This window comes from Melospiza georgiana, chromosome 9, assembly GCF_028018845.1.
Source record: "Melospiza georgiana isolate bMelGeo1 chromosome 9, bMelGeo1.pri, whole genome shotgun sequence".
Classification (NCBI taxonomy): Eukaryota; Metazoa; Chordata; class Aves; order Passeriformes; family Passerellidae; genus Melospiza; species Melospiza georgiana.
Window position 1 is genome coordinate 23,102,000 of NC_080438.1, and position 137,783 is coordinate 23,239,782.

The 137,783-nt window shown below is 48.6% G+C and overlaps 8 protein-coding genes across 10 annotated transcripts; 3 read left to right on the forward strand and 5 right to left on the reverse strand.

Annotated features, from left to right (window-relative positions):
- The first annotated feature begins 504 nt into the window (after window positions 1–504).
- On the forward strand, window positions 505–18,405 carry RAD54L (RAD54 like). 2 transcript variants are annotated; one of them, XM_058029875.1, is made up of 18 exons: window positions 505–563; window positions 693–782; window positions 2,310–2,429; window positions 3,146–3,206; window positions 4,733–4,868; window positions 5,655–5,724; window positions 7,792–8,080; window positions 8,481–8,605; window positions 9,972–10,122; window positions 11,260–11,386; window positions 13,378–13,452; window positions 13,856–13,986; window positions 14,088–14,198; window positions 14,342–14,465; window positions 14,755–14,833; window positions 14,939–15,118; window positions 16,537–16,700; window positions 17,823–18,405. In XM_058029875.1, the coding sequence occupies exons 1-18, from the start codon at window positions 561–563 to the stop codon at window positions 18,022–18,024; spliced, it is 2,238 nt and encodes a 745-aa protein (XP_057885858.1). In that variant the 5' UTR covers window positions 505–560; the 3' UTR covers window positions 18,025–18,405. The 2 variants fall into 2 exon arrangements, with proteins under 2 accessions (XP_057885858.1, XP_057885859.1); XM_058029876.1 differs by lacking the exons at window positions 505–563; window positions 693–782; window positions 2,310–2,429; ... (1 more) ...; window positions 4,733–4,868; window positions 5,655–5,724 and adding an exon at window positions 7,227–7,279.
- Window positions 18,406–18,707: 302 nt separating this feature from the next.
- Window positions 18,708–27,121, reverse strand: LRRC41 (leucine rich repeat containing 41). Its single transcript, XM_058029874.1, has 10 exons — window positions 26,791–27,121; window positions 26,619–26,705; window positions 26,265–26,335; window positions 24,354–25,485; window positions 23,725–23,970; window positions 22,704–22,868; window positions 22,272–22,370; window positions 21,711–21,833; window positions 20,754–20,829; window positions 18,708–19,633 (listed from the first exon to the last, which is right to left on the reverse strand). Exons 1-10 carry the CDS (start codon window positions 26,915–26,917, stop codon window positions 19,399–19,401), a joined length of 2,361 nt encoding a protein of 786 aa, XP_057885857.1. The 5' UTR covers window positions 26,918–27,121; the 3' UTR covers window positions 18,708–19,398.
- A 47-nt stretch (window positions 27,122–27,168) lies between these two features.
- On the forward strand, window positions 27,169–28,399 carry LOC131086723 (cytochrome b-c1 complex subunit 6, mitochondrial). Its single transcript, XM_058029877.1, has 4 exons — window positions 27,169–27,257; window positions 27,345–27,371; window positions 27,604–27,765; window positions 28,139–28,399. The coding sequence occupies exons 1-4, from the start codon at window positions 27,228–27,230 to the stop codon at window positions 28,169–28,171; spliced, it is 252 nt and encodes an 83-aa protein (XP_057885860.1). The 5' UTR covers window positions 27,169–27,227; the 3' UTR covers window positions 28,172–28,399.
- A 1,419-nt stretch (window positions 28,400–29,818) lies between these two features.
- NSUN4 (NOP2/Sun RNA methyltransferase 4) lies at window positions 29,819–32,952 on the forward strand. The gene is given in 8 exon segments (XM_058030217.1): window positions 29,819–29,890; window positions 29,892–29,942; window positions 29,944–30,080; window positions 30,082–30,504; window positions 30,648–30,802; window positions 30,966–31,120; window positions 31,734–31,858; window positions 32,539–32,952. Coding segments are annotated over 8 exon segments (1,392 nt in total). The 3' UTR covers window positions 32,813–32,952.
- Window positions 32,953–33,919: 967 nt separating this feature from the next.
- LOC131086640 (vitamin D3 hydroxylase-associated protein-like) lies at window positions 33,920–51,437 on the reverse strand. The gene is made up of 16 exons (XM_058029724.1): window positions 51,281–51,437; window positions 45,099–45,409; window positions 43,240–43,353; window positions 42,801–42,944; window positions 41,092–41,225; window positions 40,400–40,606; window positions 39,057–39,097; window positions 38,735–38,859; window positions 36,975–37,100; window positions 36,508–36,605; window positions 36,237–36,336; window positions 36,093–36,136; window positions 35,606–35,645; window positions 35,083–35,191; window positions 34,693–34,838; window positions 33,920–34,048 (listed from the first exon to the last, which is right to left on the reverse strand). The coding sequence occupies exons 1-16, from the start codon at window positions 51,435–51,437 to the stop codon at window positions 33,920–33,922; spliced, it is 2,025 nt and encodes a 674-aa protein (XP_057885707.1).
- A 1,131-nt stretch (window positions 51,438–52,568) lies between these two features.
- On the reverse strand, window positions 52,569–64,880 carry LOC131086865 (vitamin D3 hydroxylase-associated protein-like). Its single transcript, XM_058030113.1, has 15 exons — window positions 64,523–64,880; window positions 63,424–63,537; window positions 62,949–63,092; window positions 62,471–62,604; window positions 61,990–62,196; window positions 61,437–61,477; window positions 60,701–60,825; window positions 59,600–59,725; window positions 58,786–58,883; window positions 58,172–58,271; window positions 57,605–57,648; window positions 56,950–56,989; window positions 54,751–54,859; window positions 53,783–53,928; window positions 52,569–52,905 (listed from the first exon to the last, which is right to left on the reverse strand). The coding sequence occupies exons 1-15, from the start codon at window positions 64,730–64,732 to the stop codon at window positions 52,777–52,779; spliced, it is 1,767 nt and encodes a 588-aa protein (XP_057886096.1). The 5' UTR covers window positions 64,733–64,880; the 3' UTR covers window positions 52,569–52,776.
- Window positions 64,881–67,437: 2,557 nt separating this feature from the next.
- On the reverse strand, window positions 67,438–76,107 carry LOC131086782 (fatty-acid amide hydrolase 1-like). Its single transcript, XM_058029990.1, has 15 exons — window positions 75,915–76,107; window positions 74,623–74,736; window positions 73,828–73,971; window positions 73,372–73,505; window positions 72,141–72,347; window positions 71,720–71,760; window positions 71,087–71,211; window positions 70,454–70,579; window positions 70,138–70,235; window positions 69,682–69,781; window positions 69,366–69,406; window positions 68,947–68,986; window positions 68,300–68,408; window positions 67,870–68,015; window positions 67,438–67,779 (listed from the first exon to the last, which is right to left on the reverse strand). The coding sequence occupies exons 1-15, from the start codon at window positions 76,077–76,079 to the stop codon at window positions 67,651–67,653; spliced, it is 1,719 nt and encodes a 572-aa protein (XP_057885973.1). The 5' UTR covers window positions 76,080–76,107; the 3' UTR covers window positions 67,438–67,650.
- Window positions 76,108–107,271: 31,164 nt separating this feature from the next.
- On the reverse strand, window positions 107,272–127,659 carry DMBX1 (diencephalon/mesencephalon homeobox 1). Of its 2 annotated transcripts, XM_058030297.1 has the most exons (5): window positions 127,506–127,659; window positions 113,514–113,679; window positions 109,980–110,158; window positions 108,452–108,806; window positions 107,272–107,672 (listed from the first exon to the last, which is right to left on the reverse strand). In XM_058030297.1, exons 2-5 carry the CDS (start codon window positions 113,665–113,667, stop codon window positions 107,272–107,274), a joined length of 1,089 nt encoding a protein of 362 aa, XP_057886280.1. In that variant the 5' UTR covers window positions 113,668–113,679; window positions 127,506–127,659. The 2 variants fall into 2 exon arrangements, with proteins under 2 accessions (XP_057886280.1, XP_057886281.1); XM_058030298.1 differs by lacking the exon at window positions 127,506–127,659 and having other exon boundaries at window positions 109,980–110,175; window positions 113,516–113,685.
- Window positions 127,660–137,783: the final 10,124 nt, after the last annotated feature.

The window sequence follows — 137,783 nt, forward strand, 5'->3', positions numbered from 1 at the left end:
GCCAGGGCTGTAATTGCTGCTGCCAGCATTCACTGCAGCCATGGCCCCGCTCTGGCCTTCACACCCTTGTGTGGGGATGGCTCCCTTCCCCTCACTGCCAGCACCAGAGCTGCTGAAGAGCCAAAGAAAAGGCTCAGTTGCTTATTCCTTGTACTGATGGCTCATTTTATTCCTTGTGCTGATTCCTGCTACAGTCTCACACCCTGACTCTTCTGCGGCGCAGCTTCTGTGGGCTGCTCCTGCTTGAAGGGAACAGGACCTTTCATTGGACAGAATTTTTTTTTTCTCCTTTTTCTCTCCCAGTCCCCCTTTTAACACCTCATGATAAATCTCAAATCCTCTTATTGTTATATATATATGTATATTTAAAGGTAGTGGAGTGCATTTCTTTGGCACACGCTCCCTCCGCGGAGCCCCGAGCAGGTCGATGATGCGGCTCTGGTGCCGCTCGGCGCTTGCTTGGCCATGCCTGTGCGCGCGGGGGGGCGGGGCTTGCCCGGCGGTTTTCCCGCCAGCGGCGCGCGCGGGCCGTTACCGCGTCCGCGCGCTCCCGTGAGGCGATGGTGGGTACGGGGGTGGGGGGAGGAGAATGGGGACCGGACCGGGGGTCCGTGTCCGTGTCTGTGTCTGTGTCCGTGTCTGTGCCAAGAACCTCCCGGCCCCTCACTGTGTGTGCTGTGCCTCTATTCCAGAGGAGGAGCCTGGCCCCCAGCCAGCTGGCCAAGAGGAAGGCGGGCGATGAAGATGAGGAAGAAGAGGAGGAGGACTGGCGGCCCCCGACGGTGAGCGAGGGGTGCCGGGCGCGGCCCCGCGTATTCCCGGCCCCGTGTGAGCCCGCCGCAGCCGTGGGCAGGGGGATGCGGGCGGCGCTGCCCGAGTCGCTCCCGGTGCCTGAGCATCCCCATCCTCTGCTCATCGCGTCTGTGCTGCTCTGAAACTGTGTCTCGGCGTGTGGCTGGTGGAAGAACTTCATTGTGTACAGATGGTGCTTCGTGGTTGTGGAAAAACTTATCCCTGTGTGAGCCTTGAGTGCTGTGTGAAAGGAAGGGTAATGTTAAGAAGATTATTCTACAAACACCAGAGGTTTATGTCCAAAAAGGAGGCAGAGGAGTCTTTTCTGACTTTATTCTAATAAAGGGAGAGGCCATGGGGCATTCTTCTGGGATCTCTCAAAATTTTGGAGGACGTAGCCTCTTTTTTATCTTAATTTCCCGGCCGCATTTCCCTTCTCTCTTTCCCTATGGGCTAAGGTACTTGAGAGGTACAGACTCTTCAATACGCTTGATACCAAAGATTCCTCTCTAATGATAACCCTCCCCTTTCACTTTTAATTCTTACAGAATTTAGGGGTTTTTCTTCCCCATTGCTTCTTTCATCTCTCAATGTCTAATTTCATTTATCAGCAAACCTAAAGTTTATTTGTAAAAGCAAATATCTTTTTCTATTCATCAATCAGTGTAATCCTTCCCATTGTTTCTTTTATCTCCTAGTGCTAGTTTTATCTACCAGCAGACCCACAGCTCTTTTGTAAATACAAATCTGCCACTCCTCTCAGTAACTAGGCTGTTCAAGACAGTTATTTTTGTAACAGGACAGGGGGAGGATCAGTTTCACCGATTATCTGTAAGAGACAATAAAGACCTCGTTTAGGCATTTATAATGATACGAGTACCAGCCCTAATCCCAATTTACAGTAATGTTCTAGATCATACAGGTTAAAGAGTTTTATGCAATGTTTTCTGTGTCAGATCCATTTTTTGTGTGCCAGCAGGTGGTCGAAACCATGCCTCATGCTGAAGAGGACTGTGTTAAATCAGGAAACAGATCAACAACTTATTTTCATGCTTTTCTAGGTGTTTGAAATGTAGAGTTCAGTGCAAGGCCTTCCACCTGCATAACACCAGGTGCCATGGAGCCTCTGGGGACTGATGTTGTTTGTTCCATGCTACTGACCCTTCCTTTTCTTAATTTTGTTTTTGCTTTTGAGTGGCGGGACAGCGCAAATGTTAGTGTGCACAAGCCTGCCCTTTTACAGGTTAGAAGGTGGTAGTTATTTCCTGAACTAGGAGAATGCTTTAAGCTTCATGTAAATGAAACTCCAAGGTTGAGTGACCTTGCTGTGTGAGTCCTGTGGCAGTGGGGGTGAGTGATGGCTGCGTGTGCTCGGAGCTGCCCCAGTGCCTGGGCAGTGGTCTGTGTGCTTTGGTGCTTGCTGAGCGTGGCTGCAGAGCATCCTCAGAGCGTGGCTGCTGAGCATCCCTGCTCCCCCCTGCTCCCCCTGAGCTCTTTGGGTGTGTGCTGTGTTCCAGGGCCGCAAGAGGCAGAAGGCAGCTGCTGAGGCAGAGAGTGGGGAGTGTTACCGCTCGCCTTTCCGCAAGCCCTTGGCCCCGCTGACCAACAGACCCCACTGCCTGGACAGCAGCCAGCACGTGAGTGGGGTTCTGCTGCTGCTACACACACTGCTCACCCAGGAGGGAATTCTCAGTGCTTCCATGGCTCCTTCTAAACTGGGGCTTTCTGCAGACACAAAGTCTTTTGGAGAGGCTTTTTGCCGGCTCCAGCCCTTTATTGTTGAAGGAGCTGTGCTGAGCGAGCTTGCTGCAGTGGCAGTCCTGAGTGAGGGAGTTCTGTGAGGCCCAGGTGAAGGACAGTACCCAAAGGTGTGAGTTGCTTTGGGTTAAATGCTGTCTGGCTGCCCAGTTCTCTCTGGGCTTCCACTGCTGGCCTAGCTGGGTGCTTGCTGATCCAGCATGAATGTCCCTGCACTGGTAACCCAGCTCCTTTGCAGGAAATGAGTTGCCTGACTAAATTACCAAGGAAGGGGGGGGAGCAATAAGTTTTAAAGAAGTGAAAAAAGCCAGTGTATTTAGGAAGATGGGAGCTATGAAAAATCAATTTCATGTATTAGAAAACCTAAAGGAAAATAGTTTTGAAAAGTAGAAGTGGTGGAAGAAATTGTGCTGAATTGTGACTTTCTTCCTTTTGGATAGTCTTGAAAGTTGTTGGAGTTGAAGCTTGAGTAGATTAAATAGAGGGACACTGAGTACTTGGCAACACTGAGTTCTCAAAAAATGTCCTGGACTTGCATTCTTGAGCAATCTCTGATTTCAGACTTTTGAAATGTGTTTTCTTTCTGAATTCCTAGGAGGCTTTTATCCGCAGTATTTTGTCCAAACCCTTCAAAGTCCCCATTCCAAATTATAAAGGTAAGATGAGGAGGTTTAAGGATTGTCTGTGTTGGCTGACTCGGGTAAAACAGATGATGCTTAGGCCTGTCAAATATATCTCTGGGGATTATTGTTATTTTTTGCACTGATGCATATGTTCCAGATATCCTGACTTAATTCTGAAAGAAAAATACTGCCATATTAGCAAAGTCTTCATATTTCTTACTAGTGTTTAGTTTGGATAATCCTACATTTCAGAATTGGATTTTATAGTCTTAGTGCTATGTATTTGATGTAGAGCCAGGAGATTTTACACTGTATCACAAATACAAAAGCAAAATGAATTCCAAGCCACGAAGGTTTATCATTTAAATAATGATGCTAACAGACAGAAGGCTGTGGTGAAAAAGATTGTATGTGCCAGTTTTCTTTCTACTTGGCTTGGAGTGTTGAGCCTCAAGGTGATCTTCAAAACGAGATAGTTTTGAAGTTCAAAGCCTCAGTGAATCAGTGAAACATAAGATCTCAGAAACAAATGGGCCTGTTCATGTCCCCTGCTTCCCCTTCACCCTCCAGCTGAAAAACTCAAATGCAGAGCAACCAATTTCACTCAAACTGTAGTTATAAAAATGTCTGTAAGCAGCCAGTGAATATGGAATGACAAGCCCCAGAAGAGTTTGGCAAAGCTCGCTTCTGGAGAAGTGGATTTGTCAGGAGGCTCAAACAGAACTGTAACTGGGAAAACTGCTTTCTGTGGCTGTTACCTTGCTCTCTTAATTGGGAAAAGGGGCTGTATCTTCTGCTCTTTTTTTCTTGTTCTGTGTGTATTGCTGCCTCAGCTTGTGGTACACTCCTGTTTTGCAAGGAGCTTTAGTAAACAGTGGACAGACAGACTGATTGAATCTTTTTAGAGCAAAATCAGTCCTGGGAGCACAGTTGCCTGAGTTTTGATGGGAAAAGGGATTTTTATGTATGTTCTTGTGTTCATCTCTATTTCAAAAATGTGACATCAAATACAGTACTAGGAAAAGGGACTCATGCTTGGTTTCTGCTTTTCACATAAATTGGCTCCAAGGCCAAACATCTACTATTGCTCAGCAGAGAGAAAATAATGCCCCAGAGCAGGTTGTGACAATATGGTATTGGCTGTGGTGCTGTAGAACTCCATCACTGTTAAAGATCAGTTCCTGACCTTGCATCAAAGATACAACTCCAGCTAAGTCTGGGTTAGGTGACCCCAAAAGAGAATTTCACCCAGCATATTCTATATGTAGGAGTGTATTTGTTGGGCTGTTGAGATGTACATTCTGGAACCCTCCTTGGCTTTCAGAAAAACTAGAACCACCACCTTGTGTAAGCAATGCCATTGCTCCTTCTTTGCCTCTGTTCCTTGGTTCTGTTTTTTCCTGCTGCCAAACAACGGCCCTGCTTAGGTTTGCTGTGTGCACCTCCACTCCAGCACCCAATTATTTCACTGTTCCTAAGTGTGATCAGACTCTGCTGCCAGGCTCTGCTTGCTCCCAGGAAGATGTTGTTGTTTGAGCTGTGCCTTTGTTCCATTTCAGGGCCCCTGGGCTTGCGCTCCCTGGGAGTCAAACGGGCAGGAGTGAGGGGTCCTCTCCATGACCCATTTGAGGAGGGAGCTCTGGTTCTGTACGAGCCCCCCGTGCTGAGTGCCCATGACCAGCTGAAAATAGACAAGTGAGTCATCACCTGGCATGAATGCTGCAGCTCTGACCTCTTTCTGGCTGTAGGTTTATGTGCTTTTCACCCAAATGTGTTTGAGCTGGGGTCTGAACATCAAGGGGATTTCAATTCCAAGTATTCTGCCTGAATTGGTTCAGGTATGGTTACAGTCAAAGAAGGAATGTACCCATGCTGGATTGTTTGTGTTTTTTCACTGACTGTTCCATCTCTCATGCATCAGAAATTTAAACCTGTTGCAGGGAATGAGCATACATGCATGGAGAAGTTGCTTAGAAAATCTCATGGCTTAGTCATTAGTCAGGAAACATCAGCATCTAAGGACAAGCAAAGGGAGATGACTGTCAAATATTAGGCTGCCTACTGTTTTGTTTTTTTTTTTTTTTTCTGAAGTAGTTTCTTTTGTGCTATTGTTATAACTTAAGAAGGCTATCAAGTGGAACTTCATGGACAGAGGGAGGGGTTTCTTTCTCCAGAAATTTAGTTACGATATTGTTATAGAAACAAGAAAAGCAATACTGACTTTTTAACTGTGTCTCTGAACCACATTCTGCCCTTCTTTTAACCACAGCCCACATACATGGTTTCACTGATGTTTCAGACTGTGGGCAGGTCTCTAACTTCATTCTCAAAGCTGAATGAATCCATTTTTCACTTTCTTGTGTGAAGTTGCTTTCCCTGTGCCACAGGAGAGTCCTCAGTACAGCAGTGAGATTTAACAACACCTAAACATGTGCCAAATTCCTCAATCACACTCTCTTCTTCCTTGACTGCCTCCTGCAGGGACAAGGCACCTGTCCATGTTGTGGTGGATCCTGTCCTCAGCCGTGTTTTACGACCCCATCAGAGAGAAGTAAGTTTTCCATTGGGACCTGAGGGTGTGGCTGGAGGATTTGTTCCATTTCACAAAGCCACATTTCCTCTGCTGGAGTTGTTACAGGTCTGCACAGACCTCACAGACTGACAGTCTAACAGATTCCAATCTTTTGCAAATTCCAAGTGAAGCATTTGTTTTAAGCATCCTCTGAGAGGCCTGAATGCTGACAATACTTCCTGTCCATTTTCAAGCAAAGAGTCAGGGCTGAAAGTCCTGCTTTTACTTACCTTAAAGTCTGGAGATGTAGCTGTGCTGGGTGGAATTCAGTGTGAAAGGTGATGGCCTATAGTTGCAATAGACTATATTGCAGCCCAGTTTTGAGTCAGGCAGGGCAAACTGTCCACCATTGTTTTACTGCTCAGCAGAATTGATTGGATCTGCAGTCCCTGAGCCAGGAAACACTGAGGCTCCAGTTTCTGGTGCCATGGTTCCTAACAAAGTATAGAGTAGGCTCTTGCTTCAGTGTGCTTTGTTTAGAGGCTGCCCTTGGTAGGTGTGAGCTGTGCCTGACCTATGCAGACTTGAAATTTGATGCAGACTGCCAAAACCATTTTACGTTGTAAATATGTGCAACATCATAACATGGCACCAGTGGCTACACCTCTCCAAATGTCTGATGTATCTTCTGGACAGCTGGAAGTTCATCCCAGGTGCAATATATTATCATTTAAGCCTGGATGGAGCACACATGGGAGCTGTGATTGCTGATCTTGCAGGCTGAGCAGGTAAAGCTAGATGTGTCCCTGCATGGGAGATCTTCAGATGGCAATGAAAGCATAGTAGGCTGCTCATGGCTTGTAGTTTTATCTCAGATCTGGCAGTGAACCTGTGATCTGGTGTAATTCTCATCTCTGGGTGCATAGCTGGAGGCACTCTGGTTTTGGGTAGGCTGCTGCCTGCTGGTGCTTTTGTCAAGTAATCAAAGTTATGTTGGTGTCCTAGGCACACTGTTTTTTGGCAGGTAAATGTTGATGATAAAGCAGTTTCTGCTTTAGCCTCACTAATAAGTCTGTGCCTGCTAGGATTCCTATGCTGCTGTATTCAGCTGATGCTCCTACATAGCTGTACAGCTCTGCTCCAACTTTGTTGTGACTTTTGCCCAGGTGCTGGTTCTGCAGCAAAATGCAGTCTTATAGTCAGTAATGAAGTTCAAAATTGTTCAACTGGCTTAAATTCCATTAGCCTGTTACTAAAAGTCTAAGAAAGAAAGAAAAGGACTTGAAAGTGCAGGTAGAGGTGCTCTATCTTCAAGTCCTAAGTAGTGGAGTAGAGAGGATGAATCATTGCAGGTGTGTTTAGCTTGTACATTCCCAGCACAATGCCCTGGTTTTCTTTGACTCTCTTATCCTCATATGGTACAAGAACATTTTGAAGTTTGTCTCTCCCCCCCCACACCTCCCATTTATCTCTCTCAGTGGTGTGTCAGGGCCTAATGCAGGGCTGAGCTCTTCTCCCACCATGTGACATGGGTTAAAACCTCAGCCCTGTGACTTCTCTAAAGCTAAATCTGCTTTGGTCCTTGAGCCCCCAGGTGAGTCACTGCTTTTAGGCAGAAATTATGAGGGCTGATAATGGTGTTCTGGGAATTATTTGGGCAGCAGAGACAACTCTACTCACTCTGATTCTTTGAAATTACCTGATTTGGTGGTGTTAAGATGATAAACCTCTTTGAAATGATTGATGCATGTTAGTTCATGGCCAGGCTCTGTCTAATGCAGCCAAGGGTAGAAATTTCTGGGAATTCACGTTCAGAAGCTGGTTAGAATTGTACAAGAAAAATGTAGCAAGATTTTGTGCATGTTGTGAGGTATGTGTTATGAGGTATATGTACAACAGTAGTGCTGTTTCACTCCAGATGTGGCAGCATTTTAGCTGTGCCTCAGATGGTTTCCCTCTGTCTCATTAGAACACTGCATGTCCCCAGGGATGTGTGTGCTACACAGATCTGCTGTTTGCTGTGCCATCAGCCCTGTGCATTGTGGTAATGAAGTTGTCACTCTGCTGATGTCCCCATCCTGCTCTGAGAGAACAATTTTTTGGCAGGGGGTGAAATTCCTCTGGGACTGTGTGACGAGCCGGCGGATCCCTGGGAGCCATGGCTGCATCATGGCAGACGAGATGGGGCTGGGCAAAACTCTGCAGTGCATCACACTCATGTGGACGCTGCTCCGGCAGAGCCCGGACTGCAAGCCCGAAATCGAGAAAGCCGTGGTGGTGTCTCCCTCCAGCCTGGTGAGAAACTGGTACAATGAAGTAGAGAAATGGCTGGGGGGAAGGATCCAGCCACTGGCCATTGATGGAGGCTCCAAAGAAGAGATTGACCGTAAACTAGGTACAGAAATGTTTGCAGTCTGGGTGTTCGGCGGTTGGGGTCAAAGTCTTGCAGTGCAAGAAGGCTGCAGCAGCTCATGTGAACATCTCTGAGCAGTCAGTGGATCTCTGCAGACTGATGGCTGTCTCCCCACTAACGTGTTTAGATCTTGCATGTTTGGTAACAGTTCATCTTTTGCCATGCAAATCCAGTCAGGTGTTAGGATAGTCCAGGAAGTGGAGGCAGAAGGGACATGGAAATGTTAATAGTTGTGGGGAAAGGAGAATGAGTATATATGGGTGGAAGGGTTTTCCTAAATTTTAAGGCAAATGTTTTGACCATTTGACCTGTTTTCTATTAGTTTTCCTCATCCTTTTTTTTTTTTTTTTTCTCTTTTCCTTTTTCCCCTTCCCATCTGCAGCTGGCTTTATGAACCAGCATGGCCGGCGAGTGCCCTCACCCATCCTGATAATCTCCTACGAGACCTTCCGACTGCACGCCGAGGTGCTGCAGAAGGGCACTGTGGGGCTGGTCATCTGTGATGAGGTATGGGGGCACCTCTAAAGGGAATCCATTCCTGCTGTTTTCTCAACATCTGGGTGAAACTGGATCTGCTTTCTTAAAGGAGAGTGGACAATGGGATACAAGACTTAGCTATGGACAGACAACACCCATTCTGGTGTTTCAGAGGCTCTCAGTAAGATCAGCCATACTGTGTGAGCCTGAGTGGGAGAGGTGTCTTCATGAAAAAAATCCAGCTGGTGGTAACTGCATCCACTTTTAGATCCATGGTGGGTTCCTACTAGGGCCCTCTCCATGTGAAATATGTATCAGAAGGGAGGTCCATGCCTGTCTCTGTTGGTAGTGCCCTGGCTTGCTGGTTTTCATGCATTGGTGTGTGTCCAGCTCTGCTTTCACATGACCAAAATTGAGTTGTTTTTTCATTTGTCATTCCCTGTTTGTGGTTATAGGTAGTGAGAGCCAGAGAAGCTTTGAAGGACAAAATAAAACAAGTGTCCTTTGCCTCTGTGAAACGATGAGGCTGGGACCTTTAAGGGGTTGAGATATCCTCTGCTGCTGGGTAGAAGGAATTTATTAAATAGGGGTGCCACCCAGTGGTTTGGCTTTGTATTTGCCAGAGCAGTGCCAAGAGGGGCTTAAAAAGAGTGAGTGTCCTCAGGAGTGTAGCTCCCATAAACCTTTTATCTGTGAGCCCATGACTGCCCCTGGAATGAGGCTAGCACCTAGGGAATCTGGAAACCCATGTCCTTGGCCTTGTGGCTTCTATACATTTCCAGAAAAGTGACTCACCTCTTCTGTGCAGTCTGGCACTCATGAGGAGCATCTTATCACGTGTGCTTTGTCCTACCCAGCACTCAGATGCTAATAAAGTTGCTTTTCCCAGGCATGAGAAATGGGGCCTGTGTTCAGATTACCACTGTAAGAGGTGAAGAACCTCTTTTTATTAGTGTGCAAAGGTCTGGCAGTCCTCTGGATAGGTGATCTGGGTGGTTAGTGGTCTTGACCTTGAATTAAACAATTTTACTGGTCCAGAGTTCAGTGCTGAAAACATTCCCATCTTAGACCAGGAAGCAGTTCTTAGAGTTACAAGTTATATTGTGTGATGGTTGCTGTTTTCATGGTAGGCTTTCTTGCCTGGGTGGAGCTCAGATATTTCTGGTTTGGGAAGCTTCTGTTGTCTTGTTTCCCCACACAATGGCTAAAGGTTTTTCACTAGATCGTTGTCCTTGTGACAAGTTTGTTGCAACACCTACTCCACTACCAGGAATGGGAAGAGTGGTGAGATGCCTTTTCTCAGTGCTGATATGGCTCTCCAAGCTGCTTCTTTACAGGGCCACTGGATTTATCAGCCTTATTCCTTTTCTGGTTTTATTTTTATTTTTTTTTACAGGGCCACAGACTGAAGAACTCTGAAAACCAAACCTACCAGGCTCTCAACAGCTTAAACACGCCTCGACGAGTCCTTATCTCAGGCACCCCTATTCAGAATGACCTGCTGGAGTATTTCAGCCTGGTGCACTTTGTCAATTCAGGCATCCTGGGTAAGAGATCAATGTGTGGGAGATGGGAGGCAGGGGAAGGTGCTGGCCAGGCTTCCCTCGATGCCAGCAAAAGCAACAACTGAGATATTGGTGAAAAATGGTGTCAGGGGTTTGTAACTAGATGATCTCTTAAGGTCTTTTCTACTTCAAACAACTCTGTGATTCTATGAGACTCTTTCAGTTTGTATCCAGAAAGCCTAGGTCAGGGTGCCCTGTTCTAGGGGCTGTGTGTCATCTGAGCTCTGTTTAAACAAGGTTCTAATGCAAACTACACCAGTCAAACAGGTATTTTGGAAGGGGAATCAATTAAGGTAAAATGAATATGTGAAACTGAGTCCTAATGTCAATTATTTCTTTTTTCATCTCCCATGATCATCTCAGGTTGTTGGGCATGCAGTCCAAGAGGCTTCTCATTAATTCTAGTGAATGCCCAACTCTAGTTAAACACAATTCATCAGATTCTTAGTCTTGCAGGCAGAATTTGGGCTGTGTCTTTTTCTGTTGAGCTGTTTTGCCCCCAGGAGTTCTCAAGGAAAGGATGGAATGGGCTGGTAGATGTTCTACATCTGCTTTTTCTGTGTGCTTCAATTTTGTGTAGTAATTACAGGGAGCTGATGGGATTTTCAGCTGCCCCCCTTGACCTGTACTTTGGGCAGGATTACTCTCCCTGTACTTGCAGTTCATTCTTTCTGAGATGAGGTTAATGGTGTAAGTACTGCAGCAAAGCTGCATGCACTCAGGAGGCATTTTTCTCACTTTCAGCCTGTGGCCAGTAATAAGCAACTGATTACAGATAATTTTGGAGTAGGCACAGATAATGCCTGTGCTGTTGTTTGCAAGGACAGTATCTGGGAATAAAAGTATAACTGGAATGTGAGCAAAAGCAGTATGTGTGTGACTGTTTAAGTAAAATTCTGTAACGTTTGGCTTTGCACTGTTGTTGGAGTACAAAATGATTATCTGTTAAATTGATTTGTCTGCCTTGTGTGAGTCTTACTTGGCTAGGAAAAAAAACAATCTTATGGATGGGATGAGGGTTCGTTTTATCTGCTGGGCCCAGTGTTTGTGGTGGCTGTGGGATGCTGATCAAAGATTCTTTGGTAGTAGTTGTCACCTTTTCACTTCTGTTTTATACAGGAACTGCACAGGAATTTAAAAGACATTTTGAAATGCCCATCTTGAAAGGAAGAGATGCAGATGCAAGTGAAGCTGAGCGACACAAGGGAGAAGAGAGGCTTAAAGAGCTAATCAGTATTGTGAACAGGTGAACTTCATCCCTCTTCTCTTTGCAGAGCATTTGCCTGTAAGCCCTGCTATATTTCCAAATTACAGATGTAGCTGTAATGAATTCTCTTGCTTGTTACATCTATTCAGCAAGTGATTGTGCAAGTATTTATTGCCAAAGAAATCCACCTAGGATGGAGCTTTAGTCTGATAAATGGAACTGACAGTCAGCTGCCATCACCTCCAGGCAGTACTCTCAGGTACTGGATTATTATGACTCCTAGGTTTCTGTTTTCTCCTGGCATCTGAATAATCAGGCATTATTCTTTTATTTATGTCATCTATAAATGTGGGCTGGATTAGACTTGAGATCCATCCGACCCAGATGTTGAGGAGCAGAAGGAGTATAAGGAATGTCACTCCATTCTGCTGTTGATTGCCCAAGTCACAGAATAACCCAGCTCACACTTACACAGTTTTGTTGGCTCTGTAGGGCTGATAGGACAGACTACAAGAGTCAGAGATGGGACTTCTGATCCCCAAGAAGCACCTCTGTGATGTGAAGTGCTGTCTTTATCTTTGGTTCATTTGTGGTACCTGTTCCAACTTGTTTTCTCTTCATGAGTACAATCAGTTTATCCATATCTGCTGGCAATCGCTCAGCTCTCTTTAAGAACTTTCTAGAAAAGACTCTTGAATTCTCAGCATTGCTGGTGTCTTCAGGTTTTTTTTCTGATTGTTTGTTGTTTTATGGGTTTTATTTGATGGTTTTAGGTTGCTTGGTTTGTTTTGGTTTTTTTAATCTGATCTTCTTGTAGCCATCACGAATACAATCCTGCAGTTCACAGTAATGGTAAATTAAATTTCACACTAAGTAGAGTCACTCCATAGAGACAGTCCTGACCTTGAATCAAATTAGCTTGCAGAAGCCTAAGAAAAAGGAAAGGTTGGGAGGAGAAAAGCTTATTCCTTCTTGAGGTGCATTTATTTCTTTTTATAGTTGATGAAAAATGGATGTAAAGTTGTGTTCAGGAATGCTTGTGCCTGGCTCTGTTGAGGTCTTTGTCCTTTCCTTTATTGTGCAACAGTCATGATACACAAACAGGGAAGAAAAAGCACAAAAGTAGTAATGGATGAGTCTGTTGAATTTGGTAGGAATTGCAAATGGGCCATTGATGCAAAGGCATATGGAATCATAGAGGTAAGGCTGGAAGGGCCCTGGAGAAGGCATCTAATCAGCCTTGCTCACCTAAGGTAGAAGGTGTTAGAACTGAAAACCTAAACCATCTCTTAACCTCCACCCAGCACTGAGGACCTTGCAGTTTTCCTAAGACACCTTTTCCAGGGCACTACTGTCTTTGCAGTTAGAAAAGGCTCTTAATGTGTAACATAAATCTTCCTTACTGCAGTTTAAGCCTATTACTTTTCATTCTGCTGCTTATGGGTTCGGAGACCAGATTATTCTTTTATTTACCAGCCTTTGACTGATTTTGGGGTTGTCATATATCCCTGCTGTCTTTCTTCTATGGGTTTTGTAACATATTTTTGATGCTTCCTGGCAGAACTGGGTTTCTGCACCTCTTACTCTGGTTGCTCAGCTCAGCACTTTTTCTAGTCCATTCCACCTTTTCTGAAGTGTGGCAAAACTGAGTCTCCATGGGGCATTTCCAGAGGCCAAAGGACATATCCTTTACTGGAATCTTGGGCCAGGCCATGAGCCCATCTTGGCTGAGAATGGCTACTGAGGACTAAATGGGGAGTTGCCTGCCTGTACTTTGATTTATACCCACAGTTTGTGGTGGTTGATCCCTGTACTTGTTTGCTGTCCATGCTGCTGTGTTGTAGATCAAATTGAAAATGCTGTTGGTAGTCTGAGGGAGAGCAGAGTTTCTCTTGTGACTGAGCTCTCTCTGTGTAGGTGGCATAATGTCTGTTGACCACATGAGGAATCATAGTGATGAGACAGAGTTTTATCAGTAATGGTTATCCAAGAGTCATCCAAGCATCTGATCTTAATTTCTCTCCCTGCAGGTGTTTAATTAGGAGAACTTCAGACATCCTGTCCAAATACCTGCCAGTGAAGATTGAACAGGTGGTCTGCTGCAGGTACCAAAAAGCATCTGCTGTGTCTGGGAAATAGTGGAAGCAACAGGAAGGACTGAAAAATTGCAATAAGCCCTTCAATTCTTGTGGTGACTGCTTCCCTCTAGGATTGATGTTGCAATATATTGCTTTTCCTTCTGAAGCTACAGCCCACTATTGGTGGTTCTGCCAGCCAGCTGGTGAGCTCTGGGCAGCTGTGTAGGGCTGAGCCCTGGGCTGTGCAGTCTCTGCAAGCTTCTCTTCCAGCTCTGGAAGATAGCAATACTCTACCAGCAGCCTTGGGGGCAGTTCTAAGCTGTCTGTGCTATAGCTAGAAAAACTGAGCTGAAAGGAGCACTTTGTGTAGATGGAGCAGGGCTTTTGTTGGACTGCAGGCTGGGATTGCAGAGCTGTTTTTGTGTTTCAGACTGACACCTCTGCAGACTGAGCTGTACAAGAACTTCCTGAAGCAAGCCAAGCCAGTGGAGGAGCTGAAGGAGGGCAAAATCAGTGTTTCATCTCTCTCTTCCATCACGTCCTTGAAGAAGCTCTGTAATCGTGAGTTGTTCATATGGGTTTGGGTTTTGCACTGTTGGTGGAGCATTTTTGGGTCTCCCTTGTGCACTCTAAACAGTCTCTGAGCTCTGTTTTTTCTTCAGATCCTGCTCTTATCTATGATAAGTGTGTGGAAGAGGAAGAAGGATTTATTGGAGCCCTGGGCTTGTTCCCTTCTGGCTACAGCACCAAATCTGTGGAGCCCCAACTTTCAGGTATGGTGGAACTCAGCAGTACAGATGAGCTGCCTAACACAGACAACCACAAGACTGTATTTAGCACCTTACTGAGTGCCCCTCCAGGGTCTGCAATTTGGGAATTCTGCTCTAGCTTTTTCTTTCTTTTTCTTTTTATCTAGGAAAGATGCTGGTTTTGGATTACATCCTTGCTGTTACCAAAAGCACCAGTAATGACAAAGTTGTTTTAGTGTCTAACTACACTCAGACACTGGATCTATTTGAAAAGCTCTGCCGGAGCAGAAGGTTTGTCTTTGGGTTTCACTGCTTTAATCCTGCTAGACTGTACTGTACTTGTTGCCTGTGCTGTAAAAGAACTGGCTATTCCTACACTTTCTCTCAGCAGGAACTTGTGATCTGTCTTTCAGCTCCGGTGTTCCTGAATTGGAACCAATGTAGCTTGTGCTTTGTTTGCTGGGGTCACTCAGCAGAAAATCTCTGGCCCTCTGCTAACATTTCTAAAGCCCATTTTGTTGTTACAAGGCTGATGATGACAATTTTCTCCTTTAATAGTAGTAAATGCTGTGTGTTCCAGGTATCTGTACGTGAGGCTGGACGGCACCATGTCCATTAAAAAGAGAGCGAAGATCGTGGAGCGGTTCAACAGCCCCTCGGTGAGTAGAACGTGCCAGACGTGAGCAGCTCTCCTGCCAGCTCTGAGTGCTGGCAGTAAAAGCATGGCTGCCTCTGCAGTCTAATCCAAGCCTGCCTTTTTGCAGAGCCCTGAGTTCATCTTCATGTTGAGCAGCAAAGCAGGTGGCTGTGGTTTGAACCTGATTGGGGCCAACAGGCTGGTGATGTTTGACCCTGACTGGAACCCGGCCAACGACGAGCAGGCCATGGCTCGGGTGTGGAGGGACGGCCAGAAGAAGATGTGCTACATCTACCGCCTGCTCTCGGTGAGAAAACTCCTCCCCCCTCCTCAGCATGGAGCTCTGGGTGCCAGCCTAGACTGCAGCTGCTGTGATTGGGGCCAGAAGGGAAAGAACTCTTCTGTGTTGGTGACCAGAATTGATTGGAACTTAATTGCTTCCTACCCTTAGATGTGTTGCCATGGAAAACCATGAAGGTTCTAGCTGGAGGGTCATTACTGCAGCCCTTGCTTTCTTGCAGTGCCTGGCTTCTGAGCAATAGAAACAACTGTGGCTTTGCAGATAAGATGTTCCTTTGAAGTCATTTAGGCATCTGACTTCTTTAATTTCATGGGGTGTCTGATGCAGTAGTTGCTGTTTTTCAGTCAGGCTGCAGTCTGTTTTAGTTGGGTGTACGTGTGCTTTAGAAACAGCAAATAGGTTCCTGGAATTACCAGCAGCATTTGGGATGGAGCTGCCAGTGAGCAGATGGGGTAGCTGCTCTGTAGAGGAAAGCCATGAAGGAGACTGCTCTTTTCAGGCTACTCTAACACTTTGTCCAGCAGTGCCAGTAGTGATTGCTGCTTCAAAGCGTCTCCTCTGCCCTTGTTCACCTCTTGTTAGTTCAAATTGTTGGGATTTTTGTTTTGGTGGGGGTGAAGGGGAAGTTGTTGGGTAGTTTTAATGTGTGTGGTTTTTTGTTTTGTTTGGGGATTTATTGTATAAGCTTCGGCTCCCTGGTCAATTATTATTTTTACTTTGAGAAAACAGACATTCTTTGCCCATCTTTTCTTAATGGAGTTCTTCTCTGACCTTGCTGCACTTGGAAGCAGGGAGCTCCTTTGCTTTTAGAAAAAGGAAATCAGTCTGCAAATCATGACTAATTACCCCCCTCCTTGGTGTTACAATTGTTTGCAAAACAGACATTTTGCTCTTAGATTTTTGCCTTAGAAATACAGCATGCTGGGCTTTCTGCACATCTGTTCTGGAAGCAGACATCTCCCTCCAGGCAGGATGTGATTGATCTGTGTGTAGGTGAACCAGAAAATAGTGCTGATGCTCGTGTCAAGGGCTAGACCTTGTTTCTGCTTCTTGGGGAGATTGTAGTTGGGATTTTTTGTCAGAGAGCAGCTGTAAGTGCTTAGCTCCTTTCCCTTCCTTCCTGTCAGCACATTTTGGTGCAGTCTGTGAGCTTTAGCCATGAATGGCAGTTCTCCCTCTTCCTCATCTGTATCTCCACTGGATCCACTCCTGCAGCCACAGGGAAAGAGAAGCAGAGTTGAGTTAGATCTGCAACAAAACACATGTGGTTGGAGTGCAGCTACTAAAACTTGCCTGTCACCTGTACTGGTGAGGCACTGAGGGGTCCTGACAGCTTTGTGCCATTTGAGCTGTGACACTTTCCCCATGTAGAGCTCCTTTTACACCAGTGTTCCAACTGTGCTTTATCTCTGCCTTGCCTGCAGACAGGGACCATAGAGGAGAAGATATTCCAGCGCCAGACCCACAAGAAGGCCCTGAGCAGCTGCGTGGTGGATGAGGAGCAGGATGTAGAAAGGCATTTCTCCCTTGGGGAGCTGAAGGAGCTCTTCACACTGAATGAGACCACCACCAGTGACACCCATGACAAGTGAGTATTCTGAATGACTCATGGCTGGGAGAGCAGAAGTTTGGTTGTGTAATTGAGGGATCTCCCAGGCAGCAGGAGGATGTCAGAGAGTGAGCCCCAAGTGTTTCTGCTTCTGAAGCTGTTAACCACCTAGACATGAGCACTTCCTTTCTGTCTTCCCTTTTTATTATCTAGAAAAGCAGTGCTGGCTGGACCAGTGAGCAAACTCCTTGTAGCTACCTGTTTTGGAGACTGAAATACTGCAGCTAATGAAAAGAGCAAAACTGATCAGAGCTGTTCAAGGTGGAGCCTAACTTGGTCCTTCCTTAGTACTCTCCTCCTGGTGAACAAATGCTGAACTGCTTCCATACTAGGGCTTCTCCATTGGCTAAGAATTCATGAAGCCAGTCCAAGTGCTGTTCTGGCAATGGAAAGAATACTCTTCTCCATTGTCTCCCCTTCTCTCCCTGCCCAGAGACCTGTGGTATTACAGCCACCAGAAAGAGGACAGGAAGTGCAGGGAAAATGCTTCACTGTGAAAATTAAGACTCTTAATTCAGGCAAGAAGTGAAGAGGATTAGTTTTAAGCTGTATCAAGGCTTAGCTCAGTATAGGTATCCATTCTGCATGGCAACAGCCCTTGCTGGCCTGGCTGCTTGCTGCTCTTCGTCTCCTTAAGTGACAGCTCAGTGGGGCATCTCCAAAACAGCCTGAACACAACCTGGTGCCTATGGTGGGAGCCAGGATGGAGTGTTTTGGAGCATGGTGTGCTCTTTGAATTTAGGAGTCCTGATGCAATACTAATAAGGTGTTAGCAGCAGTCACTTGAGATCTGCCTTAAGGAGCATCCCACACCTTTCAAGAGAAACTCCTCCTGAACTTCCTCAGGGTCTTGCTGGACCATTTCCAAATGGTTAAACATGAAAATGGCAACAGAACCCCCCCAGGTTTTCAAAATGTGTGAGTCATTCCTAACCTGTTATGCCCACCAGAAGGTAGTTACCTGTTTAAATGAAATGCAGTAGTAATCCAGAACTGAAAATCCAGGGGAGTTAATGCGAATGTTCCTGGGCAGCAGTTTTGAGCAGCCCAAGGCAGAGCCAGCAGAGGAGCCTTGCCCTGACGTTGCTGTGCCCTTGGCAGGATCAAGTGTCGGCGCTGTGTGAACGGGCACCAGGTGCGGCCCCCTCCGGAGGGCTCCGACTGCACGTCGGACCTGTCGCAGTGGCAGCACTGCGCGGACAGGCGCGGCCTGCAGGACCCCGTGCTGAGGGCGGCTTGGGAGGCTGCTGTCACCTTCACCTTCCATCACCACTCCCACGAGGAGCAGCGAGGGATTCCCTGACAGGTTACTGTCCCCTGTGGGGACAAGGGCAGGCTCTGTGGCAGCCTGCCCCACTTGGATCCCTTTCTAGGAAAGGGCGGTGGGCAGCTGTGCGTGCTGGACTCTGGTGTGGCTGTGGGATACAGAACAGCGTGGCTCTGGAGTGGCTGCAAGGCCCTTGGCAGTGTTCAGTCTGCTGCAGCAAGGGGTCCGTGGCTTTTTCTTTGCTGTTGAATTGTGTGCCTGAAAAACAGCCCCTTGGGAACTGGGAATAATGGGACCTTGCATGCTTGATCACATTTAGCACTGGTTCTCCTGCCTTTGGCATTTGTGCCTTCTACTCAGCCAGATTTTGTCTTCAGGGTTAAGTTGAGCCAGGAGTTTTTTAGCACTTGATGTGCAGTCAGGTTTTTTTCTTTGACAGATCTGGCTTACAGTTGCTGATCAAAACTTGCAGGATCTATTTTTGCTGTGAAATGTGAACCTTGCTGATTACTTGGGAAGAGGAGCATTTTGTACAGGGGGAAAAAATTTTAGCTCATATGTCAAACATCTGGCCTGAAAAAGATAATGAAAGCAGTAGGAAATCAGGCTCTATTCCAGTAACTCCATTTCTAAAACTTGCTTTGTTATGGGCAGGATCCCCATATCTGGTAGTGTTTTAATGAGATCACATTACATGACAGTAATAAAATTCACTTTGGTACATTATGATTCTTAATTTTATTACGAAAATGTTACAAAATAACAAACTATTCAAATATTCAAAACCTCTGTAAAATGACTGCTGACACTGGAAAAGGGCAGTGTGATTGCAAATAAACAGCAAGCTATTTGGTACATAAAGAATTTTTTGCTGTAAAGTACAAATTTTCAAGTGGAAAAAGGTCAAGCCTGGGGGCTTTGTTAGCTTGTTTTCTCCTCCCTTTAGTGGAGGGAGGAGTTCCTATTTCACAGACCACAGAATGAAGAAGCTGGAAGGGATGTCAGGTGATATTGTCCAATACTTCTCAAAAACAAGAGCACCTAGACCTGGTTGTCAAGGACCACAGCCTGATTGCTTCTGAGTCTCTCCCACGCTGGACATGGTTATCGGTGAGACATCAGCTGAAACAACATGAAATTTGTCACAACACCCAGTGATGTAAACAGCTGTTTGTTCAGAGGCTGATTTGATGTATGTCCCATTTATGATACTTGAAAAGATGGCAGAGTTGGATCACCTGGAAATACAGCAATTGGCCCACGTGCTCTGCTGTGTCATGGCAGTGTCACACCCCTTCTTCAAATGAACAGCAGAGTGAAAGGAACAACTCTGTACTGCTTGAAAGGGGGAAGAACCCCCAGCTGTGCTGTGAAATGAGGTGGTGATGGGTTTCCCCTGCTCCTGTGTCCCTACATGACACTGATGTAGTCAGCAAAGGCCTGGGAGGAGTCCCAGGCGTCGTTGACCACGCTGCACAGGGCCCTGAGCCGCCGCAGCGCCTCCTGCGCTGTCTCTGCATCCTGGTCCAGCCAGTTCTGGAACAGGCGCAGCTGTGTGAATGGAAGCTGTCCCCCTCTCTGCTGGATGTGGCCTTCCAGCTTCTTGGTGAACTCCAGGAGCCCATCAGGTTTGATGCAGTTTGAGCTTTCCAGGGAAAGAAGAAAAAGAAAAAAATAAACATTGAGTTTAGGCTATAATTCAAGCAATTTAAATTACTGTTCCTTCTAGTAACTGCCAGTGCAGGTACCTGAGGAGGTTTCAAGGCCAGCTGCACCTTTTTTCAGCAGTACAAAATCTAAGCATTTCTCATGAAAACCAAAACTGAGTATGAAGCACTGGAAACCTTTTTAAACCAAGGTGGTAACAACTACCAAGTTATACTCATTATCCAGACCTCTTACTACTGATTTAAGCAGACCTAGCTCTGGCCTTAAAATGTTGCAGCTATCAACTCTGGACCAAGGGACCTGGCCCAACCTACAGGTCCCAGTGCAAGTGATCATTTATGTCTTCCTGCTGAGAAAATATGAAGGGCATGTGCCAGATCTTGTTATTTCTAGGAGATTAAAAGGTCAATTCCCATGTAGAGATGTGTAAATAAATATCAAGTTGCATGCTGGATTTAAACCTTGTCAGAGGCTCAGTAACAATCAGGCTTCAAGCCTGTTGAAGGAGTGTGGCCATGGCTGAATAAATTGTCAAGCCCTATGTACTTTGAGCTACCTGAGCCATGAGGATGTAAAGAGGGGGCAGACTCAAGCAAAGCAGTTGTTAGTAGTGCAGAAATGCCACCCCCATGTGCTTCATGAAGGTTGCTGCCTATCTGTAAGGCCATTAAGGGTCAAGAAGAGAGCAGCAGTTCTGACTGAAGACCAGTGCTGAGGAAAGGAATGCAGAGGCATTCTCAGGATGTGCCAGGAACAGTGGCAGCATTCCCTTGCTATGAAGGGGCGGTGGGAACAGAGCTGTTCAAGAATAAAAGAAGGGATGTTAGTCCCAGCCTACAGCCCAGGAGGCTCCCAAGGAAGCAGCAAACCAAATCTGCTGTAAAGGTGGAGCTTGACTCCTAAAGGTGAAATGTCTCAGAGGTCCTGGAGGCCCCTGAGGGTGTATGAGCCCACTGCAGCATTCTCTGAGCTTTTTCTGGGAAAACACATTCTCTCCAGGAACAAAGCCATGCTCAGATTCTCCTGCTGTCACAGCCCAGTTCAGCTCTCTCCCTCCCTCCAAAACAAGGAATTTACTGTGTGGAGAAGCAGAATACCTGACATCCAGCTGGCAGAGAGAAGAGGAGGAATCTTCAGAGAAAATGTCTGCAAGGGCAACCAGCCTGTGATTCCCTGAAAGGGAGAAATGCACTATTAGATGCAAATTGGAAATTATCTTAAAATTTAAATTGTCATAGGGCTGGGATAGTAGTGCAGAAAAGCAGTCTGTAAACAAGTGAATGCAACACAAAGAGCCCACCTCTGGACCCTCAGTGTGTCCCCCTCAGTGACAGCAAGTGAGTTCATCTCCCTGAGCACAGTGTTCGAGGCAATGAGAACATTTGCTGATAGGGTACTTTGTTTCCCTAGAAAAATCATGGTTTTGTTTGAGAAGTCCAGATGCAGCTTTGTTTTAGAAATTACATGTATTCAGGTTATCCCAAGCTTCCCTGCTTTACTTTGTTAAAATAACATAAAACAATATTCTGGATCTATCTGCAGTTAATTTCTCAAACATTTCTACTTGGCCTGTGATTCAAAAACCTATCACTTCTGTAAATTCAGTTCCAATTATTTGACATAAATCCTCCTTTACTTCTGCTCATCCCTCCAGTGGCTGCCAACAGCTGTTGAGACACAAACTGCCCAAACTTGGGCAAAATCTGTGCCTGTGAATCAGAGGCAGCGCATCCGATGCTGGATCTGCTCCTGTTAAAGTCTGAAGCAGATCAGTGTTCAGTCAAATCTGGAGATCTGCTGGAACCTGCATTTGCTGCAGAGAAAAGCAGCCATAATTCCTGCACAGTACCTTGGTACACTGCTGAATGCAACTGAAATTCTGCCTTTAAAACTGGATCCAGTGCTCCTCATTTTGTGAACTAAATCCCAGTGTCCCTGCACAGGGTAAGTTCAGCCCTGCAGTCAGCAGCTCTCAGTGGTCTTTCCTGACTCCAGCCCCAGGGTTCCTGCAGAGAGCTGCCCCAGGGCCCCACAGCCACACACAGCATACACACCAAGGCGGTTCCCAGGCAGTTTGAGGCTCTTGAGTGATGAATTTCTTTTCACTGTATTGATTATTTCTGACAAAAACTCAGCAGTAGAGCTTTCAAACAGCCGGCAGAAGGAAAAGGTGATTTCTGTGAAGAAATGGATTTACAGTACATGTGAGTACTCCCTGTGCTTCAATATTCCATAACTGCATTCTGCAGCCAGCTCCAGCCCCTAATCCATGTGTAAGAACAAAGCTCCCCCAGCAGTGGATTGCATATAACAGCACTTCTGCTGTCAGGAGGAGAGCCAGATCACACCCAGTTAAAGGCTGTTGTGCTCTGCAGGTTAGAAATTGTTTTATAGCTGAGACTGCAGACACTTCCCTGCAGGATTTGCCAGCAGCTCCTCTGCTCCACTGGCACAAAGACAGGCATGTTCCCACTCTGACAACACCTGCAGATCTGCTCCAAATGTCTCTGACATTTGGCTACACCTTACACATCCAAAGATTCCCCTCTTAAATGCCAGTCAGCCAAAAGCAGCCACCCACAGCACCTTTCCAAGCACCCAGGAGCTGGCTGTACCTTGTAGGCCAGGATCCTGAAGCAGAAGCAGAACTTCTTTCTGGTGCTCAGCCAGGTTTACATCATGAAAGCTCAGTTTCTTCAAATTTGGAGTACACTCTAAAAGCAAAACAAGTTCTAAGGTAAAGCACTGCACATCCTTGGGATAAGATCCTGACCCAGCTACCAGCTAACACCCAGAAACTAACTTAGACTGGGTAATTTGTGCTGGATTGTGGATAATTAAAAAGGAACCATTGTGCTGTGCAGGATCATCCATGTAACACAGCACATGGGATGGCTGACACCCATTTCCTTTTCTTGGGAGACTTCAAGGATGTCCACGCTAAACAGATGGACCCACCTAAGCTGCTTCATGCTAGAGGATGGAAGACCACAGCATGGCAGCTACAGTGTGTGTGCCCCAGTGATGCTGCCTATGGGTTAGAGTACCTTTGAGCACCTCCAAAAGGAGCCCCAGCTCCTGGGGGCAGGGCAGGGTGGCACTGTCAAGGGACAGCTGCTGGAGGGACTTGGACGCCTTGAGCACCGGCAGCAGGAGCGCAGCGTGCAGAGGTTCTCTGGGGAATCGGATCTCCAGCACTTCCAGGCAGCTTTCTAAGGGAAGAAAAACAATGCAAGAGTTTGCTTTGGAGTGCCTGTCTCCAGTGTAGCTACAGCAAGCAGGAAGCCTGGATGCCCAACACCACCATGCTTTAGGTTGGTAGAAACTGCCCATGCACCATGCCCTGCACTGAGGAGCTCTGGCATCTCAGACCTGGGGCATGTCAATCACTCATAGCTCACTCCAGGATTCCTGCCAGACTATGGGGCCACCAATTTCTACTGTGCTCACCAATGCTTGAGAAAAGGTCACCCTTTAAGGCACGAGCCAGTCAGTACCTTCCCAGAGCACAGGTCTTTCCTGACCCCACTCCAAACACACTCAGGCTTTGCTCGCTGCTTTTCTGGCAATTCAAGGGCTAGTAAGGGTGAGCTGAGCACCCACTGCTGTAGCTCCCAGGCTGTAATCCAAAGGCTTGGGCCGTGCTTTGCCATCTCCTGTGGTACTCTGATGATCTAAGGATGCTTTCCCTCTGCTTAAGGCGGTGTCTAAGGCTTACAGCCTCACAGTCAATGGGATAGACAAAGTGGAAGCTCCCAGTCAATTTACAGATCTGGTAGGAGATGATCGCCATGGACAATCACAGGTAGCAGGTTGTGACTGGCCCTGCACAAAACTGATGTTGCAGCATGCTGGGATACAGCAATAAAACATTTTCTCCAAGATTCCAGCTCCACAGAACACCTTAGACTGGAAGGAACAAACTGCAACAGGAACTAACTCAGAAAGGTAAGGCTGTAATTGCCTAAGCACAAACCACCATAATAGTGTTGAGTGAAGCCTGTACCAAGCCTTTACAGTTCTACCTGCTGCCAAGTCCTGGCCATCACTCAGAATGAGGATTCCTACCTGGGATTTCTGCCTCACTGCAGCTCGGGCTCGCCTCTGGCGTGGTGGCCTCCAGCTGGTTTTTGAGGTCGAAGCTGACGGAGAGCGTGCGGAGCTGGGGCAGGGCGCTCAGGGCGCAGCGCACGAGCTCCACGCAGGGCATGTGCGAGAACATGTCGCTCACGCGGAGCACGCGGAACCGGCACTCGGGGTGCCGTGACAGGGCCCGGAGCCCCGACAGGATGCAGGAGATGTTGGCATTCAGGCCTGCAACAGCATTTGTACAGAAGAGTGTCAGCTGTGTGTGTAGGAGCTGCAGCAATGGCAGCCCGAGTCAAAGGCTAAACCCACAGACCGCTTTATCCACGCATCCTTAAGCTACGCTCTGTGCACAGGAGATGCAGATCTGGCTCTTCCCTTTGCTGTCTCTGAAAGGTGTTTAAGAACAAAGCCAGGGGCTGCTCTGGGACAGAGGGATCCCATTCTCTCCCTTAAGTTCTCACACTCATTAAATCTCACCCAACACCTTTCTCAAGATGGGGCACCGATACTCCTACAACGCCCCTTCCTGTGAAAACTAATGCAGGGTAAGCAGTAAGCCAGACCATTAGAGCGGGGCTAGAAGGAAGTGTACTATTCACAGCACTGACCATTGTAGGACAGAACCAGGTTTTCTAGAGACACCCAGGAGCTCAGCAGGTTACTCAGAGTCCGACATGTCTCCCCAGTCAAAGGAATGGAGAACAATTCCAGTGTGGAGACACTTCGGAAGCGGTGAGCAGCTTTCAGAGAAAGGGTTGCAGCAGGTCCTCCTCTTTTCTTACAGCCAACATGGCCAGTGCATGGAGATCCTGGGGAAGAACTAGTCCAGTTCTCAGTGTTCTCTCCCTCTGTGGTCCTGGTTTTGTCCAGTAACCCTGAATTATCCTCTCTAGCAACAGTAAAAACAAAATCATAGAGATCTTCTGGGTCAGCATAGTGTCCCCTGCTTCGCCTGAGGCAGCGACGTTTCCTCCCCGCTGCAGGTTTCTGCCATCTGCGTGTCTTTCGAGGAACGGGGTGACAGGACAGCTGCTGTGAGCTGGAACAAGGGGAAGAGCCCCCCTGAATGTTAGTGTGGCCACAAGGCACCTCACTGCTTGTCTCTTCACATGCTGGGTTTCGCAGGGGAGGACTTCTGGGGCCAGAGAGGACAGAGGTCATGCAAGCATCAGCCTCTTCTGGGGATCTCTTCTGGTTCTCAGCACCGCTCCCCTCCTGCTCAGCATCACAGCCCCTCTCTGCTCCCTCCTGTGCTGACTGCTGGCCTTGGGCTTTGTCCTCCTCTCTGCAAAGGCCACACGGGCTGCCGTGACAGGTGAGGGCATTTCCCGAGCGCCAAAACCCAGCGCTCATGGTGAGGATGAGGACGAGAAGAACCGTGTCAGGAACAGGCCAGGAGCACATGGACACCTGGCTGACAGAGCCGTGGTGGATCAGCCGGTGGAGGAGCAAAACCAGCGAGCGGCTGACGGACTGGTCACAGAAGAGGAGGTGCTGGAACTTCAAGACCCGCAGGGAGGCAGCCAGGTTTTCCAGCACCTCGTGGTTGTGCTGGGCAGTGAGTTCCACGGCCCCCTGGAGCATGTTGCAGAGGGTGAGCTGGGAAACGTGCGGGGAGCTGTGCAGCAGCGGCGAGAAGTGACGGTCGTGGAGGCGCCAGTCAGAGGAAACGTCCAGGACACCATGGAGGACATTGGAGAAGAATGTTTCAAGGAACTTCTTCCTCCAGCATGTTATGCTCTGCAATTGAATAACAGAGTGTAGGATTAAAAAGTCAGCATCCATTTTTCTTGTTCTTTTTAAGTTAAATTATTGCTGTCTGCTAACCTGGTGTCCAAAAAACCCCTCCTGCTAGCTCCACTGAGACCACCTCTAGTTCTCAGCATGCTTCCTCAGTGTACTCCTTGAAAACTTGAGTGAATCCCATTGCTCTCTTCATCCTCCTTCTGGCCTAACTTAAACACTCAGTGGTTTGGAGCTGGGCCATTTTATTTTGCCTGTTAAAAACCACGTCACCAGCAATTTTCTTCCAGCATCTATTCACTGGCTGTCATTAAGTTTTGTGTTAATGATTGTTTTACGATGATGAAGCAATGAAGCTGCTTCAGTTTTTCTACATAAAACGATTCTCCAAAATCACTATCTTCTCTATTTTTTCTCATGCTTTCTAAGACATCAGCATGTTTGTTTTTTTTTTTCCCCAGGGTAGGTGTAAACATGATAGAATATACTGTTTTTATCCTCTGTTTCTGTGAGAATCTCTGAAGACAAAGATTTGCTCTTTTGGCAAACTCATTGCTGGGAGATGAAGGGTGTGGCTGTGCACTATGCTTCCTTTATAAATCCCATTTCCCAAAATGTTTGTATTACCAGGGTCATGCCTTGGTCCAGAGCTCTACGAACGCTTATAAATACGTGCCAGGAATTGCTTGGAGGCAGCCAAAAAGAAAACCTCATGGAAAACAGCAGAAACAGAGCTCCTGTGTCGAGCCCCTTCTCCCACCAGAGCGTTTCCTCACCTCCGAGTTGGGCGGCCTGGTTTTCATCACATCTTCCCACAGCTTGCGCCAGATGGGCTGTGTCGAGAGGCCTGGGGGGAAGAATCATCAACCGGGCGCTTTCACCCCTCTCCCAGTGTCGTGCTCAGAGCTCGATGGGATGCCGGGGCACAGCCCGAGCCCGTCCGGGTGTGGGACAGAGGCGGTGTCCCTGGGACGGCTCTGGCTCGGGGCTCCTCTCTCCAGCCGAGGGTCCCCGAGCTGTGGGCTCCTCCCGGGCCATCCCTCCATTCTCTCGCCCCATCACTTTGAGGGGCCCGTCCCTCCCGCCCGGGGGTGTCCCCACGAGTTCGCCGCCGTCCCCGCCGGTGTCACCTGCTCTCCGCGCGGCGTCCTCGGCCCGCTCGAGGTGGAAGATGGTGAGGAGCGGCAGGAGCGCCCGCAGGAGGTGCCCGGGCAGCGCTGAGGAGAGCCAGAGGGAGAGGGCGGCAGGGTGCGGGCAGGCCCGGGCCCCGCGCCCCGCCGCCCCGCGCCGCCCGCGCCTTACCCCAAACGTCCCGCTCCAGGGCGGCCATGCTGCGGCTCACGGCGGCCGCGCTCAGCGCGAACAGGCTGCGCGGCCGCTCGGCCGCCATCACCGCCTCGGGCACGGGCCGCCTGCGCCGCGCAGCCATCTTGGGGAGCGGCTACAGCGGGCGGCCGTGTTGGGGAGGTCGTGCCGAGAACCGGGGCGGACAGACCGACGGTAACAGCCCCGCCGAGCCGCTTCCGAGGCCGAGACACACAGAAAGAAGGGAGAGGAATGGCGGGAGCGCAGCAATGCCCGCCTTGGCACGGCCACACGCACTGCCGGCTGCCATGTTTGGAAGGGCCGCGCCCTGGGCCGAAGCACCGCCCTGCGGAGGGAGCGCTTCCGCTACCGGCGCGGGCAGCGGCGCTTCCGGCGGGTGACCCTGGCGAGTCCTTCTGTGCGGCGGGAGCGCGATGGGGCAGCGCGGTGATCCCTGCGCCGAGGTGAGCGCGGGGCGCCGCGGGGCTGTTCTGCTCTCCCGGCCGGCAGGCAGGGCCGGCACTAACGCTGTGCTTCTTGTCTTTCCGCAGGAGGAAGAGGAAGAGCAAGAGCTCGTGGTAAGACGAGGAGCCGCGGCGGGGACTCGCAGCTGCCAGAGCCGGCTGCCCGGGGCCGCCAGCGCCGCCGAACAGGCTCGGGGGGCTCGGGCGGGGCCGCGCTGGGCCCGCGGGCCGGAGCTCCATTGGGGAGGCCGGGCTGCGGGGTGGATGCCGGGTTCTCTCTTGAAGGGGCTCAGGGGAAGCGGCGTGCGGGGCTGCCCCGGTGCTCACCGCAGCGCCGTGTCCGCAGGACCCCCTGACCACGCTGCGGGAGCAGTGCGAGCAGATCGAGAAATGCGTGAAGGCGCGGGAGCAGCTGGAGCTGTGTAACGAGCGGGTGGCATCCCGCTCCCACACGGAGGAGCAGTGCACTGAGGAGCTCTTCGACTTCCTGCACGCCAGGGACCACTGTGTAAGTGCTGCGGGCCTGAGCAGAGCTGCCTTCTGTCCCGCTGTCTTGTTTATTGTTTAGTTCCTCCTTGTTACAGCAGGTTTAGCTGGGATTCTGTGCTTATTAAACAATGAAATAACTCAAACCCAGTGTTTGTACCCTGCAAATAGCACTTAGCTATTTCTGTCTTGTACTTGCTACTTTAAAGTTAAAGCTTTTGAACCTGAGCTGAAGCTTTGCAAGGCCTCTCAATAGCATTCTTGAATGACGTTTTGCAGAGCAAAAGCAAGGGCTGTGAAGCTGTGTGCATTGTTGGCCCAGAAAACCAATAGGCAACAACTTGCTGATTTCCATCTCTAAGTTATGAGTTACTGAGAGCTCTCTTTCTCTCCAGGTTGCTCACAAGCTTTTCAGTAAGCTGAAGTGAAAAGGGGAATGGTTGTCCATCTGCTTCCACAGTCGGTGCCGGCGGTTCCTGGATCACAGTTCTGCTTCCTGCAGTCCATCCTCCGTGCTGAGCATGAATGAAACGGCTTCCTGGCAGCCTGTCACTGCCTCTGTGCTCATGGAAGATGTGCAGCTGTGCGAAAACAAAACAAACAACGTGTTGATGTTCTGTAATTTTCCATATTAAACATTGAGAGTTCCTGTGGAAGTGCCCTGTGTTTATTTCCTAGTTCTCGTGCTTCTGACTTGCACTGGGTTAAGATGAAATCAGTGGGTGCCGGAGCCCAGTTAGGGGCAGGAGAGTTTTTCTCACTTGTGGGAATGTCATTTTTGGTGCTGCCATGGTGGACAGCTCCTGCAGGCCAATCCCATGGGGAAGAATTTGTCTATTGAAGCCACTAAGATTATTCCTAAGCCCTTCAAGACCAGCGTTGCTCACATAGTATGTTCTAAGTTAGACTGAAGGGAGTGACCCTTTTATGGAGAGAGAAGTTTGTCACAGCTTCAGGGGAAAGCTGTCAGCTGTCCCTCACTGTCTCCTGCTTCTGCCAGGGGCTGGCAGAGCCTCCTGCCAGCCGCCAGCTCTGCCTTCTTGCCCACGAAACCAACCATGTGCCTGTGCAGGTGCATGGCGGTGGTTCAGCTACTCACGCCCCGGTCAGGGTCACCTGGGGGGAGCTAAAGCCTTTCTGTGTGAGTTACCAGCCTGTTCTGCTCACCCTGTCCGTGCTCTGCCTACTCCTTTCTCAAGAGAGAATGATAGGAGGAAAACTAGGGTATCTCACGGCTATTCTTCAAAGTGGAATGAAAGCCACCACCTTATAAATTTGTCTGTTGTTTATCCATACAGTGGTTCATGGTCCTTTTGCTGACGGATTTCAGGCTTTATTGGGTTAAGGGAACCATGTAGGTTCCAGTAGGTTTAGGTTATTGTTTTTTCCCCTGTGGCACAGGGCAGGGTCCAGCTGTGCCTGTGCAAAGCGCGTTTGTTGCCGGGCCGTTTACAGCAGCCAGCTCAGAAATGACCGGACGTTTAGGTTGGAAGGGACCTTGGAGATCACTGAGTTGGGGCCCCGCTCCCCGGGCCCGGCCGCCCGCAGCCCTCTGCGAGCGCTCCCCGGTCCCGCCCCGGAAGGGAGCGGCGATGGCGGCGCTGGGCGGGCGCGGGCGGGCGGCGGTCGGGCTGCTGCGCCGGGCCCCGGGGACAGGAGCGACGCCGGGAGCGGCGCCGCGCCGGCACCGGTACAAGGAGAAATGGGTGAGCCGGACCGGGGCGGGACCGGAGCACGGCCCCGCACGGCGCTGCTTGCACCCCGCTCTTGTCCCCGCTAACTCGGTGCAAATCCCTTTCTCATCCCCCATTTCACCCCTCGCTGCACCCTCCTGCCGCCGCTCTGTGTGCAGCCGTGCCCGTCCCGGGCCCCCCGCCACATTCGGCCATTCACAGAGTCCTGGAATCACTGAATGTGCCCGTTTGGAAGGGATGCACCAAGATGCAGCTCCTGGCTCTGCACAGGAGCTGGAATCACTGAATCTGCCCATTTGGAGGGGATGCACCAAGATGCAGCTCCTGGCCCTGCACAGGACACTCCAGCAGTCCCACCCTGTGCCTGAGAGCATTCTCCAAATGCTTCTTGAACTCAGACAGGCTTGGTGTGGGACCCCTTCCCTGGGGAGCCTTTTCCTGTCATACAGCAGTGCCCCCCGCCCCCCCTGTCACAGCTTCATGCCATTCCCTCTGGTCCTGTCACACTCACACTCCAGAAAGGCCTCATGGACTTCTGGCTGCCCAGAACCCAGGGCTGGATTCTCCCAGAAGAGCATGAAGGCTGGGTGGGGGTGCTGGCTGTTGAGGTATTTTGTCTTTTAACGCTTCTGTTGTTTTTCCCCACAGGCTGCCACGGCCCCACGCATCCCATCCACGCGGCTGGCCTTGCACCACTTTGACACCAGCTACAGCCTGCACCTGGGGGCCCTGTGGCCCTCAGTCCGTGCTGGCCTGCTCTGTGAGCAGAAATATGGAGCCCTGCTCAACAACTTCGCTGCTGCTGACCATGTTCCTGAAGAGCTGGAGCTGCTCAACGCCACTGATTTCATTTCTGAGGCCCTTCAGAAGGTGCAGCAATGTCAGCGGGGTGCGGCTGTGGGGGAAGCGGCCACAGGGTGCCAGGAGGGCTCTGGTGAGGGCAGGACTGGGATGCAGGCAGAAATGGTGACACAGGCAGAGATGTCCCCACCTTGCACGTCCATCAGCTCCAAAATCAAGTGTTACACCTTCCCCAGGGGTGACATCACGCGCTTTCGCCCTGCACGGTGAGACATCCCTGACTGACCGCCCTGGTCTCTGCCAGCCTCAGGGGCTGCTTCCGTGTGTCACCATCCTCACTTCCAACTGCTCTTTTACCTTCTTTTCCCCTCCAACATTTGCTTTTGTTGTGCAAACTGATGGTTTCCAGGCCAGATGGGCTGGTGCTCCTCGACTATTACCTCATGGATGCAGCATCTCTCCTGCCTGTGCTGGCACTCGACGTGCAGCCAGATGACTTTGTCCTCGACCTCTGTGCTGCTCCGGGTGGGAAGACTCTGGCTCTGCTGCAGACTGGGTTTTGTGGTGAGTAGGGATGGGTGTTCCCTTGTTCCTGTGTGTAAAGCAGGGCTGGAGTTGTGTGCTGCACCCATTCCTGCCTGACCATTAATGATTCTGTGTGTAAGAGCTGGAATCAGGTGTGTTTCTGCAGAAGTGACATTCCAGTGTGCCTGTTCTGTCCTGTCAGGGCATGTGGCAGCAAATGATATCTCCGTTTCCCGGACAAAGAGGCTGTACCAGATTCTGCAGAGCTATGTGCCCAAAGAAGTCAGGGACATTGTGAGTGTCACGTCCTACGATGGAAGGGACTGGGACCAGGTGAAAGGAGGCACTTTCCATAAGGTATGTGTTGGGAACTAGTGAGGATAAACCCATCAAGTTCACTTCCCTCCTCTTTTTGAGGAAGACAGCAGGTTATCCTTCCATATAACTGTGTAGTTTTCTGTAATCACAAATGAAGAGAGAGAAGACCAAGCCACATAAGGAGTAATATTTCCTCCTGCTATTCCTTCCTGCAGGATCATGTACATCTAGAGTTGTACCTTTACTTGCCTGTGTAACACCCTTTAGAAATCCTGTTCTTGTCCATCACCTGGAAGGGGTTAAATGTGAAGATTAGGTAATTCTGGCTTCTCAGCCATGTCCAGCCACAGGGGATGGGTTTGGTGTTCCAGGGGTGGGTTGGGTACTCTGGGAGGCTGCAGCAGCAATGCCTGTGCGTGCTGCAGGAGCATTGCCAGGGACACACACAGAGCAGGGACATTGAATGAGAACATGAGTTAGTGCAGGATGTTTTCCACCATTTCTGCACATTCCCAAAATGCCAAAGCAGCCAGATGATTGCAGTTCAGTGTGGTGCACACCTGTGTTTGGGCACTGGCAGGGGTGGAGGAGGTGGGCATGGGGCTGAGCTTGACCCGTGCAGGGGGCTGAGGTGGGACCTCTGCTGCTGCAGGTGCTGGTGGATGTGCCCTGCACGACAGACAGACACTCTGCCATGGAGGAGGACAACAACATCTTCCACAGGAGGAGAACCAAAGAGCGCCAGATGCTGCCCATGCTGCAGCTGCAGCTGCTGATGTGAGTGAGCTCGGTTATGTTGTGTTCCCTTGTACCTCTCCTTACTCTGTCCCCAGCTGGGAAGTGTGGAAACCATGTGTAGTTTTCTGGCAGTAGTTGGAACATGTGAAATCACAGTAAGTGTAAGAAAGTGCAGATGTTCTTGGTCAGATCACCAAGGCCTGACCCCCTTGTCCTTCTGTCCCCAGCAGTAGCTGTAGGATACAGGGAGAAGGTCTAAGGAGCAGGATGGGTACAGGTGTTTTGGGTGATGATCTCCTGGGTCCTGGCAGTCAGCCCTGGAGGATTCCACCTATCTAGGACATGGGAGAACATGTGGTGCTGGGAAATGCCACAACTTGTCACTGCTGTGGCGATAAGGACACAGATTAGAAAACCCCATGGCAGGACTTGAACTGCAGGCATCTCTTCCCCTGTACATATATCCCATTCCTTTGGTTGTGACTGCAGGATTAGAGTCTTCTATCTGCTCTAGCATCTCCCACGTTAAATCCTTTATCACTATGAGTACTGTTTGACTCTTTGCCCAAAACACTCCTCATGTTGCAGTGACACAGACTGCCGAGCCTGTGGAGTTCAGTGGGGGCTGTCTGTCCCTTCCTGTGAGTCCGCAGTGTCGCTGGGTGGGGATGTCCCTCAGTGCCCTCCTGGTGACCGTGTGTGTGCTCCCCGTGCTGCAGGGCCGGGATCCTGGCGGCCAGGCCGGGAGGAGCTGTGCTGTACTCCACGTGCTCGCTGTCCCCGCTGCAGAACGAGTGCGTGGTGGAGAGGGCTCTGGACGTGGCACGAGCCCAGTTCAACATCAGCCTGCACCCAGAGGACCTGAGCCACTTCAGGATGCTCTTCCAGGACACCTTTTCCTTCTTCTCGGAGTGCCAGCTCGGGGAGCTTGTCCTGCCTCACCTCACAGCCAACTTTGGGCCCATGTACTTCTGCAAATTACGTCGGGAGTAGAAGGGGCAGCAGAGTCTGTCGCTGTCAGGAAATAGCCCAATGTTTAAGGGAAAGCAGAACTGCTTTATATTTATTTTTCTTTCTAAAATGTCCCAAAGGAAACCTGCTTTTTTACTGCAGACATGGGGAATAAATGAGAAAGACCTGCTGTGGTGTTTCCTGAATCTGTTTGAGACTGAGGTGTTTAATCTAAGGAAGAGAGAGAGGTCTTATCAGAGGGAGCAATTTATCCATCTGTGTGGGATGGGATAAATGGCCCTGCTCTCTTCCTCCTGTCTCACTGCTTTGATCCTGCATAAGCAGGTTTGGGTTAACAAACACCATCTGGGGATCTCAGCCTTTCTGTCCCAGATCTCACCATCTGCCTAAATGAGTTGCATCTGTCTGTGCTTATCTCCTGCCTTCAGAGAGAGCAGCCTGAGGTCCTGAAACCAGAGGCTCCTAGGAGTGCCCCTCCTGTGGGGTTGGAAATGTGCTTGGGATGCTGGAGATCTGGTGCTGTGCAGAGGCCAGTGACTGTTGCTATCCCTCACAGCCAGCAAGGCTGTGGATAAGTGTGAATATTCCCATGCTAGGTGCCATTTAATGTCCAGTGAGCAGGTGCTTGTATGATTTTGAGTAGTAACTTTGTTTATAGAATCATCACCATCAGTGAAGGATTACTGGAATTTATCATGGGAGTTGCTTAATAGTTACAATTTTATTTTTGTGAGCAAATTACAGCGGGGGGAAGCGATGGACATGGCTGTATTCCCTATACTTCCATCTGTATGAAGTTACTCCACTGCCAGCAAGAAAATACTATTGAACTTCTGTAATCCTTTCCTCTCAGCACCACCCTGCTTCTGCAGGAGGCAGCACTGGTGGAAATAGGGATGAACCCACATCCATGGCCGTCCATCCTTGCTGGAAGTGCAGTTCCTAGATTCACCACTGTTTGAGCCTATCCTCAGCCAGTCCTGCAGGGATCCTTACAGGATCTGTGTTTATTGGCAAGGAGAGGGGGCAGGAGGTGGCCTTTCCTTCCTCCTCCCGTCCCCAGTGCAGTCTGTGCACTGCTGGTGGCAGTCGTGCAGCACTGTCCCTTCTCCCTGGTGGCCACGGTGACTATGCCACTCTCCTGCCACCACGGCTCAGGGTCTCCACCTCCTTCATGAAGCGCAGGCACAGCTCCTCCTGCCAGGGCAGGGCCACGCACTGCACGGCCACGGGCATCCCCACGGCTCCTGACACAGCCTGCAGTGAGGGGCACCAGCAGTCAGGGGCCACCCAGGGGCCCCTCGCACCTCCAGCAGGTTTTGGGAGCTTGGCTTGGGCCTGTGGCTCATCCCACAGCCTGGGGAGGTTGGAGTTTGAGCCCTGTTAGTGTGCTGGGCAGAGGGAAGGCTCTTGCTCTTCTCTGATAGAAATGGTTGCCAAATCTTGGGTAACGTGTTTGAGACACTTTCCCCCACACACACCCCAGCCAGCTCTGCCTTGGGCTGTCCTGTAGGCAGATCCCTTTTCCTTCAGCATCCTCTTTCCTGACCCATGCTCCACTGACAGCCTGGGCCTGGTTGAAGGCAATGTGGAGCAGGAGGAAAGTGCAGTGCAGTGCTGTGGCTGTTGCAAGGACCTGCTCCCAGAAGCTTTGCTGCATGACTCGATGCTTCAGCCTGTGGGAGATCCTTTATTCCTCCCCAAACTTAGAGACTTACCTGTTGGGGGCTTGGGACAACAGCAAGGGGCGTGTTCAAGGTGGGTTTGGGGATAAGCAAGGGGTGTATAAAGATATGAATTTTTTTGTGCCCGTACTGATGGAGATATTTAGGAGCCCCTGATACCCTGGAAACTGTTACCTGAATACACATCAGCACTGTCTGCTCCACCATTTCCCATACCTGTTTCAGTGTCCGGTCCCAGGGGTCATCACAGCATCCTTTGTACAGCTTCAGCTCTTCCTCATCCGCCTCTGTCACGGTGCTGACAGGGACAACCCCGGCGGGGAAGTTCAAGACGTTGTACAGCATCGTGGAGGAGATGGCACCTGAGAGAAGCAGGAGAGGATGTCACGGCCTCCTGCCCTCAAACTTACACATTCCATATTCCCTGAAGCCCCTGAGAGCTGTGTCTGTCTCCACCTGCTCAGAGAGATCTTTGTAGTTACTTTTCCTCCCTAATTCCCATGAAATGCTTGGGTGGGCAGTGAGGCTCCATGGCAGTGGGTGCTTCCCTCCAGTCTCAGCCACTGTGTTTCTCTGCCCTCCTGGGAAGGGCCCAGACTCACTCACCGAGGAGTTTCCTGGGGTATCCCATGGTGAAGGCAGGCCCCAGGACAGGGCACAGCACCACGTCCAGCTGGAGTTGCTGCCACTGGCTGATGAACTGGGAGCGGTACACCTGGGGAGGAGAGGGGCGTGTCATGGAGCCATGGCCATGCCTGCAGCCTCTCAGCCTCTCCAGGCACAGCTGAGGAGGCAGCAGCAGGCAGAGGTGCTCAAGGGATGAGGCAGAGCAGCCTGTGTTTGCCTCCACTGCGTGTGGCCAGGAATTTGGAAGGTCCCACTCTGGCCATGCCCACTCCCAGGGCAGCCTTCGCTGCAGGCAACCACTGAAGCTCTGTCTGGGCTGACTCAAAAGCTCATCCACCCCATTCCTATCATTCTTTGTGGCTTTCCCTCCATCCTGTCTCCTCCCCAGCAGCCTCTTCCCCGCACAATCCCTTTCCAAACCGATGACTCCCTCTGACCCGGTGCTTGCCACAAAGCCTCAACTTGCAGCAGGATGCCAAAGAGGAAAGTACTCAAAACAAACCTGTATTTGATGCTGGTGATCCCACATCTCCTGCACTGACCTGCAAGTGGAAATCATAGCAACATCTTTAAGCTGTAAGAAGGGGAGGAATTGCTTAAATAGTCCTCTGGGTTGATAAGCCCTGGTGATTTTAGCAATTGCTTGAAACAATACAGCTTTCACAATCTTCCTAAAGTTTCCTTTGGCATCTGGCCAACCAATTAAGCAGCAAATGTCTGGAAGTGCTGGAGAGAAGGCTTTCCTGATGGGCCTGGATTTAATACTCATCTCTTCCACAGGCTTCCTGTAATGACCTTATCCATTCAAGTGCCTCATTCCTGTCAGGATTTTGCTAGGGGCAGTGAAGCCATGGCCGAGAATGAGGGACAGCCCCTGCAGGGAGAGATCACAGCCTGTGTTGTGAATCCAGTCCCCCCCAGCCAAGGACACCTGGAGGAGAAGGTATCACCCATTTCCATGGACATCACTGGGGACAATTCCATCTTACCTCATTCCAGCCATGGAGCTCAGGTGGTCAGCCAGGCGGGGGAACTGGAAAGGCACGAGGCTCCTTAGGGACATGACATGGGGCTGCAGTAACCTGTGTCACCCCAGGAAGCCCCTGTTCCTGTCCTGAGGGACAGGCACTCACCAGAGGTTTAAGAAGCAGAGCCAGCAGCTTCTTCACCAGCCTTGGCATCTTGCAGGCATTCACCTGTGCTTTCAAGCCTGGATCCACAATATTTCCTGTGCTGAGAGATGACAGGAGGATGGGGTGATTTCAGAGAAGCTGTTTGCCCTTTCTCAGAGACCTGAGTGTTGCCTGTTAGGGGTAGGAGAGCTGGGCTCCTTGTGCCTGTGCCACGCTCATGGCATGGGGATGGAGGTGTTGGCAGCACTGCTGCCACAGGGCTCCTACTTACAACACATCCAAGAAGGCACGGCCTCCATCAGCAAAAAACGTCTTCATAAACAGCTCATTGATGACATAGGGGATCCGAGGGGGAGAGAAGGGCACCAGCTGCACCAAAACAAAGGATTATGTGGCAGCCTGGGGATGTGAATAGCTTCCAAGACCCAAATGTGGATAATCCTCAGAGGCGGAGAAGCATCTCCCTGGGCTCCATGTGCCTGGTTCAACCATTTTCCATCCAATAATCTCCCCATGAGATTATTCCTGCTGATTGCCCATGGGATGCACTTCTCCTTTAGGCAGAGGGGTCCCTGCCTGGTGTTCTGTGGCTGGAGTAACATAATCCCATACCTCAGCCAGGTCATTTTCCCCACAGGAGTGCTTGGGAGCTGTGCCTGGTTTCTGAAGGGTGATTTCTCAGCAAGGAGCGAGGCTGGGGACACCCTGGGGATCAGGGCAGGGGGTGGTGGTGCTCACCTGGTGCCCAGCTGCCTGCAGAGCACTCCTGGTTTCCTTCACTGCCCTCCTCATGCAGGGGGGCAGAGGGAAGTAGCCGTCGGTGTCGTAGTACCCGACCCGCAGGGGAGCAGAGCTGGAGTACACCTGGAGCAAGGAGACACCAGTCATCATTCCTGTTCTGTGGAAACCCAGGGTACCAGGAATATGTCTCTGTCTGCTCTGGGGTGCCCTGACCCCCAGGAGAGCACTGACTTCGACCCTCATCCACGGAGAAAGTTTCCTAGACTTCAGGATAGACTGGAATCCACAAAAGTGTGAAATGGATTATAGAGAGCAGTGTAGGTGTATCACTTGGTGAGAAATTGAGGTTTTGGGATTTTTAGTATGTTTTGGATGGAAGCAAGGTGAAGGGCACAGGGTGTCATCCTGGGTTTCTTCTTCATGCTTCTTCTTCCTTCCTCTCCATGGGTTTGGGTGGCATTTTGTAATTGGGCAGAAAAGTCCTCATTGCAGCTCTTTGGGATCAGTTATTGGGTTAAAAGGGAAAATAATCTAGGTGTCAGTTCTTAATTGGATTGTTTAGTCTTAAAATACCTTTTAACAAGAGACTGTTATCCATTTTGTGCCTTCTAATGAAAAGCTGCTGAATTCACAGTAGTGAGACTGTTTTACTGATAAGAAATGATAAACACCTGGGTCTGAACATGAACTACTGTCTCAAGTGCCTTCAGTCCAGACCCAGAGAAACCCACAACTGAGACCCCCACACTATTCCTAATGGGATTGCTGTGAAAATCCTTTAGATATCCACTACTGACCAGGTCTGGGACTAAGACTGGATGCAGTGGGAGGGTCTCCCCTACTCCTTGTATTTCCCTATTAAATTCTCAGATCTGAACTGTTGCCAGTCTGGGGCTAGGACTGGACTCAGCTGTACCTAGGCTCTGTCAGGAGTTTAGAAAGCAAGGGGTTCCTTTCTGAACCCTGTGACTCAATGGGAGGGTCCTCCCTGCCCTTTGCAGCCTTGTCCTTTGCACTCCCAATCTCCAGGCAAATCATTCCAAAGTGACACTAAGCTGATTTTCCTTTGTGCGCTCCATCTTCAGAATAAGTAACAGAGTGAACCCTGTCATTGAACTTTGTCACCCTTTTGCAAATTTGTATTAAAACCTGCTTTTTGCAGTGCCTCTGTCAGTGATTCTTTAGGTGACCTCAATCTCCCATTTGTGACACCCACCCTCCTGGGGGAAGGTCTGCTCCCACGCTGACACCCACTGCAGAAGAGCTCCAAATGCTAAGGAGTGAGAAATATTCTGGTTTGCTGTTTATAGTTACCCTTTCCAATGTTTACCCCTGCCTTTTTCTCCAGGCCCTCCTTCAGGAGGAGAAGAGCCACTCCAGAAAAGTGGATTCAACCCCTGCTAAAAAGTGTGGAGGTATAAAAACCTCCTGAAGCTGGTCTGCTGCAGAGAGAAAGAGAACACTCTCAGTTAAGAGATTTGCTGCAGCAGTTTCTGATCCTGTCACATTATTTCCTAAAGATCTCCAGCCATTTGCTCCTAGTGTTGCCCTCTTCCCTGCTCTTTCCTGGATCCTCTCAATTCAATAAGCAGCATTCCAGCTGAGAAGACAGACAGGATAAGTACTGATTTGCCTATTTTTTTTTTCAAATGAGAATTATGAATTCTGCCCTCTAAGAGAGCTGTTTTACTGGAAACCAGTCCTGTAAAGATAACTGGACCCTGGAAGGAACCAGGGCTTGCTGAGTGAGGCCTCACCTCCTCGTTGAAGGGGATTGGGGGCACGGTGGGGTCCAGCTGGAACGTCTCCTGGCAGAGCAGAGCCTTCATGCACAGGGCCAGGCTGTCCACGTCCCGTGCCATGGGCCCCAGGGCACAAGGGACTGAATGGGACGAGAGCAAACACCCACAGTGAGCAGAAGGACGTGCCAACCCCAGCCCACCCCTCTGCACAGCCACATGAGGGAAGTTTCAGATGGACTCCAGACAGGACTTTGCTGTCTCAGGTTTTCTCCTGGCCTGCAGGAGAACATCAGGCTCTTCACAGGATGTAGGGAAAAGGAATTCAAAGTTCATGTACCTGCCACGATGCCGTTGACAGGGCCAGTCACTCCAGACAGGCTGTGAGAAAAGAAGTACATTGTCATTTCAGTAATGGGGAAATATTCACAGTATGTTTGAAAAGCATGTGGGGTCTCCAGCTCAGGACCAGAAACAGAAGGAAATTATTTCAAAAATTTGATATGAGTAGTGTTACTGCGATATTTTATGAAAAATCTGTTCATTAAGATTTCTCCTCCTGGGAAGCTGAGAAGCTTCAGCTTCTCCCTGTTTTGCTGCTTTAGAATGTGATTTGGAGAATTGTTTACCAAACATGTAAATTGTTTTTAATTAATAGCCAATCACAGCCAGCTGTGTCAGACTCTGAGTCTGTCCCAAGTTTTTATTATTCGGTCCTTTTTAGCTTTCTGATATATCTTTTTTCTTTCTTTAGTATAGTTTTAGTATAATAATATAATAATATAATATAATATAATATAATATAATATAATATAATATAATATAATATAATATAATATAATATAATATAATATAATATAATATAATATAATATAATATAATATAATATAATATAATATAATATAATATAATATAATATAATATAATATAATATAATATAATATATCAGCCTTCTGAGAACTTAGAGTCAAATTCTCATCTCTCACCTCATATCCTGGGGACCCATCAACACCACAGAGTAGTTCAAACCAGGAAATTTTGGCCAAAATAAGCAAACCTAAACCCCAACAGATCTTACTTTTGGTTTAACCAAAACTGTTCCATTTTGGCATTATTTAACCCCTTTAACTCCCTTTAACTGTTAACTCCAGGCCAGATTTACAATGAAAACGTGCCCATTTCCCACTAAACCTAACCGTGCCATCTCCTTGGAGAGGTTTGGAGCAAAGCAAGCCACCCTTTAAGATCCACCCACCCTCCTCCCTCCAAGCACCCACCCAGTGCTTTCCCCTTCAGCCCAGCCTGACCATGAGCAGGTTGGGGGGCAGCCCCAGTGAGACAGAGTAGAAATTCTGTGGGTCAGGTTGACCTGCTCTCACAGCAGTGTCTCTGTCTCTATCACCCTCTCTTCCTCCTTTATCTTTGTCTTTCACTGAAGCAGTTTCTCTGAGCCTAGGCTTTTTGCAGTCAGACTAAATAGCCATGTTTTCAAACTACGGACTTAAAGATGTACATTTCACCTAAATCATTTCACCTAAATCACGGATTTTTACTCTGGAGAATTTCTACTCTGTCTCATTTCTTCTTTTTTTTTTTATTTTTAGAAAAATAAATAAATTCCTTTATTTAATGCAAACTCTTATTTTAGATTTTATTTGCAGTTGGTGACTACTTGAGGGTTACCTGAGTCTCTCGGCTGTGGGTTTGAGGCCGCAGAGCCCGCAGAAGCTGGAGGGCAGGCGGATGCTGCCGCCCACGTCCGAGCCCATGCCCAGGATGGAGCCTCCCCCTGCAATCAGAGCTCCCTCCCCTCCCGAGGAGCCCCCGGGGCTCCTCTGAGGGTCCAGGGGGTTCAAGGTCTGCCCAAAGATGGGGTTGCTGCATTCGTAGCTGGGGAGAAGGAGAAAAGAAAGGAAAGAGGCTGTGAGGAGCAGCCAGGGCCTTGGGTTTGTTTGTTTTCCTCTGCAGAGAGCCTGTGGGGCACAGCCAACCCCATCCTTTCATCCTGAAGCTGGGCTGCTGCAGAGAGAAAGGGAGCACCCCCAGTTAAGAGATTTGCTGCAGCAGTTTCTGATCCTGTCTCATCTTCCCCTAAAGATCTGCAGCCATTTGCTCCCAGTGTTCTCCCTGTAAATCCCTCAGGACACAGCTCATTCCCACGAGCCTCTGCTCTCCCTCCCATGCACAAGATTTCTCTTAACTCATGGTAGGCTTTCCCCCCTCTTTATCTTTTATCTGACGGCTCTTTCACTTGAGATTGTTGCCAGATAATGGAAAAGAGACTCTCCAGGACATGTCTCAGGAGCCTGTCCAGGGCTCTACAGGCTGGGATTTTCCTTCAGAAGCACAACCAGATTTTTGATGATGCATGTCACCTGAAGAGGGATTGTGGCACATTGGTCATTGCAAATGGGATGGCCCCTTGTTTCTTCAGGACCTTGACCAGGACACTGTCCTCCTCCATCACAGTGTCCAAGCACTGCATGAGCCCACAGGTTGCCAGGTGCCCCTGCAGAGAGGAGAAAGGACAAGAACACAGTCAGAGCACTTCCCTTGCTCTTTTGGAAGGATGCTCTGGCGTTCCTTCAGGGGTTGTGTTTTGTACCAACCCATCTTGTCACAGATATCTTTTATGAAAAATCCTTTCCTTAGGATTTTTCCTCCTGAGAAGCTGAGACGCCTCAGGAACAAAATGTAAACATTGATTATCTGCTGCTGTGGAATGCAACAGGTGCATCTGTGATTGGTCTCATGTGGTTGTTTCTAATTAATGGCCAATCATAGTCAGCTGGCTTGGACTCTCTGTCTGGGACACAAGCCCTTGTTATTCATTCTTTCTTTTTCTATTCTTAGCTAGCCTTCTGATGAAATCCTTTCTTCTATTATTTTAGTATAGTTTTAATATAATATATATCATAAAATAATAAATCAAGCCTTCTGAAACATGGAGTCAGATCCTTGTCTCTTCCCTCATCTTATGACCCCTGTGAACACCATCACACACTCCCTTGAGAGCCCTTGCTCGAAGGACTCCCTCTCCTTCCATCCTTGGCAGAGGGCTGCCAAGCACTCATTGGGTTACAGCTTCACCTGAAGCTCTCCTTGCTCTTTTCCTTGCTCCTTTTCTCCCCTGACCCAAATGCAGCTCCATACTCCACAGGTGTACCAGCTCAGGATAAACCCAGCATCCTGCTGTCCAAATGAATCCTCCAGTGGATGTTCAGGGAAGGAATAACCTCAGGTAACCAAAATGTGTGAGCCTTTTCAGTTAGCCTTTGGTATTTGGGGCTCAACTTTAGTGCAGCCTGTACTGTGTCACATATCAGAGGAGAAATCATTAATGTCTATTACTATTCATCCCTATTTTTTCTCTGCCGATGGAGGTTTGTGCTGCTTTTGGCTGGGCTAGAGTTTATTTTCTTCACAGTAGCAACTACAGGGCTGTGTTTTGGACTTTGTGCTGTAAACAGTGTTGATAACACAGGGATGTTGTTGTCATTACTGAGCAGGGCTTGCACAGAGCTCGCACTGCCTCACCAGTGAGCAGGCTGGGGGTGAGGGACAGGGAGGGGACAGTCAGGACAGCTGACCCCAAGTGACCAGAGGGACATTCCATGCCATATGGAGTCATGCTCAGCATATAAATCTCAGCATATAAAGCTGGGGGAAGAGGAAGAAAGGGGAGATGTTTGGGTGATGTTTGTGGTGATGGTAACTGGGAAACTTGGGGTTTCCCAGTTATCATCACACATGATGGAGCCCTGCTCTCCCGGGGGTGGCTGAACACCTGCCTGCCCAAGGGACGTGGTGAATTAATTCCTTGTTTTGCTTTGCTTGTGTGCAGAGTTTACCTAATAAACTGTCTTTATCTCAACCCACAAGTTTTCTCACTTTAACCCTTTCTTATTCTCTCTCCCAGTCCCACTGTGGGGGGAGTGAGTGAGTGAGTGCTCACTGCAGCTGCCTCAGACACAGCCAGGTTTCCTGTGGTGCAAACAGAGAAGGATTGGGCCCCTTCCCCATTGTCCATCTCCCACCACTTCCCCACCCACGCTGGGACATCCAGAAGCACAAAGGGAAGCACCTTGTGGCCGATGTGGTCCTTGATGCTGACAGGGATGCCATAGAGCAGCCCCTTCTCCGTGCGCCGCTCGATTTCCTGGAGCTGCTCCTCACACTCTGGGATAAAGTGTCGCAAGCAGTTTGTCTGCTGGGTCACTTCCAGGGCCTTTGTTGAGAACAGGTGATGGATAAGAACAGCATCGTTACACAGCTGCATTCAGCAGCTACCCTGATTTACAAAATACAGCCTGAATGACCCCCTCCCCAGAGCATCCCAGCTCAGGCCAGCTCAGAGCATCTGACCCAGGACACAGAGCACATTTTTCTCTCAATATCTCCTGTATTAAAGGCTGGTCATAATCCAGCTCCAACAAGCCTTTTCAGCCACCAGCACACACACCCCATGGCATGGAGAATGTAAAAGGTTTGCTTTGTCCATCTCACTGTGGGTGGACAATCACCTTCTCCAAGTAGGTGTAGAGGACGGTCCTGGGGGACAGAGACCCTTCCTGGAGTCTTCCAGAGAGTTCCAGCAGGGGCAGGGACAGAATGGCATCTCTCTGGACACTGGGGACCTGCAGTGAGATGAGGGGGATCCAGGGCAGCAACTCCAGTCATGTAGCAGTGTGAAAAATGGATGGTGTTTGCTGCTACCTCCCAAAAGCGTCTTCTGAGAAAGCTGCTGGGGCAGACACGGTCACTCAACCCACACTCACACCACAGGTCAGCAAAGAAGGACAGAAGGGGCCTCTGTAAGAGTTCCAGCAGGGTTTATTTTAGAGCCACGCTGAAGCAGTCCAGGGACAGAAGATGAGAAACCAGTGCAATGTCCTGGTTAAAGTGTGGGGTCAGGACAATGGGCACAGGGGCAGTACCAGGGCAGGGAAAGGGACAATGACCTACAGGGAAAGGGCAGATTAACACAGTGCTGCAGAAGCCCCTTTTGCTCACCCCAAGCACTGAGGCATGCTCTAAACCTGTGGCAAATTCTTCCAGGACATTACCCTAGAAGCTCCCCTAAAAGGCTCAAAGGCCTCCACACAGTTACCCTTTGGCTCATAAAGGCTGCTAAGTTTTGTCAGCATTATCACCAAAGCTTGCTGAAAGACAGATCCTGCATGTGAAGGCTCTGACTTTGAGCTGCCAAGTGTTTTATCCTGAGTTTGAATATCACAAACAGGATGCAAACACAGGAACCCAGGTGCTGAAGGGCCTTGTCCATCCACTGCAGCAGAGGACAAGGCAGTGCCTTCCTCCTGGCACAGTGGGACTTAGCCACTGACCAAGACATAACCTCAGCTGAGCAAACACTGCCTGGGGCACAAGGTGCCAAAGTCCTTGCACACAAATCTCAGGCTGTCCTTTCATCCCTCAAAACAGACACAGGCAGTGCAGGACAGCCTGGGCTGTGAGCAAACATTGAACAGCTCGAGCCCATCAAACTGCAAGGAAGTCAGCAGGGACTCACAGGTGGTCTACTCAGGTAAAGAAGACTGGCAGTTCTCAGTGCCACAGGTTTTTACAGGTTTTATATAATATATTTATATTTATATAGATCTATATTTAAGAAAAAAGGTTGTAGATATATGTATCACTTGTAGCTGGTGTGCTTTATTTCCAGGTGTGTTACCTGTATAAACGTGAGCTGGTTCATCCAGTGTGTATTCAGAAGTGAATGGAGCAGAAAGGAAAGGGGGTTAGAAGTGATGTTGCAGTAGAATTCAGGGCTGTGCTGGGTGGATGCCTGGCTCAATCAGCCCCATGTCATGTCCTGGTTTCTCCCAGGGGACACTGAAAACCCTGTGTTTGATCAGTGTGAGGTTAGAGCAGGCACCTTCTGGGCAGCCTGATGGGAGGTGCCACTGACTGAGCATGCTGCTTTTGGAGACACCCTAGAGCTGTCCAGAAGCCAAGTTTTAGAGCCAAAGGTAGAGGGGCGTGAACAGATATGCAAACTTAGAGTTAAGCAGAGGAAAAAAGCTCTCTTGCTTCTACCCATTATTGGCAAGAGACATTCCCCAGATCATTAAAGAATCAGGGTTTGGATCAATGAAGATCCAGTGCATCATCACCTGTGTTGTTCAAAAACAACTTCTCAGTGAGTAATTCACATTCCCCAAGCTGCAGACTCCCACCACACCTCATCCAGCTCGAGGAGGGCAGTGACCTCCCTTTCTCCCAAGGCAGCCTTTCCTCTTGCTGGGGGCTGCTGGCACATCTGCTCCTGATAAAGCTATGGGGCCATGAGCTGGAGGAGGATCTGAAGGACAGCACCAGCAGACACCCCAGTGAGACTCAGACCCCAGGAAGGATGCTTTACCTGCTCCCTGAACTGCTGCACAGCCTTTGCCATCTTCTTCATGCCCTCCTCCCGGGTCCTCCGAGCCTCCTCCATTTTCCTCTGGATCCTCTTTCTGCCCAGCCATTTCCAGAGCCCCAGGGCTGCCACGGAGCCCCCGAGCAGGGCGAGGGCAGTGCCAGTGTCCCCCTTCCCCTCTGGCAGGAGCTGCCTCAGCTGCTGCTGCTGGAGCATCACGTGCACCTCTGGGCTCTGAGGAAGGACACGGTGAGAAGGAAAAGCAAGGCAGGTGCAGGACACCTTCCCTGGCTGCCCAGGCCCATCCCTCCCCCCTGTTATGAGTCAGCAAACAGTTCAGATGGCTCAGGCTAAAGCTGAGCCCTGCAAAGCTGCTGTAGGTGGAGTGTGCAGTGAGAATGATTAACCATGACATGGGGAAGGTAAAGTTTGGCCAATGAACCTTGTCTTCTTTGGGGTGTTGGGTTTATAGCGGTTTTCTGGGCTGTGGGAAGTTCTCTAGGATCAACTGAACAAATGCAGCAAGGAAATTGCTGCTCTCTTATTTCCTGTGTAGCCTGAGAGAGGACAATGGGAGAAGAGGAAAAAACAGCTTGAAATAACAAGGTTTCCCTGCGCAGAGCTGGGGAGTGGTGTGCTGAGGGAATGCACAGCTGTGGGGTACCCTGGGCTCACCAAGTCCCTCCTGCTGCTGCCATGGTGACCAGAGGATGTTTTGGCACTGCTGTGGTGTCCTCATGCAGCAGAAGGAGAAGCTGTTCCACCCTGTGACAAAGCACGTTATATTGAGTGGAAAATCCCACAGGCTTGCAGGGCAGGAGCAAACTGACACTGGAAAGGCTGGTTGTTGGAGAAGATGAAACAGGAAAGCCTTATAAATATGATTGTCTGGCAAAAGATTTTGAGAATATAGAAACTATAAGCAAGATTGCAAGCTTTGAGATTTTTTAGTTACTGAACAATGGGAAAACAATGGTGTGGCCGACTGAAGGTAATCTCTTTTTGATGAAACAAGACCTTCTGCTTGCAGGCAAGACTAAGGGTCTGAGCAGACCCTGCCAGCTTGGCAGAAGGGGTCTAAGGAGTAGATCCCTTCTGTAAAATGTAACACAGTATGGTAATGTAGTGATTCTTATAGGCTGTATGTAAATGCTATAGGATTTGTATATTGTACTAGATTGGTTAGTGAGAATTAGAATATTCAGCACAGAAGAAGATTTATTGTATTGTAACAGGAACTTCGCTGTCTTGCCTGTCTTGCCCTTTTATGCTCTTAACCCTTTTACTCTCTTGAGCTTTTGCTCTCTTATGCTTTTACACTCTTACCCTCTCATCCTCTCTCCCCCTCTCTTCTCTCTTTGCTGCTCTGAGCTGTGGCTGGCAGCTCCCAGCAGGGCCCTGCACCCAGGCCCTCTGCAATAAACCCCAAATCCCAGCAGGGCCCTGCACCCAGGCCCTCTGCAATAAACCCCAAATCCCAGCAGGGCCCTGCACCCAGGCCCTCTGCAATAAACCCCAAATCCCAGCAGGGCCCTGCACCCAAGCCCTTTGCAATAAACCCCAAATCCCAGCAGGGCCCTGCACCCAGGCCCTTTGCAATAAACCCCAAATCCCAGCAGGGCCCTGCACCCAGGCCCTCTGCAATAAACCCCAAGTTCCAGACTGGCTGCAGAGATCTCTCGTCTCCGTCTGTCCCGACCGTGCAACCCCCCAACACGCCTACAGCTGCTGTGTGAGGTCTTTCCAGCACAGATGGCTCCCACTACCAGCACCAAGAACAACACACTGAGCTGAAGGCCACAGCCCAGCCAACATCAGCCATGGACTGTCTGCAGTCTCCTCTGTTGCTTTTGGATGGTGGATCCTCCCTATGGGCCCCCTCCCTGGGAAAAGTGTTTGGGCAGCTATGGATTGTGCATTACACAGCTCTGCAAGCTTCCAGCAGAGTGTGGGACTGGATGTGGAATGGAGGCTGAAGAGCCTCTCCCTTCAGGGCTAAGTGGTCCTCTAGTGCTCAGTTTTCCATTGTCACGTCCCTTCTCAGCAGTTGTAAGAGCTGACTGCTGCTTTCTGTCACAATTTGTGTCAGCTGGGAATGTTCTTATCTCAGTTCTTAACTAGACAATTTTATGGACTGTGAACAAATATGGTTTTGGGGTCCTCAAGGAAACATTCTGGAGCTGGCAGCAATGTGGTAACAAACTGAGCTGGCCTTTTCCTGTGTCCATTCCAGTGGCACCTTTCCTTGGGGAGCCCCCTCAGCTCTGGCACTGCTGGTGTGACAGAGCTGCAGCTTGGGAGGATGCCCACAGCTCATCCTGCTCCTGTTCCATGGTCCTGGCTGCAGCAGCAGCTTCCAGGAGGTGCAGAGTGATGGATGTGAGCAGAGCCAGCATGCAGCAGTGCCCAGCCCTCTCCCAGTCCTCATCCAGCCTCCAGGAATTCATGCAAGCCCTTCCTGAGAGGTGGGTTCTTTGCCTGTGTGACAGCACCACAAGCTCTGTGATGGGCTGAGCAGATGTGGGAGGGTTTTCTCCCTGTGCTGGGAAGTGTCAGGGCATCTGCCTCCAACATCCAACATCCTTCCACATCCTCCCACATCCTCCTGGGCTCTGGGATCTGAGCCCCGACCCTGCCCTTTAGACACTTGGTAAATGTTTAACCCAGACAGGCACAGCTGTGCCTGGACTGACCTGGCATTTCAAAGGGCACATTTTTCAGCAGGCACAGCTGCATTTCCAGATGGCTGGATGCTGCTGGGGAAAACCCTTCTCCTATCAATGTGGCAGCTTCTCCACATCCTTCATGAATCTGAGGTGTGGCTCCTCCTGCCACCACAAGGCCACAAATCCAAGGGAACCTAAAGGAGGGAAGTAGAGGGATGTCCCAAGTGGAATCTCCACAGCAGAGGACACAGACCAGCCTGACTCACAGGTCAATATTCACTTCTCCACATTGATTTTGTCACCTGAACTGATCCAAGACCAAGGTCAAACCCATTGGTGGAGTTCAGATGGAAGCCATGACCCTTTCACCAGGAGAGTCAGCCTGTAACAGCTGGTCTGGGATTTCATTGCAGCATCCACAGCATGCCCTTCACTTTGAGCATCCCAGAAAAAGGCACTTTAACCAAGTCAGAGAGTTCCCTCCTGTCCCCAGCAAGACCTGCACCATCTTTGCTTGCAAGAGCAAAACTGCACTGATTCACTCTCAGCAGGTTTGGCTCTCAGGCAGGCTGGGTCTCTTCTGAAATTCCTATAACTGAACTGCTTTTTCCCTAAATTGGTAAGAAACATTTTTGTCAGCTCTGACCCCATTCTGATTGAAATGACAAAGAATAAATCCTGACAGCTGTTTCTTGGGTGCATGCATTTGTAACCAAACACTCCGATGCTCCTTTTAAAACTATTTACAAGATGAGGCATGTTAACTATGCTGCTCTAAAAGAATTTTAAAGACATTTTACAAAATGCTGAAATCATAGTGAAATGGGCTGGACCCTCTGGGGAACTCGTTCAAGTTGGCTCAGAGGGCTGAATAAATGTTTTCTGGGAGCTCTCCAGTTTGTGACTCATTTCAGCCTGAAATATCCATTGGAAACATAACACTTTCCTCAGATCCAGTCCAACTCCACCAGCACTCACAGAACATAAGAACTGCTGAGAAACCTTCCCCTACCTAAGCTGCAACTTTCCAAACACCAAGGACATCAGTTGAGAGGTGAGGGTCTGTCCCTAAAAGCCCTTTTTCACATTGCCCAGCCAGGACCCTGTTGGCTTTTCCTGAATAAACTGTGATAGGACAGGAAGAGAGAAGTCCCTCAGACCTCTGGCAGCAGGGGCTGCTTTCTCTCCTGACCATCCCGACATTTTTCCCAATACTTTATGGGTATTGCACTATTTTCCTTCAGATTATCCACAGCCAAGTTGTATGAATCCTACTTAGAACTTGTCCAGCAAGGCAGAGGCATGATCAGAAAGGGTGCTGCAGACAGCTCTTTGCTCTTCACCACAAGTCCAGGAGCATTCCTATTTTGTTCATTGTGTCTGGCACAGCTCTGTCCCCACGGGGTGACAGCTGTGGCTCCAGTGCCTGATGGTGAGAGGCTGGGATGTTCCCAGCTGCTCCATGACTGGGCACAAATCTTACAGCAGGAACCTGGCTGTCACTGGTCTCCCATGGGCAAGCAGGGAATGAAGGAAGCTGCAGAACAGTGACAGAAAAGAAAACAAAGAGTGAGCAGGGTGAGACCCTGCTTGGAGGGGTGAGGATTTGTGCAGTAAAAGCTGTTTCAGAGTGAAAGATTTACCAACCCTAATTATTTTAATTTTTTTTTTTTTTTTTTTTTTTTTTTTTTTTTTTGTGTGTTTCAAGGGTGAGCCTTGTTATGTTCAGGTGTTTTGTTTCACCTGCTTTTTGAACATTTGCTCTAAGCTACTCCAACTACCACCTTCCTTGAAAATTCTTTGAAGTGAATACCTGAGATCCTGGGAATGTTTGTGTCCCTAATTTTCTCTGCCACTGCCTGTTACATACATAGAGAGTTCTGTGTATTTTGGATACTGTAAAGGGACACCTGACTCCTTTTAACCACTCTTGTTCTGTTTTATTTGCTCCTGGTGTTGTGATTATGCAACAATGTGAACTACCATCTAAAGAAAAAGTCCTGCAAAATAAAGTCAAACCAAATGAAACCCCTGGATTTTATGATGTCTCAATCCCTCAGCCTTGCTTGGTTATTTATCTGGCCACAGAATAAAATATGGATCAAGGAGGGCAGATTTAAATTATTAAAATCAAGAGGGAGGAGGAAAAAGGATCAAAGACCACAGTCGGGATATTGTGCTAAAGATGAAAGAAGCTAATAAAAACAGAGCCCTTTTGTCCCAGTCAGCATTTGCACATAATTCTCTGGGACAGACCAAAGCCTGGACTTTGGTCATGGCTGGGAAGCTGGTCCAGCACTCTACAAACACACAGTGGAGGGCTGCAAGGGCTGCTCAGCCCCAGCCAGCAGCCCTTGGTGCAGGAGCTGCACACAGCAGCACTGTGCTGGTGGGTGGGGAAGGGGCTGACATTCTTTTTCCATCTTGGAGGAGGCCTGGAGGAAGAACTCTGCTGAGAGCTTGAAGTTATGCCCTGCCAAAGGCCTTTCTCTGCCAGCGTTCCAGCACCTGGCCTCACCAGAGTGCTCTCAGCATCACCCTCCCCACTTTCCCCCACATTGATGCAGCAATGGCAACTGATGGCATGAACAACCTGGCTGGAGAAGGGCCTTACATTTTACCCAGGAAGGTGCTTTGCTGTCTGCCCAGCTGAGGCATTTATCTGATCTGTAAATAACTGAACAGACCCCTAAATCAGGTCCAAACATGTATCTTATTTTCCTCACACTTTTCCAACATTCTTCTGGATTTCTTTTCTACCTCATCCACTTCAGTGCCAGGAGAGCGTTATCTGAGCATCCACAGTCTCTACTTCAGCATCTGCTGGATCACAGGGAGAAATTCCCTTTGGCTGCTGGATCTGAGATCTAGAGACTGGGTGGAGGCAGGCTAGAGGAGACCAGGAGGAACAGAAAACCCCTTCTAGATCCATCCACAAGGAGCATGTGGAATGCAGAGCACAAGTATGCTCAGAAAAGACTGAGAAAATCAGGTAAGTTTTCTCATGGCTGACTTGAGAGACTTTAGGGAATTGTAGAGAAACGATGATAGCTTGTTACTATGAACAACCTGCAGGTGGTGTTTTCCTACTCTCTGTTTTCCTGTTTTTCTCAAAGATTGTTTATAAGAAAGGTGTTTTTGTCAATTAGCCAGTCAGGTGAAATGTATTGATTGATTGACCAATCTGGTCTGTATGTATTAAAGTCTATAAAAGAGAGAATTTTGGTATTAAAGCTGCTGCTGTGCAAAGCAGCCTTCTGGTGAGCCTGTGCACTTTCTTACTCAATAGCAACAGAAATTCCTTTTAGAAACAGGACTTTTCACTTAGTTCAGCCTTGCAAAGGGATACAGGAGTGAAGGACACAGACCTTTCCTTGCAAAACAAGGTCTGTGCATGCTCAGGTCTAGCCAGGGACGCTACTTGGGCAGATTCCTTATTTAATGGAGAGCTCCCACCACCTTCCCGTTGAGAGGACAGCTAGAGACCCTTTGCTCCAGGCCTGAGAGGGCGAGGGTCACTCCACAGGCTGTCCCCAGCAGCAATCCTGCAGGGGCAGAGCCTCTCCTCGGGGCAGGGTGTGCCACGGAGCTTCTCTGGCTCCCCGTGGGCCAGAGGGGGTGACTCAGGCTGCGTGACTGTCACACTCTCCGTGTGACTCAGAGCTGACTGCGGCATCCCTGCGCTGCCCCAGGGAGGCAGATGAGTGCCAAGGGCAGTGTCACCCCTGCTCTGTCCCGGCACGCTTGGGGAAGGAATCACCCTAATGATCATTGCTACTGATAGTGCCCTATTTCAACACACACGTGCTTATTCAAAGCATCTCCTTCATCATTCCCCCTTTGTCCTCCTGCCTCTTCTTCCACCTTGAGAGTGAAGGATGGGTCAAGAAACAGTCAGGGTGTGGCTGGAAGCACCAAGCAGTGGAATAGCCTAAATGTAGCCACAGAAATGCTTTCTCAGTTTTCCCCGAAGTGTTTGTGGGATTTAAACTCCCATATTTTCCCATTGCTTAACTGGAAGAAATAATGAAGAACAGGAGTGATGACAGACCAGCTAACATTTCTCTCAGCTTATGGTTACACAGAGAACATTAAGCTTTGCAGGACTCCCTGCACAGCTAAACTGCTGGATGGTGTGGAGATCTAGACAGCAAATGAGTTCAGGAAGGGGACAAGTCCGTGAAGGAGAGCTCTCTTGGCAGCTCTCCTTTAAACCCATGGGCTGACTGCAAGCCTTTGCCAAAAAGTCTCTTGGCCAAACAATGGCATAGCCAGAGGGGGAATCCTGCACTTACCAGGTTTTACTCTCCCACAAACATCTGCTCCTGCCAACTGTTGGAAGTAAAATATTGCAATAAACAGCTCTTTGGTCTCACACCATACAATAAATAATATTAAACTGTTGTTATTGGATCCCTTTGGTGCAGCATTAACTCTGTCCTTTTGTTTTTTTGACTCAGTTTAATAGCAAAGGACAATTTAGACAGACGAGATTTCTGCTGGCTATATTTAAACAGAATTTAGGGCCACTTTATTAAAACATTAGTTTAGAGTTTTCAACTCACTATCACTTTGCTTCATATCAGGTAGAAGGTGGCTGGAGTGAGGGACAGGGAATGAAAAGACATCCCACTGGAGGCTGTGTGGTGGTGTTTGCAGGGGTCCAAGGATGAGGAAAGAGATGAGAATCTTGACTCCATGTTTCAGAAGGCTGATTTATTATTTTATTATATATATTATATTAAAAGAAAATGATATCTTAAAACTTACTAAAAGAATAGAAGAAAGGATTTCATCAGAAGGCTAGCAAGGAGTAGAAAAGAATTATAATAAAATCTTGTGACTGCTCACAGCCTCGACACAGGTAGCTGTCATTGGTCATCAAGTAAAAACAATTTCCCATGCTGGGTAAACAATTCTCCGAATCACATTCAAGAGCAGCAAAGCATGGAGAAAAGATCCTAATGAAAGGATTTTTCATACCATATGTCAGTGACAAGGCTGGCTCCCAGAAATCACACACTTCTCTTGGTGCCGTGGGCAAGAGCCTCCACCTCCCTCATGAAGCGCAGGCACAGCTCCTCCTGCCACGGCAGGGCCACGCACTGCACGGCCACGGGCATCCCCACGGCTCCTTCCACAGCCTGCAAAAGGCCAGGGAATGCTGAGCCAGGGCGCCAGGGCAGGCACGGGACACGGCAGGGAGGGAGGGCACAGGAAGGCCAGCGGGGGCACAGCTGCCAGGCTGGCAAACAGCAGCGTGCTGCAACAGCGGGCGCCATCCGCGCTGCTGTCGGGACCCAGTGCATCCCTCTGGGTGTCCAGAGTTGCTGGGACCCCTGCCAGGGGGCTCAGAGACCCTGGCACACAGCCCAGAACACCTCTGGGTTTGATTATGACCCGTGGAGCAAATTGCCAGCTTTGTATGAGGACCTGAAAGTCACAGAAGTTTAAGTAGTGTAATAATAAAATATTCACTGGGTGAAAGGGTGGATGTTGGGGTTTTTTGGAATGGGGGTTTGAGGACAAGATGGAGGGACTTGGGCAGGTCCAGACTTTCTTCTTCTTCTTCTCTACCTCCATCTTCTGCCATGATGCTGGCACTTTGGGATTGGTTTAGAATAGAAGTTCACTGTCTAACACAGGTGATAGGTATTGGAAAGTAATTGTAAATATGATATATGTAGTTTGTAGTATAAAAAGACAACACTGCCCCAGGGGCGGTCAGAGTGTTGCTGGCTGTCCTGCTGAGCAGACCTCAGCTGGGCAGGAGAAAAATTGTACAGATAAGATATAATAAACAACTTTGAGACGGAAAACTGAAGAACTCCAGCTCTTTCTTTGGATGCCTGGGCCAAAACAGAGACTTTTCACAATCTCGGGGCTGCAATTAACAGCAAAACTCCCGAGATGCTGCTAAACAAGCTCCCACTCCCACTAGGAGATGTAGACCAGCCTTGGGACCACGTCCCAGAGGTGCCACTCTGCTGGTTCTAAGACCTGAGCCCTTTTGCTGCTGACCTCTCTCAGCCTCCTGTCCCAGGGGTCCCCGTAGTGCCCTCGGTATTGCTTCAGCTCCTCCTCGTCAGCCCTCGTGACCGCGCTGACCGGCACCACCCCGGCAGGGAAGTCCAGCACGTTGTACAGATGGGTGTAGGAGGTTGCAGCTGGGACACAGAGCATGCAAAACGGCAAAATTTAATGTGCTGGGTCAGCAATGACCTCCAGATGGTAACCTGAGTTGCAGGAATTGCAGAATGGAGTTGCTGGTCCAGAGGAGGCCTGAAAACATGCTGCCGCAAAGGGACTTTTAATGGAGAGGTCTGAGTGACAGAGAGCAGAGTGACCTGTGCATTCACCTGTCACTCTGTGAGGGAACAATTCAGAGTCTGCATCTACCCCTGGGGAAAAAAAATCCCAGCTACCTTTCCAAGATATTCCTGATGTCTAGTTATGTAACATCACTGTGGGGATTTTGGATCCCAAAAGGTCATTGCTAGAGGGGCGGAGCACCCTGACTTGCAGGAAGCTATAAAAAAAGGCCTTTTTCTGCCAGTCACATGCAATGAGCCTTCCTGCTGTTTGCAGAGTTTTGGGAAATGTGAGACAGCTGCATCTAAAAGAGCCTGGTCCTGTACCAAAATCTACCACAGCTGTCCTCGCTGCCACTCTCTGCTGCAGGAGCAGCTCTGGGGCTTTCTGCAGTAGAAAAACAGGAAAAAATCACCAATGAACAGCTGGGACAGAGGGACCACTTATTGTTGCCCCAGAATTACCCACACACATCTTAAGCTCAGATGAGGTGGGGTGTGAAAAACCCACCCAGAGCCTCTCCTTTGCTTTCTCCCTGAGGGCAGAGCCAGCACCGTGCATAGTTTGGGGAATGTCCATGGGAATGTCCATAGTGTCCTGCTGCAGCTCTGCCCACAAACACACCCTGGGTGTGTGCAGGGACACTTGTGTGCCCTGTGTGTCCTCAGGGACATTACCAAAGAGCTTCCCAGCGTAGCCATGGTTGAAGGCTGGCCCCAGCATGGGACAAAGGATCACATCCAGCCTCAGCTGCCTCCATTTGGTGATGAACTCCCTGCGGTAAGCCTGGAGGGAAAGGCACAGAAGATGTCAGGGGTGTCTGTTGGACAGCAGTGGCAGATCAGTGCTGACACAGGAAAAGGAGGGAGAAAGTCTTCCTGGATACAGCAAAAAAAAAAAAAAAAAAAAAAAAATTAAGATAGAATCTGAACTGTGCTTTGAAAGGGTCAAGGGAGTTTGTTCTTCCATTTTTAGGTTTCCTGTCAGTATACCATATGCTGCCCAGACCTAGACATGAATGCTAGGTGTGTGTTTCAGAGCTGATTTTTTTGAGTATTAACCCAATCTTTTCCATGAACAGCTTTGTTTTAGAATTATATTGAATGGAGATCAACAGCAGTTTGTTTGGATGACTAAAAAGTCACATTTTCTAAAAGCTTTGGTTATTCTGGTGTCAGTATTAAAAAACATGAAGCCAAAATACTTCCACAAAACCTTAATTCATTCTACATGAGGATACAGGTAAGGAAAGAAAGGAGCAAGAGGCATTTGGGCAAGCCCCAGGACATCTCCCACAACACAGTTTCAGGATTGTACTGCAGCTCCAGGAGAGATCCAGATTTGAGGTCTGCTTTAGCACAGCTTTGCTGAACATCAGGCAATGAATGAATCCATCTCCAAAGAGATGTCCCAGTTTGTCGTAGCAAACAGCCACAGAGGCAACCACAGTTGTTTCTGCAGCCATTCTCTGGCTACAGGGACACATCTGTGCCATGGCCCAGCCCCTGTCCTGCACAACCCATTCACAGCAAGTTTTCTGTACCAGAGTCTTCCATCTCTCTCACAAAAGGCCTGGCCTTGGGGCTATTTTTCAGTCTGACCTCAATCTCCACCTGCAGTCTGAGATCCTTCCTGCTGAAAGTTCAACAAATGATGAGTGTTTCCAGGAAATACAGTCACTGCAGCTAACCTGATTATTTTTTTTCTGAGAGGAAAGCTGGTCACTAGCCAAAAGTTTTGAATCGGCTCTTGTTTGCAGTAGATGAAAACATGTGAATATAATTTCACTGAGCTGTAACAATTCAAAATATCTCTGAAACCATCAAATCTTCTAAAGTGTGTTCTTTTTGGCTTTTTTTGTTTGTTTGTTTGTTTTTGTGGTGGCTCTTTTTTGTGTGTGTTTTGTTGGTTTGTCTGTCTTGGGTTTTTTATGTTTATTTGTTGGGTTTGGTTTTCTGTGGGGTATTTTTTCAGGAATGGGAGAGGAATCTGTTTTCACCTTAAAAAAAACCACCAAACCATCCACCATTTCATTTCAGACACTCCCACCAGTGACCAGGCAGCTTTTTTGGAGTTTTTCCTGTGCCCTATAATTTGTCAGCCCACAGTGCACATGCATGGAGTGAGTGGCACTGATGGAGGCTGGTGGTGCAGGCTGGGGGGATGCTGCTCCTCAGGGAGGGTTGTGAGGGTGTCCCAGGGAACACAGATCCTGCCTTTGTGGGAGGACACCAAAACAGCCTCCTCAGCGTTGCAAAACACCAGCTGAAAGAGGATACTCTCTATAAATAGAGGCAGCGGAAAATACCAGAGAGGAGAGGTGCTATTTAAACCCAAGGACAAAAATAAAATAAGGATAGACTGGAAGGGAGTTAAGAGCAAAGGAAACATGGTGGTTTCCAACCATCAGAGCAGAGACAAGAGGAGGCAGTAAATAAAACCAAATTGAAGCATAAAACTCAGCTGGTTTAAAAGAGGAACCTGGTCAGCTTGTGGTAGCGCTGGATGCAGCTGTCCAGGAAAAAACTTCCTGTCTGAGGTTCCTGATCTCAAATGACTTCATAAGGAAGCTACCTAAGTCACAGGGTTCATGTGCAAAATTTTGGACTCCTAATGTCTCTGCTTGATAGTTCAAGCATGGCCTTAGATCAGAACAGTGACACCTAATATCTGAAATGAAGAATTCACAACAAGAGACAGAAAAGACAAAGTGAAGCCTCATCTTTAGTGGCTGTTCCTATGCTGGTTTTGCTTAGACAGTGCAGGGCAAAGTGTGGTGAATAATTTCCAACCCCAAATCCATCACAGAGTGCAAAGCAAATGCTTAGAAACTTTAGAGACCTCTCACTACAGTAAGAAAAATAAAGTCACATTACCGCCACTGCTCTATGCTGATCCCAGAGGTTTTTGGCAGACCTGGAAAGGTGACAGAATTAATGACCTTTGTGGCAACAGAAAGCAGCTAAGAAAATGCACAGAGAGCCCATTTTTAAGGCAACTGCACAATCCTTCTGGGAACATGCCATGGTACCACCCAGCTGATTCCCTGGTGCACGCATGCTTACAGCTACATCAAAAGAGCTTTTGTTAAAGCATGCCAGAAGACCTGGATAAAAATCAGTGTTCTAAATTCATTTGCTACCAGTTTGGTGTGTCTGTGCCTCTCTTGGAGGTGCAGGTGCCTCACACCACACTGCACGTGCAGGCAGAGACCTCTGCACTAACACGTGATGCTCTGGGCACCACCCAGACAGGGAAAACAGCCCTTATCTCCCTGTGCTGGTCTCCAGGGATCACTCTGAGGATCACCTGTCACTCTGAGCATCCTTAAGCCCTTAAACACCCCCTGGCTGAGAATCCCTGGATTAGCCAGTGCTGAGCCCAGGTGGTGCAGAGGCAGCACACCCCACCTGGCTCAGCCTGTGCCACCCAGCCCCATGACAGGGCTTTGCACAGCTGGCATCTGCCTGCACGGGCAGTGGGCACAGGCAGGCACATCCCCTTTGTCCAGGGCTACCCCAGGGTCCTTACCCCACTCCACAGAGAGCGCCGAGATCCCGAGCGATGCGTGGGTACTTTTGGAGGGAAGAGAAAAACCTGGGATTAGTCAACAGCAATGCAGCTGGAATAGCTGGGACTGCTACCCTGGGACTGCATTTTGGGCATCTGTCTTCTCCTGGCTCTGAAGGACGGGCCAGTTCCAGTGAAGTGGGTTTATTCCCACAATATTTTACACATTTAATCATGACAACTCTTACAAATAAGGCTCTAGACCACACTAGTAGTCCTGGAAATCATCTTCTGGATGTGGAAATGCTGTTTACATCCTTGCTAGTGATATCCTTTCTCCTGGAGCTCATTGCTGGAAGGGCTGTATGCTCACAGCCCATCATATTTCAACCTCCCCACGTAAAACTCCCACAAAAGGCTGTCAGACTCACTTGATAAGTTCATCTTGGGTTTAAAAATGAAATGTATTTCATTATGAAGCCCATCAGGCAAGCATTCCTGGGTGGTACAATTTACCTCCCTGCACGAGGAAGCCTCCCCACCTTGCAGATCTCCTGTAACACAGGTGAGGCACACCCACACACTTACTATGGGTTTCAGAATGATAGCCAAGATCCTTTTCAGCAGAGCAGGAAGCCTGTAAGTGTTGTACTGGGATTTCAGGTTGGGATCCACCATGTCTCCTTTGCTGCAAGAGCAGAGAGTGAAAAAGTCAGCACAAGTCACCTGTGGACAGAGGAATAGGAACAGCAGTGCTGCTCCCAAGGCAGGGTTTGTCTTGGAGGGGAGCTGCTAGAAGAAAAAATCTGCCCATTTCAACAGAAAACACTGAGCAATAAATGCTGAGGTATAAATGTTCATGACAAAAGTGACAGATAAATCAGTACTTTTTTTTTTTTTTTTTTTTTTTTAATGGGCCCTGGGTCATCAGGGCCATAAAAGTTCTGGGGGGCTTTGCAGTGGTGGGGCCATGCACAGCCCTGGGCATGCTGAGGTGATAGAGTGGCAGGGTGGGCACCTGGAGTGTCAGCTGTGTGTGTGAACAGCCTGCTGCTCGTGCCAGAGCCACCCTGAACTGCAGAAACTGCTCCTCTGCTGCTCATTGCTCAGGGTGCACACACAATAGCAACGCTCTGGATGCACCCACTGGCCTCACAGTTGCAGGTTTCACTGCAGCCCACACAGCAATGGGTTTTACTCACAAGCAGTCCACCAGGTGGGCGGCTCCATCTGAGAAAATCCCTCTGGTGAACAGCTCATCCACCATGTAGTCAATCTTTGGCGGGGCAAAGGGGATGAGCTGCAAGGAAAGCATCCCTGTCCAAGAGGCAGCAAGGGTGAATGACTCAGAGAGCCCTCTGTGATCCCTCCTGCCTCACCAGTGCTCACCAGAGCTCAGTGGGAAGTGGTGGGAGACTTACACCTTCCTTGGTTGCTCCAGGACAGCAAGTTCTCATTTTCATCTGCCTGCTGTCCTTTCCCATTAGCCCCAGGCAAGGCATTAATACACATTGGACCTGGCACAGGCTCCATCCTCCACATTCTTACAGGAGAATTCTTAGACACTTCAAACCACCAATCCTAAATTTTTTAAAAATTATTTTGCATCATTGGAGCAGCTACCATAGAGAAATTTCCACTGGTGGAACCACAGAAAAATGTAGGCTAAAATAAGTCCCTGGAGGGTCCAGGAACTGCTCCAGTTTCCTTCCCACTTACCCACCAGGAAATCTACAGGCTGTGTTTAACAGCTGAGGGATAACTGAAACTGTTTTGAGTTTGACATTTATGGGAACACCAAGCACGATGGAAACAACACTGCTTGGTGTGACGTGGAGATATCTGAACATAATTATTATGTCTGCTAGGCCAGAAATATAAACAAGATCACCCCAGTTTAGAAAACGAGCTGCTGCATTTGCCTTTCTCTTTCACAAGGAGCCAAAGTGGAGATGGAAAGTGATTTATCCAGACTTTGTTAGGAGGAGGGTAGCAGCTCCAGGCACGGACACCCACCGTGTGGCCTGCATCCTGGAGGAGCCTCCTGGTGAGCTGCACAGCCCGAATCATGCTGGGTGAGGGCTGGAAGTACCCATCCCCTTCGTAGAACCCGACTCGAAGAGGCTCCGAGCTGCTGTAAACCTGCGAGAAGGGGAGACACAACTGCATCCAGGAGAGGAGCCAGGCTGGGCTGCCCCCAGGGCTCAGGGCCCAGGACACCCCTCTGGCTGTCCTGAGCAGCCCAGACCCCTGCCAGGGGGCTCAGGGACCCTGGCACAGAGCCCAAAATGCCCCTGTGGGTTTGATTATGACCCGTGGAGCAAGTTACCAACCTTAGATGAAGATCTGCAAGCCATGGCAAATTAAGTGGAATGACAGTGAATTTATCACAAGGTGAATAAGTAGACTTTGGGGTTTTTTTTAGAATGGGGGTTCGGGGGTTCAGGGATCTGGGCATGTCCAGCCTTTCTCCTTCTTCTTCTTGGCCTCCATCTTCTGCTGTGATGTTGGCACTTACAAATTGGTTTAGAGAGAAGCTCAGTGTCTAACATAGGTGATAGGTATTGGAAAGTGATTGTTAACATTGTATACGTAGTTTTTAGTATAAAGACATAACACTGCCCTGGGGCAGGCAGAGTTCCTGGACTGTCTTCCTGAGCGGACCTCGGCAGGATAGGAGAAAGAATTTTATAGATAAGAAACAATAAACAACCTTGAGACTCAGAAATGAAGAGCTCTGACTCCTTATTTGAGCGCTAGGCTGGGAAAAGAGACTTTGGAACTTTTCTCGGGATCTCTCTGACCAGCTAAAGATCCTGACATCAGGGAGGCACCAGCTGAGCTCTCCTGGGCTGGGGGGAGGATGGGAGGAACAGGGCTGGTGAAAAGCTGAAAAGCACTGCTGTCCAGAACCAGGTCTGCAGCAGTGTCCTTGGTGTGGTCCTTTCCACAGCACCTCCTTCCTGCCAGCCCTGCTGTGTGGTTGCTTCTGGGGTCACTTGTCCTCTGTCCACAAAGGTGTGTGTTTCCCTGGGTCCTTTGCCATCTTGGAAATCTAGGAATTTCTGGAGATTGTTGCTGGGCAGGTGGAGACATGGGAGGACCTCTGAGCCTTACCTGGTCATTGAAGGGGATGGGGGGCACGGTGGGGTCCAGCTGGAACATCTCCTGGCAGAGCAGAGCCTTCATGCACAGGGCCAGGCTGTCCACGTCGCGTGCCATGGGCCCCAGCACCCCTGTCACTGTGAGCACAAAGGGCCTGTCACCTGCCACTGCTGCCAGGTGGGCTGCTGCTGGCACAGAGCTGCTGGTGGGGCTGGAGCACAGCATGGGGGAGTTTCAGGTGAAATGGGAGAGTTTCAGGTCAGGGAAAAGAAGTGGGGAGTGAGAGTAATGAGCAAGGAGGGCCAGCAGGAATGATCTGTCAGTCTCAGAGCAGAGGCAGCCTGATGAGCCCGATGACCTCCTGGGCCAGGCTTCTGCAGATGTGAGGAGAGAGAGCTGCAGCCTTCCACCAATGCCTGGGTGGAGCTGAAGCTGTCAGAGCCTCCTGGCAGCATCTCCAGTGAGACATCCCAGGCCTTTGGCATGCACATCTCACACCTCTCATGCCACACACTGCACTGCCTGTTTCCGTTCCATCATTGCACTGATTTCATCCTGCTGAGGTTCAGCCAACACCAGCCACCACAGAACCAATGGTGCTAAATGTCTTGGCAGGAGGCTGCTTTAATAATCCCTGCTTTGGCTGGCTGTGAGGCACAGAGCAGGGCAAGCAGGCCTGCTGGCATTTCAGCAGTTGGAGATGTAAGAGGCAAAGGTGTGATGTAGGAACATGCCGTCATGGACTTACCTGACTGCATTCCCATGAGAGCACCAACGACTCCCTGTTTGCTGGGAACATAATGGGAGAAGAAATTACAGCAGGCTGTAGGGCAGGTCACCATGCTGAGCTGCAAACTTCCCATTGGCCCTCAACCAAATCTAGGAGGGCGAAAGTTCCTGCTAAGACTTAACACTTACCAGGCTATGAAGGCTTAGATGGTCTGGAAGATGCTAAGGATACTATTTATTAATCTCTTTTTCCTGCTGCAACTAAATTCTTATCTATGGCCAAGCCACCTCTGATAAACAGAAAACTCTTACAAGCAGAGCGAGGGTTGGCAAACATCTGAAAAGGAGATCACCCTGTAGCATTTGCTTTCAGCTTCTTGGCCAGAGCTATTAAAAACTGAATAAGTCTTTGTTGTGATACAGATTGAAGTCATCTCGTGTTATTAACAGAGCGAGTTCAATGCTAACTTAACCCTGGAGGAAACCAGGCACTACCACAGTTTGATGCACTGTGGGCGACACCTTGCAGCTTCCACAGTGTGTGGAAGAAGAGGAGAAGAGCTGGGGTGTACCTGATCCTGTTGCCCGTGGGTTTGAGGCCGCAGAGCCCGCAGAAGCTGGAGGGCAGGCGGATGCTGCCAGCCACATCCGAGCCCATGCCCAGGATGGAGCCTCCCCCTGCAATCAGAGCTCCCTCCCCTCCCGAGGAGCCCCCGGGGCTCTTCTGGGGGTTCAGAGGGTTCAAGGTCTGCCCAAAGATGAGGTTGCTGCAGTCGTAGCTGGGGAGAGGAGGATGAGCAGGTGAGTGAGGTAATTCTGCCTCTGCAAACCATAAATGCAGGGCATAGAGCACCGTGCAGGGATGGGTGTGGAATTAAGGTGGAATTGGCACGAAATAGATTTCTTGAGACAGCTGAATTTAAGAAGGAAGAAGTATCAAATACAAGAGAAATAATTTTAGATCAAAGTAAGGAGGCAATTAATGTGTGCAATTAGCTTGGATAGCAAGAGGCATGTGTCACAGTGTTTCCATGAAGGCAAACATGGCATTACTTTATCATGGTCTGTGGGATGTTGGTTTTCACAAAGGGGATTCCCCCCTGGTGCTTTAGGACCTGGACAATGACGCTATCTTCTTCCTTCACTTGGCCCAGAAATTTCACCATCCCTCCAGAAGAGATGTGGCCCTTTGGGATGGGAAACAAAGCTCTTTTTAGTGCAGGAGAGATGGTGTTTGGAGCTGTGACAAAACCAGACCTAATTCATCATGCCTCTTGTGGCAAAGCTCCCACCTCACTTTTCTCAGAGGCAGAACAGAACCTGACTATCCAAGGGAAAACCAGATCAGAACAGGTCACCAGTTTCTGGAGAAATCAAAATTTTAATTGTAAGAAAAGTAGGTTTGCTGGTCCCACAATATTTGACCCAGAACATCCTTGTCTGAGGGAACTCTTCTCCAGTCCTGATGAGGATGGGACATCCTGGCCTGTTCCCAGACCCACAGCAAAAGGCAGAGGAACTAGGGAGGTACCTTGCAGTTAATGTGGTCCTTGATGCTGATGGGAATGCCATAGAGCAGCCCCTTCTCCTTTTGCTTCTTCAGTTCCCGGAGCTGATCCTCACATCCATGGATGAAGTCTGTCACACAGTTCACCTCCCGATTCACCTCCAAAGCCTCTCCAGAACACAGAACAGCAGCAAGACAGAGGAATGGATGGAAGGAGACATTACATACTGAGTTTTCAAGCTGAATTTTCAACCTTCTCAAAGCTTTGGCATTATTGAGATTTTACCTATAAATTTAATATATTTCTTTCTGCGATGTTTTTCTGCCCTGGATTCTGTCCTGCTCATTTGCCTGTAAGGCAGCCTTCGGACATAACAGTACCAAAAATTGTAATCCCTAGCATTGCTGGTTCTCTCAGCAAATGAGCTGATTTTTAATTTGAAAATCCCACTGTAGGAGAGCCCTGCAGCATCTCTGCCATGCTGGAGGTATCACCCACCTTGTCCATGTAGGAGTAGAGGACACTTTCTGGGGACAGTGACCCCTCCTTCAGCTTCTCTGCCAGCTCCACCATTGTCAGTGAGAGGATTTGGGAGCTCTGGGTGCCTGGGTTCTGCAAAGGGTGGAGAATTGGGCGCAGAGGGAAGAAAAAGACAGAAAAGGTTGATTAAAGCTGCAAATACCCAATTCTAACATCTGCCCAGCAGTCACCTTGAGTGGAAAGTTCTAGGATATATGCCCTGTAAACGTGCAGACCTCCCACAGAGCACTGTGTGTGCTGGAGTGGGAATTTGCAGATGGGGAATTTGCTGAGTCTGAGTTCATAAAACTGGAACCAAAACAGGCAGAAAGCTGCACCTTGACTGGAGAGGTCTGCATGAACCTGTAGGAGTGGTTAGACCTGTCTCTGTTTACTCTCTTACCGGCCTTCACTCCCCTTCTAACTCTAACTCACTGAAGAGCAGTTCAACCAGCTAAAGTTTTACTAAATTTATCATTAACAAGGGGGGGGGGGAGAGAAACTTGTGGGCTGTTTGCAATCTCCCTTCCAAGAAAAGAATAGCAGGAGGTATTTCTTCTGGGTTTAAGACAATTCCAAATGCTTGACCCCCTAAAATCCAGGTGCTTCTTTACCTGGGCATGGTCAGGAGAAAATTGCTTTTGTTCACAGAGGTGCAGATGTTGGAAGGTTGTGGAACTCCCTTGTACTTAGAGGATGATGGGGCAGATAGACCCCTATGGAGGGGCAGAGGAAAGAGGATGGGAGAGGAAAGGCTTGGCAGTAGGGACGGATGAGGAGAATGGGTGTGGAGGTCTGGGGTGGTGACCTGATTGAGAAGGTCCCAAGCTCCAACTTTTCTTTCATCCTCAGCATTTCCTCAATGGGTCTGCATTGAGAAATACCTAGTTTACACAGTCTTTTGTGAGAGGGCCTTCTGAGGCAATGGAGGGTGATGACCCTCACAAAACCTTGGGTTGGTGATGCTCCAGAACATGCCCATGTCCCAGCCACCATTCACAGAGGGATTGATCAGAGCTCCCCCATTTCTTTGGTTACCCAAATTAGCATCCCTTCCCTGCACATACCCCAAATTTACCTCTTGTTTAAACCTGCGAGCTGCCTTCTCCATCCTCTCCAGGGCCAGGTGCCGAGACCTCCGTGCCTCATCCATCCTCTGCTGGACCTGCCTCCTTCCCAGCCATCTCAGGAGCCCCACAGCTGCAGCTGAGCTGCACAGCAGAGCCGAGAGGGCACGGAGATCTCCCCAGGATGGATCCAGGACCTGCCACAGTCGCTCTTGGGTCATGATTTGTGTCTCTTCAGGCCAGCTGCAGACACCTGGCTCTCCCACCTACTCCTCAGAGGGCTGATGAACGCAGACTGTGCTCGGCTACTGTGCAGCGTCAGAGTTGCTTTAACAAAGTCCAGGAATGGACTTTGCAGAGGATGGACTTTGAAAGGGTCTGGCTGCTGGAGCAGCACTGAGGGTCAGCACAATGAGCAGAGTGTGTGCTCAGCTTACTCAGCCTGGGGGGTTCCCCAAGGCAGGGGGGTCCCCAAGGCTGTGTCTCCCAGCCAGAGCTGAATGCCAGCACAGCCCAGCTCTGGGCTGGCCCTGCCATACCCACGTATAGTAATTAATGAACACTTAATTAATGAGCCCAATAGCAAGCAGTGCTCAGCCATCATCCTTGCCCCTCAGGCAGCATCACCTGCAGCCCCGTGAGCCTGGGAAAATGTAGTTCTGCTTGTCCTGGGACCCTCATGTAGGGAGCCAAAGGGTCCCTGTGGAGAGATGGAAGCTCAGGAGAACCAAGAGAATGCAGGTGACACAGTGACTGGAAATGCAGTGTGGGAGGAACTATCCTTCAAGGAATGACTGCTCTGTATCACTTTCAAGAAAAGCCCCTTTGAAAAGCATTTTGGCAACCTGAACCAGACAGCAAGCGCTGTTGGGAAATCCCCTCTGACAGATCCAGAGGCTACTCTCCTGTTTCTAACCCATCCTCCAGCCAGAAGAATGCCAAGGAGCTGGACCTTTAGCCAGACCAGCTGCCCCTTACCCAGCCATGGGTGCATCTCTGCCCAGGGCTGTTCTGTGGCTTAGTGCAAAAAGGAGAGGCTGAAAAAATTAAGCTTCTCTCAGTTCTCAAGCACCTGCAAGCACCACAGGGAAGGGACAGGGGTATCTCTGAGAGCTCATTGCCAAAAGGGAAGGCAACTCCCCTAATCTGGAGAGATGCTGGCTCTGCTCCAGTCAGCAGGGCAGCACAGCTTATAAGAGGAGAGCATCCAGAGTAACCCTTGCTCTCTGGAGGAGGGGTCTCAGTTGGGAACTGAAGCCAGTGGTCGTGCTGCTGTATCATGTTCCCTGCTTGCCTGTTACAGACATGTCCTGTGGGATCATTCCTGTGGCAGCAGAGAGGAAGCTTGAGGAAGATGTGAGACCTCGCAGAGAAACTGCTGACAGGAAAACTGAGGAGGATCCTCCCTGTTTGGACAGGGCAGGCAGCAAAATGAGCCAAACAGCTCAGTGGGGATGTCACCAACCTCTCCCCACTGACTGGTCTTCATGGCCCCATCCCAGCCTCCAGTGCTGCCACTCACACCAACCTCTTGCTGCAAGCTGGCCCTTGGGGCAGCCTCAAGTTCCCAAAGCCCCCCAGCAGCTCTGGCCCTGCCTGGTGCACTGTCCCATGGGCATGGCTTGCTGGAGGTCTTCACTCAGGGCATCCAGTGAGGAATAATGACAGGTTCAGGTTCACTGGTGCTCCATGGTTTGGACTCCTGCCCCCTGCCCACCCCCATGCCAGGGGTGGTTAAGCTGACAATGATGTAGTGCTTGGCTCCAGGAGCAGGGGTGCAGGTGGCACTGCCTTTCCTGAGACAAGTCCTCCAGGCCTGAATTTTGAAACAAACTTATAACCTCATCCAGCATTTTCTGTGTGGGAAGAAAGCACCTGTAACCCCACCCAGGCTCTTCTGGGCTTGGCTTTGCATAGCATTCAGTCATGGGATGCCTGGAGCTCCCTCCCTCCTGAGCCTGCTGATAAAGAATGGGGGTCCTTGGGGGCTGCTTGCTCCTTGGCTGTGATAAACACTATCCCAAGCCCTTGAAAACACTCCACACTTTTGCATGCTTTAAACTATGACAATACATAAAAAACCCAAACATTAATCCTGCCAGAGCTTTTTCACAATCTGCTTTTGGCACTCACACATTGGGAAAACACTTTTGCACTGTGGTATTCCTTTTGGAACACCCTTGGAAACCTGCTGGGAACAGCCAGTGCTGCCAACCCCAGTGACAGGGGCTGCCAGTGGCTGGAAAACCCTGCAGGAAAACCTGGCATGGGCCAAAGGGGAGGAGAAGATGTGTAGGGTGTTCTGCTCTCCATCTGACCTTGGCACGCTGCTCAATACAGGTTTCAAACTGAAAGGGGTGGATTTAGGTAAGATATAAGAAATTCTTTCCTTGGGGGTGGTGAGGCCCTGGCACAGGCTGCCCAGAGAAGCTGTGGATGCCTCATTCCTGGCAGTGCTCAGGACCTGGTTGGGTGGGGCTCTGAGCAAATTGCTCCTAGTGGAAGGTGTCCCTGCCTGTGGAAGGGGACTGGAAGGAGGTATCTCTAAGGGCCCTTCCAACACAAACTGTTCTGCAATTCCATGATTTCTCCTGCATGCTGTGCAGGGTGCCAGCAGCCCTGTGGGAAGTGGGCCAGCTCCATCCCTGCTTGCCAGAGTCTGCATGGAGGCTCAGTTTTCCCTTCTGACTGCTGGTCTGTGCTAGGGAAAACGCCAGATTTCATCCTCAGGGAGCTCAGAGCAGAGGGGAAAATCCCTGTTCCTACAGCAGTCCAAGGAGTAGTCTGAGCATCTCAGACAGAACCAGTGCCTGTGCCCCAGTTTCCCCATTTGTAATAGAAAGGTCACATTCTTGCATTTCCCTGGGGTGATTAAAATCCACCCCAACCCCACACACAAACACAGACTTGAAATAACAGACATAACTCAGTTAATAAAAAGTACTATGTTAGGACAACGATTGGAAGAGCTCCACCACATCAGAGCTCGCCTTGATTTCCCCTTGCTCCCAAATCCAGCAGCCAGCCCAGCCACCACTGCATCCATCCTCCCTGAGGGGAACGAGAGTCCTCTGGGTCACACAAAGGATGGCCCACGCTGCTGTTAGCTGGCATCCTGCTCTGCCTGAGCACCTGGGGCTCAGGAGAAGCTGTTCTTCTTCAGGCTGAGGGTCTCCACCTCCTTCATGAAGCGCAGGCACAGCTCCTCCTGCCAGGGCAGGGCCACGCACTGCACGGCCACGGGCATCCCCACGCTGCCACGGAAAGCCTGGAGCACAGAGACAAGGAAAGGCTGGGGATGTCCAGAGGAAGGACAGATGGGGGAGCTGGTGCCCTTGCAGAACCTGGCACTGCTCACCTTTGCCAGGGTCCGGTCCCACCAGTCCTGGTAGTATCCCTTGTAGCCCTTGAGCTGCTCCTCATCCTCGTCCGTCACCAGCGTGACAGGGACAACGCCAGCGGGGAAGTCCAAGGCATTGTAGAGCATGGTGTAGCTGACTGCCACTGGGGGAGAGGGGGGGTTTGCAGTGCCAGCCTGCACAGGGAGAGCCTTCACCCCTCTGTGTATGCAGGACTGCAGCTAATGGGGTGCTGGGAGCTCAGGGGCTGAGGGATGGAGATCGGCCCTTTGGCTCCCACTGCACTGGGGGCTGCTCCAGGTGCACCCCATGGGCTGTCCTAAGAGCTGAGCTCTTCCTGCTGCTGGCCAGCACCCTGGGCATGTGAGGGAAGCAGGAAGGCTGCCCATGGGCCCTGGCACAGCACCACAGCAAAGGGCAGTGCCCTACCTGAGAGCTTGGCAGGGTAGCCGATGCCGAGAGCCGGGCCCAGCATGGGACACAGCATCACATCCAGATTCAGCTGCTTCCACTGGGCAATGAACTGGTGGCAATAGTCCTGAGGAGGAAACGTGCTGGTGGTCAGTGGGGTGGGTGTACTGTCCCACAGCTGCTGGCTGAGGCTCTCCTTAGCATCCAGCTGGGCTCTTGGCTCTTCTCTGGCAGCAGCCAACAGGCTACGTCAGGCCTGATCCTGCTAAAATCCAGCAATGCTTTGCTGCCTGGACAATGTTGCTCCCAGCTCACAAAGCACCCTCTTCCTGGTAAACTGGAGGTGGGCAAAGAATGAGTGCACAGGCATGTGGTGACTTGAGACATGAGCTTTTGTTTCTGGAAAACCAGAAGAGAAATAAAGGCATGTCTGATGATGTATGTTTTTATATGCAGGTGTCAGAAATTCAGGTGTGATTTGGCATCATGAACTTGTCTACGTGTTTAAATATGCTGAGAACTTGCACACCCAAGTGAGGTCTGTTGAGGAGTGATGTGTTCCCATCTTACATGACCAGAGACCTAACATTGGTGAGTGCTGAATCTGCCTCTCCCCAAGGAGAAATCAAACAAAAACTATTTAACCCCAAACTGTAATACTTTACCTCGATTTCCTGATGAAGGCTCCAGACTTCATCCACTGTGCTGTAAAAGGAAACAAACCCAATGAAAGGCATCCTTCCCTGTGCACACCTTCCTTCTGCCTTATGGCATCCCTACCCCTCTTGGCATGATGGATGCATTGACCAGTGCTGAAGCCAACACCATATTTCATTCCCACAGGCTTCATACTTTTCCTAAGCAAAAGGTTATGACCCTGCTCTTATTCCACCCTCAATTTCCAAACAGTTTTCCAAACCCAGCAGGGTTATGGTGCTGACACAAATTGCTCTGTTTGCTCCCACCCTTGCATTTTCTGCCTTGCATTCTCTCAAACACACACAGGTGCAGCAATATCAATAATGTAGCAAACACTGCTGCAAAACAAATCTTCACACATTTGCTCAGGCTCAGATTTACTCACTTTTCTTTCATACTTCTTATGATACTTGAAGCTCGAGGCACCTGAACAGGAGAAAATGAAAAAAAAAATTAATCCCTGCTCTGTCCTGAGACAGCTCAGTCACTAACAGAAGCTGTTTCCTCAGTGTTCAGGCTGGATTCTCCCCAAAGTGGGGAGAAAAGGAACAGAAATAGCATCACTCCAGTTTGGAGTGTGTCTGAGCACAGCCAGATAACAATGCCCAGAGACTTCTCCATGAGAAAGCCTTACTGCAATGGGAGACAAGTTATTCACATACAGCTTAACCCTGTCTACACCAGAAAGAAATGGACCTTACGAAAGGTTTGGAAATCCAGCAGAGGAGAGTTTTCAGCCAGTGTGGTGCCTTTGCCAGCCAGAAGAACAGCCCTGAGCCGCCTCTCTCCATCTCCCCTTTGCTGAAAGGGAGAGGGAGGGTTTAGCTGAGCAGTGGTAGGAAGCAATCACAGCAGATCAGCTTTTCCCAGGCCAACACCTCTGAACAGCATATCCAAGTGACAAAAAGAGGTTTGCTCTATTTTGCTGGGCAACATTTGATTCCCACAGCATTTACAGGATATCAGCTCCCAGCCTCCTTCCAAGGCTGGTAACAATCCCAAAGAGAACCAAGGTACACTTGAATCACTTAATATTAAGCCTCCCCCAGTGCCTACATCCACTAGATGTGCCACCTGTATCCTGAGCCCAGCCAGACCCAGGGAGGATTTTTATAGCCAGGCACCAATCCCACCAAACCGTTCCAGGCCACACTTACAATTTCCTGGCGAAGGAGCTGCCTCCATCTGAGAACATTCCCCTGACACAGTAGTTAAACATCACGTACTCCACATTTGTGAGTTCAAAGGGCACCAGCTGGAGGGACAATGGAGGAGGGTATCAGTGGCACAGGCACTGCTAGGGACAAACTACAGAGGGCTTGAAGCGGGCTGAGGATTTCCTGACAAGCCCACAGGAAAACCTCCATCCTTCCCTGAAAACAATGTTTTCCCTTTGAGCAACAACTGCTGAGTCAAGAGACACGGGATGGGCTTGTCCCCCTGTCCAAGCAGAGGACATCCACTATCCCCTACCGTGTGTCCAGCCTCCTCCAGGAGCTGCTTGGTCTCGCGGACGGCGCGTCTCATGGCCGGGCTGGGCATGGTGAAGAAATCCGTCTCATAGTAGCCTATGCGGAGGGGTTTCGTGCTGGAATACACCTGCAGGGAGAGGGAGATGCTGGCTGGAAGGGTGCCAGGGCAGCCAGCAGCACAGCCATGCCATGGGGTGAGTCTGGAAAGCAGCACTTGGCTCTGCCAGGTGCCCACCCATGTATTTCAGCCTGCAGCTCTCCCCAGAGATCTGTGGCCCCTTGGAGGCTCTGCACCTCTTCATGGAAGGGGAGGGGTGGCACTGTGCTGTCCATGGCTGAACATGGCAGCTCTCCCCAGAGATCTCTGGAGGCTCTGCACCTCTTCATGGAAGGGGAGGGGTGGCACTGTGCTGTCCATGGCTGAACATGGCAGCTCTCCCCAGAGATCTCTGGAGGCTCTGCACCTCTTCATGGAAGGGGAGGGGTGGCACTGTGCTGTCCATGGCTGAACATGGCAGCTCTCCCCAGAGATCTCTGGAGGCTCTGCACCTCTTCATGGAAGGGGAGGGGTGGCACTGTGCTGTCCATGGCTGAACATGGCAGCTCTCCTCAGAGATCTCTGGAGGCTCTGCACCTCTTCATTGAAGGGGAGGGGTGGCACTGTGCTGTCCAGGCTGAACATGTCCTCGCTCAGCAGCGCCCGCAGGCACAGCGCCAGGCTCTCCACATCTTTGGCCAGTGGTCCCACTGCTGCAGCCACTGGAAGAGACCACAAGAGAGCATTCATGGCTGAGGGTCTTCCAAGGGCATGTTCTGCACAACCAGGACCTCTTGGCATTGTTTTGTCTTAATGTAGTGTTGACAATAGTTCCTTTTTAAGAATTGGTCAGGGGACGCCCATGAGTGTCTTCCCACCACAGGTCCATCATTAATTATGGACTGAGCTGCTATCCATTAATGTGCACCCTGACATCTCCATTTCATTTCTTAAAAGAATAAACAAAAAGATTTGTCAATCACACACTCCCTTTGGCTGCTAATCCCACCCTCACGAAGCAGTGACAGACAAGACCACACCCTGTGGGTAACAGGTTGTTTTGTGGTTTATGCTACACAAACAGCTCCTCTCAGATCATGTAAAAAAAATAAATAAATCCCTGAAAGGCAACCTGCTTCTCTCTAAAGGTGATGGAGAAAGTGCCCCAAAACCAGCTGAGGGTCTTTCTCACCCCTGCCCTGCTGCTGGGGGACAGACATCAATGCCTACCTGCCTTCTGCCCAGCGACTCCAGCCATTACTCCTCTTTTGCTGTAAAGAAAAGAGACACACAAAATACAGCAGCTGAGTGGTTTTCATTGAAGAGAAGGGCCTTAACCAGAAGCAAGTATTAATTAAAACTGTGGATGTGAAGTTTGGCTGAAGGAAGGGCCAAGAGAGAGTGGTTGAGGCCTTGTCAGCCAGGAGGAACCATCCCCTCAGCATGCAGATGAAGAGGCTCCCCCACCTCCATTCTGGGGGACTCAGTGCTTCCCTCCACAGAGGCCTCAGATACTGCCCAGGCAGGAGGGATAAACGAGCTCTTCCCAGTTCTTCCCAAGTTTCCCTTGCCCACAGGAGCAGGAGCGTCCCAGCACAGTGGTTGGTAGAGTGGGTGTCACCCAGAGACATCACTGCATTTCTCACAGTACCTGAGTCTCTTCCCTGTGGGTTTGATTGCACAGACCCCACAGAAGGCAGCGGGAAAACGCAGGCTCCCTCCTACATCTGTGCCAATGCCCAAGATGGACCCACCACCTCCTACAAGTGCTCCTTCCCCACCAGAGGAGCCTCCAGGGGTTCTGGTGAACATCAAAGGGTTGCGGGTCTGACCAAAGATTAAATTCTTGCAGTCATAGCTGAAGAGAGAGAGAAAGAGAGAGAGACATATTGCAAATGAGGAATTCAGGTATCTGCTGCTGTGGAGTCCAGTCACCACTCAAAGACTTTGAGAAGGCAATCAGGTAATTCACCAGCTGTTACACTGACATGGTTTACTGTGGTTGTAGAGACCATGAGCCTTTTCCTGGTGGTCCCAGGAACTGAATTCACTGACAGCTTATTTCACTGACATTAAACCTATTGCAGAGAGAACCTCTGGCAGCACAAATACAGCAACCCTCCTGGAAAGTCTTCCTGCTCAGGTAGCCAAGTGCCACAGGTCACCCAAAGCTGAGCCCCTGCTTGAGCACAGGCCAAATGCCAACTGCAGAGATATTTGACACTAGACTTCCCCAGAAAGTGGTGCAAAGTCTGATAATCCCTGGGGCAACCTCTTTGTGTGGCTTTTTTGAACTGTGGCCAGCCATTACCACATCACCTTGATGAAGGCATTTCATAAGGCTTGGGCAATGGTCGCCCACAGAGGAGCTTTGCCAGAGTCACTTGGCAGGACACAGGGACACTGGAAGGGTGGCTGTCCACCAGAGCACACCTGAGCACACCACATGTCTGTGACACCAAGGGTGGTCTTGCCAGATAGAGCAGGAAGTTTGGGGACAGAATAATTGAAGGCCACTAGCTTAACTAGCTTCCCCTTCCATGAATATGTGTTTGCATTTTAGAGTTCATAGGGACATCTCTGAGAGGTTAATTTAAAAAAAGATAAAAACAGTTTCTCTCCTCTCCTCTCCTCCTCTGCTTCTTGATTCCATGTGGAACTACAGATAATATTTTTTTTTCTCTAGTGGAACCAGAGATAATTTTATCCTCAGCATAAATGTGTTTACTTTTTAAAGTGAAATTTATAGACACAAAGAATGGAGACCAGGTGTTGTTATATAAAAAGAAGTGGGAAATGAGAATGAGACCAGATAGAAACCCTCCCCTGAGAGGAGGAAGAGAGCGCTGCTGCTATGCTGAGGGAATGGAGCACCCACCTACCTGATGAGGGACTGGGGAACATTGGTTTTGACAAATGGAATGGCCCCCTGTCTCTTGAGCACCTGCACCACCACGCTGTCCTCTGCTGCGGGTTTATTGAGGTTTTTTATGAACCCCAATGTGGAGTCATGACCCTGGGAACAGAAGACAATAAGGTTTCCAGTTGGAGGACTGCAATTCTCCTTGCCCCCGTATTTTATCTACACGTTTGAGTGCATTCTGCACCTCCAGCAACTCACCCATCACACACACGTTTCAAGGTGTGCTGATGGCAAACCTGACCACACTCTGTTGGCTCACATGGGAGACAGGCAGCACAGCCCCTCCCCAGTCCAGGCAGCCCATCCCACACCAGCTATGACAAAGTCTAGCCAGGTGCTGAGGTCAAAGCTGCCCCCTCCCCAAACTTCAACCCCCAGGGATTTCGGGATACGTGTGGAGTTGTGCTGGGGGTACCTGGCAGTTGATGGAGTCCTTGATGCTGACGGGCACCCCATAGAGCAGACCCTGCTTGTCCATCAGCTTGGCTCTGCGGAGCTGGGTCTCGCTCTCCTGCAGAAACTCCGTGACGCAGTTGGTTTCTATGGCAATTTGGAGGGCCTTGGGGAGAGCAGGACAAGCCCACAGGTGAGTCACAGCCCACAGTGCTGCACAATGAGCTCTGTTCTGCAAAGGACACCTGCTTTTTCCTCTTCCCCATCTGCACAGCTGGTGTCAGGGAAGCCCTTGCTGCTGCTTTTCAAGCCAAACTCCAAGATGGACACAGTGGGGCCATAGTACCAGTCTGTGTGTGCTAAAGGGAGGCAGTCAGCTCAGGTGAATACCACAGATTGTCCTCTTGTTTGAGCTTCTGGGATGGCATAAATGATAGTTCCTAAGAGGGAACCCAGGAGGTGAACAGAACATTAGGGCAAAAGTAGAGACTGAGCATGAAAACTGACTTTTTGAGGTTTAACAATCCATTTGGAGATGGAGGAGAGACAACAGCAGCACTCTGTCACTTCCCTACAGGTATACCTGCCCTAGGGAAGGTGTGGGCTCTGCTTGTTGCTCCTTTTTCCTCCAAACCAAGCTGTGAGCTATGGCAGCCAGGTGCCCAGCTCTCTAACCACTCACAGAAAGCCACAGAAGGGCCTACCACTAACCAGTGAGCAGTGACAGCAGCACTTGAGCCAGGTTTGAACTTTGAGTTGTGCTCCTCCCAAAAGAAGCCAGCCCCACCGTGGGTGAGGTGCTGCCCTTGCTCCTCACCTTGCCCACGTAGGCATAGAAGACGTGGTCCAGGGGCAGGGAGCCATCTCGGAGCTTCCTGGAGAGCTCTGGCAGGGGCAGAGAGAGGATGGAGGCCACCTTCACAGAAGGGTTCTATGGGAAAGGTGGAACAGGCAATGTCACACTTCTACTGCAGCTGATGAGCTCCTCCTTTCTCCTTGGTGCCCTCTGTAACTCACCCAAAAAATATCTGCCATTTAGTCACTGAAGGTGGTAACTGCCTCAAGACCACATCCTGCCCTACCTGACACCTGTGAGCACGGTGTGAAACCCTCAGGGCCAATATTAGCCCTGGCTTTCTCAGCCCTTCTTCCTGTTCAGACCAGTCACACCAACCACCTACTAACTAAAATAAAGCCATTCACACAGCCTTGTTCAGACAGGTCATGGCCAGGCCTGGGGGAACAGCTTAGTGCAATGCTGAATTACAGTGGGAGCTGGTGTCATGGTTTAACAAATGGTTCCATCAAGGAATGAAACCAGAGCCGGAGCCAGTTCTCCTGGCACTAAAAGATATTTACACATGGAATTGCAAAAACCAGGGGGGCCCTGGGCTGGTAATTTCTGGGTCAGCAGAGGTTTTTTTCACCATCGTGGAAAATGTACCAAACCTCTCGTGTCCGAGCTGGACTCTGAACCTGAGCGACTTTGCCCCAGCCCGAGGCCGGGACCGCGGGGCTGCATCCATCCCTGCCCTACCCCGCAGCTGCACTTTGGCCTCAGCTGATAACACACACATCGCCTGTCGCCTCTTCCTGCTGCCCCCGAGCCTCCCGCCACGGCCACGGGGAGCTTCCCGACAGGGATTTCCCCCTCCTCGCTGCCCGTGACTGCTATCGGGATAACGGGTTATCTCCCGCTCCCCATCGCCGCCATGCTGAGGGCTGCCCACACACACTGACTTAAAAGCGAAAATAATAACAACACTAAATCCCCGTGGGTCCATACAAGGAGCCCGCAGAGCACCTGCCAGGCGGGCGAGCAGCTGCCCCTCGCAGGGAGCCAGGGAGGGCTGCACGGGGCAGGGGATGGGGAGGGGACCCAGGGGCGGAACCCACGGGGCAGGAGATGGGGAGGGGACCCAGGTGAGGAACACACGGGGCAGGGGATGGGGAAGGGGCTCAGGTGAGGAACCCACGGGGCAGGGGATGGGGAAGGGGCCCAGGTGAGGAACACACGGGGCAGGGTCCCAGGTGAGGAACCGGGGCAGGCGATGGGGAAGGGGCCCAGGTGCGGAGCCCTCGGGGGATGGAGCAGGGCCCGGCGCTCACCTGCTCCCGAAAGCGCCGCGCCGCCGCCTCCATCCGCACCAGGCTGAGCTCCTGCCGCTCCTGCGCCTCCGCCACCTTCCTCCAGAGCGCCCGGCGCCGCCGCCATCGCAGCAGCAGCAGCAGCAGCGCCGAGCCGCCCAGCAGCGCGGGCAGCGGCACCCGCATGGCTCGGTACCGGCAGCACCGGCAGCACCGGCGGCGGCACCGGGGCAGCGGCAGCCGAGCGGCCGCAGCCCGCTCCGCCCCGCCCGGCCGGCCAAGGGCACCCGCCCGCGGGGAGAGCGAGCCAAAACCCGAGCGGGATCGGGAGCTGGACAGCGATTTAACCGGCTGGCTGCCGGGCGGGCGGCGAGGGGGAGGTTCGGCGGCAGGAAAAGCTGCGGGATGACAGCTCGCTCCTCCCTGCGCTGGGTGGTCTCTGCCTGATAAGGTTTATGGGTTTTATTTCCGTGCGCCTAAGGGAGGCTTTGATCTCGCCGTAATTTTTCAGCCCCTCTGGGAACAGTCTTGGCTTGCAGCACCCAAAGGTAGCCGAGTCTCCTGCATTTCCTGGAGCCCAGCGGCTGTGTGGGAAAATAGGAGCGATAAATATGGCAGGCTGTCGCTGGCAGAGCACGGGTGTGCCTCTGCTCGCTGTGGCTTCCAGCAGCGCTGTCTGGCATCCCTGCTCTCTGCGGCCTTGCATTCTGTACTGAGTGAAACTCCAAAAGAATTTCTTCATCACCAGCCCCGCAAGGGGTCTGTCCTTAAAAAAAAAAACCCTCCACGACTTACAAAAGTCTGTCGGAAAATATTTCAAGCTATCCAGTTTAGATACTGCTCGTAGGATTGTGAAAAACCTGTTGGGAAGAGTCTGGGATATTTTCTCACTTCCCAGCAGGATGAGCTGTTCCCAAGCCACCCCTGGGCAGGTGCAGAGGTAGAAGATGTGATGGAGCTAGATGCACCTAGGCTCGATTTCCCTGGCATTATTGCTCAGGCCACTGGATTTATTTCTTTCAGTCTTCAGGGCTCCTCTGGAAGCACCTGAGCCACCCATGACAGAGCCTGGCACCCTTGGAGGGAGCTGCTGTGCTGTGCAGCCACAGTGTCCTGGGGTGTGCTGGACATACTCCATGTCCTGGGACTCTGCTGAAGGGTTTTGAAGCCTCAAAAATACTCAGTCCTCATGAACTCCACATCTTCTTGCTCTGAGAATAAGCAGCTGCCTGATGTCTGCGTCAAGGAAATCACATGCAAGACCAGCAGTTTTCCCAGCAGTTTTTTTTCCCTTTAACTTCTTTTTTTCCCTTCCCCTTCCCTGCCCCTTTTCAGATTATGGGGCTCAAAGAGTTATACAAGATTGCAAACTCCCAAGGGCACTGCAGTTGGCTCACAAGAGAGAAATGGGTTGGCAGGAGTGCCCTTCCCATGAATCAGGAGGATGTAATCAGCTCAAAGCTGGCAGAGAACATCATGGCTGTGATCCCTATCTCTCCATTCCTTCCTTCTCACCCTGGAGGTTCCAATCTCCTGCACTGATCTCACCACAGTGTCAAAACGGGGCTGTTCCCTGGCAGGTTGTAAAACTGTGTGCACTGAGGTCTGTAAAGATGAGAACAAGAAAGGTGGGGGACTTTGGAGAAACAGAAATTAAAACTAGTTCTTGTGGAAGGCAAAATTACTTCTCCAGACTTCTTCCCCCTAATTTAAGTCCTGCTTAAGTCCCATGCAAGAACAATTTTCAACTTCTGCAGTTCAGTTTGTGAGAGAGAAGAAAACAAAGGAGGAGAGTTTTGCCTGGAGCACCTGTGTCTCCAGGAGCTGCTGCTGGAGACTCCTTCTCCCCTTTCCTGGAGAGGTGTGTGTGGGTGAATAAGTGGGGCTAAGCATCAGTCAGGGCAGTGGTAAGGCTTGGCTCTCTGCTGGGGCCAGCCAGCTCCAGGAGGGTGACTCAGGGCATGGGAAATCCCAAAATGCAGCAGGTGCAGCTGTGGCCCTGCTGCCAGCAGAGATGGGCCAGGAGCCAGGGCGGAGGATGGGGAGCTCCAGCCTGTGCAGGTGCTGGCTGGTGATGCCCTGCCCAGGATGATGTGCCTGGCACCGGCTCAGTGAGCTAAAATGGGTCTGCTCTTGTTCCCCATGGCCTGGGGTGGACCAGCTGCTGGCCTGGGGGCCAAGTGACTGATGTCCCTTTGGGACACTGGTGTCTCCTTGCTGGATGAGCACTTTCCTGCTGTTATGTCCATAGAGCTGCCCATATGCTGGGGCTTGAATCTTGGAGTACTGGAATTGAGAGCTGATCCTACTCCTGCTCCTCCTTCTCCACTGCCTTGCAGGGCTGGAGCCTGTGGCTGAGGGAGGACACAAGGATCTGCTGCATCTGTGAAGGGTTCTTTCCCCATTGCTCACACACCTCCCTGTGTCCACAGGGCTGTGGCTGGGTGGGTGCCACCACACCCCCGAGATGCTGCTACCCTGCAGTTACCAAAGGAGGAGCACAAAGCTGTCATCTTCTGTCTGAGACAAGTCACACACGTTCAGCCAGACTGGCTGGGGCTGAAGGACCAGCTAGTTCCTGCTCACCTGACACCAGAGCAGTGCTCAGGGCACTGTAAACACCCAGTGGTGTTTTCCTTAGCACTGTCTCCTAGCATCCGGAATGCTGCGGCTCCTTTGGACAGAGGTTGTCGTGGAGTGACTAATAGCTGTGTGCTCACACAAATATTTATTGTATGAAGCAATCTGATTCTGGCACTTCCAGCATCCTGGAGCAGGGAAATCCATGGTTTTGTCTGTATGCTGTAGGGAAGCAGCATCTCCTGTTGGCCTCCCACAGCTGATTTCATTTACTCTTCTTGTTTCCAAGGAGGAAATAAGAAATTGTTTGCTATTCACCCAGGTATTTTACACTTCTGTTCTTCCATTTCACCCTGCTGCTTTTAGACTGTTTACCAGAAATTAACAACCTGTTCCTGCCTCCAATTGCCAGTCACCTGCTCTCTGGAAAAAGATCCAAGCAGCATTTACAACAGCCAGCCTCTTGCTTCATTCCTTCTCTCCTTGTTGGTTCCTGACTCTTGAGTGAAGTTAGGCCACATGAAGCTGCAAGAAGGTAAAGCAGCTCCACTCAGAGCTGTTTAACCCCTGCAAGAAGATGGTTCAGCAGCTTGGGCAAGAAGCAGTGCCCCATGGGAGTGATTTCTTTTGTCCCTGCCAGAAAACTGCATGTTTCAACCAAATTCTTCACTAGGGGATGTTTTTATTGTTCACTTTGTAGGCACAAAGGTGTTTGTCCTCCTCACTGCCTGCTCCCCAGAGCTCTGTCAGTGCCAGGGCCTGTTGCTCCCAAATCATCCTCAGGCTGGAGTGTGTGAGTTACCCCAATCAGTTTGAACACATGGTTTGTTGCCAGCCTTGTGGACTCTGTTCTGAAGCAGATTAGGATGGGCTCACAAATTTCTCCACCAGCAGAGTGGAGGAGGAGCTGCCCTGGGAGAGGACCATGACTTGCACATGCAAATTGCATTTCCACAAACTCTCTTGCTCCTTGTGTACATGGCAGCTGTTGCATGGTAGCTTGAAGAAAAAGCTGAAGAGATCATAACAGAGGGATCCCTAGGGTGGGAAGGACCCCTTGGGATATCCCTGATTTTGCTGAAGGCACCTTAAGCAACAGTCTCTGAAAAGCTCCTTTCTATATAAATGAGGGAGTAGGGACTTATTTTTAACAGCATCTATGTTACAGGGATCTGAGTCCAAACAGCTTTGCATTAAAAAAATAAATAAGGAAAAAAAAAGTTAAGTGAGTAAAATTACTCCTGTAGCTGTTTTACCCCTGTAGTTGTTTTATACAGCTCAATGAAGATAATTTTATTGGCAATCATGAGTGATTGCAGTATTATCTGCCATCAAAAAAGTTATTTTTTGAACGCTAAAGGAATTAATGATACATAAAACTGTGCTTAGATTGAGTGCATTCATCAGCAGAAATGCCTCGTGCTGGCACTGCTGCACTGTAATTACTCTGTGTGCTCAGAGGAGGAGAGCAGGAGGTGGGGGTGTTGTGTGTAGATTTACACACACTGACACACTGAGCAGCTGGGCCAGGGGGGAGCAGAGCCTGGGCAGCAAAGCTGGTGAGCAGGGAGACAAGTTTGACAAGTTTCAAACATCCTTTTTCTTTATTGTGCATTACAGAGTGAAGAGTGGGAGTTATCTCTGTTTAAAACTTTACAGGGTGAAGCTAGCATGGAGAAGATGATTAAATGTTCCTCAGAATATGAGGTATGAGTCCAGTCTTTGAAGGATGCTGCTTCATGGTGTGATCAATTGATAAAACCAGTCCTGGGGTCACAGGCAGTCATTACCCAGCCCTGGGAGACTGATGGGGTGGTGGGAAGGGCAGAGGTGCTGTCCCCAAGGGACATCTGCTCATCCATGTGCTTTGGGACAGCCCATTGTGCTGCCTTTCTGTGGGGCTGGAGCATGGGCACCTCTCAGCAGGGCTGGGGTGAAGAGATGCAGGGGAAATTCTCCCCAGCTTGCTCCCCAACCTGAGGCCCTTCAATGGAGACATGATACTGGGGGAATGTTTACAGGCTGGGGCATTACAGGAAAAGCTGTTGCAGCGACTGTGGGCAGTGTGTGCAGAAAGCAGGATGCTTTCCATGATCCAAAGGCTTTGCAAGGGTTTTTATAAGAGGTGTGATGGTTCCAGCCCCACTACAGAGCCTGTGGGCCCTCTGCAGCGATGGACCCATGCTCTGCTCAAGCAGGAATGTAAAACCCTCCCGTGGTCTCCATCTCCTTGTGCACAGTTGCCTTCTGAGCTCAGCCTTGAACCAAATGAATAAAGGGCAAAGGGTGTTTGGGGGAACACCGGGTGAGCATTCCTTGCAGCACCGAGGAGAAATCGCTGCTGGATGCGTTTCGCCTTTCGGGTGTAGCCACCAGAGAGCAGGATTGAGCTGCTGGCCTGGCAGGAATCCTGTACACAGAGACTTCTGCACCCTAAACCCTGTGGTACATGCTCTGAACTTGGAGTACTGTGCAAAGCAGAAAGCCCTTTTCGGGCTGTCTGGGTGATGAGACAGCCCAAGCTTTTGTGGGGAGCAGCACTTTGATTTCAGGTGGTTTTAAGTGCTCTTATGAAGTGCTGGAAGTTCTGCTGTTGATCCATTGGGACCATGTTGATTTGCTAAGGAGAGCATCCCAGCAGAACCTGACCCTGCAAATTGCCAGCTTTGCTGCTGCCAGGATTTGTTGCTGTGGCCAGGACCGTGCCTCAAGCCTGGCAGGCTGCCTGCCCTTCCGAGGAGAACCATGCAATCATTTGGGTGTGAAGGGACCTCTGGTGTCACTGACTCCTTCACCCAGCACTGCCAAGAACACCATGAAACCACGTCCCTAAGTGCCACATCTGCACATCTCTTAGGGGCCTCCAGTTTTTGTGACACAGCCACTTCCCTGGGCAGCCTTTTCCAGTGCTTGACATTGGAATGAATTGAATGAGCAAGGGCATCTGCACCCTCTCTGAAGGCACATTGTAGAGAAGTGGAAACACTTAATATCAAGTGTCATTTGTGTTTGAAGCCCCATGGCCCACGTTTTGAGGCTAACAGGGGCTGTCCCAAGTTTAAACCTGACTGTCTTCCCCAGAAGTGATGTTATTCTGTGGTGTGGAGTCTGGATTCAGATGGGGTCCTGAGCCATAGCAGGGTCTTGAGCCCTGAGTGACTGGGCTGAAGCCAAACCTCCTTGGCCACTGGCATTGTGAGTTTGCTTTACTGGCAAAAAAAGTACACACACACTGAGGTTTCCTTTTCTCCTTTTCCTTTTCCTTTTCCTGTCCCTTTCCCTTTCCCTCTTTCTCTCTCTCTCTCTCTCTCTCATTTTCGAGATCCCTACTTTCTGAACGGGCCAGGAGAGGGAGACAGCCTGCCAGTTACAGCACAGCCCAGATTTCCAGCTTTCCCTGTTTGCCCTGGGATGGAAGCTAGCACACTTTGGATACACACACTGATTTTCCCAGGGAGAAGGTTTCATCTGACCTGCAATTTCCATTTACACAAGCCAGATAGGCACAGGGCAGGAGGGGAAGCTGAGGCACGGGGCAGGACCATGCCTGGAGGGATGTGGTTGGTGGCATCTTCATGCTGACCTCCTGGGCCCTACTGCAGGCTGGGATTGCTCTGTGTGGATCAGTGCAGACATCCCTGTGGTCTGAGGTGGGTTCTCAGGTGGTCTGTGCGGGTTCATTGAGCATCACCACAGATGTCACCTCTGCAGGGACACTCCCCCTGCCCCGTCCATGCTGAATCTCTGCAGAGTCTGTACAAGCAGCAGCTGGTCCCTGGCTCAGTCCCCTGATGGAGCAGTGGTGGGGAGTCCTGCCCATGCTGAGCTCGTTTTGATGAGCTCACCCCATCACTGTGGAGGCTCAAGGGGCAGAGATATACAGGGCAGTGCTGGGGAGGCCCTTGGTGACTCCTGTCATCTTCCCAGAGCCATTGGAAAGCCACAAATCATCATGGCCAGTGGGCACAGCAAACACCTCAATGGATTGATCAGCCCCTCCCATTGCCTGCATCTTCCCCTCTCATCCCTCCTGGGCCAGCAGCACCAAAGGGCTGGTGAGATCACCCCCGTGCTGAAAACAAATAAATAAATAAATAACCAAATAAAAATGCTGACGTGGAGAAGTCAATCAGCTTTGTGTGGCCTTGTAATATCTCATTTTATCCGCGCCACGCTTTATTAAATTCTCATAAACCTGTCAATGAGGACAGATACCATTTCAGTTTACCCCATTAGTTCTACACAATGACATCGGGGGAGAGAAAGACGGGGAGGTGGTGGGGAGCCACTCGGCGTGGAGAAAAGAGGAATGAATTTAAAGAAAGAAAAAAAAAAAGAGAGAAAATCAGAGCCAAAACTCGCCTTCGTGACAATAATGTAATAACAGCAGCTCTCAGGGAAAGTAATTGAATTAAGTGGCTTTTGTTAATGGTTTTAAGATTTAGAAATGTAAATAATAGGTAGGACTCTTTAGTGGGACTCCAGTTTAGGTAACTGCATCCCTGAGAATAAGAAATGCTTTGCTGTTAAATATGATGTCAGATAGTTTTGTTACTCTTACGGTTTCATGCCTGCAAAGCATATTTTGCAGTTTTAAAGCCGGGTGTGTTTATCATCTTTCCTTTCTAACTTCAGACGGAGCTTAATTCAGGAGTATTTGCATGAACCCTTCTTAGCCAGTCCCTATCAGTTATTTGCACCGCCAGGAATAAAGTATTATTTCTGCCGAGCTGCTTTGGAGAACTTCCTGACTGCAGGGTGACTCTGCTCCGAAGCCTCCTGTCTATTTACATGTTCATTAAAGGCAGCAGCAGCGCTGCTCTCTGCAGCAGGGCCAGACTCAGCCCCTGGAGTAAAGAGCTGGCAGAGGGACAGCAGTTACACCGGGCTTAGGCCAGTGGGGATGGAGAATCCAGCCGACAGGTAGGATGAGCCGGGTGATTTAGAAATGACTTTCATGGGAACTCGTTCTGCTTAAAATATTATTGGATTTTCATTTAGCAACCTATCAAAGTGCAAGAATAAAGTCTGAGCTGCCTAACCCACATAGGTCTAAACAAACAGTCCTGCCTCCTGCTCTGGGATCTGTCGGCTCGCGGATTGGAAAAGGTCCTTCGGTAAGGCACGGGCTGAGTCTCAGGGAAACCTACTGTGCCAGGCAGAATAGGGGGCTTTGCATTTATTCAGGCTGAAAATCTTCCCCTTTGCAGGATGAAGGCTCTCCCTGGTCTGTGCCACAGGGATGCTCCATCCCCACTTGTCCCCTTAAATCTGCCTGCAGCTGTGTGGGCAGAAAAAGCACGGGGTGGAAAAAGTTCTCCCATGGCTTTTGCTCCAGTCCCACAGCGAGTGGGCAGCTCTTCACTCTGCCAGATCACTCTGGCATGTCCTTTGGGGACCTCCCTTCCAGCTTCACCTGTGATCTGCCCTGATCTCTGCCAGTGATGGCTTCAGCTCTGCTTCTGTGGCTGGAGAACTTTCCTCATAGCTGCCAGCTGCTTCCCATCCAGGAATCTCAGGCCCCACACAGCCTCAAACACCTCACAAGCCTTATCCCAGCACCTTCCCCAGCCTTTCCCCATCACCTTTATAGGCTTATCTGGAAAGAGCCTTAATGTCCCAAGTCCAAGCCAAACCTGGAGCTCATGTGGGCAAAGGAGAGAGTTGCCAGATTCTTAATGCGAAAATACAGGGTTCAAGCAAGTAGCACATTTTCCTCAGTGTGTTTCTTAAGTAGGTTGTTTCCAAAAAAAAAGAAACAAAAAACCCAAAAAATCCCCCAACAAAAACACAAAAAAACCCAAAAACAAAACCAGGGAAAAAATAATACTTCAGTCTTCCTTGAGAATTTGATATTTCTTACTACTGTCTATTTGTCATATTGCCATAAAGGGAAGATGGGGTAGAACAGAAGGATTTGTTTCTTCCCTTGTGGGAAAATAAAATAAGAACAAGAAGAATATTGCAATTAAACAAATTAAACAAATCCTTCACTACTCTCCCTGCATTAGAAAAGAAAACCCAATCACCCGATTAATGATCAAATTCTTAAAACCAGCCCCTGACTGAGCAATATCCCTCTGACAGATCCCTTTTTTCTGACCACACCTCTGTGGCAGAGGCAGCTCCAGGCTGTGCTCCTGCCCTGGGCTCTCCTGAGGATGCTCTGGCTCTGTGCAGGATGCTAGGGTGGGATCAATGCCTTTCCCTTCTCTACAAACCAGTGGAACTCTGCCTCCTTGCCTAGAAATGGGACAGTTTGTGACTCTGCTTTGCAAATTGAGGTGCTCAGCAATGCAGCAAGATAACAGCTGGAAGGAGACTTACACAGCCCTATAGACAGGGAAGGACTGTTTTTTTCTTGGAGTGCCATTAAATAGTTTTCCATGGCAGGATCCGGGCGATGCTATTTTCTGCAGATAAAAAGCAGGTTATTTTTCATTAGCTACAAAAGGCTGCTGGTGGTGGCAAACTTGCCACCAGGTCTGTAGCTCGACACAACATGAGCAGAGAGGAACAAAATCATAAAAACAACTGAGATCCACTGAGGGCTCTGTTGAACTGCCTTTTTAAAGTGCATCAGGTGAAGCAAAAAGGAGTGGGATAACCCTGATGCAGGAAGTGGTGCTGCTGGATTGGGAAGTGCATACACATTGAGCAGTAGATGTGAGCATGCCAGAGCCACCCCAGTCTGCTGGAACTGCATGTGGATGGGAGCCTGGCTGCAGCATTTTGCCCAACAAGACTGAATTGAAGTTTTTCTGGTGGGACTGTCCTGGTACTGTCTCCCCTGACAAGGACCCTGCCGAGCCAGGAGCCTGTTGGAAGCAGACAAGGAAAGAACAGCCCTGCAAGCCAAAGAAATCAGACTCCAGATGATTTACATGGAGCATGAGGGGCACCAGAAGGGCAGCCAGCCCAGAAAATGAGATTATAAACTATCATCCCCTGTTACACGCTGGGACGTGGCTGCAGGGTGGCCCTCTGGCATCATTCGGGGAGGCAGCCGTGGTCTGGAGTTGAAAGCAGAAGGCTTTTGTCCTGTCAGATTGGAAAAGCCCACATCCTGAGGAGTGTCTGAGAATGTGTGCAGTCCTGCCTTCCCTGCTGCAGCCTTTTCCTGGCTTGTGTGCAGTGCCTGACACCTTCAGAGGCCACAAGAACATCCCAGCTGCTCCCTGCCACGTCCTGCTGCCCCCATGGCGTGGTCTGCAGAGGGGTGAGAAGAGGCAGTCTGGTGGACTGAGGTGGTGGAAGAGAAGAAGCCCTTCCTCCAGGTGGCCAGGTCCTACTGAGAGCAGTGCTTGAGGTGGACCCACTCCTGCATTCCAACTTGCTGCTATGGGGCAGGTGATGGTACCTGCAGGGCATCACCAAAGTAGTTTAAACATTGACCTTTTTTGGGGAAAGAAGAGGAGAAAGGAACCTGGAAAGGGGATACAGGGGCCCGGAAGTGGATGCAGCAAGCTCCTTAAACTGGTTTAGGGTTCAAACTGGGTGAGTGTTGCATCTAAACTGAGAAAATGCAAAATATTCCATTTGGTGATGCAAGCCTGCTGGTAGAGGCTTGGCTTTAATGTTCTTCACCTCTGTGATGTGAACCCACAGGAAGGGAAAAGCAGCACTAAAGGAGTCCTCAGCAGAGGCAGAGCCTGTGTTTTATCAGAGCTGGCATGGATGTGGTTAATAAGATAATCTGCGGACCCTCCAACACAAAGAGAAAGTGAGTTTTCTGATCCATAAAGGATCAGTCTGCAGGAAGCCCCATCAGACTCCTCAGCGTGAAATTACACCACAGCAGGGGGGTACAGTCCTGCTACTGTACAACATTAGAGAGATGAATTAGGAGTTGACATTCATGGGCTTAATATGCCTATTCCTGGCATTATCCCACAAGGACCAGTCACCGGCAAGGACTTACGGTCACCGGGTCCAGGGAGGCATTTAGGGTTGCTCATTTGCTTCCAGAGCCAGGCTATCAGGCTTCCCCATCTAATCTCTCCTCATCAGGAGCAGGGGGGGGAGCACAGCCCAGCTCTGCTATCTCACAGCAATCTGGTCTGGGGAATAACCACCAGGTGCTCCCTTGTTTCTCGAATAAATCACAGCGATCCTCTGGATTGGTGAGAGTGGAACGAGGGAGAAAAGAACACATAAAAGCATGACTTGGTGCTCAAGAAGCTGAGAAAAGGGGAAAGAGCCAGCCCCAAAAGTATGTGTCTTGCATAGTTGCTGCTAACAAAAATAAATATTTACTGGAAAGGGAAGTCGTCTCAGCAGGTCTGTATTAGGAATTATTCAAACTGGGTTTGCCTCTCTGGTGTTAAACTGGTTGGAGGTGTGCCTTGGACAGACATGGGCACTCTGAGCTGCTTTACCAAATGGGTTTTGTCAAAAAGCCAGAGTATTTCCAAGCCCCAGGTCTGGGCTGTGTGAAAATTCCTGCCTGTTTGAACTCCGAGCCAGGACAGAGTGCTTTTGGTTTGTTTTTTATCCATGAAATATTTTGTTGAGAACAAAATTTTTGGGGAAGGGGGAGAATCTACTCCAAATTCTGGAAGAAATAAAAAGAAAAATGTTGGCTACGAGGCTAAATAGTTTTTGAACTGATCATTTTCCAAGAAAAAATCCAAATATTTTTTTTTCAGAGTAGCTGTCCTGCAGGAAATTCCTGATTTCATGGACGTGCCGCACTTCTGGCAAGTGCACTTGTGATCAAACTGATTGAAAAGCCATTTAATTGGAACTGTTTTCAGAATGCAGAATGAGCTCAAACTTGGCAAAGCTAATGGGGGGAAGCATGGACAGACCCAGGAGAAATAAATGAGAAGCAGAATCCTCCCAGAAGCTGATTTTGCAATGGTCTGGCATGGAGAAAGGGCAAGAGCCTCCCCAGCGTGAGCATATCCCTGTGGCTGTGATCACATTGTGTGGTGTGTGGGCACTTTGCAGCTCACAAATCCTGCTCCTCCAGCTCTCCTCTTCAACTGTGTTCCCCGGGAAAGGGGAGCAGGAATATGCTGGGATCCTGGCACTCATCCGGCCATGGAAGTGATGCTCAGCCTGAACACGCAGGATCAGTCCTGAGCCTGGCCATACAGAAACATCTCTTGTTCTGGACACAGAGAATGACCAAATTTGTAACCCATTTCTACAGCTCTTTGAATATGGGCACATTCCTGCTTGCCCTGCTTGAGGAGGGATAAAGCAGAAAGGTCACGAGACAAATTCAAGGAAATTGAGTGAATTGGGATTCTAAACCACAAAGCTGCTGCACCAGTATGGGGACAGCATCACCATGCCCCTTGGCTTGGTTCTTCTTCTCTCTGTTAAAACCATGGGGTTGGAGATGAGGATTTCCATGGGCTCTTTTTCCCTTAAGCACAGATTTTGTGGGAATATTAGATCTAAATCAGAGCTAACATTGCCATGAGTGAAATCAAATAACAATGTGTATACCCAGATATCTTTGGTGTTTTCCGTGTGATGGAATTTCTGGATCTGGGCTCCTACACCCTGACACCAAGCCAGGCATGGATATGGTTCTTGAGCTTGTAGAGCAGACTCTGGAGAATGCAGTTGCCATGGAGTTCAAGGCTGAGGTGGATGGATTACCCATCCCTATGGACAGGATGAGCTTTTCCCTATTGTTTCCTCTGCCTAGTGGCACATCTCAGTGAGTGATGTGTAGCCACCACTCCATCTCCCTAGTCTTCTGCAAACTAGTCCTCAAGTGCAAATAAACACTTCTGGGATGCCTTGTGCTCAAGGAGCCTTAAACGCTGAAAACCACACAAGGTTGTGGTTGTTCTGTTGTCCACACAAGCCAAACACAAAATATTCCCAAACCCATTCTGTTGATTTAAAATAAATCCCAAGAAAAACATCCCTAAGTAAACCAATGTGTGGAGGCTAATGGAGCACTTCCCACCTGAATGATAAATTCCCATTCTCTGAGGGAGTGACAATTTTTTTTAGCGTGTTTGGCTTTTGTCTCCTGTGAAATCAGAAGTCTCCCACTGAGGGTTGGGTTTCATGTCTGGGTCACAGTTTCTACTGAAAGGAATTTTCATTATGGCCCTGGAAGCACTTAAGCCTCCCTGTGCAACTGATCTATCCGAGCTTTTCATATCCATCAGGACCATGGATGCCATCAGCAATCAGGGGTGAAATCTCAAGCAACCCGAGAAGGAGGCATGAGCCTTGGGATGAGACAGGATCTCATAGTGAGATTAACATGGGCTGAGAGGGTAATTAACCACAGTAATTATTTGCTGAAGGTGAGGTGGGGGGTACGTCCTTGTTGGCAGACTTTAGACTGCAGGATGGATTCCCTGTTTCAAGGGGGAGTCAATTCACTGAGGTCCTTTGGTTTGTGATGTGCAGTGACAGACTAGATAATGAGGCTGAAACTGAGGTTTGGGGACCAATCCAGCAACAGCTGAGTCCTCAGGCCACACAAAGTGTGAGAAGTAAATAACTATTCCCAAAGTATCAAATGACATGGGAGAGAGAGCATCCCAGGGAGATAGGAGACCTAGGAAATGCTAACAGGACAGAAAGCCTGGATGTGTTCTGATCAGCAAAATTCAAATATTGTATGTCTATACCTGGATCTTGCCCTGTTCTTTAAGAACATAGTAAAAGGACTAGTTCCTGTCCTTAACAGACCTTTATGTAGTTACAGCACCCATGTACCTGAAACTCACTTTGCTTTCTCTTTCCAGGCTACACAACATCAACAATCTTAATTTTTTTTAATGGATGCTGTTTTCCAGATATTCTCATGATTTTTCTCTGGACTCTCTCCAGCTAATACACATCTTTCTTGCACTGGTTCTCAAAATCAGACGTGTTTTTCCATCTCGGGTTTGACCAGAGATGAGCAGAAAGAAGAGGCATTCCCATATCCTATGACCTCTCTGAGGGTTGTCCATGGCTGTAAGAGTACTTCATGGGGGTTGTATGGCTTTAATCAAGCAGTTACACCAAAAAAATCAGTGACAGGGGTTGTGTAGGCTGGAAATTGAACACTTTTGTGATTTTTTCTTTCTTGTTGAATGTGATGGAAATGAGGAATGTGTCTCCTCCCACCCACCCTTGCCCCCAACCTTCTCTGCAAAGGTGAGATGCCAAAACCACAGAATGAGTTATAAGAAAGCAAAATAACTATTGTAAGGTGGATGTCTTCATCAGTGTTCTATATTTAAATGTTTTCTGCATCAAATAAAACAGGTTTTGACATAGAATTGCAAGAGAAAAGAGCTGAAAGGACTCCACCATTGCTCCTCGTCTGTTAACTGGAGATTATTCATCACACTCCAGGTAGGGCCCTGAAATCTGGGGTAAATCTGACAAGCTGTGAATCTACAGCACCAATAAATGCACAAGGATATTCATCCTCCTTTGACAAACAGGAAAACCAGCACCAAGAATGTGGAGCTTTTGCTCCAAACCACATGCAATGGGGCAGCAGAGACAGCAGTAGCCAGCCAGGCATCTCTGCCCTGCTCAAGGTCAAGGCTGCCCTGATTCCTAAGAGAAAGTTAATCCTTTAGCTTGGGTGATGGGAGCTCTATTTTTAGGTCTCTCTATTCTTTTACAGCTCATCGGATTTTTACCTCCTGGAAGCTGCTACACAGCCTCAGAGTGCTCCTCTTGAGACAGCACTTTTTAAAAAATTATTTCCTTCTCCCTTCCCAGGATAAAATCTCTTTTTCAACATTTGGGAACTGAGGAGCACATTTGGGTGGGGTTAGGGCACCTGTGAGCAATTCAAACCCACCTCCTGCCCAGAGCCAGGCTGTTGCCAGCACCAGGTCAGGGCTGTGTTTACCCAAGTTTCATAGCTGCTAGAAAGGGCTGGTGGAGTTTTTGTGAACAAATCTGTGAACCAGCAAGAAGGAAAGACCCCAGGGGAGATTGTAAGGGGATGCTTCTGCAGTGCTGGGAATAAGTGAGCCATCTCAATTTCCTGCACTCTCTTTAACAACCTGATTTTTTGTGCCCTGTTGTCAGTTCCTCCTGAATCACAGTGTTTAGAGCAGTAATTTGGGTTAGAAGGGGTCTTTGGGGGATGTCTGGTCCAGGTGTCACCTTGGTCATGGGAGGCAGCGTGTGAAGCTGGGGGTGGTAGGAGCTCATCCTTCTCCACCAGCCGCACAGTGAGCAGAGAGCAGCACCCTGATTTCTGGAGGACTGAAGCGAGACAGGATGGAAAGACTGACACTGTCCTCGGAATCCCACCTTTTCCTCAGTCCTGGAGGTTACACATCAGAGGAGACCCACAGCTCTGTGACAAATGGGAATGGCTTCCATGGGCTCACAGGGAATCTCCTTCCAGGCTGGCATTGGCAACCTGCTGGAAGCCCTTCAGGGAAGACCCTGGGGCTGTGTCTTGAGCGCTGAAGGCTCCTGCAAATTATGGGAATTACTGGGACCCCCCAAATGATGTTCACTCATTTAATTTCTTCAACAGACATCTCATGTGCTGCTGGGCAAATCCATTGGTTCTCCCAGTTTCTGCTTCCTACCAGGAATATGTCCCTTCCTCCTCCTATCTCCATCTTCTCCGTTTAGGTGAGAAGGGGAGAGGTATTGATTTACACACAGTGTACAGAGCTCTGCATGACCAGGCTCTCTTACTCCCAAGGGAAAAAAAAAGCCTCAAACAGGATAAAAAAACCCCACCAAAATCCTACAAATGTCACTCTGCTGAACAGGTTTGGGGGGCTGCTCTGCAGAGAGGAATGCAACCAGAACGCAGAGGGCAGAGCCAGCCCTCTCCAGCGGCCCCCACCTGCCCCTCGTTCCGCCAGTGTGTGAACCTACTGTAGATTTCTTGAATTTCCCTTTGATGTTTATCTCCCCGCAGTAATTCTCTTTGGGGGATTTTCTGGAGCGGCGTTGGAAGAATACAGGCTGGACGAGGGCGGCCGAGGGGCGAGGGAATGTTGGCAACAGGATTAAGATCATATTCTACAAGCGCCTGTCAGCCGCTGAATGGGGCTAGAGTTTCTTATCGGCCCGGGGTGCCAGAATGCCTTGGGATCCCTCTCCCCTCCTCCTCCTCCTCCTCCTCCTCCTCACAGGGCTTTCAGCCTGCTGGGGAAAGCACAATCGTGGCCCTCGGTGGGGAGGTGGGCTCTGGGGAGCATCACCCCACGGCGCAGGAGATGTGAGAAGGGCTCAGGGCTGGGCTGGCTCTCATGGGCAGCCAGAAGGGCAGCCTGGGAAAAATAAGAAAAAAAACAAAAAAAAACCCTAAAAAACCCAACAAAAAACCAAAAACCAACCAAACAAAAAAATAAAAAAACCCCAAAACAACAGCAACAACAACAAAAACAAAACAAAAACAAACAAAAAAACCCAACAACAAAAAAAACCCCCAAAATCCAAAAAACACCAAAACCAACCAAGCAATGAATCAACAACAACAAAAAAAAACCAAACAAAAAAAACCCCAAAAAACCCCCAAAACCAACCAAACAAAAGCCCACAAAAAACCCCAAAAACCCCAAACAAAACAAACAAAACTCCAAAACAAACAAACAAACAAACTCCCAAAAATTTTTTTAAAACCCACAAAAACTAACCAAACAACAACAAAAACAAACAAACAAAAAACCCCTAAAAACCCCCCAAAAAACCCTAGAAAACCCCAAAAAGCCCTACAAAACCCACTGGTAATGCTGAAATGGCTGGTGGATTTTAAGGTGCAAATCTCTATATTAAGAGAAGAATATTCCCTTTTGAAAGTTCCAAGTTTGGTTTCTTGATTTCTTTCTTTCTTTTTTTTTTTTTTTCTCTTTTTTTCTTCCTTTTTTTTTCCTTTTTTTTTTCTTTTTTTCTTTTTTAGCATGAGGTTTCATGGCTTTCACTGGGTGTTTTAGTTGTTGGGGTTTTTTTTCTTCTTTTTCTCCTTCTTTTCTTAAGGTGGAATTGTAGTCCTGGTGAGAACTTAATTGGAAATATTTGGGGCTTGCTTATGAACATTCCAGGTGGTAGGAAACAGAAGTTCCAGAAAAGCAGAACAATTTTGAAATAAGGAGGGGAGGGCTGGGTGAAACCAGAAAGTGTATTTTGAAAACTCAAAGAGTGTTTTGAAAACCAAGAGGCAAAAATAGTTACGAAAGAGAAAAAAATTTTGGAAAGTTTTGAAGCTACTTTCATATAAAACAAAAACCACAAACACACAGAGCTTTCCTGGGGAATGGAATCAGTATCAAATTCCCCCGTGTGGTCATTTCAGAAAGCTAAGGTCATGCAGGCTTTTGATGTTTCCACCTGGAAGATGCTTTTGTCTTTTTTCTGGTTAGAACCTTGTGACAGAGAAGATTTTGAAGGGACCAGTGTCCTCACTTTTCCCAGCCTGAAACATGATGGATGGACCCGTGTGAGCCCTCTCAGATCTGTACATTTCAGTAGAAAAGAAGCATTTCTGGTAAAATATTCAGATCCATTTAGGAAAATCTGGATTTCGTTTGACTCTGTGGGTGTGGAATGTTTTTCACTTGTTCTGCACAAAGCAAACAGAAACCTTGCCATTGCTTCTGGTTTGTGTTGGAAAAGGAAGTCCTGCAGGTAATGTCGTTTCTGGGCTGCTCAAAACAGCTGGGGGAAGGAAAAACTTCTGTCTTTTTCTCTTTCTGGATCATGACCACCTGTAGCTATTCTATAATGAGGGTTTGTGCTTTTCTAGAGCCCTTGCCTGATTGAATGCATCAGGAAAACTTTGTCAAGAGACCTGCTGGTGAGTGAGAACTTTGCAGAAGCTGTAGAAATCCAGCAAGAGGAACTCACTGCCCAGAATTTGCACTGGAGTTTGGGGAGTGAGGGGGTGAAAGCCAAAGGGGTTAAAATTCAGCTCCTGGACACCTGTGAATATTAAAACAACTCTGCTTTTAAATGAGTTTTTCCCTTATGGTTTACAGAAATTTGACAGCCAACTACAGAAATCAAGTTGTCCTTTATGTATATGACAAAATCTCATTTATTATTTTAGAAACTTGAGAGTAACTTTCTTTATGCTTGTGGCTGGCAATACCATGAAACTTGAGAGAAACAGAGACTGAGTGACATTACCAGAAGCAATGAGGTTCAGGAAAGTTAAACAGTCCACACAAAATGATGTAAAATAAATGAAGACTTTTAAAATTCTTCTGTTTTTCATAGTCTTTAACAAATAATGCTTTCAAGTCAAATTACAAGGCAACATTCTGTAGTTCTTATTGATTTCAATTGTAACTTTGCCTAAATAAAATAGGCCCGCTTTATTTTTGACTCTTTAAATCCATCATTTCTTTGCTATTATTCCTAGACTTTGCCAGCTCACTCATTGCTGGAATCAGCCCTTGTTGTGGGAGGGCAATCTGCTCTCACACCCTAAGAGCTCCTACCCTGAGGACCTGACAAACTGCTGCATTTTTGGATTTAAACTTTACATTTCCAAACCCCCTTGTTCCTTTGAAGTAGCAGAATATGAGTAGCCACTGCTCATTCATGGAGAATTGAAGGATGTAGGGTTTATGGGAGGAGAAGGGATCACCACAAGGGCTCTTTGGGCAAAGGGTTCTCTGAGGTCCATATCCACAGGGGTCACTTTCATGTTCCATCTCCCATTCTGCTCCTGACTCAGTGTTTTTATGTAACTCCAGGGTTTATGCACAGTGAATAGATTATGCCAGTTAAAGGTAGTGTTATTAATTACCTTCCTCTCACAGCTGAGGAAATCAGAGCCCCACCAAAGAAAAGTCAAGAAATTGCAGTAACTCCCTGGAGTGAGCCAGGGTGCAGGAATGCTCCTTCCTCAGCAAACTGCTGCCCAGGAATATTTCCAAGACCTTCCCTCCTGTTTACATGTCAGTGATTGTGCCACCTTCTCCTGAACATCCAGTCCTGAGTGCAAGTGGGACAGGTCAGGGTCAGCTTTCCGAGGAATTTCCCAACTTTCAGAAACTTTCTCCAACTTTCGGAAGTCAGCTGAATGCAGAGCAGGGCTGGGCTTGGCAATGGTTGGTCCAAGTGATCCTAGAGGCCTTTTCCAACCCAAATGATTCTGTGATTCTGGATCTGGCTCCTTAATACTCACAATCCCAGTTTTACAGCAATGCCTCCCCCTTGTGCAGAGGCAGGTTCAGGTCCAGTCCTCCCTGTGACTCAAGCAGGTAAAGCAACATCAAGAATTTCATGGCACACCTCATAACATGTATAACCTGTTTGGTCCTTTTAATTACCTTTTTTTTTTTTTTTAAATCAAGCTTGAGACATCATAAAACAAGCAGTGGCCCTTTTGGAAGAGGAGAAACCTTTTCAAGATACGCTGGGAGAACTGTTATCCCAAATCCATAAAGGACAAGAAGATTGGTGTGAAATTTCCTTTTACCCCATACATTTTTGATGCAGCCCTCTGCCTTTAGCTCCTGCTTGTTTTGCCAGCAGGGTGCAAAGTGCTGTCCCCCCATCCCTCAGTGTCACCACGAGACTCATCCAAGCAGAAACCCAAAAACTGAGTTTCTTTCCCCAGAATGCTGGGCTGTGGCCATCTGGAGCCATTCTAGGGCTGCTGAGCTGGGTGGTGGCAATCAGCAGAGACAGACACAAGGCCAGTGCTGGGTGACATTCAGGGGGACACCTGGGAGCCTGTGAGGGGGACAGCAGGCTCTAAACACATGCTTAAACACGGCGCTTTTTGCCCAATAATCAGTAACATCGAGAGGGCGACATTAAACAAAATAATAAATCGTGTGCTGGCCCTCAAATTTGATCCCTTTTTTTTCTTTATTTGATTTTGCTAGGATTTATTCCCTTTGACAAACCATGCTGTTTAGAATACAATAGTGGCATAATCACAGCCTGGGGCCCTCATTCTTCAAGATAATGGGATACTTATTCATCTAAGGCAGGTACAAGTCTGTCCTTGGCTTTCATTTTACAAGATTACTTGTATTTCTGTCTCATTTGCAGTAGGTGATATCTGTCAGAAAGCAATTTTCACCCAATTTGGGATTCTTAATATTTTCTCTTTAAGCTCCTTTGTTGTTGATTTTTCCTCCCCCCACCCCTTGACGAGCATTTTGCAGGCAACCCGTGGACAAGCTACCTTTTATTCCCCCCCTTTTAAACAAACAAACAAACAAACAAACAAACAAACAAACAAATAAATACATGAAGAGCGTCCCTGGCCCTGTTTACACAGCTCGATAATTTATGATTTAAGTGTGACAGCACAGGAATTTTTCAATGTAGGAGGCAATGTCCTGGCTGGTGTGTGCTCCACTTCACCCTCAAGAAAAAGAGAGCAGTGCTCAGTTTTGTTTGTCCTGACAGCCTGAAAGTTCAGAGGCAGGAGCCCCTCGTGCCCCCAGAAATGTGCCAAAAAAGCAGTGTTTTAAAGGCCAACGGGAAGGCCTAGGCTCAGGTCCTGATTCAGCCTTTGAAGGCTTAACCTCAGCATTTTTTTCAAGTAAAGATGAATGAAAAGCAAGTTGTTAGGGTTTGGGGTTTGGTTTTTTTTTGGGGGGGGAGGGATTTCTGCAGGTATTGTTGGGAAATTAAAACAAAAAAAATATTGGTCCACTAGCAAGATTCTACTTCCTGCTAAAAAGAAGTATGTGGCTGATTTTTTTTTTAAGTTAAAAATGAAGCGAAATAGGGGAAAGTATGCAATGATGTGTTTGGACCTAAAATGCATCCAGATAAAATTCCAACTATTTGGGATTTCAGCCCTTCCAGATTCCCTGTGTGAAAGGCTCCTCTCCTTTCCTTGCTTTCCTGTTTTCCCCTGCTTGCCCTGCATCCCTCCCTGCTGCTTTTGGATGCATCCAGGTCGATTTGTCCCTAAATTTTATTTGCAAAGTGCGGTTGTTCTTGCTGAAAGCTGCAGGAAGGTGGGCAGAGGTGCAGCCCCCTCCCAGCCCTGGCTCCTGTGCTGAGCCCACCACACATTCCTGCAGGTGACAGCCCTGCAAACGCCCTGGGAGGTGCAGGGGCTTCAAAACCCAGGTGGAGGCAAAAGCAAACAAATAAAATTTGGGAAATGGAGCTGAAATCAAAAGCACATCTCTCGTCTCTCTTTGCTTAAGCTGTTTAGAGGAGCTCTGTGTGCAGAGGAATTACTTTGAGGTAACTCAGACACCTTTCTTTTCTCCATGGGTGTCTCTGAAGGCAAAACTAATTCACTTCTGCTCCGCCAGGTCTGCCCTCTATTGTTCCCCACTAATGTAATTTTTTTTTTTGTCTTCAGAAACATTCCTGCTTGTGTAATCATCTCCAGCACAGGGAGCAAAGAGAGGAAATTAAGATGTTATTGAGGGTTTGAGAGATATCTCATGTTTCAGAGTGGATCAGAGGCCTTTTTTTTTTTTCTTTTTTCTTTAAGGTGCCTGTTTTGGGGAGATTAAGTAAATATGGTGTATGGTTTGCTGGGGTGAAGCAGGGCTGCTCTTCAGGAACCTGTGACGCTTCTCTCTTCTCCTGACACTAAAAGCAATAAATACAGCAATATTTATCTCCACAGCAATAAATGTGTCCTTAATTCCATGTGTGGGTCCCTCTAAGCAGGTAATCTCCCTCTAAGAAGGTAAACTCTTCTGGGGGAAGAGTTTTACCTCTGGTGGTCTCCACAGGCCAATCCCAAGAAGTTTTTACTAAACAGGCCCAGTGTCCCTGTGGAAGAGAGGACAGGACTATATGAAATATCAGACAAGATTTTTTTTTTTTTTGGTGACATGAAGCAAAACTGAAGCTGACAAATAATTTCTGAGTATTTTATTTTGTCTTCAGCAAGGTCGAGCTGGAGGGAGTTGAGCTGCTTCCACCAGGCGAGTGATTTATTTTGTTATAGGAGAGTTCATTTTTTAACTAAAGAATGAGACTGTGCACATGAAAATCCATCAGCAAAGGTTTTTCCAGGGTAACACAGTGTATTTCAGTTTTCCTCATGTTTCCCTGGGCAGCTGTGAGGACCTGCATGGAGATTTTAAGGTGGCTTTGAAACAGTTTTGTGTTTTCCTGCTTCTTCTCGTGGTGTCATTGGAGAGATGGTCTCCGGTCCCCAGCAGCCACACTGGCCATGGCCACCAAACCCCTGAGATGACACTGGGCTTAACTCACAGAGCCCTTGTGATGCTCATGACCTGCTCATTGACTCCATAAGAAAAAAATAATTGGAAAATTGGCATAAGTATTGCATGTCAGACCAAAATGCTTGCAGCTGCCTTCGAAATAAGGGAGGGTGTAAAGTTTACTGCACAAAAATGATGGATAAAAAGTCAGCCTGGGAATCACAGGCGCCTCAGCTGGGCTTGCTGATGGTGGTGTGCTCTGCTGAAATAATCTCACCCTGCTGTGCATCAGTTTGCCCATGTGTTCCTTATGGACAGGTTGTAATCCCACACTAACATTTCACCTTACTAATGCAGAGAGAATGTGCTGGAAAGAAAGCCAAGCTGAAGGAAATCTGTGCCTTGCTTTTTGCATCTGTGTGTGAGTGAACTAACTTTGCTTTAGGCCACTGCATTCCCTGCTCAACACTTGTTGGGATGGTGATTTGGAAAACCATGGGAAAGAGTGGATGCTGCTGGAAGCTCAAAGGTCTGTAACCATCATCTCTGCTCTGGTGGCTTCCAGTAAAAGCACAGCTGAGAAATGGACTTGGCCTGGAAAATCAAGTTGTTTTCCTGTTTCCCAGCAGGAAAACAGCTTGGGGTGCAGGTTTGTGAAGGAGGAGCAGGATTAGGGCTGCAAGGGGGCAGCAGGGTCACTCTGCTCCTAGTCCTGCAACATGGACCTGAGTCTGGGACCAACTGGGCTTGGCTGAGCCACCTGGATGGGTCTTTAGTAAATCAGGGCCTGGAGAAATCTCTTTCCCTGACATCTGCTGATTTTTATGGGAGTCAGAGAGTTACACACCTTCTGTGCCCTGTGTCTAACCTGGTGAGCCTAGTGCAGGCAAGATGCAATCCTGCAATTCCTGCACCTGGGCACTGTCCCTGCACCACAGGAATGGAAAAATTCTCCTTCATCAGCTGCAAAAGGCAAAGAACAGGCTGCAGTCTGACAGTGGAGAGGTTGGAATTCATCATTCCCATCATCCTCATCATCCTCATCATCCCCATCATCTCCATCACCCTCATCACCCCCATCATCCTCATCATCCCCATCGCCCCCATCATCCTCATCATCCCCATCACCCCCATCATCCTCATCACCCCCATCATCCTCATCATCCTCATCATCCCCATCACCCCCATGATCCCCATCATCCTCATCATCCCCATCATCCCCATCATCCCCATCATCCCCATCATCCTCATCATTCCCATCATCCTCATCATTCCCATCATTCCCATCACCCCCATCATCCCCATCATCCCCATCATCCCCATCATCCCCATCACCCCCATCACCCCCATCATCCCCATCACCCCCATCATCCCCATCATCCCCATCATCCCCTATCATCCCCCATCCTCACCTGGGCGTGCCGCTGGCAGAGACTGAAGGGTCAGCATTGAAGAATTTGCTGAGCTAAAAGCAGCTTTTATCCAAAAAGGGGCTGACAAGCATGGAGACACCAAGAAAAACTTAAGCAAGAGCCCCAGGTGATGTACAGACAAAAGCTGCAGGAATTTAAGCCACTTAGGCATTATTAACAGCTGGGTTTGTCTGACATGTGCCTTGCAGCAGGTTAAAATAAAACCCCAGCACGGTCCCTGCTGGACTTGCAGCTCCTGAAAACAGAGCCAGCCCCAGTGTATAATAGGATCTTCACTGCTGTTCTGGGGCTTGAATAACATTATGGTGACTTTGCATAGATTTTTTTGCCCTTAATGCAAATAGGGAAATGATTTTCTAATCAGGTAAGATTAGGCTGAAACATGATAGCTGGAGTTTGGTTTGTTAATGAAATACAAAGAAGTAGCCTGTACCTTTGTAAACTATTCTTAAAAATAATGCAATGTTAAAAAAAAAAAATTGGTTTCTTTGGCTAGCAGTCATGTGAGAGAGCCTTGATGCAAATCTTTGTAATGAGTGCATTCCGATGAGCGTTTGAAAAATATATATGTATTTATTTGCATTGATATGTTTATATGGCTTTACATATCAACTTAGTCAGGAAAAATTGAATAAAATGTCTCAGGTCTGGGAAATGAGAAGAGATTATGAAAAGCAGATTTAATATAGCACCGTTTTTTGATGTTTGTGGCACATTTCATCATATTGCCAGAGACACCCAATTACACAGCTTGCAGAGTAATCAGCAAATGGGGAATCCGAAGGAGAATATTAACTCTGGTCTTTTTTTTTCCCCTTCCTCCTCCTCCTTCTTTAGCAAATATTATGTTATGCCTTATGGAAATGGATCAAAATGCCACATGTGCAGTTAATACTGAGCTTTGGAGCTCTTTCAAATCTTATTTTTCCCCTCACATTGTATTTTTCTGGAACAAACCTCCTGATAACTTTAGGACATGGTCTTCAAGGCCAAAGCACCACCTTAAACTTCCTGAAAGTTTGGGCTTCAGTTTTAGCTGGTGGCTGAATTTACCTCATCAGCCTTGTGTGAGGGAAAATTTGAGTTATTAATTGAAGATAACCACGTGTAAGGACGTGATCATAGTTCATCCATTTATTTCCCTCTTTGTGAAGGCAGGAATTTACTGAGCAATTTGGTGTCCTTGATGGTCACAGACACTCCTCACCCACATGGTTTTTAATATTCAAAGCAGACCTGTAACTGCAGTGGAAAAGGAGATCTAATGATTAATATTTCCCTTATTGTGGATTTAAAAAAACCAGCAATGGCTGCAGTGTAGGGCAGTTGTGGCTGGCTGATGTTTTGGGTGCATGTGATCAAACAGTCTTCAAAGGCGCTGATGGAACTGGGTCAAAACTATTAGCACTAAAAGTTTTGCAGTCTCTGCCCACATTCCCACTGTTCTGGTTCTCTGCCTGGCTTAAGAAAAAGCCACTTTTCTTGAGAATGTCTAAAAACTTATTAATCACTGTTGCAAATGCACTTGCATTTCCCCCCAGATTACTTTGCCCCTTCTATGTGTTTCCCTTTACATTATTTCTACAGTCGTGAAAATAAATTGGGAAATCATATTAATGGGGGATGACATTCTGAAATGGAATAATCTGATTTTAAAAAGAGCTTGATTATCAGATGACTTCAGGAAAATATTGATAAACTCAGATTTTTTTTTTTTATCTGCTTCACCAGGCATCAAATAGTGCCTATACCCAAGGTGAAAATCCCATTAAATAATTACCAACTTCTTGGCATGAAGTAGTTTCACCTTTTAAGTTCAAACTAACCCTGAAGGAACAGGAGATGCAGGAATGAGTTTGCAGAAGCTTTTCTGCCATCTCCTGGAGCACAGCCCCACATGGCTAGGTGTAGAAAAGGAGACAGGACCTCCACCAAAAGAACAGAAAGCCAATTGTTTGAGAGTGGTCCCATTTACTGTGCACCACTGCCTTTAGAGATGTGCTGTCTGGTCTTCCCTATCTTCACCTCAGCAGGCAGGAATTTTCCTTGGGTTGTGCAGGAGGGTGACAAGAGGTGCTGCAGCCCCTGCAGTGGTGTTTTATGGCCAAGGGGGATTTTCATCTGCCACCCCAACAGCAAGAAGTTGATATTCAGCACCTTCTTGTGAAGCTTTTTCTGTGTGGCCCCAGTCTCAGGTTATTGAATGATTCACAAAATGCATTTTTCTTGGTTTTTTTTTTTCCTTTTTATTAGCGGAGTATGAAAACAGGCAATAATTTTACAGAAAGCAGGACTGGCACAATTGGTACATAGCATCATGCTGCAGCTTTTCAGAAATTAATATAAACTCTTTTTCTTCTTCTTCTTCTTCTTCATTTACCTACCAGAATAAATAAATATGATACACATTTGAGTTCCTCAATAGTGAATTCTAAAGCACAAGGTGTTACACTACAGCTCAATTTTACAGCGATCTGTACAGTGTATTACTTTGATTTCCTTTTTGCAATTTAAAAGCCTTTGTTCCTTTGCAAGATGGGTTTGACATACAAACACGGGTACACTTTGGAGCTAACTGTACACCTTGGGTCAGAACCTGGGGAAAAAAAATAAATTGACTTCCTCCTGGCATGAGAAAATAAACAAAAAAGTTATTTTCCATTGCGCAGACACATCTAAGGTTCTGCTTTATGGGATGGCCCCACTCAATGGACAGAGCAGTTAGGAAAGGCTTTGGCCATTCATAAAGCACCAGCTGCACCATTTAATTTGCTGTGGGTTTATTGTGTGTCTTACAGAGGTTCTGAAGAGGACTTCCAGCCTGGAACCCAGACATTAAAAATATAATTACATTTTTTTGTTAGCATACAGAGAATTGTATATTCTTTACAAACCAACGTGGGGGTTGAGTGCTGTTCCCAGCCGTGCTCCAGTGAAACTGGCGCAATAATTCCACTCTGGCAAGAGCGATGGGGGTCCCAATTTGTGCACCTCAGCTTTTGCATCCCTTCCCCAGGAGCCTGGGACAGCCAGGGCCGGCGTGGATGCTGCTGCCTGAGCAGCTGGGGAGCAAAGAGCCCCCACAAAGCCTGTGGGGAGCAGGGGAGGGAACCTGGAACACGGCGGGAGCGTCGCAGCCGCGCGTCAGAGCAGGGGATTTCTTTGTTTGTTTGATCTTGCATTGCTGACATTTTTGGGGGTTGTTGTTTATTACACCACCCTCTTCTTATCCTTCCACTGTGGATTTGGGCTGAGAGCAGACCTACGCAGAGAAATAGCTTTTTTTTCAGTCAAAAGAAAAAAAAAAAAATTAGATGCACTCTGCTGCTCTAGAACAGATCATAAAAACCCAGCAAGGGGCACACGGAGGGCTAAGAAGGGAGGAAAACAAAAATCAACACAGCTCGTAAAAACCAGCAGGAAAGTTCTGTAATTGACTTTTTTCAAGCTTAATTGAATTATGTTTCAGAGCTACTGTAATTAAACTAATAGAATATGGTGGATTTTAATTTGCATTCCTTTTCTAGAGAGGTTTATTTAATCTTTTATATATGAACTCCTCAGAAATGTCCTGATGTTGCTCAAAATTGTCATGTCAGTAGAAGTACCACACATGGAACACAGGGACAGAAATAATTACAGTTCCCACACTTGTGTCCACCCACTTTGGTTTTTCTTCAGCAAAAATGAGCATCTCTCTGGCTGGCTGCAGTGGCAACACATACCTAGAGCTCATTAAAAATTCTTCACATCGTGAAACAGCTAAATGAGAAAGGAGATGTGGAGGGATCTGCTTGCTGATGGTTATTTTCATATTTGGCAGCATTTTTTGTGTTTCCTACACAGCAAATGATGATTTTTCTTGGAGGAAATACAGGGAAGAAAAGTATCTCTCTTTATTTCCATATTCACCATCAAGTACATTTCCTCTTCTTAGCCAAAAAAATTAAAAAGATCCAAAAAAAGGGGAAAAAAGATGTTTCAACCTCCCTACATCATAACTAGATACTTTCTGATTTAGTATTTCCTTTTTTTTTTTTTTTTTTAATTAACACTTAATAGACTTGTCTTGCAGTATAGAAGACATTTAACTGCAAACTTTCACGCTCAATATTGTGACTGATTTTCTCCTAGGACTTGGTCCTGCAAGGACTGTGTATAAAACCTTTATAAATTTGCTAAGGAGGGTTTGGAGCTGTAGCTGGTTCACCAAGGAGAGGCACAGCAAACAAAGCCATAGGAAGGGCAAAAGATTGGCAGAGGAAATATCCGGATCTATAACCTGTTTCCAAATAGTACCAGGGAGACTTCATCCAGATTTTCCACCACTGTTTTTAAAGGATTTGGCAAATTCTCTTCCTGGCCTGTGTGCCACGCTGTGCATTTGTCTGGCATTCCTTTCACACATTAAAAAATCAGCTTGACCGTCTGCCCCACAGAACACAAAATGCTGCTTCCCTTTTTACACTTCACCTCCCCGTGGGTGGAGCTATCCAGGAATGCCCTGCCCTGGCACCAGGCTGGCACAGCACCCAGAGGGGATGGAAAACTCTTTTTCTCCCCTCTAACAGCTCAGTTGTAGCGTCTCTGTGTTACACTCCAAGCATTTCATGCCTGTGATGGAAGAAGCCACGTTATATCCAATTAAAATGTTTGTTAAGAAGTGTCAGATCTCTGTCTGGAAGTGAGGAGGGGAACCTGAATCTGTTTTGATTCTGAGACTCTCATATCAGTGGCTTCATTTTCCTAAATAGCTGGGGCTGGTGGAAGGAAAGGGGACAAGCAGAGCTCACATCCCAAATCAGGACATCTGCAGAGGTTCTTCCCACCTGGAGAAACATTCAGCTAAATTCAAAGAGGAATGATGCAGAATCAGTCCTTTAAGCCTTCCCAATACATACACAGGATTATATTGCTGGGGGAGTTTTTCCCTATGTTTTTTCATTATTTTCTTTTGGTCAGAAATAGCCCAAGAGCTCAGAGACCTTACAACAATATGCAGGCAAGATTCAGTTTTGACAAATAATTAATTATTATAATTTTCCAAGCTGTGAGTCGAGATTCTTGCATTTTTACACTTCCAAATCAGTTTTGGCTTTTCAGGTCAGCTCACTGCCCTCATGGATGCTTAAGGTTGACTGTAAGAAGGTAAACCCCGAACTTTGCATAAAATACTTTAGGAGCTCATCTGTATTTAAGAAAATCTATTTTTTTTCTGTTTATTTTCAAATTTTAGGTATTTTTACCCTGGTTCAGAATGGGAGAAAAAATCTCCAGGTGGGAATGATTCACATGCCCTGGTCCAGGACCAGCTGCACCTCAGTCAGCTGCTGCTCCTTGCAGAGGCAGATGAGGATGGTGCTGAACAAATACCCCTGGGGACTGATGGAGATCCAGGTGTCTCCTCTCCCAGTTTGCTTCCTGAGCTGTGCTGGCCTCACCCCAGTGCTGGTTTTTAATGAGGTGAGAGATGCTCCACTGGGTCAGTTCCAGGTAGCAGCTCCAGGGCTCTGTGAGGAAGAAGATCAGCAGAACACAGGGATGAAAGGGGTCAGGCTCCAGGGTCAGTTGAGATGTGTGAAGGCTGTGAATGTTAAAATGAATTTTTGCATGGAGGCACAGGGAAGAGTTTCCCCCCATGGCTCAGTGGGGAAGGTCTTGTCTCCCTCCAGAGGATCATGGCAAATCTAGTGCTGGATCAAGCTTATCTCCTGTGCTCTGTGTCCTTGCCTTGCAGGAGCAGGCCATAAATCCAGGTGTTCTGACCCTCCTGTGGCAGATGCTGTGGTACCATCGTGAGCCATGGTCAGGCTGTGTGTGCCCTGGTGGGAGCTGATGCCTCCCTTTCCAGCCCCAAGGGCACAGAAGAGATGCCTGTGCTACCTGGGATGCTGCAAGAGTGACTGCAACCCCGTGCTCTCTGCCTGACACGCCACTGACATGAGCTGCAGTTTCATGGGCATCTTAATTAATTAAAAAAAAGTTCAAGTGCAGATCTGATCTCTCACCCAATTACCTCACTTGTTCACTAGCACCAGGGATCAACATGAGAAGGGGTGCTCATTAAATTTGTGTTTGCCCTGCTCTGGTAAAGCAATTCCATGGCCTAAAACAGTGCAGAGGTCAGCAGGGCACAGAAAAAAATATAGGTAAATAAAGCCTTTTGAGGAAGGAGGAGGAAAATTAAAGCTTTGTTTGGGTGTCCCTGGCTTGGGTGACAGACAGCAAAAATTGAAAGCTGGGACTTTCTTTCTGGACAGAGTAAATGTGCTTTGGTGGTTTTAATTTACTCAGGCTCCTTTGAAAGCGGCAGCCAAAAATCTGCTTCCTACAAATGCATTTGGTTTTGGCAAAGTGGAGAATTCTGCCGGTCACGGCGGCTGATTTGACACAGTCAGGAAAACTAAAGCATGAGAGAAAAGCCCCAAACTGAAGTTTATGGCACAACAGAAATATTTATGGAAGACACTCCATTTTCCTTGGAAGCTGGTGCAGTTGATGAGCTGCCCCCTCCTGAGGTCTGCTCCTGCTACCACTTTATGAGGGATAAACCATTATTTCCCATCAAACAGCCAGTCTTACATCTCTATTTGTGGGAATTGGATGGTTTTTCAAGAAGTAATAATTTAGCTGAAATCACTCTTTCCCTCCACTTTAAAATAGGTAATTTTACCCCTAGTATGAAGCAAGGTGGGAGTGAGAGGGGCCACACTTGGGTGGCTATGGGTCTACACTTCAGGTTAAATAAATTCTGATTATTTTCAGAGAGACAGCACAGACCTGCCCAGGCTGTCAGTGACACCCCCAGTTGACGCTCTTGGGATACAAACATACCACCTGCCCCACAGTCACTCTGGATTTTTTGATCCTAGGCAATGTTAGAGATGAAATCTGAATATCATCCCTCCTTAATGCTCAGAGGAATAGCAGTGAGTCCAAAATGTTTATTTGGATTTGGTTAGGCACAAAAAAAGGGAAAAAAAATAAGTGATTTAAATTGGCAGAAACATTCCTTCTCAACAAGGAAAACCACCCAAGGGTGAATGATGGGTCATTCCAATGAAACAAGACTGAAACTGTTCAGTGCAGTAATTCTGAAGCTGAATTTTGGTTACTTGCAAACTCTGCATTTTTGGCAAGTTCATCTATCCCCCCTCTGTTCCCAAGAGAATATAAAGCCCCTGCTTACACCTGCTTTGCCTCCAGCAGTTCAGCATTTTTCACTTGTTACATTTTCACTTGATAACACTTTCTGGAGTGAGGGCTTGAGAACAGAATTTGGTGATCAGAGATTTTTTCCTGGACACAGCTTGTATTAATCAAGGTTTCTGTCAAAGACCCATAAAGTTCATGGTGTGTGAACACACCAAGAGTCCATATAAAATTTTTATTACTATCTATTATCAAAGTAAGACCAAAATGCTCTCCAAAACGAAAACCCTGTAACTTGTAAAGAAAGTTTACACTTCTCTGAAGATCAAAGAGGAAACAATATAGATGAAAAATAATCTGCAAATTTGGCCTTCGTTTTCTCCCAGCCAGCAGCGTTTGGCCAATATTTTGTCCTCTTTGAGCAAGTGCTATTAAAAAGAAAAAGAAAAATGCTTGCCTTATAGGAAGTGCTTAAAACAGGAAATTCACGTTCAGATAATTTCCCAGTTGTTAAAAAATTAGCTTTAGCAGAGAAGGGAGAAGTGGAGTGGTGAAGTGCACGATCATGTCTCTTCCTCATGAACACCTTTAGGATGCTGACCCAAGAAGAGCAGCTAGCTACCAGCTGAGGTCGAGGTGGTGGCTGATTTGTAACTCTGATCCTAGCTACTAAAATTGAAAAGGAAGGGGGAATAAAAGCAAAAGCGGTCACAGTTCTGTAACACTGACAGTAACACACAGATGATGGGTGCTGCCAACATTATAAACTATATACAAGACGAAGCAGGACTCTTTCTTCCCCCAAAGAACGTAACAACAGCAACAAAACAAAAGGTAAATAAAACACAGTTGGCACCTTATCAAGGGGATGAGGAGAGGGGGCTCCTCCTGAACGTTACAGGCTGAACCCATGGCAGTCCAGAGCACAGTTCATCTGTCTAAACACAGATCCTCTCCCCCTTCCTCATTAAATATTTAGCGAAGACCAGGCCAGTAGCAATGTCTGACGCAACCGTGGTGCTAACAGGACGCTCATAAACACAAAGTTTTCCCTGCAAGGGAGCACCTCACTCCAGAAGAGGTGGGGGTGCTGGGGATCCGAGGAGTGCCAGGAGTGGTGCCAGCCCCTGGGGCACCTTCTCAGGGCAGTCAGTTGGGGAGGGTGTCCAGCCCCAGGGACGCCGCGTGCTGCTTGGCCCGGAGCCTCAGGTTCTCAATGCTGGTGGTTTTACTGTTCAGGCTCGGCAGGGAGCTGGAGGCCTGCAGGATGGGGGAGGACCAGACCTGCTGAGCGTGGGACAGCGACTGGTAATAGGACTGACAGTGCAGGGAGCTCAGCGGGGCCATGTTGACGTTCATGCCCAAGTAGGGCATGGCAGACGGTGTCCCCATTTCGAAGGAGGAGTAATGGACCAAGTTGTTGGTGGCTGCCATGTGCTGGCGGAACTGCTCCTGCAGGCGGAAGAGGCTCAGGGGCGAGGAGGAGTAGGAGTGAGTCTGAGCCAGGCCGCTGCTGGACGAAGGCGTCACAGTCGCACTGAGAGGGGACTCTGCGGCAGGAGACAGAGGGGATGGGGGTTATTCCTGCAGGCTGCATAAACTGGCGCTTATTCACACCCCAGAAAGGTTTGGGCAGCAGCACGGGCTTGTCTCTTGCAAATGAGAGAGGGTGTGACAGCTCACGAGAGCTCAATGTGTGCCCTTCCCATACTTGGCATCTCAGAGTGTAGAAATGGGGCTGAGCTCTCTGCTGCTGGCCACTGCTCTCCCCAAGATCTAACCGGAGCAGGTCGTTGCTCTTTCAGTGATGAGTGAATACTCATTGAAGTGTTCAGCTGACTAGCCACACTCCATGGAGGCACAATCAAATGAGATCCCCCAAAACTGTGAGCCCGAGGATTCATCTTCCTATTCACCATCGGAGGATTAACAGGGATTGTCTTAACAAACTCCTCACTAGACATTGCCCTACATGACACCTATGACACGGTATCCCACTTCCACTACATACTGTCAACAGGGGCAGTATTTGCAATCCTAGCAGGCTTTACCCACTGATTCCCTCTATTCACTGGGTACACCCTCCACTCAACATGAGCTAAAGCGCACTTTGGTGTGATGTTTGTAGGTGTAAATGGACATCCTGCCCTCTCTGGGGCCTGTTCCGTGCTGAGGACAACAGGACAAGCCTGGGCAGCCTATCCATGAGCACCCACTCCACAGGGAATATGGGACTATACCCAACCACCAGCATCCCCCTTGGACAGGGGTCCTGACCACCAGCCTGCCAGGTCCTGACACTGACCCCCACCAAGACTCTGCCCCTCACCTGCTTTTGGGCTGGCTCTCTTGCAGTTCAAAGCCTTGCTGTCCACACCAGGGCTCTTGTCCACTTTGGCCTCATCCAAGGTGCTCTTGAACTCCTCCTCCCTGTCGGTCTGGTCCTCGGGCGCCGACTCGCTGGCAGACTGCTCCGACAGGGTCAGGTTGAGGTCAGTGCCCACCTCGCTGGGGAGGCTCTGGACCTTCTCAGTGTCCGGGGTGGGAGCCTGGGTCTCCAGCACAGGGGGCTCCATCTTTCCCTCGCTGTGGCTCCCCTCACAGTCCTTCTGCTTCTGCAGCTGCTCCTTCTGCAGGCTGCGCTGCTTCTTCCGGAATTTGGCTCGCCGGTTCTTGAACCAGACCTTCCGTGCCAAGGGAGAAAAACCAGTCAGAATCCTGCTTAGGGCCAAATTCAGCATCACTCAGCCTCAGGGCTTCAGGGGAACCCCAAGTAATGGGGTGCTGCAAGCCCACTGTGCCCAAAGGCCGTTTCACTTTGCTGGACCTTAGAGCTCGGCTATTTCCAGTGAATCTACAAATAACATTTCAAACAGACTAAAAAATATCCAGCCTCTATATTGATTCTTTAACAGCCTCCACTGCTGTTTTTTGCTTTTTTAAAAATTTTTGTCCCCTAAATTGGTTAGGCACCTCATCCAAAAAGAATGTCTTGCAGCTGTAATGTCTGATGACATTACACTGGCTAACAGTCTGTTAAGTTTCTAAAACAATTTGGTTATAAGTGTGTTAAAACTATGATGGCAACACTCAAAGTAAGTCATTACAGGCATAAGCTGTTGTCTGGGAACTGCATTTTGGAAAGGAGGAGAGAATTCATTATTTTTTAAACCTAAATCAGTAGACATGTATTAGAAGAAATATATTAACAAATCTTGTTTGTTGTTTGCTTGCTTAGATAAGGGGACAAACAATTTTTTAGATCAAAATGCCTTGATACTTGTATAAAAGAACTATGGAATTTTTTTCCATAACTTTTTCTCTTCGCAGTTAAAAATATTTGCCTTTTAAAAGACAAGAACTGCCTCACCAGCAGGTTATGAACTAGCACATTTCACTAATTGAAACTAAAAAGCAAACAAAAACAAAAAGCAAACCCAAACCTTGGCCTGAGATGTTACAAATATTGACACTGGTGGAAAAGAGCAGCTGGAATTACTTGGGTCTCTACTTTTTTGAGAAAGCCAGAAAAGCCTCACAATTAAATAAATAAATAGACTTCTGTTGCTGTTTTTAAAAATTCCCCCAAAGAAATGTGAAAGAACAAATGAAAACCAGCGTACACTTCAGACAACCCTAAATTTAAAAAATGTGTGCGTGGATTAGAAGTTTCTTAAGCAGATGTGTGACTTTGGATAATTTTACCCTCCCTGCCCCTGCCTTTGACAACTTTACTGCCCCAAAATCTTTGCTTGCACTGCAAGAATCTCGGAAGGTTGAGGGAGCTGTCAGCCCTCTGGGAGCCTGGCTGTGCTCTTTTAAACATCCCCACTGGCAAACCCCCAGCGTATCAGTACCTGGACCCTGGCCTCGGGCAGGTTTGTGCACATGGCCAGCCGCTCTCTCATCACCACATCTGGGTAGTGGGTCTTCTGGAAGGTCTTCTCCAGGGCCTCCAGCTGCTGGGCGGTGAAGGCTGTGCGGCTCCGCCTCTGTTTGCGGTGCTGGGATCCATAACGTGCCTCCAAAATGATGTCTTGAAATGTACAGCCGTTGGAAGACAAGGAAAGTGGCCAATTTAATTATTGGAATTTGTACGCTGACAGTCGAGTAAAGCACTTGCTAACATCAGACAGAGCTATGGAATGTTTTCTCCATTGCTTTGGAGCTAGTGAAACACGTACATATGGATTTTACTGGTTAGCTGAGGTGTCCAAAGAGGTAAAATCATAGCGGAGGGGTTAAAGCTAGGTGACCTTTGAGATCACTTCCAGCCCAAACCATTCTATGATTCTAAAAGCCTGTTCTGGAGAGAGAGCCTCTTTCTGTGACAGCTGATGAGACTCCAATGCTGAATTTGGCTGAAGTAACTCAACCTGCTCCCACATCAGCAGGGCAGGACATGCAGATGCCCAGACCCTCTCAGGGCATAAGCACCTTCCATTAAGAAACACAACTAAAAATGATGTGGGGACATTTATTCTTGTACTTTTTTAATGTCTTTGCATGGCTCACTGCAGTCTTCAAGGCATGATATTGGAGAGCTGTTCTGGGCTCCAGTTCAGAGAGCATTTAATCTCATGTGCTTTTGTGCATTTTGCTCCAAAGCACATCCTTTACTGAGCACGGACACTCTCCAGCATCTGGGGTGGAAACAGCAGCCAAGGCCACGTCCAGCCCCACTGGTTGCAAGCCCAGAGCTCATGTGCTGAGCTCTTCTCAGCAGAGCACCTACTCACAACATCTGACTTTGCAAACCAAACTTGGAAAATTGAGGGCAGAGAAGAAATTCAGACCGGGGGAAATCTGAGGCCAACAGTAAAGGGCTTATTATTTTACCAGAGGGGTTATTATTGCACAACAGTTAGTGGGAGTAGAAAGATCTTAAATCAATGAAAATAAGTTACTTGAAAATGAAAAAAACCCACCCTTTATTATGCAAGTTGGGACATGCTGTGCTACAGCCCTGGAATGAAACAGTCTGGCAAGAGGTTTGCTCTCATAGAGGAAACGCAGAAAGAGCAGTGTCTGGTATCATTTTTAATTCGGTTAAGAATGTGACTTCCAGTAGAAGGGAGGAATGAACACTCAGGAAAACAGCAGAGCAGGGAGCAAAGCTGGCACTATCAGCACACAGAGCCCGGTGAAGGCTCTGGCTGCTGTTTGTTTGCGCTTTTGTCACGAGCGTCGTGACACGAATCCAAACAGCAAACCAAAACCTGCTGTCCCCCAGCACCACACAGCCAGGCCCCAGACCCACTGGCTAACGAGCGTAGCAAATCAGCTTTGCACTGCTCAAACATTCCTCTTCCAGAACTTCCAGCTGTTCCATTCTAGGTCAGCACTCGCAGCGCCCTTCTGGGGCACTGCCAGAGCTGCGTGGTTTTGGCAACCTGGCAGAGATGTGATCAGGCTAAAGGTCTTCAGGAATATAGTGCTGGTTGCATACAAGAGAATTTTGTGTTTGAGGAATCAGAGCTCCTTGGGGAGTTCAAATGCTGGTGATAAAGCATTGAGGAGGCAGAGGGACCATTCTTGTGCACCCAGGCACAGCTCACAGAGCAGCCAGGCGAGGAGAAGGGATATTCCAGCACAAGAAATGAAACTGAAGCTGCCCCAAAACGTTTTAAAAAGCCAACGTTTGTGTTTCAAGTACACGAAAACAGGAGAAAGGGCACTGGTTAAACACCCTACCTAAACACCCTACCTGCAGGCTGGAATATTCCCAAATTTCTAGAGTAGAGGTTACACCTACCAGCTCCCCAGAGGCGGCAGCTCATGCATTAAGCTTGGCCACTCCAGTGAGAGGCAACCAGCAATTATTTTAATGTTTTAACTATGTTTTCAGGCTTTGTGCAAGAAGGAGAATATAAATTGCAGGTGAGGCTTTGCAGTTACCACCAGAAACCTCTGTTTTCTGACTTAAGGTCATTTGCTTTTGTGCTGCTTTATTCTGACTGTCCCTGGAAGGCAAATGAGATCTATAACCCGCACTGAAAGATATTCAGAAGTAACAGAATGTGAGGCAACGGCAAAGGAAACAGCTTGTAGGTATGTAATGCCTACACTGCCAATGATAAGCAGACAAGGGGACTGTGGGATTTAATCTGGAAAGTCTTCCAGGTGGGTTATTAATTTTAAAGATAAGAGGTCAGGAAACCAATTGAATCTTCCGGTCAAGAATATAAGAATAGTTTTTTTATTATTTTTTTATCTTCCTCTGCTCTAGTCTAGTTAGGGCCAAAGACATTAAGTCCTCCATGCTCTACTGTAAAAAATAGAGATCACAAACATATTTCAAGAGGTCCTTGCAGTTAGAAAAGGGACACCTTGAGATGCAGGGTCTGCAAGGTACATTGCAGAGCTCAGGGCCATCTGCTCCCATCTAAAACCTGCACAGTGAAAAGGGGCAGGGAACAAGGGGATGGATGACCAGGATAAGGACCGTGGTCCCCCCATCACTCTGCAGCCCAGTAGCAGAGCAGGGAGAAGAGTCCAGGTCTCTTTGATTCCACTTTGGTTGTTAATTGGTGAGGACAGTGACTCCTGCTCTGCCCTGTGCCACCCCAAAGATCCCACAGGCCACTTAGAACCATGCTAAGAAGGTCACAAAGAGCAGCTGGGTAAGGGAACATTGCTGGCACAAAGATCTGACAGCCAGCTGTGGCCCACTGATCCAAAGAGTCCAAGACCTTTGTCATCATGCCTTTGTGGACTGCACACCTGGGAGGACCTTCCTGAAACTTCTGCATCCTTATTTTGGTTTAAGCTGTTATTTATGAAATTTAGCCCACCAAAACTGTCTGGACAGGTAATTTTTCCCACCAACTCTAGACTGGAAGGAACTCCTCAAATTTTTTTTAAACTTTAATATTAGACAACTAGAAAGCTATCCTCAAACAGATATATATTTTTAGGCAGTCAGGGAAGATAATTCCATTCTTCGTGATTATGTTCATTCTGCCCTTATTTACTAACAACAAAAGGGAAATTCTTTGCTATTTTCTGTTCACTTGTTAAAAGACATTCCAGTGTCTTTTTAATTTTCTCTTTTCAATCCCGTATAGTGGAGCCACGTCCCAATCTCTCCCCTGAGCTTCCCAGCTGTCTGAGGCCGGTCTGAAGCAAGGTGCCAGCACACACTGGAGGGCAGGTGTCACCTGAGAGCCTGGCCACAGGGACAGCACTGAGGAGCACACCATGCCCCTTGGCTCTCTCACACTCCAGAAGAGCTCCACTCAATGCAAGCAACAAGGATTCTTTTTTTTTTGCGCTGGGTTTTTTGGTTTCTTTGTGTGCGCGGCCTTTTTTGTTCTTGTTTTTTTTGGGGTTTTTTTGGGAGGTGGGGTTTTTAGAGCCGGGCAAGGGCACTTGCCACGGGTTGTTCTTACCAGCCAGTCTCTCAGCCAGGGTGAGGGCGTGCACGGAGGGCCGGTAGTCGGGGGCGTGCTGGGCCTGCTGGGCTGCCTGCTGGTGCAGGTTGTACATGGCGCTCAGCGAGTTCATGGCGTGCAGCGAGTACCCGTTCACTCCATAGTGCTGCATCCTGACATCAACCTGAAAAACAACACCCAGGGAGACTTAGGGACATGCTGCTCCAGCTGCCTGGTGGCTCAGCAGAGCTTTGGAAATGCTGAGCTCAGAACTGAAGTGCGGCATGCAAGGCTCGTGGCTGACAACTCAGCTCCAACAGGTTCTGGGACAGGACTGGAAATATCTCCTGTACACCTGAAGCACCATCAACACAAGTCCGGCTTCCAAACTTAAAACCCAGAATCTGCTGGGCTGCCTGCTGGTGCAGGTTGTACATGGCGCTCAGCGAGTTCATGGCGTGCAGCGAGTACCCGTTCACTCCATAGTGCTGCATCCTGACATCAACCTGAAAAACAACACCCAGGGAGACTTAGGGACATGCTGCTCCAGCTGCCTGGTGGCTCAGCAGAGCTTTGGAAATGCTGAGCTCAGAATTGAAGTGCGGCATGCAAGGCTCGTGGCTGACAACTCAGCTCCAACAGGTTCTGGGACAGGAATGGAAATATCTCCTGTACACCTGAAGCACCATCAACACAAGTCCAGCTTCCAAACTTAAAGCCCAGAATCTGATTATATCTCTCTCATGCTGATCAAAATATGGGAAATTCATTTTTTTGCATGCCACAATACAGTTGATGATATTACAATGACTTTTAACACATTGTCCTAGCGCTATCCCAGGGCTAGCTGGGATTTTGCCCCTATCACTGCCTACAGTGGACTATTTGAAATCCATTACAAACAGTAATAGATTACAAATAGTCCACTGGAATGTCAAATAATGTTTCTCATCTGAACTCGCTCGTTTATAATTTGTTTCCATTCATTATTCATTTTTCTAACAGGTCTTCTTAAGAAAACACAAATGGCATGGTGGGGAGGGGGGTGGGAAAAGAGCATGTGGTGAAAAAGAAGACAAATCTGCACCATAATAGCACCAAAAATGTTATAGCTAAAGAGGGAATAAGTTTTGCAATAAATACTGACATTTCATAGCTCAATAGCAAGGAAATTATTTCAGAAAACTAATGGCTTTTTTTTTTCTAGTGTGGGCTCTGCGTGAAACTTCAAGCTCTTTTTCTTTACAGACCATCGGTAAAACTGAGCTAATATTGATCTCAAAAGCCAAGCAATGCTTCATTCATCCCTGTTGTAAATGACTGAGGGCCTCCAGGATGTCGTTTCTGCAGTTTGTAAGACATCAGAAAGGAAGTTGTGAAACATTAGCCTCAAAATAAATTTTTTAAACCACCGTTTACATCAGCAAGTCACCATCTGGAAAGTCAGTGCAATGAACAAATGCTCAGGGAAAGAGGGTCAGCCGGACTAACTTAAGGAAAGCAGGCATCTTTTCAGGCAGCCTCTTAGAAAACAATTTAAACACCGGAGGGAGGTGATGATTTCAGGAGAAATGCCCATGGTTTTAGGAGGAATGTGAAAACTTGGAACAGCAATTATCTGCTGTATTTTCTGTACTGCAAAAAGACCTTTGTAATTGTCTGTAAATTATTTATACCATGGAGGGACAGACTCATGGTGAAGAGGCAGAGATGGAAATGAGCTGGTGCCACTACCCCTCCTGCTCTGAACTCCTGTTCTTTCCACCTTGATGTAAGAAGTACAAACATGAAGTGACCTTGTGTAACAGCCAGAAACCAAGAAGGAGTTCCTTAAAAAGCAGCTGAATTTAGCACACCAGGGTCTGGGGGCATCTCATGGCTTCACCCTCACAAGCATCTCTGCACTGTGGTGCCCAGGAACAGGGGAGGGAAACAAGCAGCTGAGTTTGGTGAAACACTCTGCCAGCCCAAGGATGACCCTCGTGAATGTGAGTTCTGGTTCTGGGATTGTCTTCTCAAAGAGGCAGCAGAAATTACAAACCTGTAATTTTGGAATTTAGCACTCTGCCTCATTCCTGTTTCCCCAAGTCCCTTGTGCTCTGCCACTGCATCATTTCAGCACTGAGTGCCAGTGGAGGGTGACAGGTCCAGGTGTGGTGACACCACAAAGATCTGACACACACCCTGATGCCAGCTTCATCTGCTTTGTGTCTGCCTGTTCACCCGCTCTGGACTGGCTCCCCATTCTCCTAAGATAAAATGTGAAAATGGACATTTTCCAAAGCTCACAAGGATGCCACAGCTCTGCCCTAATGGAGCTTAGGGAAGATTTAAGCAATGACAAAAATGTTTGCTGGTTCTCTGATCAAGGACTTCACACACCAACAGATTTTTGGCATTCTTATCTATTTTCCTCACAATAAGATTCACAGTGAAATTACAGCTGTGATGTCACTTTCTGGGACTGCAAAGTTTTGCTGCTGGTGGCACGTGTTAAGGGACATGTCCCAGTGACATGGCCACAGAGGACGTCTCCCATCTGACCTGTGGTGCAGCCTCACCCCATCCTTGGTGTGGATCATTTGCCAAGGTGCCACCCAATGCAGTTGTTCACTGCTTTGCTATCACAGACAAGGACAGGACTGGCTTTTCTGGCCAATGCAGGCAGCAAAACAGAGATCTGCAACTCCATTCTGCCTCCTCCCCTCTCACCACCCCACTTGTGAACCAGCTGGCTGGTTGCACCAGCTCTGGCCAGCGGGATGGAGGTCTCAAAGCTTGTTAAGTTCCTGCGTGTCTCGTGAAAACCATCTGAGGACACAGAACCTATTAACTGCCCGGGGCTGCTGCTGCCAGACCCCTGTCCCTGACAGAGGCTGGAGAATCCACACCGGGGCTCAGCCTTGCCAGGAGATACGTGGGAGGCCAAGTGTCTTTGACTCCCAGCTCACAGAAATGCCTGTTTCTCTCCTCTAATCCCCCTTGCATGTCATGGGCTGTGCAGCAAGCTGGCACATTAAAGGAAAAAGGAAGAGGGAGAGGAGGGGAATTTTCCCATACCACACAGTCTTCCAAGGACACTGCCAGTGGTGTTGTGTCTGCAGCCCAGTGTTTCCACTGAAACACTCGCTCCAGGAATATTTTGGTGGTTTTGATTGTTAAAAGATGATTTTATGTATACATTTTTCCGGTGACTTAGAAGAAAGCATATTTTAAAAAAAGAAAAAAGAAGAAAAGAGAAGGACCTCACAGGGGTGGACTCAGGATGGGAGTCAATGCCCATCACAGCTTTGGTGATGCAGTGCAGATAACAAGCAGAACTTCTACTCACTTGTGCAGCAAATGTATCATCCCAGATTCTGTATAAAAAATGAGGGAATTCACTGAGCGAGACGGTTCAGCCGGGTAAGCAAAGTTAACTGAGACCACAAATAGCTCCTGTTTAACTGTCAGCTCCCAGCTCACTCCAACCCCAATAAATTAAATATTTAAAAGACATCATGCAGCAATTTTTTTTAATGGAGAAAGCCATTCATCAAGCCACTGCTGTGTTTCACAAGCTGTCGAATAGTGCTTACACTGGTTAAAATAATCTTTATATTTCATTAAGCAACCAAATAAGCTGATCCCTTCCCACTGGCTGTATAGATGGTTTTAATTTTCAAAATCTGCAAATGCATCTTTTATTTCTCTACGTGGCTGGAGGGGCCTCAGGAACAGCCACAGCCAGGAGCAGGATGAGAGCAAAGTTTGAACTCCTGCTTTCTTGAAGGGTATGGGCTTGAGCAGCTGTGGGTAAGCTGGGAGGGTGACGGGGTCCATCCTCAAAGAAAGGGGATTCCTCATCCTGATTTTGTGCATCAGAGATCAATGAAGATTTAGGAGCAGTGAAGAAAGGAGATGGAAGCTGAGGAAAGGTGCAGGAAAACAATAGGCGAGAGAAAGAAGCCCTGGTGGGGGCCTGTGGGCTGATGCTGCAGCGTTTGCTCAGCACAGGGGTGGAGGATGCTGGGGGCAGTGCCTGGGCTGGCACCTCCTGGGCTGGTGGTCTCTGCCTTCACGACCCCTCAGGGCAGCAGCAAAGGCTCTCCCACCCCCAGCATCCCAACCCAGCCCTCTCCCAGCTCCCCACATCGCTCAGCACTGGCTGTGATCTCTCCTCACATGCCCTGCACCAAACCCTGCCGGGGCTCCTTCTCCTCCTGTCTGTACAATCCTGGCATGGCTACCCCAGGGTCAAAATCCCTCCTATGGCTTGCACCTCTCACTCATGTTTTTGCTATGGAAAGCTCATGGATGCTGTGCCTACCTTCCTCCCCAAGGCTGCAGACTTCTCAGAGCTCAGGAGCCGTGTCCTGCCAGCATCCAGCCTCACAGACAGCACGTGGGATTTCCCCCAGCTGTAACTGCTGCTGTCTATGAGAAACCCAGCTTTCTCCATTCCTGCATTGCTCTGAGACCAGGCAATGCAGGATTCTGCCCATCCCAGACTAATCCAGGGACCCCACTGCTCTGTATTCAGCTGCTGCTAAACAACCTGCACATTTAGCAGGCAGAAAGAGGAGCCCTGTTATCCCAGGGCAGAGCTGCACTACTCCAGCCAGTGTGGCTCCCATCCCTCCCTTCCCAGCACTGGCCTTGAAAACCTCAGGTGCCCCTGAAGCCATGCAGCACAAAAGCTGCAATTTATGGTGCGCCGTGTAACAGCATGGCATACAGGGGACATCTGACTCTGGGTTTTAATATTCTCGGCTTTGTACAAGGCTTTAAGTTTCTTATTTAGCTGGCAATTAATTTTGTATAATTCTGCATGTAATTCTGTCCTGAGAGAAGATGTGAAGAGAGACCCATGCATTTCCTCATCAGCTGAAAACCCCGTTCCTAGTGGCTTCCATGTACGTGGAATTCAGACACATCTGAGAACAACTTAAAAAATGAGGTGTTTAAGTTTTCTGAAAAGTACCTGGTGAGAAAACACCCATATTTTCCCTTTTATCAGGAAAAAAACAAACCAACAAATCATAAAACCAAAATCACAAACAAGACACTTGCCCTTCTCAAGTAAACTGTCAAGTGCAATGAGGCTGGATGTAGGACATGCTGCTTTGCAGGGGCTTTGGACCATTGTCTCTTTTCCCTCCAAATAGTGAGTTATCCCAAATTCAAAGAACTACTGTAAATCCAAAATTCATGGATTTACATGAGACACTCAGGTGCCATCATAAAGAACGGGGTAATAAAACCTATGAGTTAGAAACACTGAATAATTCCTAGAGATTGCAAGAAGAGGATGCCAGTCTGCTTTTGACTGGTGGGCACCACGGGGTGTTTCTTTATCACTTCATCAAAGCTGTCCCTGAAATGGGAGGGTTGGTGATGGGAGAGAAGGTATATAATGCTTTCTTTACGTGGGAAATAAGCTGTACAAAAAGAAAACTAAAAAATAAAAAAAGAAAAAAATTAAAAGAAAAGTAAAATCTGGACTTTGGGAAGTCACTTTCAGAAGGGAATTGCAACAGTATAATTCATTGCTTATGGAGAGATTCACCATAGATGCATTTAAAGCATGGCACAGCCTCGGGTCTGTGCCCTGATGCAAGGCACAGCTTGAGCACAAGGAAAAGATCAGTTAAAAAAAAAAAATCGAGCATGAAACAGAAGTCTGGGGCACTTGATTGGTATTCAGGCTTCTGCAGGTGACAGAAATAAATACGAATAGCCCTGTCAGGTAAAAGGAAAGTTGTGGTCCTCAGCTTAAACACCTGCAAAGGTGCCACAAATCACTGCTGGTGTTTATGCAAAGCACAGGAACCCACTACTCACTACTAACAGGGAAAAACAGCAAATGGTTTGTGCTGTAACATCGTTTCCCCCTTATTACCACTGGCAAAAAACAGCATTGAAAATAGAATCACAGCAGAATATTACCCCTCACCTCCCCCAGAACTGTTGTGGGTTATGATTTTATGCCTTAATTCCTTATTCAGAAGCACCTCAAATCAGAAAGATAAATAACAAATCTTTGACTCTGTGTAACTCACATTCTAGGAAAACAGGCTCACTCTATAGACAGACATTGGGTTTATATGTATTTGGTACTAAATGAATTACATACCTGGGAGGTTATGAATAAATCGTCTTAGCAAGAGGTTGTCTTCAATCTTTTTTTTTTTATATCCCTAAATCTTTTAGACATATGAAGGCCCAAAATAATGTAAGATGATAACCAACATGTTATAAATCAGTTTTGTTCCTCACGTGAGATTACTGAATATCTAAGGAAACAATTTCACCTTTGTAGTGGATGAAATATCAATAATTTGAAATACTGTAACACATCACAGTTCCTCATTCAAATGTCAGTCTGAGAGCATGCACTATAAAAACAGACTTCCGAAAGACTTTCCTTGTAACTGAAATAAGACACTGAGAGCAGCTCCCAAAAAAACCCTGCAGGACTCTGCATTTCTAATATTCCTGAAATATTTTTACCCCTGTGAATACTCCTGGATTTAAATAAAGTTAATTTCTAAGTGCAGACAGAGATGGTAATTAAGCAGGATCTAGTTAAATCTATGTGATAATGCACCAAAAGCCAAACCTGACCAATTACACCAAGTCCTGCAGCTCACACTCAGCTATTCCCAGTAACCTTGGTATAAATACAGAGATATTTTTTCTTTAAACCAGGAGGATTGCTAGCAGCTGAAATCTGGAAATGCTTCCAGTTAGGGACAGCGTCACCGGTTTTGGGAAGACCTTGTCAAATAATTGACTCTGAGGCTGTGCTGATGATGAGCACAGCAACTGTGTTTGTAATGCTCATCCCTCTGCAGTGGAAACATAGCAGGATGCAAGAGGGCTTGGAATTTTTGCAAAACAAACCTCAGAGCATCCTGCTGGGACAAGAAAGTTTTGTTGCAGGACCCTAGAAATTCTCAAACCAGGCTGTGAGCAGCTGAGGTAACAGGGCTTGGCTGACAGGGGTAACTCACATCATTTGCTGTGATTTTTATTAAGGCTTTTGTGAAATCATCATTTTTCACCCAAAAGATAACGGAATTAAGTGACTGATTAGACACTTCTTGGCAAAAGACTTTCCAATGCCTCTGTCTGCAGAGGCATTCCTCAGGGGGCAGGACTTCCAGGTACAAAATAAAGAAAATAAAATAAAGACATCCCTGAAGGCTCTGCTTTTGAGTGGGGTGTAAGTGTCAGGGCTTGGAGGCCAGCAGTTTGTAGTGCAGAGCCAGGAGTGGCACCACTGAACATCACTGCGGTGCAAAATCCCTTGCTTGTTGTAGTTTGCACGAGACAAGCAGTCCTGGCAGATCAAACCAGGACAAACCTCCCTTCTCCCCTTCAGAGCAGCACTCAGACCTCAGTGGGAGCTCTTGGAAATTACACTGAAGTGGAGCATTTCCCCGGAAAAAGAATAGCTCTTGATATCAATATCACTTTGACTCTCGTTTCTCATCTCATTCTGCTTCCAGATCAGTCAGCAGCAACAACAACAACAAAAAATCATGTGTTTAAGACTTGCTGTCATTAACAGCAGAATGGAAACGGAGCCCTGCATCCCAGCTGTGCCCAGGCTGCTGCTGCAGCTGCACATCTGTGGCTGTGAAACGCGCTCGCATGCCGCTGCAGCCAGGCTTGCGCGTCCTGTGCTGCTCTCCCCTCTGCAGACCCCACAGCGCCTCTGCCTCTGGACTGCCCTGAACTCACAACTTGGAGTAACCTAAAGCACCCTGCAATCAAACTGCTGGATTCACAAACTGCTTAAAGGGTTTATTTTTGGTGGTTTTTTTTATAAAAATAAAAACAACCAAGTACCTGCTCAGTCCTTCGCCTCGTTTCTGTGGAAAAGGCTTCCTCGAGAAGCATCATTTTGTTTTCCCTAACACTGGCAAAGGGAATTTTCCAAACCAAACTCTGCCCCTTCCCAAGGCTGCTGGATGCATGAGGGTGGCTCCCTGCTTGCTCTCTGCCCCCAAAACAGCTTTTGCCTGCAGCATATTTGATTGCAGATTGCTCCCATGTGCAAACTGACTGTCTTGGAAGGCAGCCTCCTGGGACTCCTGGTTCAGGAATCTCCCATGCCTGGAAAGATGGAGCAATATCCTGGAGGATTTTACCCATGACAGTCTCATTAAGAAGACAAGGATCTACAGTTCTGTGTCAAAATATGTTTTTAAGCCTGTGACCCTCCCGGTGCCTATCCTGAGCACCACAACCACGATGCTGATCTGACAATCTAACCCTGAGCCCTAACAAGGGAGATCAAACCCTGCAAGAATTGCACAGATAAGCTTTGTAAAGATTTCCTGAGGCAGTTTAAGGCATTGCCAGCTCCTCTCCTGCTGCTCCCAGGTGCTGCCAGCCAGGCTGGCAGGAGGGAATGCAGGCTTGCCCTGGGTAATGCCTCAGCCCAGATGCTGAGCTCCATGGGCAGGCACAGGGATGAGGCACACAGGGATGGTGATTTCTCTCCCCACCACCACTTATCATCAAGTAGAAAGTAAAAAGTTGAAGCTGTAAGTTCTGGGTGTTAAACTGAGGGAGTTTGGTACCCACACGAGGAGGGGAGCAGCGTGTCTGTGAAATGCAGAGGTTCCTGCCACACTGCTGGAGTTTAACCCTGCTGGCACAAAAGGACTTTCCTAGGGGCTCTTTCAGCTGATCAGATGGAGGGGTGTGAGGTTATGGTGCCAAGTGCTATTCTGCCTGAAGGTGATTTTGAGAGATAGAAAGAGCAAGCAAAGCTTGAGAGCAACAGAAGCTGAGAGCTGAACTCAGGATGTTTCTGCACGTTCAGCTGGACCCTGCCTCTGCTGATGATTCTTGCAGCTCCCCAAACAACAGGCACAAAACACAGGATGGCAACTGTTCCTGCTCAGACTTAAATCAGCTAGAAGGCAAAATTACAGACAATCCTACTTTGGTTTAAAAGGAAAAAAAAATCCTGAAATGCATTTCCACATACCACGCAATGGTGGGGGACTTTTAATACCTTAAAAGAATAAATCAGAAGTTTTAAGTTTTTCTTCTCTGCAAGTGGTAACACAAATCCTACCACTAAAAAAGATGCTTGAGCTCAGTGGCTTTTACAAGGAGGGGCTGGGGTGGGGGAAACACTTGTGCCACCTTAAACCAGGGCCACAAAACGGGAGTTAGTGGCAGCAGTGCCGGGGGCTGGGGAGCACCACGGGCACATGCAAGGCTTCCCTTCCCGTAAGCCTTTGGATCCCTGCACCGAACTCAGCGTGCTGCCAAGGCAAGCAATGCACTTTGGCCGCCAGCAGGTGATCTGTGCTCCGAAGAGCCGCGCGCTGTAAAGCAGGCAGAGCTGCTGAACCTCTGCTGGGCTTGGTGGGGAGACTGCAATCCCTCAGCAGAGGCACGGTCACCCACCTCGGGATAACTAACACACGCCAAGAGCTCCCAGAGCTGCTCCCTGCTCCCTCCGGAGCTCGGCACTGCTGGGAGCACCAAATCTCCCTTGAGAAGAACATTTCCTCCCTGGTGAGATGCATCAGCTCATCTCCCCCACTGCAACTGTGACTCTTTCTTTGGAAGGTCCTAGTGGGGTTCCCAACCTCGCACCCACACTTTCAGTTTTACAGCAGCATCTCTCACTCAGTATTTGCTCAGGCTGTATACAGAGAATGCTGCCGGTCCTCAGAGAGCTGTGCCAGCCACCCACAACTCCTGGTGTAAACATCCATTTCCCTCCCTTCGGAGAACTGCTGGTCCATCCTGCTCCCGGACTCTCTCCTTCCCATGAGCTCTAATTCCACCAGAACTGCTTTAGGAAACAGAAGAAGTCTGATCCAAAACCTAATGAAGTTAAAAGTCAAAAAAACCAAATCAATTTCAATAACTCTTAGAGTGAAATAAACTGACGGGAAAAGACCCAGGGTTTGGCTAACCCCAGCGCACCATGAATTAATTCTTGACTATTTGGCTACATTTCCAAATTCTCCACCAGTACATTTTGATGGAAATTCCTCCAAAGTAGATTAGTTTATTAGTAGCTGTAAAGGATTGGAAAATTTGGGATTTATTGAACCCCTGTTCTCAGCATTTTTCCTATTCCTATATTTTTCCAAATGAACCAAGGTAGCTATAAACATTCTGTTCAGACACAAGCTCTGGAAACCAGCACTCAACCTTTTGAAAGGGTTTAAGCACAGCTGACATTCGTCAGTGCCTCAGTAGAGGCATTTTCAACTTGACAAGCTGAATTTTGAGATGCCCCTGGAAAACCACTGGAATCTTAGAAAACGTGGACTAGTTCTAGCTGAACACTTTAACCATCGTGTCACCAGTAAAACCAGTAGGGAGATATATCAGAAGAGCTGGTCCAGGACCTTCTCTGCAGCAGCTTTGTTTTGTCAGGGCTGGTTGTGAAAATGAGAGAGGAAAAATAAACTCTTTGCTCTGGCTTCTTTTAATCCAATTTCTCTCTTTCTCAGCAAAATATTCTTTTAAAGGATTAAGACACCGGGAACCAAAGCCACTGCAGTCACTCCCTCTGCAACTATATTGTGCAAAACTTGCCTGCAAGCCTGCCCTTCTGTGATTTGTGGGAAGCTCCTCTGACTCTGTTTCTTTGGTGCAGGCAGCAACACTGGCACTAAGGAAAAGCAACATTTACACCAGATCCATGAAACAGAGCTGTGCCTCCTGATTTGACAATAATATCACTTCTCATGCGTGCGAACATGAGGAGAATCTCCCATTTAGACACCAAGATCTCTTTAAATTAGCAGGAAAATCTGATCGAAACCATCTTTCTGTGTACTGGCAGTACGATTTTGGGTGTATTTTTGCACTATGTTGGCACAATTTAATAGAACCTCTCATCAGTCACGGGGTAACTCAGGGTTGAAGCCACTCTTACCCTTTCAGGAATTTTATGCCCATTGCAGTTCTCAGTTAGAATGGAAAATCTGAACCTAGAAACACAACCCAAAAGCCAAAGGGTTGTAGTAGGTCCAAGTCTCTCTGGCTGGGGCAAACAAGGAAGTGGGACTGACTTTCACCAATTTACTCATGGGTGAAAATGAACATGGACGGGATAAGCTAAACAGTGAGCAAGCCAGCTCTGAGATGTGCTCAGGAGAAACGCAGGGCACTGAGAAACCACAGATTTACCCTCTGTCTGCCACTGCGCGGGGATGCGAGCCAGGGAGGGTGGAAAACCTCTCACCCTCAGGGTGAGTCCCGTCCTGCTCTCCCTGGGACGGGCGGGACAGAGGAAAAGCCTGATCTGCACTAGGGCACCCCGTGGGGCTCAGTCTTTGCCCTGTATCGAGAACACCACCCACGCCCAGCAGGGTCAGTTGTCCACGGCTCGGAAACTCAGGGAGGAGAGGGGGAAAAAAGCAGCAGAAATTGCTTGAAAAGCTGGGGAAGGTGGGTGCTGAAGGTACCCGGGCAGGCTGCGACGTGGCCAGCGGCTCCCCCAGCCCAAGGAGGGTCTCACCCCACGCAGCTACGAGCACATTTCGCTTCTCTTTCGCTTTGTGTTCCGTGCAGAGGTGTGGGAGGAAGAGGGTAAATAAACCCCGAACCCTCCAGCCCTGCCTTGGGGGAAGCGGGAGGCTACTTCAGACAAAAGTGTTATCCATTAACATCCAATTATCACTTGGTCCAAGCCATTAATTATAAATCAGCCTCCTAATTGGGATAATTAGCTCTCCGCTACTTAATGTAGTATGACTGATGCGTTTGGAAAGAAGGTAATCAGTCCATTTGTTTAGCGTTAGGCGAACAAATCCAACTCTCATGGTTTAATTTCAGCCTCAGCCTTCCCCGCTCGGCCCAGCATCAGCATTCAGAGCCCATCGCAGCTCCGTTAATTGTTCGGGAATCACGGCAGGGATGGGCACACGCAGCTCCGCGGGGCTTTCGGGACAGCAGCGCCCAGCCCGGGGATGCGACCGGACTCGCCCATCCCTCGAGGGGAACCGCTGGGATTTTGGGGATAAGGTTAATTAGAGGGGACGGGTTCGGACCTGAGCGCGACCCCACAGTCGGGATCGCTCCGGAGGAGCGGGGGGCTCCTCTCATCCCCCCGTCACCCCGGCCGGGCCTCGCCTCCAGAAACCATCTCAGGGAGAGCGGAAAAACTTTCCTCTTTATTCTTTCCCCCCCCTCTCTCTCCTTTTCCCCACTTCCCCTGGATGTCTCATTAATGCCGGCTGCTCGGCGAGCCGCCGATAGCTGCGGGACATGATTAGATATTTATTACTGTCATTTACATGGAAAACTTGAGCTAACCAAGTGGAACTGGAGGGGGCCGCCGGAGGGGACGGGACGAGGCGGAGCGGGGACATTTCTTTTCGCCGGCGGAGGCGGAATGCGGGACACGGCGGAGCGCGGCCGGCCGGAGCAGAGGCTGCGGGGACATCCCCGCAAAGCCCCAGCCAGGGCCGGGGGTGTTGGCCCGAGCCCTCCCCGGGTTGCGGCTGCGGTACCACCTCGCTCCGGCCGCGTTTCGTTTCCGAAGGCAGCGGGCAGCGCTCGGTGCGGGAATCCCGCCGGGAAACGGGGGATGCTGCCCCTTCCCTCCTTTCTGCTGACGGCCTCGCCCCGGCGACCCTCGGGGACACCAAGGACCTGTCCCGAGATGCGCTGACCCCTTTTTCCCCCGAGGCTCCGGGAAATAAATGGAAAGCGCAGCCGGGAAAAGCCACGGACCGCGGGGAGCGGCTGGCTCCCCATGGGGCTCTTCTTGTCCCTTCTCTCCGCAAATAAAGGGACAGGCACGGCGAGTGTCGCAGTCAAACCCCACTTCCATCGGAGGAAAAAGTTTCCGAGGGCCTTGCTTTGAGCTGGAGCAGCCCGTGTGTCCGGTCCCCGCAAGGCTTTCGGGAGGTCGCCCTCGCCCTCTCCTTGTCCCTGCAAGGGGAGCGGGTCCCGGGTGCCCCGGGCAGCCAGCACCGAGGGGGGACACGGACTTTGTTCCGCTCAAGTGCTGGCCGCGGCGGAGCGCAGCCCACCCCCCTTCCCTATCTGTTATCCCATGGCCCGAGGGGCGACTCTGGCGGAGATGTATGAGATCTCTCGCGGTAAAAATATGCATGCGGATCCCCATTTGGTTAGCCCTATAATGGAGGTGTAAATAGGTTTCGACTGCGAAGCCCTTAATTTATCAAGAAGGGCTGACAGCGCAGGTCCGGGATTTATACACCCCTTAAAGAGGGAGTATGCAGGGGGGCCGCAAAGACCGGCCTGCCAGCTCCTTACGGGGGGCTCCCCGTCCGTTCTGCCGTCTAACCTCGCAGCGGGGTGATGTGAGGGTGCGATTTGTCCTAAAGAGGCTTCCTAGCGCTGCCGGCATCTTGCCCTCCCTTGCCGTCCCTTCCGCACTCAACTTCCAGCCTCACCAGAAAGAAAAACCAAACCCGGAGCCACCCCGAGCGGGACCATGGCCATCGTCCCCGGCCCCGCTCGGGGCTGTTTCTGCCCTCGGCAGCTCTCCCCAGGCTGCGCAGTTTACTAAAATATCGTTATGTAAATAGCGAGAAAGTTGCGCTCTCCTCCCGCGGAGCCCGGCTCTCGGAGGGATGCGCGTCCCCCACCGCTCCCCGAGCCGGGTTACAACCCTCGCAGCCCGCCAGCTGCCCAAACCCGCACCGCAGCGGGCTGGCACTGGGAAGTCGATAGGAACGAGGCCCCGAACTCGTGGGGGTTTGAATTATTTTTCTTTCGCGGTAGTTTGGGTTTGTTTTCCTTTCTTTCATTTTTTTTTTTGGAAGCGCGGTCTACTTCAAATAAACAAGAAAAATAAAAAGAAAAAAGAAACAAAGAGGGACAGGAGGACAGAGAATTTGCGCTGGAGCCCGGGCCGGGTTTCTCCTCGCCGGTGCGCGCATCCCTGCCAGCGGTGCCTCCGCCGGCCGCGCATTCCCCGCGGACAGACCGATTCCCCCTCGTCGCACGCAATCCCCCAAGTCCTCCTCTCTCCCCGTCGGAGCCGCGCTGCCCGGGGGTCCTTACCTGGGGCGGCGGGGCAGCCTCCCGGCCCGCCGTGGGAGCGGGGACACGCGTGGGAGCGCGGCGCTGCGCCCCGGCCCGCCCTACTCCATCCGCCCGCGCTGCCTGCGCGCCGCCTGCGCGCCCGGCGGAGCTGCCATCTACCGGGAGGCAGCATTGCAGAAGGATTTTTAAAAGGAGCTTCATAGCGACCCGGGAGCTACCCAGCAAGATTTTCAATGGTCCTCCACCCTGTCAATCAAAACGGGGCTGCTGGTACACCCCCCACACCCCCCCCCCCCCCCCCAGCGCTTCTTACTAGTCATTTACTCCAAGCCGAGGTGTAAACGCCTAATTAAATCCCTGGAAGCGGACGGGATGCCGGCGGAGGGAGGAGGGCTGGAGCCAGGGCCGGGGGGGTGATGGGGTCCGCCGGGCGCAGGGAAGGGAAGCCAAGCTTGCCTCTCCCCGCGCCCCCGCTCAGCACCGCGCTGGATCAGACCCTTACGTTCCCCTCTCCCCCGACGGCCCCTGGGTGGGGACGCTGGTGGGGGATAATCTCCCCATTTAATTACACAGCGACCGCGGCCCCCCACCCTGCTCCCTGCCGCCCGGCCGCCCCGGCTTTGCCTGCTGCACCCCTCCAGTACTCTTTAAATGTTGGGGGAACGGGCACGGTCACAACGCGGAGAAATAAAACAGGAGCGGTGGAAGGAGCTCAGAGGAGCGCTGGGCGAGGGATTCGCCGCCCGCCCCGTCGGGAAAGCTCAGCCGGGAGCGCACGGGCGGCCCCGCCGGGCCCGGGGAGCCGGGCAGGGGACAGCGGGCACGGGGGGACCCCGCGGAGCTCCGACGGGCCAGGAAGGAGCGCTTAACGCACCTCCCCGCTCATGATTTTTATTTTATACTTTTCCCCCGAAATACTTTTTTTTTCTTTCCTTCGGTATGTAAAAAGTGGGAAAAAAACCAGCTTTTCCTTTCGTTGCATTTCCTTTTCTTTCCCGTTTTACTCTCTCTGCGGGATTTTCGCAGGTACCTTCCCGTCCGGCGGCCGGGCTGGTTATCTGGCAGAGCTCACTAACTGGAGCGGTGGTTGTGTTTGCTTTTCAGCTTTGCCATGCCTTCGCAGCAGAAAGAGCAGTTTAAAGCCTTTAGAGAGATTGCTAATAGATGCCAGTTCCTTGCCTTTAGATTCTCTCCCAGCCCAGGAGGATTTAGGATGGGATTGGGAGACGAGACGCCATTTCAGGCTCCAAAACACCCTGTTTTAAAATGACTGCGGGTAAGAGGATTAAAACAATAATACCCTTCTCTTCTTGAAGGTTTTTTTTTTTCCTCTCTCCCTCCTATAGAAAAGATTTCTTCTCCCAGAGCAAAACCGTTTAGACAGGAATTAAGGGAACAAGAAAGAATAAGAGGGGGGGAGAGGACCTTTTAATTTGAGCTTGATATTTTGTACAAATTCTGACCAAAAGAAAAAAAAAAAAAAAGAAGGGATCGGTCTGGGTCGGGACACCAGAAGGTTCCAAGTGCCACTTTATTTATTTTTATTGCATATATATATATAATTTTTTTTTTTAAGCAGAGGTTATGGGGTACCAAGTGATCGTCTCGGGAAAGAGAGGGAGGGGGTGAACCCATTGAAATCTATTCCAGCCTATTCGTGCCGCTGGCCCCCAGGAGCGAGGAGAGCCCCTCGCCCCGTGTTTCCCCCGCACCCTCGAAACCATCCACCCGCTCCTGGCCGCGAAACCGATTGGGCGAAACTCGGCGCAATGATCGCCGCGATCTCTTTTCTCTTTTCGGGTGCGTTTTTCGGGGACCCGGCCCCGGGCTGGCCTGGGCATCACCCCGCACAAACACCGCGGAGTGTCCCTTCGTGCTTGTTCTGAGGTGTCCCTGCAGAGGCCACCAGCAGTGCCACCGCCCCCCGAGTGTGGCACAACGATTGATCACAACGACTTGGAGCGGGGCGCGGCTGGCGACGCTTCCCAAAATTCATCGTCCCCCCTGGAATCCCCTCCTCGCCCCTCACAGCCCGGTCGGGAGCACAAACATCAGCCCTGGGGGATAAAAATCTGCCCAAAGCCGGCGAACTGTGCGGGGCTGCGGCGCTCAGAGCAGCGGGGAAGGGGCTCCGAGAGCCGGGGCTGCGCCCGTCCGGGCCGGGGCAGCGCCTCTGCTCCGCTCCTGCTGAATTGCCACAATTCCCAACCCCTGCCACCGCGATGTCACCATTGTCTCGACTCCCTGCTCGCTGCGAGCACGGGAGATTTTGCAATGACTTCGACGGAAAAGGCTGTTTTAATTCCTGCCTTCCCCTCGAAGAAATAATAAAGAGTTTCCCCTCTGTCTTCGGAATATATTCCCGAGCTTTCCAGCGACGGGATTCCTGCCGTTTAACCAGCCCCCATCAATAAATAATTGCGTTTAATTCGGCGTTTATTCGCAGAAACGAGTAAACAGCGCGTTTAGCGCAGCTCGGAAAAGTGACCCCGGTTTGTGAGCGGGACCGATTTATCACATCTCCCCCCGCCCCGAGGTATCGATGGGGCAAAGCACCGGGGAATCGGCACCGCTCGTGCCCGGATTACATTGGGGGTTTCTTCCCCAAAACGCGGGGGAGCGAGGGAGGGATGCGGAATGTGCAGGAGGAGGGAAGGCAGCCCCGGGGGGATCCCCCCAGGAGCATCCCCATCCACCCCGGGGCTCCTCAAACTTGTGTCTGGCACCGGCTCCGACACAAAACCCCGGCTCGGCTGGGCGAGAAATGGTTCTTTTCACCCCTGCCAAAATAATAATAACAATAATAACAATTATAACAATAATAACAATAATAATAACATTAATAATAATAATACCAACAACAACGGAGCATACGAGGGTAGATACCGCGCAAATTTTTCTCTGTGAGTTTTGCCACACAGAACAAAATGAAATATGGAAATTAATAAATCCACCACCCAGACTCGATGCTGCACTTTGAGATGGGGTGGGAGGAATTTATTAGTTTGCCATGCAGCAAGGAAATTTTAAGTTTCCATGATATTAACGGTAATATTTTTGGCAAACTGTCTGGGACTTTACATGTACCAAAAAAGTCTCCTTCAAAGACAATTTTTAATGTTTTTCCTAAGTAAACCGTGAATTTCAGGCTTCCATGTAGGCTCTAAGCCCCCTCACCTGCATGACGGGAAGGACAGCTGCTACTTTTAATTTGAAAAACTGCTTATTTTGTGGGGGAAAAAGCCCCCAAACAAAAACCTAACCAAACAACAAAACAGTGGAACGATCAGGGTGTAATGCTGGAAGAAAATTGTGGTTTTCTCATTTTATTTAGAAATACATATAATTTCCCTATCTCGGGTATTGAACACACACCACTCCATCCCCATCCCCATCCCTGCAGAATAATGTGTTTGCATTTGCACAGAAATCGTGGTCCTTTCCTTCAGAACAACTAAAACCAAAGCCAGGCTGGTTATGTTTTAAACAGCTAATGCATTAACTCCCTCCCTCTCTCTTTGTGGTTTCTTTTTTTGTTTGTTTGTTTGGTCGTTTGGCTTTTTTTTTTTTTTTTCTTTTGCCCTTTTTAATTTTTTTTGGTGTGAATTTTATAATATCTCATGCCAGGATAGTAAACTGCGTTAAAGAAGTGAAATTTTAATTTTGGGCTGAATAATGAGAAATAAAGCTTTATTTTTGGAAGATGGTCAAGGAAGAAAACTCAGACCACTGACAAACCTCCTAACCCCCCCGGATCTGTGGCAAATACAGTGCAAGACATTTCTACTTGCCTCAAATTATAATGGCAACAAGGTCTTAAAATAGCTACTTAACTAAATCAAGGCCACTTTGCTGCTTGGTTTTGTTTTGGATTGTTTTGGGGTTCTCCCCCCCAATCTCTCTTTCTCTCTTTTTTCTTTTTTTTTTTTTTTTTGTTTTTTTTTTTTTTTTTTTTGTTTTTTCTTTCTTTTTTTTTTTTTTCCTTTTTGGTATGGGGCATCTTTTGGGGGTTTGAAATGTTCCAGACATTGTCCAGTACTTTGTCCCCGACGCCAACCGCATTCGTGTGAGACCGAAAGGGGATTAACTTGTGAACTTTTAAAAATCAGAACTTAAATGAGAGGCAAATCTAGGCCACAGCTCATTGTGGGAACCGTTTCTTAAGCAATTAAAGCGAGAAGAAATTCCTCGCAGCCTTTTTCCTTAAAGCAGCTTTCTGAAGGATTTAAGGAGGACTAGTGTCCGGTCCATCAAGAAAGATTTAAACTGCACAGTGATATAGAAAATCTCCACTTGCTCTTATTTAAAGGGGCACTATCACCATTTCCATAAGACCCTTGACATTGTTTCTTTAATCTTGTTTATAAACTTAAACAGATTTAAAAAGTTTTTTTTTTCTCTCTTCTCTGCCTCCTTCTTTTTTTTTTTTTCATGAATTCATTGAAAATATATTTGATGCAGTATTTGAAAAGAGACCAAAACAGGCTTTCAGTTGGCTCCCAGTTAAGGATTTTCTGTTACTAAAAAGTCTCAAGCCACAGCTTGCTGCATTTCTCCTTTTGCTCTTGGAGGTTTGGAGGAAAGTGAGATTAGTGGGAAGAGGAATTTATATTTTTTTTTCCTCTGGGGTCAAGTCTGCAATAAAAGTTTCTTTCTCCCCAAATTAAGAGGACACAAAGCACCTTTCCCCCCCGAAATCGACTCAAACCTTGATGCAATATTTGTGGTTTAGCACATTTTCCTTTGGCTGAGGGTAGAATAATATTCTAAGAAGCCTCCTGTAATGTCAGGTTTCTTTCTTTTATTCCCTCCTTTCTCTTCCTTTGCCCCACTAGTGCTCCCTCCTTTAGTCCTGGCTGTTGGGGCTGGTTCCTACCCATATTTAGAGGTCAGCCACTATTTCTTACAGTTTTTTCCAATTTGAGCTACTTGACAAGGTTTTCTGCGCCGCATTCAGAAAAATACCTGCTAACCTTATTCCAGAAAAACCAGTTATTCCCCTTTAAGTCTTAAAAAGAAGAAGAAGGAAAAAAAAGAGAGAGAGAGAGTGAACACCTTGGAGTCACCAAAGCTTTTGGTGTTTATAGCTAATTAATAGCCCTAATGATATTTTTCCAAGTCCATGAATACATTATGTTTGCAATCCAAAAAGCGTTAGCCCCATTCAAGGGTACTTCAACATCTGCTCATTTAAGGGCAATTAATCATTTTGATATATGGTTTAAAATTGACTGCTTCCAAGGGACTTTTTTTTTTTGACAAGAATAACAAAGCAATTTGCCAGGAGCCATCTTCTGGACATGTTATTAGCAGAGCCTTCATCTTAAAGAGGGTTTAAAAAAAAAATCCTCAGATTTAGGTACCTGCTTTAAAGGGAACCCAACACCTTCTCTCTGCTGCTTGCTTTCCTACACTTCCTCCAGTTCTTCATTCAGCTTTTCATTCCTCTCTCAAGAGGTAGAGAACACTTCCATCTAGACCTAAAGTTTAAACCTGGACTGCAGAGGCATGTGAGTTTATAATTTTGCCCCTCGAGGAGAATGTGAGCTGAATATTACAAAATTCAGAGCAAGCTCATCTCCTCCTCCCATTTCTGCTCTCTCTTAATTGTGATAATAACTAGTTTTATGTTTTTGAGTAAAAAAAATGCTTCATATTCCCTCATTGGTCTCAACCTTCTCTCAAATGCAGCCAAGACATTTTGAATTTATTTATTTTTTTTGCTATTAACTGCAGTTCGTAACTGTAATAAGCCATTCCTTAGTTTAGCCTATTTCTCAAAAAATACCTGTAAGGAATCAAATCTACCAAGAGCATTAGGTGAAAACAGCCAAAAAGATCAATTTTTTCAGCCTGTGGTTCCTGGTAAAAGTGTTAGCTGGGAGAATGTAAAGGGGAAGTCTCTCCCGTGCAGGGAATTTAAAGTATAGTTATGACAGGCAGATCTACTTATTTATTTATTCACTGAATCCCAGCTGTGTTCAGAGGCTCTGGCCAAACAGGGGGCCCTTTCCAGCCCGGGAGCTGCAGATGAAGGAGGGCATCCAGGGCAAAGGAGATAAGCAGGAAAGGTGATGAGAAAAGGCAAATAAAGAGAGGAGGGATGTGCCCAGCAGAGTCCGGAGGAGAGGCCTCCCTCAGCTGAGTCCCTGCCCTCCTGGCAGAAATGGATTTCAGGGTCCATCTCCCCTTGGGGACACTTCTGCTCTGCTCTGTCACAAAGGCACAGGTGTCTCTCCTCCTGTCTTTTCACAGCCTGCCTGGAAAGAACCAGCAAAATCGAAATTTTTGTGTCAGAAGGGCTCCTCTTTTAATTTAAAATGTTACTAATTTGCTTTCTGTCTGTATGCACCAAAAATTGCCTTTTTGTTCATACCTGGGTTGGATTCAGAGCCCTTTATCTGTGGCTTTATTCTGGTCTGGGGCAATCCAGTGCCCAAGCTACTCCTTATGCTCTTGCAGTTTTTATTCATCAGTCTGCAGCCGATGAAATGCCATTATTGGCTTAAAAAAGGTTATGTAAATGAGTGGAGGTGATTTAAAAAAACATCCCACTTCTGGAAGATTTGGGTTTTTATCAGGAATTTGAAGGCACCCTCCAAGTGACTAAGTACCCTGGAAAAAAAATCCAGCCAGGGATGAAACGTGGGTGGTTCTGAGTTGGCCCTGCTGCTGTGGTGTGTTGCAGTTGTAGTTTGGGTATGAAGCATCTCCTGTTCCTTGGGGATGGAGTGGTGGGGGCAGGTGACATCCCCCAGGCCATGTGGGGGACACAGCATGGATGGGAGGTTGGCCCATCAGCCACCACACGGCCAAAAGGACCTGGGAGCTCCTTGGCTTTTACATCTCCTGAGAAAAATGTTCCTCCTCCCCAGTGGGGCTGCAGAAGTGACAATTTAAAGTCATTGTAGACCCTTCACCTTTGTATTTTGCTGGTTTTTTTTCTTTTTTTTTTTTTTTTTTATGGTTTTTGCTGTATTATACAGACAAAAGGCAGGGAAGCATCTGAAAACAAGCCATTTTCCAGCCAGGCCCACAGATGAGGAGGGCTGGAGCACAGGCTGAAGGTTCAGCCCATCTGCTGCTGCTGGAGGAGGAGCTGGGGAAGCTCCTTGTAAAGGGTGGGCAACATGGTGGGGTTTGGTGTTTTTTTTTTGTGTCTGTCTCACCCATGGATTAATTTAGGGGAAAATAATCTCTTGGGGTTTTACTGAACCCTGGTCCAAACCTATCCACCAGGCAGCTCCACAGACATCCTTTAAAGCTTGGCTGTACCTGGAATTTCAAGGTTCTCCACACTCAGGGGATGCAGGTTGGGATGCTGCCTCTCCTCTGGCAGGTGTATCCTGGCCAGAAAAGTCTTTCCTTGCCTGTTTGAGGGCTGAAGAGCTCTCCATTGTTATTCAGACCCTGATGGGACTCGTGGAGAGAAATGTGAATGTGGAGGAAGGCTGTGATAGGGATGTTACAGCTCCTGGAGGGCTGGAAATGTTCTCCAAGCAGAAAACAAACTTCAGGAAGTTGTTTATATTCAAGCTTGGCATGGAGAGGCTGCATTCTCCAGCTTGAGACCCTTCCCACATGAGAAGCAAAGGTGGAGTAGCAAGGCAGTCTCTCTGCTTGGGTTCCCTTTGCAGTACCCCATAATTTGGGCAGACGTCAACAGCTGGGGCATTGTTTGTTTGTTTGTTTTGGGGGTTTTGGGTTGTTTTTGGGGTTTTTTTTTTTTTTTTTTTTTTTTTTTGTTTAAGAGTGCAAGGTATATCCATAAGAGGACCTGCATCCTCTGGGAACAAATGATGCACCTGCCTGTGTGGACGCGAGTCATGTAAGGAGTTTGGGGCAGTGAAGGTGTTTCTGACCCTGATTTTCCTTAAGCCACTGCTGTATCAGCCCTCTGCTCCTTTATCTGAGGCCCAGCTCTGCTCTGGGGGTGCTTTGAATCCAGCATCATTTTCTGCTGTGGTTTATCCCCCAGAGAGCTGCTTCTCCTTGTCCCCAGGAAAGACATTACTCTTGCAGCTTGGCTGCTCCAAGTGTGCACTCAGGCTCCATTTGTACTGAGAGCTGGGTTATGCCAGCTTTCCATCCCTGAAACCAGAGTGGGGCTTTGCCATTGGCACGCAGGATTTGTCCCTCAGCAGCAGATCTGACCCAGAGCTGGATCTCCCTAACCAGAAACTCCAAATATTGATCTCTTGGACAACACTGCAGGCTCTGCCAGCCCTGGCAGTGAGGCTGGATGCAGCTCAGTGCTATTTTGCTGGTGCAAACCCCAAGTAATTTATTCAAAAGCAATGATATTTATCTAGATTTACATCATTTAGCACTAAGTTCAGTCCTTCGGTAACGGATGCTCAAATGCATGACTGCATTTATTTTGTCCCTACCTCTGAGCAAAATGACAGATACGTTTCCTGGGGGATAAAATCCATCTCCCAGGCACACAGCCAGGCTGGCTGTGTTTTCTGCAGCACAGATTTCAAGGGCACGAGAGGACTGGGGAAAAGGAACTTTTTCCTCCCAGACCAGGAGCATGGCCCATGCCACCTCTAGCAGCATTTGTGCACCAGTGGCTCCAGCCTTGTGCTGGGTGTTGGAGCAGCTGGAGGAAGTGTTCCATCCCAGTTTCCCTGCACTGGTGCCAGTTTTGGGGATGTGCTGGCTGCCGCAGGCGCCAGCCAAGGCTGTGCCATCCCCTGTGCCACCCCACCTCAGTGGGTTTCTCTGAGGGGGTGGCACAGGAGGGGAGAGGAAAATGAGCCCTGCTCAGTTTTGTGTAACACATGACATGAAATATGTTAGGTAAACACCTTATTAGAAATGATTTGTCATCCCTCTGCCTCTCTCAGCTGCATGTAACTCTATCTCCAGACTATTATAGTATCAAATATATTTTACAAGAGTTTTACCTACAGGTGACTTGCTCTTTATTACTGGATGTAGGCAAAATCAATATTTTAGTAACTAGAAGATCATTTATTTTGCTTTTTGAAACATTTTTCAACAGTGGGAGAGCAGCTAAAGCCTGTGAAGCTATGATTAAGAGCCCCAAACTCTACCTTCCTTTCCTTCTATGCCTCCTAACCCATTTATTGACTTAAATAGGTAATTTCCAAACTCAGAACATCATCCTGAACAGCCACTGCTGGTGCATGAGTTTGGTTTTTTTTGGTTTTTTTTTGTTTTTTTCCCCCCTCTTGCAGACAGATAATTCTTTAAACTTGGATAATTTCAAGAGGGAATCAACTTAATATAAATATACCTGTCACTGGTTGAAATGGAAGCAGATTCTGGCCTTTCAATAAGGCCACTTCTGCAGTCCCACACTGGGGAGAAATCAAAAATTGCTCAGAACTGATAATGCATTCCTCCAGCTCCACAGCCCTGATGGAGTTCAGTCAGGCCAAATACCCTGGCTGCTTTTATGTGTTTATTTTACCTTCTGATTTGTTTTGAAGGTCATATGATGCAAAGAGGATGGAGGGGAAGTGCTTCTTGTTCAGGGAGGTTTGTCCCCGAGTCACAGCGCTCTGCTGCTGGCAAGTGCCCCACAAGGAAAGGAAAATGCTGCTGGGCTGGTGCACGGGGGAGAGAGGCTTCTGCCTCTTCCTCCCAGCCACAAAGGCTTTGTTATCCTTCAGGTTTGTGGCTCCTCTTGCTGCTGATGGAGCACTTAATCAGTAAAGAAATAATCTCAGGCTGAAATGTCCGCGTGCTCCGATGCCTGGGACTTGGAGGGAACAAGTGACATTGCTCTGTCCATGGGGGTGAGGGCTGCTTGGACAAAAACTCAGACTTTAGATGCCCAAGAAACAGCTGAACATCTCTACTTCACATCAGCCTGGGCTTTTATTTACCCTCCTGTGAGGCAAGGAGAAGGGCATTCCCTGTGCAGAGGTGGGGAGGAGCAGCCAGACACCACCAACAAGAATGATGAAAAATACCCTTCCTCCAGAGAACCATCTCTCCAAGCACCTTTCCCCCACCCTGGGATGCACTTCCCACCCATCCCACCATCTCTGGCCCCTCTGCAAACTGCTGGACCCTGTCATGGGGTTATTTTGGTTCACTTTGGTGTCAGCCAGCCCACCCAGGGTCCTGCTCCCATCCCTTCGCCCTTCCACCAGCAGGAGTAGGGCTTTGCTCATGGCAAAGCACAGGGAAAAGCAAAACAGAGAGATTTTTAAAGCTTTGGAGAGTTTTGCTCATCATCCCTTTGGTTTTAACAAAATTTCTCAACCAGCCATTTGGTATCAAGCGAGCAAAGGTGTTTGCTTAAAAAATACATATGGA

Coding starts and splice junctions, on each gene's coding strand:
- RAD54L (XM_058029875.1), top strand. Junction 8,081..8,480: donor AGAGATTGACCGTAAACTAG/GTACAGAAATGT, acceptor TCCCATCTGCAG/CTGGCTTTATGAACCAGCAT. Junction 11,387..13,377: donor CTAATCAGTATTGTGAACAG/GTGAACTTCATC, acceptor CTCTCCCTGCAG/GTGTTTAATTAGGAGAACTT.
- LOC131086723 (XM_058029877.1), top strand. CDS start 27,228: ATGGGGCAGCGCGGTGATCCCTGCGCCGAG. Junction 27,258..27,344: donor GCGGTGATCCCTGCGCCGAG/GTGAGCGCGGGG, acceptor GTCTTTCCGCAG/GAGGAAGAGGAAGAGCAAGA. Junction 27,372..27,603: donor AGGAAGAGCAAGAGCTCGTG/GTAAGACGAGGA, acceptor CCGTGTCCGCAG/GACCCCCTGACCACGCTGCG.
- LOC131086865 (XM_058030113.1), bottom strand. CDS start 64,732: ATGACCCAAGAGCGACTGTGGCAGGTCCTGGATCCATCCTGGGGAGAT. Junction 56,990..57,604: donor GGCGCTCTCTGTGGAGTGGG/GTAAGGACCCTG, acceptor TCACCTTTCCAG/GTCTGCCAAAAACCTCTGGG. Junction 53,929..54,750: donor CTACGCTGGGAAGCTCTTTG/GTAATGTCCCTG, acceptor TCTGTGTCCCAG/CTGCAACCTCCTACACCCAT.
- LOC131086782 (XM_058029990.1), bottom strand. CDS start 76,079: ATGCGGGTGCCGCTGCCCGCGCTGCTGGGCGGCTCGGCGCTGCTGCTG. Junction 71,212..71,719: donor AGTCGCTGGGCAGAAGGCAG/GTAGGCATTGAT, acceptor GGTCTCTTCCAG/TGGCTGCAGCAGTGGGACCA. Junction 67,780..67,869: donor GGGACCGGACCCTGGCAAAG/GTGAGCAGTGCC, acceptor TCTGTGCTCCAG/GCTTTCCGTGGCAGCGTGGG.
- LOC131086640 (XM_058029724.1), bottom strand. CDS start 51,437: ATGCCGCAGTCAGCTCTGAGTCACACGGAGAGTGTGACAGTCACGCAG. Junction 45,410..51,280: donor TGCTGGGGACAGCCTGTGGA/GTGACCCTCGCC, acceptor GACTCATAACAG/GGGGGAGGGATGGGCCTGGG. Junction 35,192..35,605: donor ATCACCAGCATCAAATACAG/GTTTGTTTTGAG, acceptor TCTCCTCCCCAG/GTGTACCGCTCCCAGTTCAT.
- DMBX1 (XM_058030298.1), bottom strand. CDS start 113,667: ATGCAGCACTATGGAGTGAACGGGTACTCGCTGCACGCCATGAACTCG. Junction 110,176..113,515: donor ACCCTGGCTGAGAGACTGGC/TGGTAAGAACAA, acceptor CTTGTCTTCCAA/CGGCTGTACATTTCAAGACA. Junction 107,673..108,451: donor GAGAGCCAGCCCAAAAGCAG/GTGAGGGGCAGA, acceptor CTCCTGCCGCAG/AGTCCCCTCTCAGTGCGACT.
- LRRC41 (XM_058029874.1), bottom strand. CDS start 26,917: ATGGCTGCGCGGCGCAGGCGGCCCGTGCCCGAGGCGGTGATGGCGGCC. Junction 23,971..24,353: donor CCTGGTTCTGTCCTACAATG/GTCAGTGCTGTG, acceptor ATGCTGTTGCAG/GCCTGAATGCCAACATCTCC. Junction 21,834..22,271: donor TCAGGATCCTGGCCTACAAG/GTACAGCCAGCT, acceptor ATTTCTTCACAG/AAATCACCTTTTCCTTCTGC.